Raw genomic sequence first — 115,181 nt, 5'->3', positions numbered from 1 at the left:
AACCGTTTCCCAGAACATAAAAGGGTGGGGGATTTCAGAAAACAAAAGGTTAAAAGATTGAAGGGATTTCTTTTCATTCTTTTTTAAGATATTTATTTAGTTAGTCATTTGGCCACGTCAGGTCTTAGTTGCGGCATGCGTGATCTTCATTGTGGCACGTGGGATCTTTCGTTGTGGCACGCAGGCTCCAGAGTGTGCAGGCTCAGTAGTCGCAGCACATGGGCTCTGTAGTTGTGGCATGTGGACTAAGTAGTTGTGGCATGCGGGCTCACTAGTTGTAGCACGCGGGCTCCTGAGTGAGGGCTCAGTAGCTGCCGCCTAGTTGCCTTGCGGCATGTGTGATCCTAGTTCCCTGACCAGGGATCTAACCTGCGTCCCCTCCATTGAAAGGCAGATTCCCAACCACTGGACCACCAGAGAAGTCCCTGGAGGGATTTCTTTTTTTATAATTTTTAAAATTAATTAATTTTATTTTTGGCTGCGTTGGGTCTTCGTTGCTGTCCGTGGGCTTTCTCTCGTTGTGGTGAGCGGGGGTTACTCTTTGTTGCCGTGTGCGGGCTTCTCATTGCAGTGGCTTCTCTTGTTGTGGAGCATGGGCTCTAGGCACACAGGCTTCAGTAGTTGTGGCTTGCGGGCTCTAGAGCACAGACTCAGTAGTTGTGGCACACAGGCTCAGTAATTGTGGCACACAGGCTTAGTTGCTCTGCAGCATGTGGGATCTTCCCGGACCAGGGCCTGAACCTGTGTCCTCTGCATTGGCAGGCAGATTCTTAACCACTGGATCACCAGGGAAGCCCCTCTGGAGGGATTTCTTAATGTCACTGTTTTCTGAAAGTACAGAGCTCAGGTAAAGTTCAATGTTGTCGCCATCAACCCTTTCTTGTGCTTGTGCGTTTTTTGGGAAAAAGATAAGCTGCCATGGCCTAGGCAACATTTGTATTTGCTCTCAAACCATGGGAGGTAATGATCCTCAAAGTAAGGAAGTCCAGAATTGTGAGTTCTCCATAGTATAAAGTATCCAGAATTAAGATCCAAGGGTCTGGGCTGCCCTAAGGGGAATCACTGTATGCTCACTCCCTTGGTTCTGTCATCAGCTTTTGAACAAATCAGTTAAAATCCCTATGCCTATTTAATTTACATATGCAAGAGGATAATCTGAGTCTGATTTTCTAGTTCTGGTTCCAGTTTTCTTTTTGCATCATTTTGTAAAATATATGCATGTCTCATTTACAGGCTGCAGTAGGATGATATCGTGGTGGTTAATTTTGTGTCAGCTTGACTAGTCCAAGGTGCCCAATTAGTTGGTCAAACACTAGTCTAGATGTTGCTGTGAAGATATTCTCCAGGTGTGATTAACATTTACAATCAATAGACGAGTAAAGCAGTTACACTCCATAACGTGGGGGCTTCAGCCAATCAGTTGAAGGCCTTAAGAGCAAAGACTGAGCTTTCCAGAAGAAGGAACAATCCTGCCTCAAGGCTAAAACGTAGAAACCCTGCCTGAGTTTCCCACTTGCTGCCCTGCCCTGAAGATTTTAGACTCAAGACTGTAACATCAGCTCTTATCTGAATTTCCAATTTGCTAGCCTGCCCTACAGATTTCAGACTTGACAGCTCCCACAATCACATGAGCCAATTCCTTAAAATATATCTCTTTCTCTCTAGATAGATGAATGGATGGGTGGAGGGATAGATAGACATATATAGATTATATGTCTATAGTTAGATCTATGTATCTATCTCTCTCTATATATTCTGTTGGCTCTGTTTCTCTGGAGGACCCTAATACAGGTATGAATAAATAAAATGGCAAAATAATTTTTGTCTAATTCAGGGATATCGAATATATAATGAGAAATTAATAAATGTATAATGGGACTAAGTAATTTTCAAGATTCCTTTCAGGTATAAAATTTGCTGACTAGGGCTTCCCTGGTCGTGCAGTGGTTAAGAATCCGTCTGCCAACTCAGGGGACACGGGTTTGATCCCTGGTCCGGGAAGATCCCACATGCTGCGGAGCAACTAAGCCCGTGCACCATAACTACTGAGCCTGCGCTCTAGAGTCTGTGTGCCGCAACTACTGAGCCCCTGCGCCACAGCTACTGAAGCCCACATGCCTAGAGCCCATGCTCCGCAACAAGAGAAGCCACCACAATGAGAAGCCTGCACACCGCAATGAAGAGTAGCCCCCGCTCGCCACAACTAGAGAAAGCCCACGTGCAGCAATGAAGACCCAATGCAGCCAAAAATAAATTTAAAAATTAAATCTTTAAAAGAGAAAGAAAAAATCAAGCATGGTTCCTGTACTAACTGTATTTCAGGATAACCTGATAGTGGGAAAGCTCTTCTTTATAGAACAATTCTAGCTAATAAATGCAAAAAAGAATATTAGAATTAGGACATTACCATTTTGGAATTCCTACGGAAATAATACCTCTGTAAAATAATATCAATGGTTGTTAAAACCATTAAGTAAAATGCTGATGGGTAAATTTTAAAGGGATGGATTAGGCTGAAAGCACCTGAACTCACTAATAATCTTATCACCAGAAGTGAGATACTCAAACATCATGTACCTCCTGGTGTGTTGCAAGGGAAGTACACAGCCCTGTATTCTTGCCAGAAAAATTGAGCCTGAATCTAATCAAGAATCTAGATCTACAAGTTTACAGGAAATGTAGGAAAAAAGAGGAACAAGTTAAATGGCAACACAAAGATGCCATCGCCAAATATAGAATGTGAGATGTTCTAAAGGACAAATGGCACAGTTTCTTCAACAAATAAGTGATTAAAAAAAAAGTGGTGAGCATTGGTGAGGATGTGGAGAAATTGGATCCCTTGTGCACTGTTGGTGGGATTGTAAAATGGTGAAGCTGCTGTGGAAAACAGTACAGCAGTTCCTCAGAAAATTAAAGATAGGATTACCACACAATCCAGCAATTCCATTCTGGGTATATACCCAAAAGAACTGAAAGCAGGATCTTGAAGAGATGGTTGTACACCTTTGTGCTTTTCAGCATTATTTTCAATAGCCAAAAGTTGGAAGCAACTCAAGTGTCCAACAAGAGATGAACGGATAAACAAAATGTTATATGCATACAGTGGAATATTAGCCTTAAGAAGGAAAGAAATTCTGACACATGCTACTGAGGCAAGAGACAGATGGGCCCTCAGGGCAAACGGTTTGCGTTCGTTCCTTGTAGACGGATACTCTGAGATGGGAATAACAGGACAACTGAGAGAGGAGGCTCAGCCCTGCCCAGATAGAAGATAAGAGACCTCATTCTCGAAGTTAGAAGACCTTCCCGACTACACATGTGCAGAAAGCCTCCTTGGAGGTCAAAAGGGGAGTCATGCCAAGTGACCAAACCTACACGTAGGCCTCGTTGGTAGAATCCATCTTGGCTAAGAGATGCACGTGCACACATGGGAAAATCCTGAGGTACACCAAATATGGACTCTGAATCAGACAAATCAAAATGCTTGGTCAAAGGAAACATGGAAGAAATGCCCCATATAAGTGATTTAAACTGCCACGATGGCGCGACTCTCTCTCTGAGCCCGCCTGTGTGTCTATCCACACGTACTGTACTTTTTTTTCTCTTAATAAATACTTTACTTGTTTCACTACTTTCCGTCTTTGTGCGAATTCTTCTTCTGCAAAGACGTAGAGCCAGGGCCTTGTCACTGACCACTGGTCTAGTGGCTAGGATTCAGTGCTCTCACCGCCACAACCTGACCTCAGTTACTGGCCGGGAGCCGAAATCTCACTTCAAGCCGCTGCAGGCCAAGGCCACCCAAGATCACTACAACATGTGTGAAGTTTGAGGATATTATGCTAAGAGAATAAGTCAGTCACAAAAGGACAAATACCATATGAATCCACTTAATGAGGTACTTACGGTAGTCAAATTCATAGAGACAGAAATTAGAATGGTGGTTTCCAGGGGGGAAAGGGGTGAATGGGGAATTGTTGTTTACTGGGTATAGAGTTTCAGTTTTGCAAGTCAGAAAGTTCTGGAGATTTGTTGAACAACAGTGTGAATGGACTTAACACTTCTCAACTGCATACCTAAAAATGGTCAAGATGGTAAATTTTATGTTATGTGTATTTACCACAGTTTTTAAAAAGGTGGAGGTAACTTACTAAAAGAGAATTAAGGGACCTGTCAACCAAATGCTACATGTGAACCATGTTTGGATCCTGATTTGAGTAAATACAGGGAGAGAGAAAGATGGAGAGGGGAACAGACAGAGAGAGAGAGAGAAAGATGTACATTATGTAGAAAGCTACAGCTGAGCTCAGTCTTTGAGGAGGCCGTGTTGACTTTGTCATCTGACACATATAGGCTTCAGTCTTGCCTCTGTCACTTACCAACCATGTAGCCTTGAGCAAATTACTTGCTGTCTGTTTTTTAGTTTTTTATTTCCATAAATATTTGTTGCATCTCTGCGACGAGCTTAGTATTTACTATGTATTAAATGCTGCTCAACAATGGGGGCATAAAAATAAATAATATATGGTCTCTGCTGATGCTGGAGAATAAAATGTGAGGCAAGAAATAGCAGGGATGAGTCTAGAAAGGTAGGCAAAAAGTAGATTAAGGAAGGCCTTTGTATACCATGTCAAGAAGACTGGACTTTATCATGAGAGCCGTTTTATCTTTTTCATAAAAGAGCCATGCAGTTTATACATTTTAAAATTTGTCCTCTATGTTTATAAAAATGTGTTATAAATTTAAAAAATTTAACTGCAATTCAATAAAAAAAATCTCAATGGAACTTTCTTCTGGAAAATGTCAAACTGATTCAAAAGTTCTTCTGGAAGAGAAATGCTAAGAATAGTCAAGAAAGTTACAATAATGAGGAAGGGCTTGCCCTATCAGCAAAATATACAGCAAAATGTGCAAATATACAGTCTGCCTCACTGAATGCTTGCCCGTATTACATTATGAAAAGATGTTGCCAACTTTATAGAGGAAAATGGTTTATCATTTTAATTTTTTAAAATATTTATTTATGGGCTTCCCTGGCAGCGCAGTGGTTGAGTCCGCCTGCCGATGCAGGGGACACGGGTTCGTGCCCCAGTCCGGCAGGATCCCGCATGCCGCGGAGCAGCTGGGCCCGTGAGCCATGGCCGCTGAGCCTGCGCATCCGGAGCCTGTGCTCCACAAGGGGAGAGGCTGCGGCGGTGGGAGGCCCGCGTACCGCAAAACAAAAACAAAAACAAAAGTATTTATTAATTTAATTTATTTTTTAATTTATTTCTTTTGGCTACGTCAGGTCTTAGTTGCAGTATGAAGGGTCTTTGTTGAGGCATGCGGGATCTTTCGTTGTGGTGCAGGCTCTTCACTGCGGCATGCAGGTTTCTCTCTAGTTGTGGTGTACGACCTTCTCTCTAGTTGTTGCTTGTGGGTTTCTCTCTAGTTGTGGCATGCAGGTTTTCTCTCTCTAGTTGTGGCACGCAGGCTCCAGGACACATGGGCTCTGTAGTTGTGGTGCGTGTGTTCCAGAGCGTGTGGGCTCTTGTAGTTTGCAGCATGTGGGTTCTCTAGTTGAGGCGCACGAGCTCAGTAATTGTGGCAAGTGGGCTTAGTTGCCCCGCAGCATGTGGGATCTTAGTTCCCCGACCAGGGATTGAACGTGCATCCCCTGCGTTGGAAGGCGGATTGTTTACCACTGGACCACCAGGGAAGTCCCTATCATTTTAATTTACATTGTTTTGGTTTATTAGTGAAGTAAAACATCACTGACATGTAAGCCAGACTGGTTTTGTCCAGCACCAGACTTGACTTAGGGGCTGGCAGATCTTTAAGTTGCTACAAACAATCCTCTGTCACAAATACCTCGGTTAGCAATGTAGACTTTACTGAAGATTTTGCAGGGGAGAGAGAGGAAGAGGTTCACCTTCCTCACAGCATGCAACCTAAAGATCTCCATTAGCCATTTCTGTTCTCCCTGGAATTCCTTTATCAGCTATCCTCTCCCTCTCTCTGATTCAGCTTCTTCCCAGCATCTTGGGCTTCCTCCATCTTTCTCATTCCTTCTCAAGAGCAGTCAAATAATTCTCCTGGTTCATATGCGCAACACCATCTTCTCTGAAGCCTGGGTACCTACCAAAGGTCAAACCCAGGAGACTTAACTTCCACCTGGGTGTAGGCTGGCAAAGCATCTTCTCGGCAAAAGAAGTCTCTCTCTCTACATGGATTTCTCATTCCAGCTGCTGAGTAGTAATATTCTCCATGACGTCATAGAAATGGTATAGGCAAAGGGCAGATTTGTGGTCAAGTTTGTGTCCTGCATAGATCACTATAGCAGGTGTGCAGGAAGGATTTGTGAGGGCAAGATGGGAAACACAGGAAAATCACAGGTTCTTGCCCTGCCAAATGGTGGGAGTGCAGGCTGCTGCACTCCAGCGCCCTCCCTGCACTGCTATCCAATTGCTTTGCTTCAGTATAGAGAGGCACATGCAGCCTCTTGCCCTAGCCCTGTCCAACCAGAAGGCCAGTTTCCCCTTGGTGCCACTCCCCCAGGCTCTCCAGGTCACTCTTAGAGCCTCCTTTGACTTAAGAGAGATGCCTCTTACTTGTGAACCCCCTATTCCCCACTCCACAAGGACCAAGACCCCATGACTCTCCTTTAACACGCCAAGTCCCTCTTTATAAGGGCTATAAAAGGAGATAGGATTGGAGTTGGAATGGAATTAGTTTTGTTCTGCTGTAAATCCTGGGGGTGAAGGGGGTGATAATGACTGGTGTCTACAATGTGGGGAACTTAAGTGACCCCTTCTTTTCAACTTTGGACTCAAGACACCAATTTGGGGGCAACAGGAAATGTCCCGTTCCAATTCTGTTAGGCATTTGCTGACCTCGTCTGCAGACATGTGGCCTCCTGAAACCTGCTGCCTAGTCTTCCCGGGAATTCCCAAACCTAAATTGTTACTGTTATTCATTGCAGTTTTGTCAGCAGACCAGTCATGATAGGCAACTTTAAAAAAAAAAATTCTAAAAGTGCAACATAATTAACAAATTCACATCTTTGGATTTTAAAAATTCAAAATAATTCAATTTAATAATTTAAGCAGCTTTTTTTCCTGCTTTCACTTTTAATTTTTATGAGAGAAGGACTGCTTTTTGAAGATACTTAGATGGTGCTATTAAAAATGGGAGGCATTGAGGCATTTAAAAGTAAATTGGAAAAGTTAAACATAGAATTACCATATGACCCAGCAATTTCATTCCTAGGTCTATACCCAGAAAAACTGAAAAAAACAAAACAAAACATTAAACAGATACTTGTACATGATGTTAATAGCAGCATTATTCATTATTCCCAAAGTGGAAAAAACCCACATATCCCTCGGCTGATGAATGGATAAATAAAATGTGGTATGTCCACATAACGTAATATTATTCATCCATAAAAGGGAATTAAAGTTCTGATACATGCTACAACATGGGTGAAACTGGGAAACGTTTAGCTCTTGCCAGACACAAGGCCACAAATTGTATGATTCTATGACTATGAAATGCCCAGAACAGGTAAATCCATAGAAACAGAAAGCAGATTAGTGGTCGCCAGTGGCTGGGGAAGAGAGGAATGGGAGTGACTGCTAACTGGTATGAGGCTTTCCTTTTGGGGTGATGAAAATGTTTTGGAAATAGGTTATGGTTGCACAACATTGTGAATGTCTAAAACGCCATTGAATTGTACACTTTAAAACGGTTCATGTTATGTTATGCGGACTTAACTTCAAAAAAAATAAACGAATTGGTAGCTAAAATATTGAAAGCAATGTGAATCTTTCTCATATTCATCTTACAAACTCCTGGAGAGTTCTCTGGCTCAGCACTATGAGAGGGGTCCCTGGGTAGTATTTACTTCGGAGCTAATCTGGGAGACGGGGCCTCCAGGTGGCCGGCTCTAGGCTCCTCCCTGACGGGGCGGGGGCATGGGCGGGGCTTGGCGGGCTGGGGCGGGGCCTGGGGAGCTTCCGGCCGCCCTGAGGGGTGGGGGCGCGTCAGCGCGGGCTTTGCTGGTTGCCGGGAGAGCCCGCGACAACAAAAGGCGCGGGCTGAGGCGGTAGCTGCGGTGCGGCGGTGCGAAGTGAAGGCGAAGAGTCCTGCGCTGCGCTAGCCGCGGGAGACTGGGGTTTCTCGAACCGGTCAGTGAGTGGCAGGCGGGTCGGGCCGGGCTGGCGGGGTCGGCCCTGGTGCGGCGCCGGCCGGCTCTCTGAGCCGGTGTTCCCGGTTGGCCGTTGGGAGGAGAAGGGAACGGCCGGGGGGATTGGGAGCCTCCGCGGCTCGGCTGGCGGGGAGGGCGGTCGGGGCGCCCGCAAGGCGGAGCAGTGCGTCCGAGGGGCCTGGGCCTATGCTGGGACTCCCAGGCGAGCGGCCGGGGAAGTTGGGTGCGCCTTGAGGTAGAAGGGCTTGGGGAAGAGGGACGCGCGGGAACCCCGGGAACCCCGGACCGAGCCTCACTGAATCGGATCCTGTGTATTTCTTGTTTTCGTGCTTCCAGCTGCGGTATCTGAAGAGGGATGGAAAGGCCCATCTTCCTTGGGGGTTTCGTTTTGTCACAGGTCTCCTTTTTCCATTGCGGATGTTGAAACTTCGGTGCATTATAAGTTCTGCGGAAGTCTGAAAGACCCCTCCCTTACAGCAGGAGATAATTGAGAAAGAAAGGGTGCCCAGATTCTTTCTTTGAAACACTTTTAAAATAAAACTTCGCCCACTCCAACTTTAAAAATCTTTGTTGTTTCCCCTGTTTGCTTCCTGTCTTCTCCATCTGTTCTTTATGCATTTGGGGCCTTTTCTGAGATCCTTATGAGATTCACTATCCACTTGCCAGAAAGTTTCTTAAGAAAATATTACTTACAAACTACAATTTTTAGCAGTCACTACTTCTGAAAAGCCAAGGGAACAGGATGGCAACGGTATTTGGAGACACTTTTCTGATCAACGACACGGCATCAGTGATCGAATATTTCTCCTTCCTTTGCTCAGATTTCAAAACTCCGTTGAGTATGCCAGCCAATCAGATTTCACCTTTCTTTACATTGATTGGTGAGATTAATACATACGCTTCTGATGGCTGTAATTGATCAGAATCTGAAGAAGTATAAGTGCTATGGATTTTTTAAAAGACATGTAAATTCTTTTTAAAATTTATTCATTTATTCATTCATTTATTTATTTATTTTAGCGGTACGCGGGCCTCTCACTGTTGTGGCCTCTCCCGTTGCGGAGCGCAGGCTCAGAGGCCATGGCTCACGGGCCCAGCCCCTCCGCGGCATGTGGGATCTTCCCGGACCGGGGCACGAACCCGTGTCCCCTGCATCGGCAGGCGGACTCTCAACCACTGCGCCACCAGGGAAGCCCAGAACCATTTATTTTTGTTTTGTTTCTTTAAACATTTTTGAGTATCTTCTTTTTTTTTAAGATTTATTTTTTTGGCTGCGTTGGGCCTTCGTTGCTGTGCGCGGCCTTTCTCTAGTTGCGGCAAGGGGGGCCTACTCTTCGTTGCAGTGAGAAGGCTTCTCATTGTGGTGGCTTCTCTTGTTGTGGAGCATGGGCTCTAGGTGAGTAGGCTTCAGTAGTTGCAGCACGCTGGCTCAGTAGTTGCGGCATGTGGGCCCTAGAGCATGTGGGCTTCGGTAGTTGTGGTGCATGGGCTCTGTAGTTGTGGCTTGCAGGCTCAGTAGTTGTGGTGCATGGGCTTAGTTGCTCCACAGCATATGGGATCTTCCCAGACCAGGGATCAAACCCGTGTCCCCTGCATTGGCAGGCGGATTCTTAACCACTGCGCCACCAGGGAAGTCCTATGAACCGTTCTGAATTAACTTTTGTATACGATGTGAGGTAGAAGTCCAACTTCATTTTTATGCATGTGGATATCCAGTTGTCCCATGACCACTTGTCGAAAAAACTATCTTTCCCCCATTGAATTGTGTTGACACTGTTGTTGAAAATCAGTTGCCCATAAATATGAGGATTTATTTCTGTATTCTCAATTCTTTTCCATTGATCTTTAAGTCTGTCGTATGCCAGTACCACACTGTCTTGATTACTGTTGCCTGGTTTTAAAATTGGGGAAGTATGTCCTCTAACTTTGTTCTTTTTCATTATTGTATTGGCTATTCTATGTCCCTTGAATTTCCATATGAATTTTAGGATCAGCTTGTCAGTTTCTACAAAGAAGTCAGCTGGGATTTTGATAAGCATTCTGTTGACTCTTTAGATCAATTTGGGGAATATTGCCATTTTAATATGTTAAGTCTTCTAATCCATGAACATGATATGTTTTTCCATTTATTTAAATCTTCTTTACTTTCAACAATATTTTGTAGTTTTCAGAGTGTAAGTTTTACACATCTTTTGTTAAATTTATTCCTAAATTTATTTGATTCTTTGTAATGCTATTGTAAATGGAATTGTTTTCTTAATTTATTTTTCAGGTTGTTCATTGTAAGTATAGCTACCAATTTAATTTTTTTAAAACATTGTCCCTGCAGTTTTTAAAAAATATTTATTTATTTTACTTTTGGCAGCATTAGTTCTTAGTTGCGGCACATGGCATTGTTCGTTGGGATGCACAGGTTCAGCAATTGTGACGCGCAGGCTCCAGAGTGCACAGGCTCTGTAGTTGTGGTGCACGGGCTTAGTTGCCCGTGGTGTGTGGGATCTTAATTCCCCGACCAGGGATCGAACCTGCATCCCCTGCATTGGAAGGCAGATTCTTTTCTGTTTGTTTTTAAAAATAATTTATTTTATATATTTATTTTTGGCTGTGGTGGGTCTTCGTTACTGCACACGGGCTTTCTCTAGTTATGTTGAGTGGGGGCTACTCTGTTGCCGTGCGCAGGCTTCTCATTGCAGTGGCTTCTCGTGTTTCAGAGCACGGGCTCTAGGCTTACAGGCTCAGTAGTTGTGGCACATGGGCTTAGTTACTCCACGGCATGTGGGATCTTCCTGGACCAGGGCTCGAACCCGTGTCCCCTGCATTGGCAGGTGGATTCTTAACCGCTGTGCCACCAGGGAAGCCCAGAAGGCGGATTCTTAACCACTGGACACCAGGGAAGTCCCCCAATATAATTTTTAATGTATTAATTCCACCAGAGATCTTCAGAAATAAGTACCATGTAATTTAGGAGTGGAACAGCAGTTTTTCTGTTAGTTTTGGTTATTTTTAAATAGAAGATTTAGTTTTAAATTTACATTGACTTATAGAAATCCTTAAAACTATTTTCATGGATTGATTTCTAACATTTGCGACAAAGAGGAGTTGTTATTTTTCAGTACATAGCTGTAAAATCTAAGGGTTTGCTTTGCACTACTGTGTACATGTACAATTACCCAATTATTTCCTTGCCTTATGTTTCTTTTTAATTAATTTATTTATGGCTGAGTTGGGTCTTCGTTGCTACACGGGCTTTCTCTAGTTGCTGAGAGCAGGGGCTACTCTTCGTTGTGGTGCGTGGGCCTCACATTGTGGTGGCTTCTCTTGTTGCAGAGCATGGGCTCTAGGCACGTGAGCTTCAGTAGTTGTGACATGTGGGCTCAGTAGTTGCGGTGCACAGGCTTAGTTGCTCCGTGGCACGTGGAGTCTTCCCAGACCAGGGCTCGAACCCGTGTCCCCTGCATTGGCAGGCGGATTCTTAACCACTGCGCCACCAGGGAAGTCCTTGCCTTATGTTTCTAATTCCCCGGTTATTCAATATTTAGATTAATGAGCTGGGAAACATATTACCACTATAGAAAGAATGGCATAGTGGAATCCCATGCACTTATCACTTTGCTTCATCATTTACCAACTCAAGGCTCCCATCCCCTAGATTATTTTGCAGCAAATCCAGACATCATATCACTTCATCTATAAATTATAGGTATACTTTTTCAAGACAGATTTACTCTTTGTAGCTATCTTATATTAGAACAAAACCTGCTTTAATTGACTTTGCTTTAGAAGTTGCTTAGTTTATTAGGATAGAGAAGTCAATAACTAAATTTTGTTTTTATTTTGATACACAGGAGTCCAGATCTTACGTAAAATGGATGTTTCTCACGCTAGATACTGAATATTAAGTAGAAAATCTGTTTAGTAAAATCTAAGCTGCCATGGAAGAAATACCAGTAAAAGTTGCTGTAAGAATTAGACCTCTGCTGTGCAAAGAAGTTCTTCATAATTATCAGGCTTGTGTGAGAGTTATTCCAAACACCCAACAAGTTATCATTGGGAGAGATAGAGTCTTTACTTTTGATTTTGTTTTTGGCAAAAATTCCACTCAAGATGAAGTTTATAATACCTGTATAAAGCCACTAGTGTTGTCACTCATTGAGGGCTATAACGCAACCGTTTTTGCCTATGGACAGACTGGATCTGGGAAGACATACACCATTGGAGGAGGCCATGTTGGTAAGATTCTCATACTCTTTTACTTTTATTTCAGACAGTAGAAAGAAGCTGAAATACCAGTGCCTGACACATAGTAGGTGCTCAGCGTATTAACTGAATGAAATAATCAATAGGATAACAGATGTGTTCATAAGATCATCTTTGAAAGATTTGCTTTAAATAGTGAAGTTTCATTAAACAATTTATGATTATATTAGCTTGAGGAAAGACGTTTAAGACAATGTTCAGTATTCAGCCCTTTGCTGTTTTTCCCCAGTTTTGAGATATAATTGACATGCAACATTGTATTAGTCCAAAGTATACAGCATAATAGTTTGATATATCTATATATTGTAAAATGATTACCACAGTAAGTTCAGTTAACATCAATCACCTCAGTTACATTTTTCTTCTTGTGATGAGAACTTTTAAGTTCTACTCCCTTAACAATTTTCACAGCTTGGTCACATACTTAAAGCTATATTATTTTTTTTTAAGAGGCCATGAATACAATTTTAATTCCTTAAGGGAAAAGGTTATTAAAGTTATCTATTGTCCTAAAATATTTTAGCTAAAATATTTCATACCAAAAGAAACAGATCACCATTAGGAAGAGTTTTTGATGTTTTTTTCTGCTAGTTTAAAAAAAATTAATGTTCATTGTAAAAAGAATTGCAAGTGATGCTTAAGAAATCTAATTAAACTAATGAAAGCTCCTCTCATTCCCAGGAAATAACAGTTTGATGTATACATTCAGAGTCCTCTAGACATTTTTCTAGGTATATTACAAGTACTCACACATGTAGTGTTTTGGGTTTTTTTGTTGTTAGTTTAATTGTTTGATGAGGTATTTCATACCTGTGATTCTGTAACTTTCTTTTTGCATTTAACGATATAAAATATCATTTCACTTCTTTCCATTTGGGTCATAGAATTTCACCTCATTTTTTTTGGCTGTACATATAATGTTCCATAGTTTGAATGGATCATAATTCACCCATTCCAGTATTAATGGACAGGATTAATGGTTGGTTTTGATTTTTACTGTTATAAAAAGTTACAGTGTATATATCTTTATGCATTTAACTTTGCATCCATTTGTTAGTATTTGTAGAATAGATTCCTAGAAGTAGATTTGTTGAGTAATGGGTATGCACGTTTAAAATGGGGATAGATACTGACAAATTATCCAAAAGGGTGTACCAGTTTATATCCTGCCACCAATATGTGAAAGCCATTTATTTGCTCATATCCTTGCCAGTTACTGGAAATCAGAAATCCGAAATTTTTTTTTCACTATCTGATAAGTGAAAAATTGCACTTTGTTGTTTGAAGTTACATTTCTTGGTGTATTTGTGAAAATAGCATTTTTGATTTCCCAGCCTAGCTGTAAGACACCAATTCTGGGTCAGTCATCTGCTGTTTGATTATTGACCGTGCAAATAATGTAGTTTTTTTCTCCAATAAATAATTTATTGAGCTTTTGCAGTGGCTAGAGTACCATGCTAGGCACTGTGGTAGATGAAATCTCTTATTTTTCAATATGATGCTTATTTAAATTACTATTCATTTCCCTGTTTTTCAGAACCTTGGATTTACCAACTTTTACCAGGTGTAATCTTCTCTAAAAGCTTTCATTTGCATACTCTTTTTTTTTTTTTTTTTTTTTTTGCGGTACGCGGGCCTCTCACTGTTGTGGCCTCTCCCGTTGCTCCGGACGCTCAGGCTCAGCGGCCATGGCTCACGGGCCCAGCTGCTCCGCGGCATGTGGGATCTTCCCGGACCGGGGCATGAACCCGTGTCCCCTGCATTGGCAGGCGGACTCTCAACCACTGCGCCACCAGGAAAGCCCTGCATACTCTTTAAATAGTGTATAAGAGCTAAATGATGGCTATTAAAGTATAAAACTTTACAGTTTTTCTCTCTGAAATAGTCTTTCAGGAATATAAGAGTGACAGTGAAAATGTGATCTTTAGGTTACCAGAATACATTTTGAAGCTTTATTTGTAAATATTATTTGTAATTCAGCTTTTTTTTTTTTTTTTAAGTCTTTTGAGTTACTCTGCTTTGTAATCTGTTGAAGTGGGAAATGAATGAGCTATTCTGATCAGCCTCATATTCTGGCTAATCTAGAATGCATATATTCAATATATGCTGGAGTTTATAGATAGTACTATTGGCTAGTTCCTGGAAGCTCTCCAGAAGGAATTTTCACTTTCTCTTTTACTCGAAAAACCTGCAGCTTCCCATATTTGCTACATGATGGCAATCAAAGGCGGTCCAAGTTAGTAAGGTTCAGATTTTCAGGATGTTTGTTGCCAAAAATCTGAACATTGGTAATCTTCAACTTGGAAGCAAGTTGTTTTTAAGGTTCATTTGTAAGCCACCTTTTTGTAGCTTGGAATATATTTTCCATGGAACAATGCTAAAAATGGTGGGCAGGTTTCTAAATTGGCCTACAGAAACTTATTTAACTTTAAGTCCAATTTATTCTTGTACTTATTCTAAATTTTATCTTGTACATTATTTTTACTATTTTAAAAATTGTGGTTCAATAAATAAATGTAAAACAAAATTTACCATTTTAACCATTTTTAAGAGTACAGTTCTGTGACATTAAGTATATTCACAGTGTTTTGTAACCATCACTGCTCTTTCCAAAACTTTTCATCTCCCCAAATAGAAACTTTGTACCCATTAAGCAATAACTGTCCTCCCCCTGCCATCCCCTGGTAACCTCGAATTTACTTTCTTTGACTGTAAGTTTGCCTCTTCTAGATATTTCATAGAAGTGGAGTCATACAGTGTTCGTCCTCCTATGTCTGGCTTCTGTACTTAGCAGAATGTATCTAAGGATATCCTACATGTTGTAGCATGTATTGGAACTTCATTCCTTTTTATGACTGAATGATTTTCCATTGTATGTATAAGTCATCTTTTGTTTATCCATTCATCTGTTGATGGACACTTGAATTGTATTCCCCTTTAGGCTATTGGGACTAATGCTGCTATGAACATTGGTGTACAAATACCTGAGTCTCTTGTATGCATTTCTGTTCATTCATGTTATTGTGTTAATCTGTGTTCTGCGTTGCGCAAGTGATGGAGGAGAAGAGGCAGTAATGGAGGAGAAGAGGCGTAGAGATGTTCCCTTCCTCATTCCTGGATTGAGGTCTTGGCTTGGGCAGAACTGGTCTTTCTGTACCTCTCTTCTGCACACGTCCTTTGTTGCCATTAGACCCTGGCTTGCTCCCCTGTCCCTTTCTTATGCCTGTTTACCCTCAAACTACCTGTACCTTTCCATCCCAGAAATCTCAAAACATGCTTTTTGGCTAAATTTGAAGAAATACGACACAAATAATTTTTTTTAAAGGGTTCTTGCTAACATAAATGAGTTGCATTCCAATGATTGGGATTCTCTCCAGACCATAATAAATGATCTAAAGAGAGATATTTTAGATATTTTAGGTACTACCTCTACCTATTTTGAACTTCACTGGTGCCACTTATGCCTATTGCATTCCTGGGGTTTTCAATAAATATTTTCTTATTAAATCTTTTATTTTTGCCTTAAACTGTTATATAACTATCATTTCGTTTTTTTCATTGTCATGTCATTTGATTGTAAGCTTTTTTTTGTGCTGCTTGCAATTCTATACAGTATATTTAGTTTATTTTTAAGTTATTTATATTTAAAACTTTTAGACTATATATATTTATTTCTAAAGGTAAAAATTCAGATATTACAGCCATAAGATAAAAGTAAAAGTTTTCCTTTCTTTTCTCTCCCTGTTCTAACTCCCCAGAGGTAACCACCGTTTTTTGTGAATTTTTTCAAAAATAGTCTTTGCATAGATATGTATGTTTTCTTTTATGCAAATGAATTTGCTCTCCAGTTGCTTTTTTTTTTTTTTTTTTTTTTTTTACTGTACACGGGCCTCTCACTGTTGTGGCCTCTCCCGTTGCGGAGCACAGGCTCCGGACGCACAGGCCAGCGGCCATGGCTCACGGGCCCAGCTGCTCTGCGGCATGTGGGATCCTCCCGGACCGGGGCACGAACCCGTGTCCCCTGCATCAGCAGGCGGACTCTCAACCACTGCGCCACCAGGGAAGCCCTGCAGTTGCTTTTTTTAACTTTATGGATCTTAGACATCTGTTTAACAATAGGTGCATAGTATACCATTGTTAACCATTCTCCTACTAATGGATTTATTAGTGTTTGGAATTTTTTATCAATTACAGGAAATTGTTACTGATCCTTATACAACACCTTTGGGTATGTGTATATGTATTTCTTTAGGACTATATCTGAGTCAAAGGGTGATCACGTTTCAACTTTTGATACTATTTATACTAATGTTTCTCCAAAAAAGCTGTGCTGCTTAATATTGTCATAGTATTCTAAAGGACCAGTTTGCTCACCTTGAGGAAATGAGGCATTATCAAATTTAAAAATCATTGCTCACATGACATTTTAAACAGTGAATAGTCATAAACAGTGATCACAGTTTTTCATTAATTACATTGATGTTCACAATTACATTGTGAATACAGTTTTTTCATCAATTACAATGATGTGATTTTTAATAGTATTTTAGTGTTAATAATTGAGAGAATGCTGGGTAATTCAGTCTTTATTGTATCTTAAAATAATTACATTTCTCACTTCCCCTCTGTTTTACCCACTCTCGCTGCCATCCAACCACCCCACTTCTCACTGCTCCTCTTTGCTGCAGAACCTTGAAGGTATTATCTGTGACTCGTGGTGTCAGTTCTCCTCTTGGTCTTTCATACACTCACTCCGTTCAGACTTTCACCTCCACTACCACTGACACTGCAATTGTCGAGATATCACAAATGACCTTCACTTACTAAATTTAGTGGTCAATTCTCATCAAACCGGCCTTTCAGCAAATTTGATGCATGCTCTCCACTTGGTTTCCAGGCCACCACGTTCTTGGTTTCCTCCTACTTAACTGGTCACTCATGCTCTCTTGCTGGTTCCTGATAAGTGAACCAACAAATGATGAAGTGCCCAGGGCTCAATCTTTGGTGTTCTTCTCTTCTGACTCTCAACTTTTCCCCTTGGTCTCATCCAGCCCTACGACATTAAATACCATCTATATGTAGCTTCCAGTTTTTTACCTCCAGTCCAAATGACTGTCTTGTACTCTAGTCTCATATATCCAACTGCCTATTCAACCTTCCCAACTGTATCCCTAATAGATACCTCAAACTTAATAGGTCAAAAAATGAACTTCTGACATTTTCCCCTTAAACCAACTCAACACACACTCTTCCCTATATCAGTTGATGGCAACTCCACTGGCTCAAGACAAAATCTTGGAGTCATCTTTGACTCATCACTTTCTGTCACATTCCATATCCAATCTGTCAGGGAATCTTAATGGCTCTCCCTTCAACATAAATCCAGAACCTGGTCACTTCTCACCTTTCTCTGCTGCCAAGCTTATGTCACCGTCATGTCCACCTCTCCCCCGAACCCTCTAGACTCCTGGATTAGTGCACTGGTCTCCTAAGTGGTCTCCCCACTTCTGCCCCTACCCTTCTATGACTGAGGCAAAACGCAGCAGACAGAGTGGTCTCTTTTAAATCCCAAGTTACTGCTCTGCTCCAGTGGCTCTCATCTCACCCAGAATAAGACCTAAAATCTATCGTGGTCTACAAGGACCTACATGGTCTTGTTTCTGTCACCTCTCTGACCTCATGCCCTGCTACTCTCCCCTTGCTCCATCTGCTCCAACTACAATGGCCTCCTTATTTATGGATCACACCATTTTAGCACCTTTATGCTTGCTGTTCTGGGACATTCAGATACCTAGATGGCTCCTCTGCCACCTCTTTCAAGTTTCTGCTCAAAGGTCAGCTTCTCCGTGATGCCCACCCATCATGACTTTCCTATTTAAAGTTACAAGCACCTCCCATCAAATACACTTACACTTCCAGTCCCCCTTACCTTGCCCTATTTTTTTCTCCAGGCATACTTAATGCCTTTTAATATACTATATAATTCACTTATTGTTTTTAGCTGTTGTTTGTCTATCCTAGTACAGTTCCTTAAGGGCAGGGATCTTTTCCTTGTTTTGTTCACTGATGGTTCCCAGGGTCCTAGAATACTGCCTGGCACATAGTAGGTACTATATAAATATTTAATGAATGCATGAATGAAGTTTGAGTAAGAGCATACATGTGAAAATTTTCACTTCTGAACTTTATAGAAAAAAAGTTTTCTTTTTCTATTTTTAAATTTTATAATAGAAATTTGATAAAATAAATTTATTGATTGTAGCTTTTCTTATATCTTAAATTTCAGATGTGCTTTCTTTCTCTAAATTTTCAGCTTCAGTTGTGGAGGGTCAAAAAGGTATCATTCCTCGTGCTATCCAAGAAATATTTCAAAACATCTCTGAAAATCTTAGCATTGACTCTAAGATAAAAGTGTCTTATATAGAAGTATACAAGGAAGACCTAAGAGATCTTCTAGAATTGGAGACATCTATGAAGGATCTTCACATCCGAGAAGATGAAAAGGGAAACACAGGTAAAGTAGCCTACTTAATTGATAGTCTTCATTAGCAAATGAATATGATTTAATTCAGTTTCTGGATATTTTCCAAGGATTCTTTAAAAACAGACATAGAAACAAAATGCATTTGTTTTTGCTTTTAAATTGAATAGCTTATTGATTACCAGTAGCAGTTAACGCACCCAGGTGAAAAGTAGAAGTTCAGAGTGGTTGGTAAGATGAAGTTATTAAGGTGTAATTCCAAATACAGGTGACCCTTGAACAACGTGGTGGGGAGGGTGGCGATTAGGGGTGCCGACCCTCTGTGCAGTCAAAAACCCAAGTATAATTTACAGTCATCCTTCTGTATCCACTGCCTCAGCGGATTCAACTAACCTCAGATTGTGTAGTACTGTAGTATTTACTATTGAAAAAAATCCACATGTAAGTGGACCTGCACAGTTCAAACCCGTGTTGTTCAAGGATCAACTGTATTTATTTCCTATAATTGCCACCTCCCCCGCCCCTGGGCTGATCTTAAGAAAGTGTGACATAGGCTAAATTAATTTTTGTACTTTTTTTTCTCCCAGAGTTACCCTGAGGTTGGGGATGGCTTCTCCCTTTGGTGTTTTGGTGTTCATCCAAGTTGATCCAAGAACTCTCCTTTCTTCCTTTCTGATTTTTGTCCCAGCACACCTATTGCTTCCTCTTTTTTTTTTTTTTAAATTTAGAGTTTATGTGTTTGCTCCTTCATATTGACATTTACTCGTCCTTTGTTGTGCTTCTCAACGTCTGACATTCTGTGCTGTCAACCTGTTAATCTCATTAAACATCTATTTGTTTGGAAATGGGAGAACGTTAGAATGGGAAGGTCAAAATACAAGTATTTTAAAGAATAACACTTTCTGATTTTCTGACTTAAAAGGTAATATGTTCAACGTAGAACATTTTGAAAATATAGTAAAGTATAAGGAAGAAAGTTAAAGATCATCTTTAATCTCAGAACTCAGAAATAGCAACTTCCAATTTTGGTGTGTTTCCTTCCAGATTTCTTTTTCTATACACATCTGATTAAAAAAAAAAAATACACTCACAACCCCACATATTGTATGGCATCTTTTTTTTTTTTTTTTTTTTTGCGGTACGCGGGCCTCTCACTGCCATGGCCTCTCCCGTTGCGGAGCACAGGCTCTGGACGCGCAGGCCCAGCGGCCATGGCTCACGGGCCCAGCTGCTCTGCAACATGTGGGATCCTCCCGGACCAGGGCATGAACCCGTGTCCCCTGCATCGGCAGGCGGACTCTCAACCACTGCGCCACCAGGGAAGCCCCTTGTTTTGTTTTTTAGAAAGAAAGCATACATAGTACTTTGTGACCTTATTAGATAATTTTGTATAGTTTATCTTTTCTGGACGAAATCCAGACGGATGTTTTGAGCTTCTGTAAAGTGTAATTATTGAATGTGTTTATCTTTTATTAAAAGTTACCAAAAAATACATGTTTATTGTAAAATAGACAGTAGGGAAGTATACACTATCACTCCTCATAAATTTAATGATGGAAATACTCCACACCTGATAGCAATCCTGCAAAAATTTTGGGAGGATGTAACAGTCTTAAGACAAATTACCATATATCTTATAAAATGTCCCAATCACAACCAAAATGCATTTGTTTGACATATTTATTGAGTTTCTCTGTATCAAGTGGTAGTTGGTATCCAACCTAGATGCTGCACAATTAACATCACCTTGGAAGCTTTTTAAGAAATACTGATTTCTGGGCCCCACTTTTCACAGATTCTGATGAATTAGTTAAAGATGGGGCGTGGGTGTTGGCACTTTCCCTTTTATAAAGCTCCCAGGTGATTCAGCTGGGTTTGAGGACCATAGATAGTGCTAAGCTATAGCCTAACATTAGAAAACTTTTAGAAAAGTTATACTATGATTTATGGTTAAATTGTTATATTTTATAAACTGATAGTTTAGCACTCCCTGTTGTAGTACAGGTACATTAGAACTTTAAATGAACTGGGCTGTTAAAAAAGGTGTCATGATGGAAACAATGCAAGAAAAGTGAATATTTTTTAAAGAAACAGTGACTGACAAGATCTGATTAAAGAGGAAGCTTGGTGCTGTAATTCAAGCACAGACTTGGGAGGTTTACTGCTGTGATTCAATTCCCAAATCCACCTACTCCTTTTCGAAATATTTTTGGATATAAACAAATAACACATGTAGTAAGCTTAGGTTATTTTGGGTTCTATTCTGTTGTTAAAATAGAAACTTTTTTGCCTTTTTTGAATTGCCTTGCACTCTTATATTATGTAGGGGGAAACTGTTTTTAAAATGAATAAACAGGGCTTCCCTCGTGGTGCAGTGGTTGAGAGTCCGCCTGCTGATGTAGGGGACACGGGCTCGTGCCCCGGGCTGGGAAGATCCTACATGCCTTGGAGCGGCTGGGCCCGTGAGCCATGGTCGCTGAGCCTACGCGTCCAGAGCCTATGCTCCGCGACTGGAGAGGCCACAACAGTGAGAGGCCCTAGTACCGCAAAAAAAAAAATAAATAAATAAACAACTTTATTTATATTGAAATTTTCATTTATCATTGGTTATTTACCAAAAACTTTAAACCTTAGGATGGCTTGAATATTAACGAAACTCAAAAGAAACTAATTTAATTTAATTTTAATCTACTACTGATTAATTCTTTTGAGTTATATATATAATTAATCTATTATCTTTCAATCAGTATATTAGACTCTACAAATCAAAATACTGGAATAAATAATTTTTCTTTTGTCATGTGTTTTAAAGAATTGAGTGTGATGTGTGATTCCAAAAAACCCACAGATTGTTTAAAACATACATATATATGACATCTTTTAGAATTTAAACATCAAAATGAATGCCATCTATTAAAATAGTCCTGTTAGCAGATTATCTAAAATTATTTAATGATGTTGCTGATGTTACTTTTATTTTGAAATGCTATGAAGTTTTTTAAAGGGACTGTCTTAGCTGGGCGGTATAAGCAAATGATAATTGTTGTATGGTTAATTTAACTCTACTGGATTTTGATTAAAACTTGCTGTTGCTATTTTAAGTGATTGTTGGGGCCAAGGAATGCCAGGTGGAGACTGCAGATGAAGTGATGAGTCTCCTGGAGATGGGGAATGCAGCCAGGCATACGGATACCACCCAAATGAACGAGCACTCCAGTAGGTCACACGCGATTTTCACAATCAGCCTTCGTCAAGTGGCGAAAAATAAAGAGGCAGCTGAAGATGGATCGTGGTATTCCCATCAGCATATTGTCTCAAAGTTCCACTTTGTGGATTTGGCTGGATCAGAAAGAGTAACCAAAACAGGGAATACTGGTGAACGGTTCAAAGAATCCATTCAAATCAACAGTGGCTTGCTGGCTTTAGGAAACGTAATAAGCGCTCTTGGGGACCCACGCAGGAAGAGTTCACATATTCCATACAGGGATGCTAAAATTACCCGGCTTCTGAAAGATTCCCTGGGAGGCAGTGCCAAGACCGTCATGATCACCTGTGTCAGTCCATCCTCCTTGGATTTTGACGAGTCCTTAAATTCTCTCAAATATGCCAACAGAGCACGCAACATTAGAAACAAACCCACCTTAAACTTCAGCCCCGAGTCAGACCGTATGGGCGAAATGGAATTTGAGATTAAGTTGCTTCGAGAAGCTTTGCAAAGCCAGCAGGCTAGTAGCAACCAAACTAGCCAGATCCATCGGGAGGGGACTCCTGATAAAAATAGGATCCATTCTCTTGAGGAGCAAGTTGCTCAGCTACAAGGAGAATGTTTGGGTTACCAAAATTGTTTAGAGGAAGCCTTTACCTTCCTGGTGGACTTAAAAGATTCTGTCAGACTAAACCAAAATCAGCAACACAAACTGCAGGAGTGGTTTAACGTGACCCAGGAGGTCACCTCATTCAGAGGAGACCAAGGCATTGGAAACCTGGAAGAAGGACCACAGCATATTACAGTTCTCCAGCTGAAGCGAGAGCTTAAGAAATGCCAGGTACTTAGACACTTTTGTAAGTAACTTGTTTAAAGACTAAATTTATCTGGGCAAGTAAGAGTCATTTTGGAATTTCAGAAGTTTTTTTGGAAAGGATTATATATAAAATCTCATTTGCCTTTACTCTGTTTCTTTCTCCCTTTTCCTATTGCTTTCTCCTCATAATTCATCTCTTTCTTGGTTCCTCCTCCTTTCTTCTTCAAATGTATTTTAATTTGTTGTATTTATTAAGTAGGCTCTTGTGGGACTGGTCATTAATTTAGAGGATGAGAAGAAACACAGTTTCAGAACAAAATTAGGTTAAATTTTATTGAGTTTTTAATCCCTCTTTAGGTCAGTGCTTCTTGAAAGAAAAAAAATACTACCTGACTCCTTGAGTTTGGTGTTTTGATTTTTTAGACAAACAAATAAATCATCATATTTGATAATATTTAAGGAATATAGCTATGTACATGTATACATATTGTATATATGTATATTGAGTTAAAATTACATTTTCCCACTTTTCATTTGAAAAACATTTGTTATTTAAAGATTATGTGTCACTGGGGAAATAATGGAGAATAGACATACCTAGTTCTGCTTATGTGGAGTTTGCAATCTGGTGGACAAATGGATAGTCCACCATTTTTTTTAAAATAGGAAAAGATATAGGTAATAAGACGGCTTTCTATTTAGAAATCTTTCCTCAATATCTATTTGTATGTATTAGAAAGAAACCTCTATTACAGCAATTCTCAAACTTTTTGCTCACAAGTTTTCTTTACTTTCTTCAAATTGAGGTTCCCTAAAGAGCTTTTGTTTGTGTGGGCTGTTATCTATTGATATTTACCATATTAGAATTAAAACAACAAATTTAAACTATTAATTCACTCAGAACTAACAATAATAACCCAATTACATGTTAATATAAAGAGCATTTTTTCATTAAAAATAACTATTTTCCGAAACAAAAAAATTTAATAACAGTGGAATTGCTTTATATTTTTTCAAATCCCTTTTCATGTCTGATTTAATAGAAGACAGGTGGATTTTCATATCAGTCAGCATGCAGTTTGTTGCAATATGTTGTTTTAGTTGAAGTATATGAAGAAAATCCAGCCTCATCTAGATTTGTAGCTGGAAGAGAGGAATATTTTAATGACTTTTTCAGATAATTGTGCATATTCTTTGACATTATATCAAAACTCAACAAGCGGAAATTTCCTAAAGGTTACCTGCAATGTGGGATTTGAAACCATTTTGTTACATTAACATTCACTGATTTTTATCTTGTACTTTGAATGGATCTTTTATCCACACATGATTTTGAATCAACATGCATTGGACACTTGAAAAATATTTGTTTACTAAATTATGAAGATCTTTCAATGCTGACACATTTCACTATACACTATCAAAAAAATCACATTCCTTAATATCACCACTGATCTCACCTGCAAAGTTGTTAATTACTGGAAGCTGTCAAGTTTACAGTAGCAGAAGTGTTTTCCAAAATTCTAATTTTTGCATGAAACTTGAATTTTATCATTTGCAACAAATACTATTAGTTGTTTTCCTTGAAATGATGGTTCTGTCACACATACAAGTGTGAATAGTTTGTCTGTTGTTCTTTAGAGGAAAAATAGCACCCTATGAAAAATGTGGCTAGTTCAGCTTGCAACTCAAACAGTTGCACAAGATTTTTTGCCCCAGATAACTATCACCCTTCAGTATACAGCAGAACTACTTTATGCATACCTCCCATTTGACACATAGAATACTAAAAAAGTGCTCATGTGTTGAGATTTAATGAAATCATGTTTATTCCTTCATCAAGATATTCTTAAGTGAAACTGGCATTTGTTGGTTTGTTTGTATTGTTAGGGCACAGCAGTGAAGAATACAGTGGCTACCACTACAGTTTGGTGACACTTTCTTTATTCATACTAGGAGCCAGCAGTATTACATATCATTGTTTTTGCACCATCAGTACAAATGACAACATGGTGAAAAAGGCAAATATCATTTTAGTATAACTAGGAAAATGGTTTTAACCTCATGGATACCCTGAAAGGATCTAAGTTTCATGCTAAAAGATTCACTACTGAATACACTACGAGAACTGCTGCTCTTTTACAAAGCTTTGATCTTTAAATATAAGCATATAAAGTACTGCTTTTAAAATCATGGATTTTTTTTTTTTTTAAAGGCAGTAACTCTGGTCTGCCTTTTTCTTAAATAGAGCAGGCCTGGCCCTTCCTGTTTGGTATAAGAAACTGGCAGAACATTAAGTACAGGTAATAGGAAGCTTGAACTTTGTGGTATACTATAGGAGTTGGTGGTAGAAAGCATGCTTCTAAGATGACTGATTTTGGAAGCCCACAAAACCCATCTGCTTGGGGGTGAGATGGGTAGTAACCTCCTCTCTCCGTCTGTTGGAAACTCTAAATTTAAACTTGCTCTAGATAATGTACTCTAGATTATGATATCCCAAAGATATTAACAGTCTTGATGAAAAATGGTACCATGATCAGATAGTTTTGGGAAATGCTAGGTTGCAAAAAACAAACAGGTTTCTTAATCCAAAGACTTCCCAGAACTTTGAAAAGTACTGATGTATATTGTGAGTCTCCAGGTGAGAGATATAGCATTCAGTGTTTCCCAGTTTAAAAAAATGGATTCCCTTTTTTGGTCTGCAACCTTCTAGGCCTAGTAATCTATGGATACCACTGAACAGCAAATAGACAAATGATTGGTGTCATTCCTTACCCCATATGTCTCTTTAAAGAATTGTTTTTTAAACTTCATTTCTGTTCTTTTTTTCTGTGAGAGAATATAGTAGTTAAGAACGTGGGTAACAAACTTCAAAGGTTTGAATCCCAGCTCCTCTGTTTACTAGCTCTCTGACCTTGGACAAGTACTTAACCTCTCTGTGCTTCAGTTTCCCTACCTGTAAAATGGAAACACTAATAATAAGCTCCGTTTAGGGTTGCTTTGAAAGCTATTAGAGCATTATTAGTTCCCATAAAGTGATGATAAAGATGCCTGAGCTATAGTAAGGCTTAATACACATTAGCCTATTATGATCTCCTCTCATTTATTCTTCTTCTACCTGGGCCTAGGTTATACATCTGTGGCAGCTAAGGGATTGGACTCAGTAGTTGTAGGTAGGGCCACGTGCCAGGGGTTCTGTGAAGGCAGCTAATCCCCTCATAAATACCTCTTAAGTCTCTTGGTTACTTTTGTACTCCATAATTTGAACACAGGGACAGTATGTGAACATGAATATACTCAACAGATAAATACTTTTAATAAATAATAAACAATAAAACTGTAGTTTATAAAGTATATGTAAAAATATTTAAATATGCAGCACTGGGAGAGCAGTTACATTTTAAGCTTCTCGGATGGGCAATTAATTGCCCATAGCAGAGGGTATTAACTAATGAGAATTATAGTTATATTTTATTTTAAAAACAGAAAAGTCATAAAGGTCATATAAATATATAGGGTTATAAGGACCATCAGGGTCATGCGTCCTCTCCTTATTTGGTCATTCAAAGATCCCAAGCAGAGAAAAGAAGGGACTTGCCCAAAGTCCCAAGGGAAGGCTGTAGCAAATTCAAGGCTGGCCTTAGTCCGTGGGTTCCCAGTGCAGAGGCCCATCCACCTCCACACCACCGCCTGAGAGGTCACGCACATGCTCTGGTTTTGTGAATTAAATCTTGTTTGTAAAGAGAGCACCATTTTGTAAATAGCTACTCTTTCTTCTCTTTTCCTGTGGCTTAGCAGAAAGAGCATAGGCTTCGGATCTAGAAAGGCCCTGGAGTTGACTGTCAGGAATTTGGTTTTATCCAGTGTGTTGTCCTGGGAAGAGGTGTTAACTCACTGAGCTTTAGTTTCTTCATGAAAAAGGAATCATGTCAATTCAGTGAGATATTTTTAAAATGCCAAGTTACAATCTAGCATAAAGTAGACCCTTGATCAATGTTAATTTTCTGTTTATTTAGTTCAAAATTTGTTTTAAAAGTATTATTTGCATATCCCGAGTTTATTTGGAGACAGGCAAACTAAGAAAACTATACGTTTAACCATATTTCCAGACATCTTCAAAATATATCTCTTTTTAGTGAAAGGGTGCAAAATTAGCAAATGTTCTTTATTTAAACATCCAGATGCACTGTTATACTCTATAGGTCAGTTTGGGAAATGTGACCTCTTTGATTTTTAAAAACCCACATTAAAATCTCATGGCAATTCTAGAAAACTTATAAAAATCTCATTGAATGTACTCTAGAACTTGAATAAACTGGCTTCAATGTTAAAATGCAGGAAATAAAAGTAAGGAAAATCTTCCTGTCTTTGTGGTGATTAATTCTTACATTATAGCAGTAATAGGTCCTCTCAGCTGTTTCTGCCTTTCTTATAAAGAAACCAGAAACAAAGGATAAGACAATTTTAAGAGACATCTTCAAGGTGTCATTAAACCACAGTTTTTGTGGTATTATGTGGGCTCGCTCTCGAGTACTTTCCATATTGAATCTCTCTTGTGCTTTCTTTCCCTCCCCCCAGTGTGCTCTTGCTGCTGCTGAAGTAGTATTTAATCAGAAGGACCTGGAAGTGAAGGAACTAAAGAATCAAATGCAAATGATGAAGCAGGAAAACAAAGGACATGTTATATCTTTGAAAGAAGCGCAAAAAGTGAATAGGTTGCAGGTAGAGTTTTTTAATGTACCTTGCTCTGTATATTTCATTGGAATAGTACATGACTAAATAAAATAGCATTGTAAATGATAAGTGGGAATGTTTGCAAAAATAGGTTTCAGATGGAGTTCTGAACACAAGCACCTGAAAGAGTTATTACAGTTTTCCTCCTAAATTGGTGTGAAGGGAAAACATTTTTATAGTTAGCTTGACTTATATTTCAAAAATACAAAACCTGGGGCTTCCCTGGTGGCGCAGTGGTTGGGGGTCCAAGTGCCGATGCAGGGGACGCGGGTTCGTGCCCCGGTCCGGGAAGATCCCACATGCCGCAGAGTGGCTGGGCCTGTGGGCCATGGCCGCTGGGCCTGCGCATCCAGAGCCTGTGCTCCTCAGCGGGAGAGGCCACAACAGTGAGAGGCCCGCGTACCGCAAATAAACAAACAAACAAAAAAACAAAACCTTATACCCAGGAACTTAATTTGCAAATCATATTATGGTTATCCTTTCTTTATACTTTCCCTTCCGTTGTTTGCCAAAGTAATAGGCAATATGATATTGTCAAGTGTTGGAAGGTAAACACATAATTTAAACTTTTTGATTTGTTAGATTATCGTTTTATACTCCATCAGTGATTTCCTCTTTAATTTTGGCTAAATATTTCAATTTCTCTATCTTAGCTTTTCTGTATTAACATGGATGTGCCTGCAGAGTAACATGGTATGTCCCTAAATATTATACTCCCTGGCTATGAACCCTACCACCCCCCCCAAACAGTTAATTTCATTTAAAGACTTTAGCTTCCTATCAAGGAGTAACTACTGCTCTGAGTAATAATCTGATTCAGACAAATTAGACTTTGATTTTGACATTATTTTTGTTTTCTTTTTTAACCCTTCTAATTCTGTAATAATTTAAAAACATAAAACATATATAAAATAATATGTGTTGTTCAGTGATTTATCACAAAGAGAACAGCTGGGTAGCCACCACCAGTTCAAGAAATAGCACACTGCCAGCCCCTCGGAAGCCCTTAGTCTCTCCTCCTCGGAGAGAGCTGCTCTCCTAATTTTCATAATGATAATTTCCTTGCTTTGCTTTGTGGTTTTACTATGTATCCTTGAACACTACAGTTTAGTTTTTGGAATTTTTATAAATTTAATCATTCAATATATATTCTTTAGTATCTGGTTGCTTTTATTGAACATTTTATCTGTTCTGATTCATCCACGTTGTGTGTAGCTGTAGCTTGATTAGTTTATAGCTGTACAGGATTTCATTGTATGAATATACCACAATTTATTTTTCTGTTCTACTGTTGATAGACATTTTTTTCTATGAATTTTCTTAAACATGTCTCCTGGTGCACACGCACACACATTTCTTTTGGATTTGTGCCTAGGAGTTGAATTGCTAGGTCATAGGGTAGGCGAATCTTCAACCTTAGTAAATGATACCAAACTTGTTTTCCAGTTTAAACTTGCACCAGCACTGTATGAGCATTCCTGCTGCTCCACTTGCTTGCCAGCATTTGTTATTGTAAAGTTTTAAATCTTAGGCAATCTGGTAGGTATATAATATTATTTTATTGTGGTTTTAATTTGCACTTCCCCGATGACTAGTGAAGTTGAGCACTTCTTCATGTTTTTTTGCTATTTGGATACCTTCTTTTGTGAAATGCTCATTCAAGTTTCTTGCTTGCTTTCCTATTGGACTGAGTCTTTCTTTATTATCTTCTAGGAGCTTTATTGTTTTGCCTTTTACATTTTGCTGTACAGTTCTCCTGAAATTGATTTTTGCGTATGGGGTAAAGTAAAGGTCAAATTTCATTTTTTTTCCATATAGCTATCCATTTGTTCCAGCGTCACTTTTTGAAAAGTCCATCTTTTCACCACTGTCTTTGTCATAAGTCAAGGTTCATTCATGCATGCATCTATTGTATATTTCTGGGACTTCTGTTGTATCTCATTGGTTTTTCTGTCTTTGGACCAATGTCACATTTCTTATTTATTGCAGGTTCCTAATAAGTCTAGATATTCTATAGAGCAAGGCCTCTGCTCTGTTTCCCTCCTCCCCAAGAATGTCTTGGTTGCTCCATATAAATTTTAGAATCAGCTTTTCAAGGACCACAAAAAAAAAAACAAAAACTTTTTTGTGATTTTGGTTGGGATTGCATTAAATCTATAAGATACATTTGGAAAGAGTTAACATCTTTTGATCATGAGTCTTTTCACTAACCCATGAACATGGTATATTCCTCCATTTACTCATGTTTTCTTTGGTTTTTCTCAATAATGACTTTTTTGTGTGTATGTAGAAGTATTGCACATCTTTTGTTAGATTCATTCCCAGGTACTTTATTTTTTTATGTGACTGTAAATGGAATCTTTTCAGATTTTCATTTTTTGTTGGTATGTGTAACTGTATTGATTTGTGTATGTTGATAGCTTATACCCAGCAACCTGATTAAATTCATTTTTTAATTCTGATATTTTATGTAAATTCTTTAGGATTTTCATTTATAATTATGTCATCTGCAAATGAAGACATTTTTATTTCTTCCTTTATGATCCTTATACCTTCTGTTTTTTTTTTAACCTTACTTCATTGACTGACATCTTTAATACAGTGTTGAATACAAGTGTTGATACCAAACATCCTTGTCTTGTTTCCAACTGCTGAAGAAAAGCTTTCACTGTTTCACTATTAAGTATCATGTTTGCTGTAGATTTTTTTTTTTTTTTTTTTTTTTTACTTTTTGGCTGCATTGTGCAGTATGCGGAACTTCCCCGACTAGGATCAACCTGTGCCTCCTGCAGTGGAAGTGTGGAGTCTTAACTGCTGGACCACCAGGGAAGTCCCAATATATATATATTTTTAATTTATCCTTTATCAAACCAAGGAAAATTTCTTTGCTGAGAATTTTTATTATGAATGGATATTAAATTTTATCAAATGATTTTTCTTTATCATGATTTCCTCCCTTTATCCTGTTAATGTGGTGAATTATATTGATTTTTCTAATTTTTAAACCAATCTTATATTCCTGGAATAAACCTTTCTTTGGGTCATGATGTATTGTGTTGGGGGTCCCCAAGACCACCCTCAGGTTGGATGATGAACCAGGAAGACTCAGCATATAGTTGTGCTCGTGGCTAAGATTTATTACTGTGAAAGGAGAGCAAAGGGAACGGGGACATAGAGTGAAGTCCAGGAGAAACCAGGCACAGGCTTCCAAGAGTTGTCTCCCGGTGGAGTCATCCACATGTGCTTAATTCCCCCAGCAAAGCCTGTGACAACTCACGTGAAATGTTGTCTACCAAGGAAACTCAGTAGAGACTCAGGTTTTATTGAGGGCTGGTAATGAAGGCATTCTCTGCCCAGCATGTACCAAAATTCCAGACTACCAGAAGGAAAGCAGGTGTTCAACATAAACCACCTTGTCTGTACAAACACTTTGAGCACAGTGAGCCACTCTTACCAGTTAGGGTGTTGGGAACCCTCTTAGGATCCAAGTTCCCAGACACCAGCCAATGGACAACCTCTTAAGCAGGTCTTTCAAAGGATAGCAGTCAGGTCTGCTGTGTTAACTGTTTTCTACAAGTGTCCTTGATTTGGTTTGTGATTATTTTGTTAAGGATTTTAGCATCTCTATTCATGTGTGAGATTAGCCTATATTTTCCTTTCTCAAAATATTCTTGTTAGATATTGTAACAAATTAGGTTAGCCTAATAATATAGGTTAGGTAGCATTCCTTCTCTTTCTATACTTTAGAAGAGTGTGTGAAAAATTAGTGTTATTTCTTCCTTAAATGTTTGGTTGAATTCACCTGAAAAACATTTGGGACTGGAACATTTCTTTGTGGAATGTTTTATTATGAATTCAATCATATTTTCTTTTTGCCCCCCTTTTGATAAGGTTTATTTGTCTAAGAATCTAACAACTGTGTCTAAGTTTTCATATTTATTGGCATAAGTTTGTAATAGTCTCTTATCTCTTTAATGTTTTTAGAGGTGTGATGATATCCCCCTTTTCATTCCTGGTTATTTGTGCCTTCTCTCTTTTTTTTTTTCCTTGATCAACTTCACCAGGGATTTATCAATTTTATTAGTCTCTTCAGAGAAGAAATTCTTGACTTTGTTGATCTTCTCTAGTATATGTTTATTTATTATTTAATTAATTTCTACCCTTATCTTTATTATTTAATTTTTTCTGCTTTTTTGGGGATAGCATCCTATGCTATCTTTCTAAATTCTTTAGATGGATGCTTAGTTCATTGATTTTTAGCCTTTCTATATATTTTTAGCCTTCTATAATATATGTATTTAAATTTATATGTTTCCTCCTAAGCTTATTTTTACCTGCATTTCACATTTGCCTCAAAATATTTACTAATTTTTATTGTGACTTTTTTCTTTGACCTATGGGTTATATAGTTATTTTATTTCCAACACATGGAGGATTTCTTTTTATTAACTTTTAGCTTAGTTGGATTTATCAATTTTTAGCTTAATTGTATCATTTCAGTTCTTTGTGTTGAAAATTGCTTTATGGCTTAGCATAAGGCCAGTTTTTGTAGATACTACAGAAGTGTTTGAAAAGAATGTGTATTCTGCAATCATTGGGTACTCTTAATCCTGTTTATCCTGTTATTCAAATCTATATTTTTACTCACTTTTTGGGGGTCTTTTTGTCATATCAGTGATTTAGAGTGATGTTAAAATCACCCACTATAATTTTGGATTTGTCTTGAGAATAGTGACCATTTTTGCATTATATATATTTAAGCTCGGTTATTAAGTACATAGAAATGTAGAATTGTTACATCATCCTGGTAAATTGACCTTTTTTTTAAATCACTTTTTCCCTCATTTTATCTCTTCTAATGGTTTTTGCCTTAAAGTCTATTTTATATTAATATAGCTATACCAGCTTTCTTTTGATTAATGTTTACATGGTATCTCTTTTTCCATCTTCTTTTTAATCCTTCTGTGTCTATTTTAGTTGTGTTTCTTGTAATTAGCAGGTTAGATAATTTTACAATTCTTTCTGACAGTCCTTATCCTTTAATTGGATTACTTAGTTCATTTCTGAATTTAACATAATTACTATTACATTCTGGTTATAATCCCACCATTGTGATTTTTACTTATCCTATCTGCTCTATGTTTCTTCTTCTCTCCTTCTTACCTTCTTTTGGATTAATTGTGTATTTTTAAATTTACTTCATTACCTTAGAAGTTGTACTTTCACTTTTTTTAGTGGTTATTCTGGAGAGTATACCATGCACCCTTGACTTAATACAGTCTAATATTAATTGGTATTTTTACCCTTTTCCTAGAGAGTATAAGGACTCCATTTAATATCCCCCGTCAACTTATATGCTATTGATGTTTTATATTTTAATTATCTGAATACATGACTTTTAAAATAAAGTTACATTTTATAGCTCAGCATTAACACAGTGAAAGTTTAGGGGTTTTTTTTCTCCTATTTAAACATTATAATACATGTGAAATATTAAGATGAATGACATTTCTTATTTACATAATTTTGTGCTTATAAAACAAAGATTGATGTTAGAGCTTTCTAGATTGGATATACTTCAAAATTTTTCTTTAGAGGATATGTAAGAAGCTAAACCACACACGGTGTCTCCCCCCCCCACCCCCCCATATAATTTGTTCTGCCTTTGATTTCCAAGTTCTTTCTCCCACGACTCTCAATTGCCTATCTTCTATCTCTTTGTGTTTCTGGCTTTCTTTTTTGCTGAGTAAAGGCTTTCACTTCACTGCACCTGTTACCGCTTTCTGTCCCCTTTGCTGTCACCTCAGCTCTTTGCAATTTTCTACACTTTTTAACTTTCTGGTCTCTTGTTACTTCTTGGATTTCACTCTGAAGTTTCAAACTTTTATAAAGATCAGCTAATCACAGTGCTTCAGGTTGGCAAGCTAACCAGTCACAGTGTGTGGGGGCACTGTCTTGCACACTATTTAGGCTGTATTTATCGGCTTACTATTCGAAAGTTTTTACCACTCAGGACAATCCTAAATTCTTGTGAACACCAGAAAGCTAGTCTTTGTTTTTTGGGTTTTTTTTTTTTAGAAAAAAAAATTTTTTTTTTTTTTTTGGCTGCGCCACACACCCTGCAGGATCTTAGTTCCGTGACCAGGGATGGAACCTGCGCCCACTGCTGTGGAAGTGTGGAGTCTTAACCACTGGACCGCCAGGGAAATCCCAGAAGGCTAGTCTTTGGATAAATGAGGTTTTACTGTTTTGTTAAGGTAGTTGTAATTTTGGTCGATGTACAGTTATTTTTAATCATTATACACATACTGAGGTTCTCTGTTTTTAAAATTCTTATCTCTCTTCTACAAAGAATGAAAAAATAATAGAACAACAACTTCTTGTGGATCAACTGAGTGAAGAACTAACAAAACTTAACCTGTCAATGACTTCGTCAGTTAAGGAAACTTGTGGTAATGGGCCAGATGCCAGGATACCTGAAAAGAGACCATATACTGTACCATTTGATACCCGTTTGGAGCATTATATTTATATTCCAGCAAGATCAGATTCCAGGAAGGTAAAGTCTAAGCATTAATTTCTTTCTTATTATGAGATTTTAAAAATATTGTATATAATATAATATCACAGTGTATTTGTATAGTCTTAGCAGGTTTTTTTTCCATTTGGTTTCATACACTTTTGTTTATACTCTTCTTTTTTGTTTGTTATGTATACTCTTTTTTAAATCATGCTTCTTTTTAATAAAAAAATTAATAGGTAGGAGAATGTATAGATACATTTGGAAGGAATAGTTGAAGATAATGCTTACATTTATCAAGGAGAAAAAAGCTACTCTTTGCTATTGTATTTTCAGACATGACTAAGTCTGATATCTTCATGAATTTTTTCTATCTTTAATTACCCAACCCAAGTTGATGAGGTTGGAGGTATTTATTTTGACTTACTTTGTCTGTCTGATTATTTTCAAAATGACATTTATGTATTATTCAGTCTTGCCAAGTTTGACATAATCAAGACTATATAAAAATGAGTGTGAAGTTTCATCTTAATTTTTATTTATTTATAAAAAATATGTGTGTGGGTGGTAAATATGTGCACACACTGATTTCTCTTGAAAAATCAAGGAATCTCCACCATGGAAAAGACTAATTAGCAGATTCATGAATTTTGGTTTCCATTTATTAATTTTAGGACTGGAAATGATTTGTTTGAGATCTATACATTGGTTACAGTCAAAGGGATAAGAAATATGAGAGGTGTCATAGACTTTGCAGTCAGGCTGGCTTGGGTGTGGATACCATCTCTATGGTGTAGGCCTGGATGGATGACTAAAACCGTATGAACCCCAGGCTCCTTATCTGTCAGAATGGGGGACCTGCGGGGGTGTATGGAGGATTTACATGAGATGTTGACTCCAAAAGTGCCTGGCACACTGCATCCTAACACATGTTCAAGGGGTGCTTCTACTATGTCCCAGGCTCCATGCCTCAGAATGAGTGGGACAGATGCTGCTGTTACCTCTACAGTTTTCAATTTTGAGTGGTTGGATTTAAAATTTAAACCATCGTTACTATTAATTTCAGTTAAACTTTTTAGAGTTATTGACATTTTTTTCTTGGTTGAATACATGGTAAATTTGCATAGAACATTTGAGAAGAAAGATAAGGTCTTCGTAGGATTCAAATTGGATATCTATTAATTCAACTTAATTATATATCAAGTCTTCTATATTAAAAAGAATTTTTTTTACTATTGGCTAGTAATGTGAAAGAATTTCCTGTTTCTGTTCATTCTTTGTTTTTCTTTTTAAATTTTTTTTTGGCTGCGTTGGGTCTTCATTGCTGCATGTGGGCTTTCTCTAGTTGAGGTGAGCGGGGGCTACTCTTCGTTGCAGTGCGCGGGCTTCTCATTGCAGTGGCTTCTCTTGTTGCGGAGCATGGGCTCCAGGCGCGCGGGCTTCAGTAGTTGTGGCACGTGGGCTCAGTAGTTGTGGCTTGCGAGCTCTAGAGTGCAGGCTCTGTAGTTGTGGCGCACGGGCTTAGTTGCTCCGCGGCATGTGGGATCTTCCCTGACTAGGGCTCAAACCTGTGTTCCCTGCATTGACAGGCAGATTCTTAACTACTGCGCCACCAGGGAAGTCCCTCTGTTCATTCTTTTATTTTATAATAATAACAACATATTTTTCTGATTATAAAAGTTAGACATATTTATTATCTCAGTCTCTGTTTCTTTCTCTTTTTACTAGATGTTCACACACATGCGTGCGCGCACACACACACAAACACACACACATTCTTTGAGGAGACAGAGCTCCATGGACTCTTGAGAAGGGGTTAGGCCCCTCTGTTCCTTTATTTTTTTAAGATTAAAAAAAAATAATAAATTTATTTATGGCTGTGTTGGGTCTTCGTTGCTGTGCACGGGCTTTCTCTAGTTGCAGTGAGCAGGGGCTACTGTTCGTTGCAGTGCACGGGCTTCTCATTGCGGTGGCTTCTCTTGTTGCAGAACACGGGCTCTAGGCGTGCAGGCTTTCGTAGCTGTGGCACATGGGCTCAGTAGCTGTGGCTCCTGGGCTCTAGAGCAGTTGTGGCACACAGGTTTAGTTGCTCTGTGGCATGTGAGATCTTCCCGGACCAGGGCTCGAACCCATGTTCCCTGCACTGGCAGGTGGATTCTTAACCATTGTGCCACTAGGGAGGTCCCTAGGCCCCTCTGTTCTTATCTCTAGTTGTTTGATTAGACCTGAACAGCCATGACTGGAATAAAGACTTCCACAGTTATTGTTTCAAATTAGAAAATTATTATTTTTAAAATTTTAATTAGTTTCGTTGCCCCCTTTCACTTTCAAGGGTTTTGGTTTGGAAAACATAAGTGTGGTTACCATAGCTTAGGAGAGGGCAGATACACTATAAGACTTGTAGCTCCTCTGTGGTTACAGGTAATCTCAAAGTTCCCTTATGACCAAGTAGGATTAAGATGTAACAGAAAGAAAGAACCAGTGAGTTTGCCAAAAGATTGCTGTGACATGGAAGGAAAAGACCCGACCAGAGAGACTCTGCATTATGTTGAGGAATGGCAACACTTACTCCCAGTGCTGTTTCCTTCATCATGGATGGACATGTATTCAAATTAGCAAATTCTTAGTTTTGTTTTTAAAATTTTCCTTCTACCCCAAAAGAACCCTTCTAGCCACTAAAAGAAGGGGAAAAGGGAGAAAATGCAATGATCAGCAGTTTTGAGAGTTCTCTTGCTCCTATTGTGTGTCCAGGAATCCTGGCCCCCACTCTTGCTTGGACTGGTTACTGCAGCAGACATGAAGACTTGCATGGAAAGACACAAAGCCTGCCAAGCCTTGTTCAAGTCCTGTTTCCTGTTCCATTGTTCTAGAGTGAGCAGAACGTTTCATATTAAATACCAAAACTAGTTAAATTAAGCTAAAGAAGACGTCTGAAATCTCATTTCATTTTTTCCTGGATTTCTGTCACCTTGGCAGAAGTTGAGCTAATATTTTCCAGCTCTAATATTTTCTTTTAGAATTTAGCTCAAATATTTTCTTGAAGTAAAAATAGTCTGACAAGGGAAATATTTCCTTGACTTAAAATACTTTCAAAGAGGGCTTCCCTGGTGGCGCAGTGGTTGAGAGTCCGCCTGCCGATGCAGGGGACACGGGTTCGTGCCCCGGTCCGGGAAGATCCCACATGCCGCGGAGGGGCTGGGCCCGTGAGCCATGGCCGCTGAGCCTGCGCGTCCGGAGCCTGTGCTCCGCAACGGGAGAGGCCACAACGGTGAGAGGCCCGCGTACCGCAAAACAAAACAAAACAAAAAAAAAAACTTTCAAAGGAAAAGGGGAACAATGGCTTAATTAGTTTTTAAATTGATTGCATAAAGAGTTTGATTTTATTTCTTATATGTTTGTTTATGCATATTGGAGGGAAAGTGAAAAGATCTTATTTATTTTAAAAGTGTATTTTTTATATATATATATATAAAACATATACTTTTGTAGCTAGCTTTTCTCACTTAATGTATCACAAATGCTTGACAGTCATTAAATATTCTATATCATGATTTTGACAGGTAATAATATTTTATCCTAAGGATATACCATTGTGTACTTTTTCCTATTGTTGCACATTTAAGTTGTTTGCAACCATCTCTTAATCTAAAAAGTTTAATTCCAAAATGGAATTTTAGGATTTATCTACTTATGTAGAAATCCTAAAGAAATTGCCCTTCACAACTAAATATTATAATTTACCAAATTATTAGGAAAAACGAGAAAGAAACTCATTTGTCTCAAAAGATACCAGAAACTCATCTAATGTAAACTCATGTAAAATTGAATCTAGATTTAAATTTAAGGAAAAAAATGTAACAGAGGTTTCTATTTTCTTAATGTGGTAAATATGATATAATTAAAGCCAAACACCAGTGTTATATCAGTACATACCAAAAAGGCACTTTGGAAGGAAAAAAATTACAAAGTGGTACCAGTCTTTACTTAGGTTTAAAATAATACCATATATGCTGATGATGCTACCATTTTTCATGGATTATAAGACTCACATTTTTTTTTTTCACTTTATCATCTTTGGTGGTAGGATATGTTTTACAATTGATGGTATGTCATAGATGATAGCTTTTTTCTTTTTTGCTGGTATAAAAATAATGGTGTGTCTTACAGTTGATGACATTTTAGATTTGATAAAATATTGTATTATGAAAAGGAAATAAAAGCAATAGGTAAATAATATCACTTTCAGTACTTGACATAATTGTATAGTAAGAAAACCAACAAAAATGTTCTTAAGGGATTTTTTTTCTTTCTTTCTTTCTTTTTCTTTTGGCTGCCTCGAGTCTTAGTTGCGGCATGCGGGATCTTTCTTTTTCATTGTGGTGCGTGGGCTCCTCGTTGCAGCACACAGGCTTCTCTCTAGTTGTGGCATGAGGGTTTTTCTCTCTCTAGTTGTGGTGCGTGGGCTCCAGGGTGTGTGGGCTCTGTAGTTTGTGGCATGCGGGCTCTCGTTGAGGTGCGAGAGCTCAGTAGTTGTGGCATGCGGGCTTAGTTGCCCCGTGGCATGTGGGATCTTAGTTCCCTGACCAGGGATTGAACCCGCATCCCCTGCATTGGAAAGTGGATTCTTTGCTACTGGATCACCGGGGAAGTCCCAAGGGATATATTTTTTAAAACCTCTGGAATCTCCAAACTCACAAAAGTGGAAATATCTGTAAAATCTTTTCTGTTTTTCCTGAATGAATTACATTTTTATTGAGTCACAAAATTCTTATGCATTAAATCCCATACACTGAAGTCAACAGCCTTTTCAGTTTTCATTAAGATTTTATCTTTCACACAAAGCCCATTTTTTTTCTCACAAAATAATTAATTAGTTTTGCTTTTTAATCACGTCTTTGCATAGATTGTTGCTCATGATGAAGCAGAGCTGTGTGAGATGTGTCTGCTGAGCTTTGACCAGGTTCCCTTGCCAGCCCAGCACTCATTCCTGCAAAACATACCAAGTTCACAGTAGCAAAATGACAAATTACATCTTATGAACCTTTGTGGAACTCTCAAATTCAACTACAAAATTAAATATGTGAAAGCCACAATCTGTGGTAAATAAGTTACAACACATCTCATGAAACAAAATCAAACGCATCACTAGTGAGAAGAGATTATCTTATTGTATGATGATTGAGAATATTATGCTCAGGTCTGGGTACAACACCTAAGTCAAATTAGATTATTTTTGGAGAAAACCAAGTTGCTGAAGGACCTTGGAGAAAATCTGAAGTAACTCTAGATTTAGTCTGATTCAGAGGAGACATGATAACTACTTTCAAGTATTTGAAGGCTTATCATTACTGTTAGACTTTGTCTCTAGAGCTAGGACCAATGAGAAGCAATAAGGCAATATAAGAGGCAATATAAAGAGGGATTTATTAATGAGAACTGTCAAAGTAATATGAGAGGTCTCAGGGCTTGTGCGGGTCCCCACAGTGAATTTGTTTAAGCAGAGGTTAAATGATAACTTGCAGTATTACAGAGGAGAGTCAAACATGGGATGAGTTGAACTCTAATCTTTAAAGTTCTGTCCAGTCCTGTTGCTATGTAATTCTCGGAAAAAATGGTTAGAATAAAAAAATTGCCTTCTAGTTGGATACACTTAAGTTATCTGAATTATTACTCAGTTTATTGAGTACTTACATTGTGATCAGTGTTGCTTGGGGTATGGTTGAAAATGCAAAAATATTCTTTGTTGGGAGCAGGGAGTGCAGAAGCAACTGAAAGAAGCAGGACCCAACACTTAGGTAGGAAGGGGCCAGATTATAGAAGGCTTGGTGAGCCAGAAGGGGCTAAGAACCATTCTTTTGGGTGGAATGACTGTTAAGGAATTAATTTACTGAATGTTACTCATTGTGGCAGAACCCATTTGGTGTTCATTATTAAGCTGGGTCATTTGCTTTTCTTTGTAAAAAGAAAATTTTAAAGCAAGTTACAATCCCAGAAAACAAAGTTTGATTCTGAACAAAAAGTTTTATTTGCTCCTGAAATAAAGCCCTCCTCCCAGCCCCCACCCCCACCCCCATCAAAAAGCAACCTTGAATCCTGTTGGTTATGGTGCAGGTGGCCATGCTAGGTACAATGTGCTTGTTAGATAAATACTTCTTGAGTTGGTTCTTCTGTAAATAATCTCCATACCCCAGAATTGGGAGGCCACCTAGAAAACTTTACCCTCCATCCATCATGGTGCTGATGTGATGGATGGTCTTATTAGGTGACCAACAGTGGAGGCACAAAAATCAAGTATCAAGGAATATCCAGTATCAGGTTGGCTTTCCTGGGAGGTGGTGTGTAAAGGACCTACGTCAATTGAATCTTCACACCATGTGATATACACATTCTACTGTATGTAGTAATTTTAATAGCTTATAATGATTTATATTAATAAATTGAATGTCTCCTCTAAGATCTTATTATTTACCTTTTTTGAGAAATTACCCTCAGGTTTGGTTATAGAGAAGTGGTTAAAAAGGAAATATTTGGTAACAGAAACTAGAATAAAAGTATAAAGGCAATATCTAATTCATTGTTTTCCAAGGTGAATTTTTGAGAACTTAAGGCCAATAGAATAATAATATAGAAAGTTTCCAGGCTAGTCCATGAAAATCTATTTATCCCATGATACATATTAAGTGTCACTTAGAGCATTAATTCAGCTCTCCCTGACTACTACATGTAAAGTCTGAATAAATACATTCAAATTTTCAAATCAGGAATATTTTTCCCTGGCAGAAGGAGTGGTAGTGGCTCTGGATTTCTTCATGTGGTGGGATTTGGATTAGAGGGGAATTGCAGATCCTTAGCAGCACTGCAATTCTCCAAGTGTTCAGAAATGGGAAGATTGTGGTGGGGTGGGTAACAGTTGTCTCCTATTACACTGTGTATGGGCTTCACATTTGTTGGGGAGTGCCTGAGCTATGTTTAAGAGCTGTGATGTTGGGACTTCCCTGGTGGTCCAGTGGTAAACAATCCGCCTTACAGTGCAGGGCCTGGTCAGGGAACTAAGATCCCACATGCCGAGGGGCAACTAAGCCTGTGTGCCACAACTGTTGAGCTCACATGTCTCAACTAGAGCTGGCGCACCACAACTACAGAGCCCACGCGCCCTGGAGCCTGCGCGCCACAGCTAGAGAAGAGAAAACCCGCAGGCCGCAACTAGAGAGAAGTACACATGCCGCAATGAAAGATCCCGCGTGCCTCAACGAAGATCCCGCATGCCGCGACTAAGACCCAACGCAGCCAAAAATAAATAAATAAATAATAAAGAAATCTTTAAAAAAATATATTAAAAAAAAAAGAGCTGTGATGTTTTCACTCATGCCTCTTTTTGGTTTCATTTTTGAGTGCTATTTTCCCTGAAGCTATACGAGCTTTCTAGAAGAGGAAGAGCTGTGTATAGATTCTGAAAGAAGTGTGTGTCCATGAGGCACAATAGTATTATGAAATGAATTTTGACTTGTTTTGTGGGCGGGGGGGGGAATGTATATTTTCAGTGATTGGCTATTTTAAGAGTACCTGTCTAACCTCTTTAAAAAACATTTTGAGTGATAGCATAAAAACAGACACTAAAAATCACGTTTTTTGTTGTTGGGTGGGGGAATCACTTGTAAGGTCTACACAAGTCCTCCTGTATACTCTCTGGATCGACTAGTTGCCGGATTTCGAACACGAAGTCAGATGCTGCTGGGTCACTTAGAAGAGCAGGATGAAGTCCTTCACTGCCAGTTTTCTGATAACAGTGATGATGAAGAGTCAGAAGGCCAAGAGAAATCTGAAATTAGGTATGTTAATATAGACTGATTTAATAAACATAATTACATGATGCAATTAATATATACAGATGTAGGGTTTTTTTCATTAAAGTATATCTTTTTCCATTTAGTAGGAGAGTTAAGTGGTTTTTGCTACATGTACTGTCAACTAATGTGTTATGAAACCAGTGTTTGAACACAAGTCATCCGTCTAACAACTGTAAAATAATTTTACTTTAAAGCGTTTATGGTGGTTGAATTTTAATTTTCAGAGAGAATGATTTTGGATTTCCTAATTCTGCTGCCACAGTGGCAACAAACATGATGAATTTTCCACTGGGTCCAACATGGTGGGGGATATCTTTTTATTTTGTGGAATATTAGTAAGTTCCATTTGTTTTGTATTAATCATTTACAGAATAATTAATCAATTTAAAGAATAATTTGGGGGGAAACTAATTTGAGGGCATATTAGAAACCACTAACAGACAAGTTACCTTTGATCCTGATATTTTTTTTTTTAGACATAAAGGTTGCTCGTGGATTCAAAAGCCAGGCTCTGTTTGTTCTTTTGTTGAATTGAATGATATTCAGGATCAAACACAAAAGTCAAGATTGGAGAATGAAGGTACACAGACTTTCTCAAGTACTTTAGATCTAATATTTATGACACCTCTCTTTTTCTTCAGGCAATAATTTAAGAAGCATCTGGGAATTCTCCAAGACGGGAACTTGATTAGGAGTGCTTTCCTGGCTTTTCCTTTGTGTTCTCTGCTCTACCTCTGAATTTTTGTTCGTTTTTATTCCTTAATGAAAACAGTTTTTCCACCAATCAATTCAAGCTAGAGTTATAGGCTAAATCTCTCAGAATGGGGATTTTATATTCAAACATGAGTTGATATACATTGTACTCTTGACTTATTTAAAATGCATCTTAAGTAATTTACTAGCTCTCTACTGCTTCACTGGCACCCATGCCTACCATTAGTGATATATTTGGCATTAGAGCCAACTTAGTCTAGTGGGTACTTATAATGTTCACAACTGACGAGAATTTATGCATCAAAAAACAGCATAAAAGACATTTATGTTGCAAAAAGTATACACGGAGATTTTAGCTCATTTCTCTTAGCCTATGTGTGGTCACAACACCAAGAGTAAGAGTACAGAGAATATAAATAACATGATAAGTCCTACACTGTGAAAATAGCATCTTTTTAAGAGCCTATGGGGGACTTCCCTGTTGGCGCAGTGGTTAAGAATCTGCCTGCCAATGCAGGGGACACGGGTTCGAGCCCTGGTCCGGGAAGATCCCACATGCTGCAGAGCAACTAAGCCCACGCACCACAACTACTGAGCCTGCGCCCTAGAGCCCGTGAGCCACAACTACTGAAGGCCGCACGCCTAGAGCCCGTTGTCCACAATAGAAGCCACCGCAATGAGAAGCCTGCTCACCTCAATGAAGAGTAGCCCCTGCTTGCCGCAACTAGAGAAAGCCTGTGTGCAGCAGCGAAGACCCAGTGCAACCAAAGATAAATAATTAAAAATAAATTTGAGCTTATGCATGTAATATTAAAAAATGAAATTGAGATAAATTTTTAAAATGTATAAATAGTGTAGATAAGTGCTACCCAAGTAGCCATCCTTGAACTGTTTGTTACTGGTCTACAACCAGGTAAGAAACTTAATGTCAGGATGTAAATCAGTGCACCAACTCCTTCATTGAGGAAGTCTCACTGTGAAAAAAATGTCAGCTGAGCTAAAAGAGTGAGGTAATTGATTTATGTTCTAGTACAAGACAGAAACAAACAGTGTGAGGCCACACTCTTATTAGCCTGGGGTAGAGGGAGACTACATTCTCTGATTACCGTAAAACTGTGAGTTAATAGGAAAAAAATTAAAACCTCTACCTATCTGGAGATTTTATATCTTTCTTAAATAACTCGGGTTAAAGAAAAAGTCAAATTGCAGAATATCTAAGGGTAATGAAAAACTGTATCAGAACCTACAGGATATGACTAGAGCATATACATATGTTTTAAGAAAAGGAAAACTCACTGTGAGCTGGGAAACTAAAGTCCCAATTGCTATGTATTTTTTCCTTTTTTTTTCTGTCTGTCCCTTCCTCTGTTTCCTCTAGACTGCTTGTGTATCTGCCTTTTTTTTTTTAAACTCTACTTCTGTCAAATATTTCTGAGCAGATAGTTTTTATTTCTCAGTTTTGTTTCTTTTATTTTAAAGATTTAAGGATTGAATGTCTCCAGGAGAGTCAAGGGTTGAATTTGCAAAAATTAAGGAATTCAGAGCTCATACTTACTGAAGCTAAACAAAAAATGAGGGAACTTACTATCAACATCAAGGTGAAGGAAGATCTGATTAAAGAATTAATTAAAACAGGTAATAGTATCCTGTGAACCAGCTTGTATGAGAAAGAAAAGCTTCTAGGGCTTCCCTGGTGGCGCAGTGGTTGAGAGTCCGCCTGCCGATGCAGGGGACATGGGTTCGTGCCCCGGTCCGGGAAGATCCCACATGCTGCGGAGTGGCTGGGCCCGCGAGCCATGGCCGCTGAGCCTGCGCGTCTGGAGCCTGTGCTCCGCAACGGGAGAGGCCACAACAGTGAGAGGCCCGCGTACCGCAAAAAAAAAAAAAAAAAATCTTCTAAAGTTGCTTCTGATGTTGTAACATTTACTTTAATTTTTGATGCTCAGGACTATCCACGTTAGCTTGGAATTCGTTCTAACAAGGTGTGCTCTAGAGCCAGTATGTGGAGGTTAATTATCAAAAGAACTTTGTTATATTTGATTTCATCTATGAATTTTTCTAACCAGTGTGAACTCTGTGTTGTGCTGGAACTCTATGGTACTTAATGTTTTTTGCCACTCTTTAGAGACATTATACTAGGCATCTGGGATAAGTCTGAGATGTTTTCCGAGTTCATTTTTAGTAAATACTTATTTTAAATTATTAGTCTTTATTTTCTTGGATAGTTCATATTTAACCTTAATTATAAACTTTATATTTTAAATGTAGCTAATTTTTGTTTTTCTGAAGATATAACGATTTGTCCTTGAGAGCTGTCCTCTTGAGTGAGCCAGGCTTTCATCTCCTCCCCTTAATCTACCAGGTTGGGCATATGTACAACATGCTCTCCTCACCCTGCAACTCCATTAGGCTTGCCTTAAAATGCACATGTCAAGCTTTTGGGGTTCCTCTCACTAATACACTCCAAGTGTAAGCCTTGACTACTCTGAAATTCAGTAAAGAATTGAAGGAATAAGACACACTAGCTTTTCTTTTCCCCAATGTCAATGCAAAACAACTCTGGTCACATTTGGGGAAACTGAAGGAAATACTATCCTCCTCTTCTTCAAGCCCAAGACTATAATCACACTCAAACTACACGAATTGTGGTTCCCAAATCCTCTGCCAGCAAAGAGAAACCTGCCTGGCCTCTCCCTCCTCTTTCCTGCAAGCTTGCTTTCTGACTGTCGGTCCTCCTTTCTCAACTTCCTCTCCTCAAGCTGCTGTCCAATGCGTTTTCCTTTCTCATTCCTAGTGGTGTATGGGCTATGCATCGTCCCAGTTCCAGTTATCCCAGATGTTTGATTTTGACCATTCTCCTTCCTCATAGGCAGGATCAATGCCAGTAAACCTCTCTTAGGAGTATCTAGGAAATGGTTTAGGGGTTTAAATAGCTTCTCTATCCCCATGATTTTAGGGTAGTGAGTGTAGAAATTGAGGATATTTACCACTCTGAAATAAACGATTTTCTTTCATATAGGTTATCCCACCATGGGATATCTAACTAAACAAGCACACTTTTGTAACCTGGTATACCCATCCTGGTTGCCTTAAAATAGAGGATACCTGAACTTAAACAGAGAAGGTCTTCTTCTTGTTCATAGAACGAAGGGCAGTTTGGAGCTTTCCTAAAGTCCCTTAGAAATGGTGATTAGCAAAAGGGTCAATGTGTACTTACTTTTCCAAGTCCTCTCACTGAAGACTTCCCCAAACAGTAGCTACTTCAGCCAAAATTAATAACAATGACAATTATACTGTATTTCATCAATTTTAATACACACTTTTTTCACATTTTAATATCTCTGAAATCAGGATGCATCTTAAAAATCAGTGGCATTTTAGCATTTTGTCATGGTGTAATTGGTACTGTATATTTTTTTTCTTAGTGGTTCATAAAATATTAGCGTGTTAAACAATTTATGGGATCACAGATTCATTAAAACATTGTTGTCCTATGTATTTTGAAGTTAGTTGAAAGCATAGAATTGTAGAGCCAGAAGACAACTTACAGTGCATTTAGTTCAATAACTCCCTGTATTAAAAAATTAAGAGCTTTACAGTATACCAGTATAACAACCTGTCCTGGTGATTATTCACCCCATGACCTCTAGACTCTTACTTCCCACTGCTGCTAGTTTGCCAGTCTGGTTCAGGACAGTCGACTATTCAGAATAAATCAGAACTAAATTTTTAGGGTCAGTAGCTGGGCTTAGAATGAAAAGAGATATAGAAATACCTATATTCTATTTTTATCTATGTTCTAAATATTCATAAGAAAAGCATTTTAAAAAAATTATCTTTAACAAGTTAAAATGAAATAAAAAAGGAGAGGGGGCTAGCTCTATATTAAAGGATTCTTAAGAAACATAACAGTAAGATGTACTGTGACCTTGTTTGGATTGTGATTAAAATAGACTAATTGTAAAAGACATTTTGAGACAGTTGGGGAAGTCTGAATAGGAACTGGTGGGTATTAGCATTGTTAGGTGTGATAATAACTTTTTGATTATTTCCATATTCTGTTTAGATGCTTATTGAAGTATACATAGGTGATGACATTATATCTGGGATTGCTTTAAAGTTTTTAAGTAAATTGAAGAAAAAAGTATAGATGAAGTAGCTGTGGCAAAATCTTGATAACTGTTGGATCTGGGTGATGGACTTTCATTATATTATTTCTCTACTTTTGATATGTTAAAAATTTTTCATAATAGTAAAAGAAAAGAATTCGGAGACAGATTATGGGTGGTAGGAAGACAAAGTGTAGTAAGCAGTAGGCCAGTGAGTCACCTCAAATACCTTTTAACTGAAGTTTGATGCCAGCAAAGGTAAACTGCAAATTCAGAACAAAAGATGAACCAGGGAGAAGATAGAATGGCACCAGATGGGGACAGTCATTAAGGAACTAATTATTAAAAGGACAGGTGGCAAGTTGTGTTTGATGGGGATGGGAGGGACAGCTGGATTTTTAATGCTATGCCTTAAATAGTTACTGCCCAGCTTTTTAAGAGTAGGGAAATTTTATGTTTCTGGTGTTTTACTTAGTTTTTAAACATAATTTATAATTGTTATTACTACTATTATTATTATGAAGGTAATGATGTCAAGTCCGTAAGCAAACAGTATTCTCTGAAAGTAACAAAACTTGAACAGGAAGCAGAACAGGCGAAAGTGGAATTAACTGAAACGCAAAAGCAGCTTGAGGAACTGGAAAACAAAGATCTTTCTGATGTTGCTTTGAAGGTAAAATTACAGAAGGAATTTCGTAAAAAGATGGATGCTGCGAAGCTAAGAGTCCAGGTAATTTAAAAAATATAATTGAGAAAACTTATTTAAGGCTTCCTGATTTTGAGGATTCTTGTACCTAGTTAGGAAAGAAGTAGGATTCAGTTTTTACTAGCGGGAGGAACTGGATGGCAAGTTTTCTTTTCCAGTATGCTGGTGGGTTTACATAATTTTAGTCTGGGTAGTATATTTCTTCATTCAGGAAGTGTATTATTTTCATCTTTTTATCAAAAACCACATGGTGAGAAATAAAGATAACCACAGAAAATAGTATCCTTTTCTGAAGGATAAAAGATTAACTAATGATTAAATAATACATATATAACATCTGGTATGTATATAGCACTTTCTTGACACTCAACAAATATAAGTGTTTCAGACAGTTTTCTGAAATCATAACTGATTGGTTTAAGAAAGGTTAATAACTTTGAGTACCACATCTTATTCTTAATTTCCTAATGCTGTACTTTGCTATATCCTCAAATATAGCTACAGTTTAAAAATTCTATTCTTTGAGAAGTATTCCATTATAGAGAGATTTTGTGTATGAAGCCGTTCCCAGATGCTTTTGGTATAGTCAGAGTGCTTTGTTAGTTTGCTTATAAGGAATTTACTAAAGTGCCTTTTCCAGTTCTTTTGATTCATAATCTTTTTTTTAAAATATTTTATTTATTTTTTTGCTGTGTTGGGTCTTAGTTGCGGCACGTGGGATCTTTTGTTGTGGCATGTGGCCTCTTCACCGTGGTGTGCAGGCTTCTCTCTAGCGCATGGGCTCATTAGTTGCAGTGTGCAGGCTCTCTAGTAGCGTGTGGGCAGGCTCAGTAGTTGTGGTGTGAGGGCTCCAGAGTGCATGGGTTCTGTAGTTGTGGCATGCAGGGTTAGTTGCCCTATGGCATGTGGGTTCTTAGTTTCCTGACCAGGGATCGAACCAGCGTCCCCTGCATTGCAATATGGATTCTCAACCACTGGACCACCAGGGAAGTCCCTGATTCATAATCTATTGCTTTCATATTGTTTCCACTGTACATAGAATGGAATTGTAGTTAACCTAGTCAGAGCATTAGTTATCTATTTTTGAAACTGTGCGACAGTTATTTTCTTTCAAGATAAGTGTTCACCGCACACCTCCTGTGTGCCAGGTCCTGTTCTAGATGGGGATGCAGGGGTGAAAAGAGCAAAAAAGTCCCTTCTTCTAGGGTTTTTAATGCCATCTCAAACATCTGCACATCGCCATTAAAATTTTTTTTTTACTTAAGTAGCCTCTCAAGTCAACACCAAGTTAAAATAACGTGACGTGACACTTTGCACTTTCCTTCAGAATACATTTTTTCCCTTAGCAATTCACCTCCGAGAGTCTTGCGATCAATTTTTTAAAATTTCTTGACCGTTAAATTAAGGCTGCGACATCCAACAAAGTACTCGTTTTAACAAAACATTAGTAGAACAAAACAATTAAGAGCTTTCCTTTATGATTATTATGAAATTTATTTATAATTTCATAGGTTTTTATCCTACCTTCAGTTCTTTTTTGTTTTTTAAAGACACATTTATTCAGCGTCGTGATCATACTATTACAGTTAGCAATCAACAGCATGAGTGCAAAAAAAAAAAACCTACATTAAATAAAACCCTTTGTTGGAATGCTTTACACTTTCCGCAGAACAGAAACTAAAATAACCTGTTATACAACTAGGCACAAATACAGCCCTTGAGTTTTTTTTGCCCATACACATGAGTATTGTCTAAAACATGTCTTCTTTGTAGCAGCTAGACCCTGCCACCGCTGTGCTTGGCCGAGTTCACAAATCTCTTGTAACCTGTAGCTTCCCTGTCACTCTCCTGGCTCTCCTCTCCTGCTAAACTTTGTTTCCTGGCAGTAATTAAAACCTTCTGCCACTGCCGTAGCTACTGCTGCTGCTGGAATTACCATAGCCACCTTGGTTTCGTGGTTTGGCAAAGTATTGGCCTCCACCACCATAGGGGCCAGAACTTCTGCCTCCAAAGTTTCCTCCTTTCATGGGTCCAAAATTTGAAGATTGATTGTTGTAATTGCCAAAATCATTGTAGCTTCCGCCACCTCCAAAATGGCTTCCGTCATTACCAAATCCATTACTGCCATCCCCACTGCCACCATATCCCCCACCACCATGGCTGCCACCAAAGGCATCTCGACCACTGACGTTCCCTCCACGAGCAGAGTTGTCATTCCCACCAAAACCCCCTCCACGACCACCACCAAATTTTCCAGAACCACTTCGACCTCTTTGGCTGGATGAAGCGCTAGCCTTCTCTTGCTTAGATAGGGCTTTCCTTACTTCACAGTTGTGGCCGTTCACTGTGTGGTATTTCTGAATGACAGTCTTGTCTGCGGCGTCATGGTCATCAAAGGTTACAAAAGCAAAGCCTCTGTTTTTGCCACTGCCTCAGTCAGTCATGATTTCAATCACTTCAGTTCTCCCACACTGTTCAAAATAATCTCTTAGGTGATGTTCTTCAGTGTCTTCTTTAATGCCACCAACAAAAATTTTTTTCACGGTTAAGTGGGCACCAGGTCTTTGAGAATCTTCTCTTGAGACGGCCCTCTTTGGTTCCCCAACTCTTCCATCCACCTCGTGTGGCCTCGCGTCCATGGCTGCATCCACCTCCTCTGCAATGGCATACGTGACAAACCCGAAGCCTCTGGAGCACCTGGTGTTTGGACCCCTCGTTACCACACAGTCTGTGAGCGCTGCCCGCTGCTCAGGTGGCTCCTCAGATTCGCATCAATTGTTTCAAAGCTCAGACGTCTGATGAGGAGCTTCTGCAGCTGTTCGGGCTCTTTGGGAGACTGACTTAGACACGACGGCAGTAGAGGGGAGAGGCTTCAATGATGCTTACTTGGCGGCATCCACGGGCAGAAAGGTTATCCTACCTTCAGTTCTGATTGTAATTCTTATACTCAGTATTAATAAGTAAGAACCGATCTTGTACTGGTCATCTGTCTATTCAGATTTTCTATTTCTTCATGATTCAGTCTTGGAAGACTGTGTGTATCTAGGGATTTATCCATTTCTTCTAGGTTATCCAATTTTTTGGTGTATAATTGTTGATCATACTCTTTTGTCTTTTTTTTTGGCTGTGTTGGGTCTTCATTGCTGCGCACGGGCTTTCTCTAGTTGCAGTGAGTGGGGGCTACTTTTCGTTGTGGTGCACAGGTTTCTCATTGTGGTGGCTTCTCTTGTTGCAGAGCATGGGCTCTAGGCACGCGGGCTTCAGTAGGTGTGGTATGTGGGCTCAGTAGTTGTACCTCGCAGGCTCTAGAGCTCAGGCTCAGTAGTTGTGGCACATGGGTTTAGTTGCTCCACGGCAACTAAATGTGGGATCTTCCCAGACCAGGGCTCGAATCCATGTCCCCTGCATTGGCAGGCGGATTCTTAACCACTGCGCCACCAGGGAAGCCCCTGATCATACTCTTTTAGGGTCCTTTGTATTTCTGTGGTATCAGTAGTGACTTCTCTTTCATTTTTGATTTTATTCACTTGAGCCCTCTCTTTTTTTCTTTCTGAGTCTGGCTAAATTGTCGATTTTATTTACCTTTTCAGAAAACCAGCTCTTAGTATCACTGATCTTTTCTATTGTTTTTTTAGTCTTATTTCATTTATTTCTTCTCTGACCTTTATTATTTCCTTTCTTCTACTAACTTTGGGCTTTGCATGTTCTTCTTTTTCTAGTTCCTTTAGGTGTAATGTTAGATTGTTTATTTGAGATTTTTCTCGTTTCTTGAGGAAGGCCTGTATCACTGTACACTTCCCTCTTAAAACTGCTTTTTTTGTGTCGCATAGATTTTGGACAGTTGTGGTTCCATTTTCACTTGTCTCAAGGTATTTTTTGATTCTCCTTTGATTTCTTTGTTGACCCATTGGCTGTTTAGTAGCACATGGTTTAGTCTTCATGTGTTTGTGTTTTTTCCAGTTTTCTTGAAATAGCCAAAATTATTATTTTTCTAAGGAGGTTATTATATTAACCATATAAATCTATAGCTTAAGCCTTGTGTGTGGATTTAGCAAGATTATTTTTATGGTTGTGATAAAAAGATTAAATGAAAGATTATTAATAGGGTTTGAATTATCATGTTCTTTTTGTTTTCCATGTTTCTTGTTGTGTATCTTTTTCTGCTGAGGGTACTGATGAGGAAAGGAAAGAACTTAATTAAATTCAAAAGAAACATCTCATAGAAGGAGGACTGAAAGAAGTGTCCCACATAGTTTTAGAGATTTCTGTGCCTTTGCCATATGCATGCACAACTGATGGGGATTGGGATGCTAAAGATGATAAGGATGGTGGTGGGGATGAGAAGTGTGATAGTTAAGTATCTACCAAGTGCTATATACATACTAGATGTTTTATATGTATTATATGTATTACTTAATCATTATTTAATCCTTTGAAGTGGGTATTTTTATTTATTTATTTATTGCGGTACGCCGGCCTCTGTGCCACCAGGGAAGCCCTGAAGTGGGTATTTTTACACTCTTACAAATGAGGAAGCTAAGGTTTACAAAGGTAAAATAACTCACTCAGTCACATAATTGTGATGATAATAATGGTTTTCAGTACTCTAACATTTCATACCATTTTAACATTGAAATACTAGTGGTTTTATTGGTATAATGAAGTTATTTTAGTTTTTAAAACTTAAAAAATTTGTTTTAATTAAAAAAAATCTAAAATCTGTATTCTTGGTCTTTAGATATATATAGCATTATATGCTGCATTATATGCTCTGTTTAATGCTAACAGAGGTGCACGTTTGAGCATCTGTGGAATAAGTGCAAATGACAAACCTATCTCACTTTTAAATAAGATTATCAGTACTTATACTGATATCTTCAATATCATGTGGAAAAGACACTAAAATTCTAGTATTAACATTTTTTACTCCAGTATTGCAATACTGTCAAATATAAGTGACAGGGGCTTCCCTGGTGGCACAGTGGTTGAGAGTCCGCCTGCCGATGCAGGGGACGTGGGTTCGTGCCCCGGTCCAGGAAGATCCCACATGCCGCGGAGCGGCTGGGCCCGTGAGCCATGGCCGCTGAGCCTGCGCGTCCGGAGGCTGTGCTCCGCAATGGGAGAGGCCACGACAGTGAGAGGCCCGCATACCGCAAAAAAAAAAAAAAAAAGTGACAAAGCCAGGGTGCAAATCCAGGCATGGGAAACTGCAGAGTCCTGTGGCCTCCAAGCTAGTAGTACTCCAAGTAGTCCATCTGCAGATTGTTCAGTATTGGTCTGCAGTGAGATAAAGGTAAATGGGAGCACAGCTTCTCTCATCAACAAAGTCTTGCATGAAAACATCATCAGCTGAATCTAATAATGTGCTTCATGGTGCAGGCTGACAACAGTCTGTGAGTGGTACTGGTCCACAGACCACATTTTGAGTAGCGCTGCTCTAAGCTACAATGCCTCTGTGAATACTTAGTTTAATTAAAACAAAATGTGTTTATGTCAACAATTTATCGCCAAGATAAAGAAAATAATTAATCATAGTCTGCATAACTTACAAATGACCTCACCTTAACTTTTTTATGTCACATAAGAGGTACTTACTTAGTGTAACGCTAAAGTACAGCATACAAATCTAATATATGTTTGCTTGTTTGATCAGGATTAAATTGAAATACTCTGGTATTTTATATTAGTAAACTCTTCAAAAAATTTTAATGCTGTCTATGGATAACTTTACCTAGAGAGGAAAAGCCTTATTTAAGGTAATTAAAATAGTAATTACAATGGTTGGTCACTCTCAGGGAAAATGGTATCATTTCTGATCATCTTAACTCAGGGATTAATGATTTAGGCTGCAGCTGGATATTAAAGATGAGCACAGTGGAATACTATGCAGTCATATAGAAAGAACAAATCTATGAGAAAACACCTCTAAGATACGTTAAACAGAAAAAAAGGGGAGGTGGAGAATAGTCTACCTAGAACATAAAGTTACTTATGTGCATATAAATTATTTCTCAAGGAATATTTAAGAAATTGGTAATTTTGGTTCAGGAAACAGGACAGGTAGATTAGGCGTCTGAGAGAAGAGTCATTTTAAATATAAGTTTAGTTTTGTATTGTTTTAATTTTTATTATGTACATAAAATATTTTAAAATTAAAACAATAAAAAAAGCAACGATGTCAATTTTGTTCTGTTTGGCTGTCAGCACCAGGAAGTCTCATTATTCTTTATATCTGGTGAAAATTATGATATTTGCTTGACTGTAAAAGTAGAAATGTAGAAAACAGTTGTGAAACTATCAAGAATAAATTAAAATCTAGGCAAAAATGCCTACCTGCGTCATTAAATGAAAAGTTTAAGTTTAGTGGAGGGATATGAGAGGTGCAGTTTTTCATTTTGAAATATTCATATGATCCCAGGTCTTACAGAAGAAGCAACAAAATAGTAAGAAATTGGCATCACTGTCGATCCAAAATGAGAAACGTGCTAATGAACTAGAGCAGAATGTAGATCACATGAAGCATCAAAAGGTACAGCTGCAAAAAAGACTTCAAGAAGAAAATGAGAAAAGGAAGCAACTGGATGCAGAAATTAAGCGGGGTCAACAAAAAATCAAAGTAATATTGTCATACTTTCCTGCTAAGCATAATATGAAATGTTCAATGGCTCAGAGCTAATGTAACCAAGGTCTTGATTCAGTTGGCTTGTGAGGTATCTCACCTTGGCCTGTCCTTGGCTGCTGTCCTCATTCACTTTAAAACTTTGTTGATCTACATAGTAAAAGCTATTTATTGAATTCTGAGTACTGTCTTGAAGGCTTTGACTTCCCAAAAGAAAGTGCCGTGATAATTTCTGTAACTAGGATCTTAACTTCAGTTGAGGCTGTCAAAAACACAAATTTATAAAGCTGACTTTCTAAAAAAATATCTAACATTTGAATAGGATTTGCCATTTTCAAAGTGCTTTGACATGCATTGTCCATGTGGCAGCATAGAAAAAAGTACAAGGTAAAATGGTACCATTTCATTCATAGTGTGCAGGAAAGTGATCAGACCTGTATGCCCAGCCGTTCTATAGAATGGATTGGGCTGGGGAGGAACTAGTGGTGTCAGCCTGGGCTCTGGAGCCAGGCTTGCATGTATTCAATCCCAACTCTCTCACTTCCTGGCTAGATAAGATCATTTACTGAGAAAATCACTTACCCTCTCTGTGTCTGTTTATTCTTATCTAAGATGGCCTTATCATACTTGCCTCAGTAGGGCTCTTTTGAAGAAGAGAATGATGATAATGATCATAATAACAACAACAAACACTTATCTAGCACTGTGTACCAGGCTCTGTTCTGTTCAAATGTTAAGCCAGACCCAAGGTTTGGAACATAATTGGAGATTTCCTAGATTTTAAACTTTGGAAAACTTTGGAAAATAATATATTCTCAGACCTTCAAAAAAAAAATGACAGAATTTAGGGAACTTAAAAGAGCATGTAAGCCAAATTACTGATTCTTTTTTTTTTAATCAGCTTTATTGAGATATACTTCACATATCATACAGTTCACCCATGTAAAGCGTACAGTGAGTTTTGGTATATTACATTATTGATTTTTATAAAATAATATAACATGAAATTGACCATTTTAACTTTGTTTAAGCATATAGCTCAGTGCCATTAATTACATTCGGTGTTGTGCAACCATCACCACTGTCTTTTTCCAAAACTTTTTCATCACCCTTAATAGACACTTGGTAACCATTAGCAATAATTCCCTTTTCCCTCTTCCCCCCAAGCCCCTGGTAACCCTAATCTACTTCTCTCTTTATGAATTTGCCTATTCTAGATATTTCATAAAAGTGAAATCATACAATATTTGTCCTGTATCTGGATTTTTTCATTTAGCATCATGTTTTCAAGGTTCAGCCATGTTGTAGTATATATCAGAACTTCATTCCTTCTTATGGCTGGGTAATATTCCATTGCATACACAACATTTTGTTTCTGCATTTATCTGATAGGCACTTGGGTTGTTTCCACGTTTTGGCTATCGAATAATGCTGTGATAAACATTGGCATAGAAGTAACTGTTCAAGTGCCTGCTTTCAATTTGGAATTGAAATACCTAGGTGTGGAATTGCTGGGTCATATGCTAATTCTATGCTTAGCTTTTTGAGGAACCACCAACTGTTTCTGATAGTGGCAGCACCATTTTACATTCCCACCAGCAATGTATGAGAGGTCTGATTTCTCTGCACGTTCATCAACACTTGTCATTTTCTGTTTCTTTTTTATTATAGTCATCCAAGTACATGTGAAGTGGAATCTCGTTGTGGTTTTGATTTTCATTTCCATAATGACTAATGGTATTGAACACCTTTTCATGTGCTTATTGCCCGTTTGTATATCTTCTTTGGAGAAATGTCTTTTCAAGTTCTTTGTCTACTTTTTAATTGGGTTGTCTCTTTGTTGTTGAGTTGTGGGAATTCATTATGTATTCTGGACATTAAACTTTATCAGATACATGACTTCCAAATATTTTTTTCCATTCTGTAGATTATCTTTACATTTTCTTTTTTTTTTTAATTTTATTTATTTATTTATTTTTGGCTGTGTTAGATCTTCATTTCTGTGCGAGGGCTTTCTCTAGTTGTGGTGAGCGGGGGCCACTCTTCATCGTGGTGCACGGACCTCTCATTCTCATGGCCTCTCCTGTTGCGGAGCACAGGCTCCAGACGCACAGGCTCAGTAGTTGTGGCTCACGGGCCCAGTTGCTCCGTGGCATGTGGGATCTTCCCAGACCAGGGCTCGAACTTGTGTCCCCTGCATTGGCAGGCAGATTCTCAACCAGAGAAGCCCTTTACATTTTCTTGATAATATTCTTTGATGCACCAAAGTTTTACATTTTTTATGAAGTTCCAGTTTATCTATTTTTCCTTTTGTTGCTTGTGCTTTTAGTATCATATCTAAGAATCCGTTGCCAAATCTAAGGTCATAAGGATTTACCCCTATGTTTTCTTCTGGAATCTTATGGTTTTAGCTCTTATATTTAGGTTCCTGGTCCATTTTGAGTTAATTTTTGTATATGGTGTGAGGTAGGGGTCCATCTTCATTCTTTTGCATGTGGAAATCCAGTTGTTCCAGCACCATCTATTGAAAAGACTATTCTTTCCCTGTTTAATGGACTTGGTACCCTTGTCAAAAATCAATTGGCTGTAGATTTATGGATTTATTTCTAAACTTTCAGTTCTATTCCATTTGTCTATATGTCTATCCTTGTGCAAGTACACACTGTTTTGATTACAGTAGCTTTGCAGTAGATTTTGGGAAGTAAGTCCTCCAACTTTGCACTTTTTCAGGATTGTTTTGGCTATTTGAGGACTCTTGAAATTCCACATGAATTTAAGGGTCAGCTTTTCCATTTCTGCAAAAAAGGCCATTGGAATTTTTTTTTAATGCTTTAATTGTGTTTAATGCATGGTTCTTTTTTTTTTACAGCAGCACTCAACAAATTTTTATTTTCAAATTATTCCTTTTACGACGATCTGTTCTTCGGTTTTTCTCTGTAGATCCACTTTTTAAAAATTTATTTATTTTCTTTATTTTTTTGGCTGCATCTGGTCTTAGTTGAGGCATGCAGGATCTTTCGTTGTGGTGCAGGCTCTTTGTTGTGGCACAATGGCTTCTCTCTAGTTGTGGTATGTGGGCTTCTCTCTAGTTGTGGCATGCAGGTTTTCTCTCTAGTTGTGGTGCGTGGGTTCCAGGGTGCGTGGACTCTGTAATATGCAGCACACAGGCTCTCTCATTGAGGCGCGCAAGCTCAGTAGTTGTGGCGCGTGGGCTTAGTTGCCCTGCGGCATGTGGGATCTTAGTTCCCTGACCAGGGATTGAATGCAAGTCCCCTGCATTGGAAAGCGGATTCTTTACCACTGGACCACCAGGGAAGTCCCAGCCATTGGATTTTTTTTTTTTTTTTGCAGTACACAGGCCTTTCACTGTTGTGGCCTCTCCCGTTGCGGAGCACAGGCTCCGGATGCGCAGGCTCAGTGGCCATGGCTCACAGGCCCAGCTGCTCCATGGCATGTGGGATCCACCCAGACTGGGGCACGAACCCGTGTCCCCTGCATTGGCAGGCGGACTCTCAACCACTGTGCCACCAGGGAAGCCTGCGGCCATTGGAATTTTGATATGGATTGTGTTGACTATGTAGATCTCTTAGTGTAGTATTGGCATCATGACAATATTAAGTTTTCCTATCCATGAGGATGGGGCATCTTTTCATTTATTTAAATCTTCTTTAATTTCTTTCAGAATGTTTTATAATTTTTAGTGTACTAGTCTTTTACCTCCTTGGTTAAATTTATTCCCAGATATTTTATTATTTTAGATGTTATTATAAATGGAATTGCTTTCTTAATTTCCTTGAGTTACTCATTCTAAATAATAATGGTAATAATCATTATTATAGCAGTAAATAATATTTATTATTTGTCTTCAGTCAGTACTGTGCTAAGCACTTATGTGCTTTATCTCATTTGTCTTTTTCTCTTCCTGTATTTTCATCTTTTCCTTTTCTCCTAGATTCTTTCTTTAAACATCTTAGACTTTTCTCATCCTAAAATTATTCTCCTTCAACTTTATACTTCTCTCTCTCACTTCTCCCCTTTATAACCAAACTTCTTGGAAAAGTTTACTATATTTGATTCTGTTTCCTTTCCTTTCATTTGTTCTCTTCTCCTCTCCAGTCTGGTTTCTGGGTCTTGGCTGTACCGTTCACTTCAAAGCTCTTGAGAAGTTCACTAGTGCTCTCTCTGTCACACCTCAGCTGCATCCACCATAGTTCACCACTCCCTCCATCTTGAAATATTTCCCCCTTTGCCTTTGTGAAATTATACTCACCTTGTTTTTTCTTCTCTGATTGCTTGTTCTTTGTCTTTGCTAGCTTATTCTACACTATCGTTTCCTACCTATGGAAATTACTCAGGGCTCTAGCCTATGCCCTTGTATCTTCCATACTCTGTCCTGGGTGACCTCTCACCTTGTCTTTTTCCATGACTGCAGTTTAACTCTGACGACTCCCAGATTTAATCCTTAATACCAGGTTTGCCATTTGAGCTCTGGATTCATATATCCAACCATTGACATCTTTATTAGGTTGTCTTATAGGTGAATTCCCTTACTCACCTCGCCACTATTCCTCCTCCCTGCTCCCTTCATGGGAGAGAAAATATAGTTTTCCAGTGTACTTTACATGACATTTCAATGCATTCAGATGGGTAAGCTAGAAATTTAGCAGTCATCCTTGACTCTGTCCTCTTCCTCATTACGCATATCCAATGAATCACAAAATCCTATAAATTGAGTCTTCTAAATATCTTGAATCTGTTCAATTCTCATTTCGCTGACAACAGCCTAGTCTGTTCGTTCCTGTCCTTCCTCCAGTGTGAGGATCAGGCCTGCCTGTCAGTCCTGTGGTCTTTGGGTCTCAGCTTCTCATCTCTCATGAACCCTGGCTTAAAGCAACAAGACATAGCACTCTCTAAATCTATGTTTAGGGAAAAGAAAAATACTTTTGAGCAGAATGCATTGTCTGCTGAAATGCAACTCTGCCTGTAACTTAAACTTTTTACATTCTTATCTAGGGTAATTTTGTTCCTTCTCTCATTCTAGGGAAATGTGACCCATTTAAGGGGAGAATGAGTATTCCAGAGAAAGGAACAGTCTGCCCCGAAGATATATTGAAGTTTCTACTACTTAATGCAAAAGCAAAACCTGCTCAGAGTCCTAAGGGATATCTTGTCTTCTGTTTGGAGCTAACTGTTTAACATTCCATTTTTCACTTGACTAAACCATTTCCAGAGAATACTATGACTTCTGCATAGGTTCTCCATGTTCTTCTGCATGTTCTTCTGCATAGGTTCTTCAGTTATTAACTGAAGACTATGGATGAGCTATAAAGGAAAGGTATAGGAACCCCTGAAATGTGACCTGGGATTTTTACTTCTCTAAGCACCAATTTCCTCATCTATAAAATGGGATTTATAATGGTATCTGTTTCATAGGATTATTGTGAGGATTAAATGGGATAATTAAATAGATGTAAAAAGCATAGCACAGTACCTGGTAGACAGTTATTTTACTATTATAATAGAGATTACAATATAAGGTAAAGGTAATTATGTCTAGAGCAACATGCAAAAGAGGGGATTAGACCACCTGCAGTACACTTTCAAAGCATTTGTAGAAGAATAGGAATAGTAGGCAGTCAGCTCCAGTATAAGGTGCCTTTATTTCAGCATCCTGAAGTTGCTGTGACTGTGACAGGGGCTAACTTATAACTGTGAACTAGAGCTAGGGAAGCATGAAAAATTAATGGGTAGTAAATATAACAGGGTCCAAATGCACTCATAATTCAACTCAAGTGGGCATAGAAAATTTATCTAGTCTATAGCAGACCTGTGTTCCTTATGACACCCCTCCCACCCTGCCCTGCCCAAACCATGTCACGAGAATTTCTGGAAATATCATGGGAACTAACCAAATTACCAGTCTGTCCAAACCTTATTCTGATAGTTTAAACATTTCCTTCAAATAATTCTCAGTTCTCTTGAATAAGAATATTCAGTCTCTTGGCCTCTTCCTCCCCATGATTCTCAAAGATAGAGTCTGGTATATGTGGTGTTCTGGTGTGTAGCTTTATTGCATCACATGGTGTTGAAGGGGAAGGGACTTTCTGAGTTTCATTTGGTCCTTGGATGTGACTGGCTGGAATCTGCTCTCTCTTGTTCACCTTTCCCTGCTGGCACTTGATATGAAGCCAGTATAGTTCATAGATTGGTCTCACTTTCAGCTTAGAGCCTGGAGGTGCTTTGGCTTCATCTCATCTCCTAATGGCATTATAAATCCCTGTTGAGACTATTAGATCTTCCATCTAGCTTGCTAGCCCAGTGGCCTGTCCTCACCTTCAGTTTTGGGGTCAATTCCCCACAATAACTGACCCCTATTTGTTCTCAACTCAGGATCCTCATCATCTGAGGCCAAGAAGTCCAATTAGTCTCTGTTTCCTGATCGTACTTCTCTGTTCTTTCAGCAAGACTGGGCAGATCCATGTGTGTGTGAGGCCTCTGCGCTGCAGTCCTCATTTTCTCCGTCTGCTCTCAGTGATACCTTTGTTTATCATCCCCTTTCTGGGCCAAAACTCAGAGAGAAGAAAATTGGGACACACATCTTTTTTACTGTCTCTTTTCTCCTTTCTGCCATTTCCAGGGCTGGAAAATGGTAGACTTCCCTTTTACTTCCTTTTTATCAGTACTTCTGAAATTACCTATGGAAAAGATACAAGTTTCATTTTATTATTAATTTGTCACAGCCCAATACCTTTGTAAAACAAGAACTAGTAGAAAAATGAAATAAAAACTAAAATATACAAGTCTATCTTTTAATTATTAGATTCAACAGACATAAAATTATTCTGTTAAATTTTTGTAAAAGGTTCTAAACACTTACTTTTAATTTCTGTACTTATCCATCGTGGACCAGTAAGGAATAGCAGTGTGGACCAGTTCACTTTGAGTTCATGGCCTCCTTCCTGATTCCTGCTAAGCTTTGGTGGTGGATGGCAACATCGTCTCTAAACCCCAGTAGAACACAAGGGCCCTCTTGACATGACTCTTAAGATGTGAATGGAAACTAAAGGAATTTGGAAAATACTCTTCAGAGGACCATGATCAATCTTGAAAGACTATTTTCATGCTGCAGAATCTGATTTTTGAATGCTGGAAACTGAATATAACTTTTCTTTTTACATTTCTCCTGTGATAAATTCTAATATCCCCATTGCAGATGGGTGCCTTGGGTGGACTAACTGAAGGTAATGAACTCAGAAAGGCAGAAGAAAAGAGCAAATTTATAATTTTCATACTCTTATCCCTGTTATGCAAATTTGTAACACTGGCAAAGAATGAAAAAAAATACCTAGTTTTTCTAGTAAATCCTGATTTTTACTGTGAGATTTTATTGCTTGAATGAGGGGCTAACATTATTTTCTTCTTAAATGGTCCCAACCTTCATCTACTCGTTTTCTTTCTTTTTGCAACTAAGAAAGTAAATGTTAAAATGATTATCTGCATAAATATTTAATGATGACCATGTAGTAAAAGCAATAAGGTGTTTTCAATTCCTGTTATCTATAGGAACTACAGTTAAAAACAGAACAGGGAGAAGGTCTAAAACTGAAAGCTGAGGACCTTGATGCATTTAAGATGAAAAGGAGAAAAGGTTCGTTTGGAAGTATAGACCAACTCCAGGTTTGTCGATTCTATTTAGTGTTTCCTGGTTTCACTTCAATTTGATGATTGTCTAAGTAGGGGTAAAAAGTGGTGGACTCTGAATAAAATCTTCAAACACTAGATTTTGCCACTCAAGTACAAAATTTCTAATATTTCTTCTGAATTTTTTGTGTTATTAAAAAATTAATTTCCCATCCGGAAATGTGCTGTATTCTTATTTCAGTAGAAATGGGTTTATCTGAATGTTGAGGAATGTAAACATGAAAACTAGATTGTATTTATTCCCATGTCAAGACTGGTTTATTCACCTGGAAACATATATTTCTAAAGATAAGAGATCTCTACTCAAGCACAACCAAATTGTATATGCACCATATATAATATATTAAAAAGCTATTGTTTTAGTGCCACATTTAAAAAATGAAATCCATAGATTAATATCAAAGTTCAAAGAAACAAAGTTTTAATTTTATGTAAATTAGAAATGGCAGTTCTAAAAGTCTTAAAGATTAATGTGCTTAAAACTGTAATTACCCTCAAATGCAAATACATCACCTTAATTCTGAAAAATTTATTTGCTCTCTCTTCTTAAACCTTATATATTTTAATAGTAAAATTTAGGACATGAATGTATTCTCAGTTATTTTACTAGTGTATTTTAGAAATTAGTTGAAGAGCTCTCTCTCTGACGTGCTTGGTAATATTTCTGGGTGGAAGGGTATGTGGGGGAGTAGGTGAGGTAGGAATGCATAGAATAGTTAGACCTGCTTTTCAAAATGTTAAGGATCTAAATTTTAAATGAATACAATAATAGATTCCCACAGCTTGCACTGATTATGTTGGGTTAAAAATAATAATAAAACAAACAAACAGAGACCTTCATGCTTTTTAATGTTGTAAAACAACATTTTCCAGAATTTGATTCTAAACAAGAACAAGATTATATATTAATCAATATGACTATCCAAAGACCTTTTAATAGGACATTGATTTGATATGAAGCTCTCTTATAAGAAGAGAGTATTTAAAATTGGAACTGTGTGGTAGGAATATTTATTATAAGAAAAGACAAAATAAGAAATTTTCAGAAAAGTTACTAAGATACAGTGAATTGCACAAATCATACCCTTTATTATATCAAATGCAGAAAAATCCATTCATTTATTATTATTTCCCTAAAAAAACCTGTATTATGTTAGCAGACTCCTACCCATTCTTCAAAGCACAGCTAAAATATTGCCTACTCTGTGAGGCTGGCACTGACATTTCTTCCATTTCTCAGACAACCGATCCCTCCTTCCATTTTTGCATACATAGTACCTAGGAGTTTGCTGTATACAACATTTATTATCAACCGTCATAATTTTTTGGTTTCTTTCCTGTTGGAATGGAGCTTACAGAATATGTTATTCATCTTTCAGACCCCACTCACAGTCAAGAAATGTTTGTAGAATATGTTTTAAGTTAATTGCTAGTCTTCATAGGGTCTCATATATGGAGTTTCTAAGGTATAGCTGGATATAACAAAACTAAAGTATTTCTGTAGCTGCTCTGGGATATGCTTCCTGTTCCTAATAATTGTAGAGCTGCTATTTTAGGCCTCAATATTATTTGGATGTGCTCTTGCTTATAGGACCATACTATCTAGGTCTGGATGGAAAACTACATAGCTCTGGACCTGCTTTGCCTTGGCCACTTTGCTCTCTTTTTCTCATGCATATTCACTGTCTTATTGTCTTAATATAGATTTCTAGGGACAGTTTTTATCAAGTTTGAGAAGAACTGGAAAATAGTTCTATATTGATTTGTTTTCTTATTATTTGTTATTTAGGTGGCATTGCTTCATTACTATGTCCCAGTGCAGATGGACACTTGGTAGAGTTCATCTTGGACAATCATTCCATTCACATTTTTGTTTGTACTTATTTCTGGGTATCCTTAACTGAAGAGAATACTGAGATGTTTGTTTTGGAAATCTTTACAGCTCAATTTATTTTATTTTGTAATTATTTGATGTTGACAGGCTACAATGCAGAGTGGATTTCCATGCTCCATCATCTATGTCTTCCACAATGCGTATTCATTTATTCACCTCATTAGTTGATTGATTGAATCAAGAATTCATTTAACATTTTATTGAAAGCCAATCATGGGCCAGGCAGTAGAGCAGGCACTGAGGCTACAGAGGCAAAAAGCACTGTCGCTGCAATCAGTCAAGGAGCTCAAGTAGGGGAGAAAGACTGTAGAACAATCAGTAGTATTAGTGCTATGAGAGAGGTGTGCACCTCTGTAACAGAGAAGATTTCCAGCATGTTCTCAGAACTAACTCTCAATATAAAGAAAACTGTCAGCCTGAAAAATCTCAGACTCAAAACATATTTGTGGAATAAATTTTAATTCCTTATAAAACTACACAGAAAGATGTTAGCTTAGAACCACTTATTTCTTGACAGTTTTGGACAGACACTATTTTATTATTCTCACTGTTCATTTAAGGTATTCCAGATAGTTTTTAAATGTTCATTTAAGGTGTTTTAGTCAATCTGAAGCTATATTATTACCATATAAATTTTATGGTGAAGAAAAATTATAACATTTCTTTGGAATTTTAATGTAGAAATTGGATGAGCAAAAGAAATGGTTAGATGAAGAAGTAGAGAAAGTTCTGAACCAACGCCAAGAATTAGAGGAGCTGGAAGAAGACTTAAAGAAACGGGAGGCCATAGTTTGTAGGAAGGAGGCCCTGTTACAGGAGAAGAGCCATCTGGAAAATAAGAAGTTACGATCTAGTCAGGTATTCTATTTAATATGCTCTTTGATTCTGGTTGTAAGCCTTATAAACTAGGATTTATTTTTCTCTATGAAGTAAATCATACCACTGTAAAGTTAGAAACCAAAAGAAAACTTTTCTGGTTTTCAGTGTATTTCGCTTATTAGTGCTTACTTAATGTCTATCACTAAAATCTATTTTGAAGTAAAATGTTCAATGTTCTACCAAGTATGATTTACTTATTATTAACTTTTGGGGGGTATTTTAAAAATTGTAGTATATTATACATAACATAAAATTTACCGTTTTGACCATTTTAAAGTGTACAATTCAGCGGCATTAATTACATTTACAGTGTGGCACAACCATCACTGTTGTCTATTTCCAAACTTTTTATTGCCTCAAACAGAAACTCTATAACCATTAAGCAATAATTCACCATTTCCCCTGGCAGCCTCTATTATTAACCTTAGTGGATATTTAATTAATTAATTTATTTATTTATTTTGCGGTACGCGGGCCTCTCACTGTTGTGGCGTCTCCCGTTGTGGAGCACAGGCTCCAGACGCGCAGGCTCAGCGACCATGGCTCACGGGCCTAGCTGCTCCGCGGCATGTGGGATCTTCCCGGACCGGGGCACGAACCCATGTCCCCTGCATCAGCAGGCGGACTCTCAACCACTGCGCCACCAGGGAAGCCCCCTTATTGGATATTTTAAAAATTAATTGTACCATTTGATGCTGTAGAGTGAACATTGATAATTTGGAAGAATAGACTTGAAAACGATCTGTCATTTACTACTCACAGTTAGGGGTTTGCAGGTTTCCTGTAAAAGAAAGAAGATTTTGTATAGTGAAGATTTGTTTATTTTTCTAATTAAAAAGACAAGGGAGACTTCTAGTTTTCTAGTTTCAACAAGATGTGATATTTAGGAAGTCAGAACATACTGAGGTAAGCAGAGAGTGCAAATAAAGGAAACCCACAGGAAATCATAGCAAAATTGATTCTTTGAAGGTTGTTTTAATAAAACAGAAGAGAAACTTGAGACATATTTCTGGGTTTCTTTTAAAACAAAAGTCATAAGAATATTACATATTTTTTCAGTATTTAAGAAATACCATAAGATGCGATCATATGCATTTCAGACAAGAAACATGATATAAAAAAGCCTATATTCATAACATATAGAGATTTAACTCAAATGAATGAAAGACCTAGATGTAAGTGCTAAAACTATAAAAGTCTTAGAAGAAAACATAGGTATAACTCTTTGTGACCTTGGGTTAAGCAATGGTTTCTTGGATATTTCACCTAAAGCACAAGCAACAAAAGAAACATTAGATAAATTGGACTTCATCAAAATTAAAAATGTTTGTGATGCAAAGGACATTATCCAGAAAGTGAAAAGATAACCCACAGAATGGGAGAAGATATTTGCAAATCATATGTCTGATAAAGGACTTGTATCTAGAATAGATAAAAAACTCTAACAACTCAATAATAAAAAGACAACCCAATTAAAAAATGGGCAAAGAATATAATAGAAATTTCTTCAAAGAAGATATACAAATGTCCAATAAGCACATAAAAAGATGCTCAACATCATTAGCCGTCAGGTAAATGCAAACTAAAATTTAAATGAGATACTGCTTCACACCCACTAGGATGGCTATAATCAGAAAAATAGATAATAAGTGTTAGTGAGGATATGAAGGAATTGGAACTCTCATACACTGCTGGTGGGATTGTAAAATGGTGCAGTTGCTTTGGATAACTATCTTGTAGTTCCTCAAAAGGTTAAACATAGAATTACCAAATGACCTAGCAATTCCACTCCTAGGTGTATATCCAAGACAAGTGAAGACATACGTGCACAGAAAAACTTGTACATGAATGTTCATAACAGCATTATTCATAATAGTCAAAATATGAAAACAACCCAAATGTCCTTCAACTGATAATATATAAATGAAATAATGGGATATTATTCAGCAATAGAAAGGAATGAAGCACTGATACATTCTACAACATGGATGAACCCTGAAAATGTTATGTTAAGTGAAAGAAGCCAGTCACAGTAGGCAGTTCCATAGAGACAGAAAGTAGAATACTGGTTACTTAGGACTGGGTGGGGGCTTGGTGAGGAAATGGAATGACTGCTAGTGGGCATGGAGTTTCTTTTTTGGGGCTGATGAAATGTTCTAATATTGATTCTGGTGATGGTTGCACAACTTTGAGAATATACTAAAACCATCTAATTATACACTTTAGGTGAATTGTATGGTACGTGAGCTATATTTTAGTAAAGCTATTACTCAAAAAATCTATAAACCCATAAAGGGAAAAAACAGTAGGGGAGACAACAGAGGACAAAATGTTACCAAAAAATGTAAGATGGAAAGCAGATAGATAAGTGGTTACTGACTTAGCAGAACAGAAGAAGCTGAAATCCAAATGTCTAGAAGAGGGACATCAATGAGAGCCAAGCCTTTAACTTTAGCTTTTTTTTTTTTTTAAATAACAGCTTTATGAGATATAATTCACATAAACATGAAAAAGACTCAGAAATGAAGGGACCCTGATTTTTAGACGGCGGGAGTGAGGCCTAAGGATGAAAACAGGGCATAGTCAGGAAAGCATCCTTTTCTGATTCTGGGACTAGATAATTTATTTTCTGAAGATTGAACCAGATACAGCAGAGGGCCGGGTTAAGTCAAAATAAACAGGGAATGAATGAAAGTCTGAATCCTGAGATATCCATTTCCTAACCCCTACTTGGATCCCAAAATGCTGGCAGCCAGACTTACACTTCCCAGCAGGAGATTGGTGGATCTTTCTGAAACAGTCCCAGAAAAAAAGACCTTAAAAAATTTACATTTGGGAGCCCCCAACTAAGTGGCCAGATCCCAGATATATCCTATTGTGACACATCTTGCCCACAGCAGTTTATCAGGATTTTAATACCTGACTCTTAAGTATGATGTATATTTCAGGAATGCTACTAACATTAAAGACAGAGGCCAAAACAAAAGGAAAAAAAAAAAAAGAAGCTCAGATAAATTATAGAGATAGAGCAAGGAGCTGAAAAAACTTCTTAAAAAACCTTAATATCTTCAAGGTGGTAAAAGATGATACTCTATCCATAAAGCAAGAATTGCAGCCTATAAAAAACATGAAAGAACTTTCAGAAATTAAAAGGATTGGAGGATAATGTTAAGGAAGTATCTCAGAAAGTAAATAAAAAGATAAATAGAAATTAGGAGGAATAAAATTTAATTGGCAGGTAAACCCACAAAGTCCATCATCCAAGTAACAGGAATTCCAGAAAGATACAACAGGGAAAACAGGAGAAGAGGAAATTATCAAAGACATAATACAAAAAAATTTGTCAGCACTGAAGATATAAGACTGGGTTGAAATAGCTTATCAAAGGCACAGCAAAGAGTACTAAAAGCATATCATTGTGAAGTTTTGAGTACACTAGGGGAAAAAATGTATCCTGAAAGCTTCCAGATAGAAGACTAGTCACTTGAAAATCTTGAGAGTCAGAACGGCATTAGACTTCTCAACCTTCTTCATTAGAAGTTAAAAGACCTGAAGCAGTCTTAAAATTCATAAGGAAAATGGTTTCCAAACAAGGATTCTCTTTTTAGCCTAACTATCAATCAAATGGGAAGGTAGAATAAGGACATTTTCCGGTGAAAAAATTACCTACTACCTAGCCTGTCTCAGGAAACTACTAGAGGATGTGCTCCTTAAAAATGAGGGTGCAAGCTATGATAAAGGAAGACTCAGGATCCTGCAAATGTGATCTAACTGGAAATTTTCAGGATAATACCAAAGGAAGTCCAAGAACAACTAGTCCAGTTTGGAGCAGGAGGATGGAGGCTCCAGGCAAAATGTTCATGTATTCACAAAATCATGTAAACTGACCATTGGTTTATCTAAAAACTATAATACAACTTATGTTGGGAGAATAGAGGGAGGGGAAGTACAGAAGAGGAGGCATAGGAGTGCTAAATCCTTGTCTTCTGTAATAGATAATCAGCAGACAGTATCTAAAATTGGTAATGTTATTTAGAAACATGTACATAAACACCAAAAGAAATAGCTTAAAAGGTTAAAGATGGTTGTTTCTAGGGAGCAGGACTCAGGGGAAAGGGTCAGGTAGGGGACTCTTTTTAAAAACATTATTAAACCTTATGGCAGTATATACATATAATTACTTTGACGAAAAACTCTTTTTAAGATTATCTTAAATTGGTGATAATGAAGATCACCGTAAATCTAACTGGCCATAATTTTGACCGGAATGAAATAAGAGTAGAAACAAATTGTATGTTTAAATAACAACAAACCAAATGTCAACCTCTAGGAAATGTTAGCATACTTAATTCTACTATGTAACAGGCCAAGAAAGAAAAGTTTAATTTGGAAAATAATACAAAAGAAAAATACTGCCTCTCAAACCTGTGTTGTATAGTCTGGTCTGGCCAAGCAATACTTAGTAATAAATTCATTGTTTGAAAAATCTCCACTTTTTAAAAAAAGGCATTCAACTTAAGATTTTAGAAAATGAAGCTTCCCCAGTCCCCCAAAAAACTCCATGGGAGAAAACAATAATGTAAAAGCTAAAAATATGTTCACTTAGTAATTTTCTCTGTGTTTTTCCTAATTTATTTACAGTCTGAATTTCTAATAACTGATCTTGGGGCGTCTGGTTGATTGTCTTTTTAGGCTTTAAACACAGATAGTTTGAAAATATCAACTCGCCTGAGCTTGTTGGACCAAGAGTTGTCTGAAAAGAATGTGCAGCTCCAGAACAGCACAGCTGAGGAGAAAATAAAGATTTCAGAACAAGTTCAAGCCCTCCAGAAAGAAAAGGATCAGCTACAGAGACGAAGAAACAGCGTGGATGAGAAACTTAAAAATGGTAGTGTGTTATCACCTGAAGTAAGTCGGTATGCTTTGAAACTAGAAGTACTGTATGATGGATCACTTGGATGATTTCCTCCATTTTTGTTACTTAAACATAAAAATGACAAATCTGGTCAACTTTGTTTCCTTGAGACTTTTGTCAGATGTAATGAGTCTGCCTGTCACCTGTTTGGCGCCATGAGGCATGCTTGACTAGAAACTGTGATGTCCTCTCGTAGAGGTCCATGAACGTGGTCCCTTCCAGGCATTGCCAGGGACTGGGAGACTAACGTTTCTTTTGAGTATGGTCTTTCTTAGCTGGGGTTTCTCATCTGAAATCACAGAACACAGAAAAAGATTTGAGGGACACTTTTCTTCATTTCTTCCAAAGAGGGCACCTGTCTTCTCTCTATGTACCTTTCTTGAATGATACTTGGTAATTCATCACATATAACCGATGTCTAGGGCATTAATGCTTAATTCTTTCAGAAAGTATGGGAGCATGTTCCACTCTAAGTCCTAGCCAAGTAGATGCATAAAACTCATACCCCAATAAAAACACCTTTTAGGGGCTTCCCTAGTGGCGCAGTGGTTGAGAGTCCGCCTGCCGATGCAGGGGACACGGGTTCGTGCCCCGGTCCAGGGGGATCCCACATGCCGCAGAGCGGCTGGGCCCGTGAGCCATGGCTGCTGAGCCTGCGCGTCCAGAGCCTGTGCTCCGCAACGGGAGAGGCCACAACAGTGAGAGGCCCGCGTACCGCAAAAAAAAAACCAAAAAACAAAAAAAAAAACACCTTTTAGGATTTTTCATTTAGGGGAGGATATGACTTCTCTCACCTTTATTTTTTTTAACTATGTAAAAGATGTTTCATTTGTTGGCTAGCAAACTGTCCCAGACTTTGTCTTTTCAAAATTTTACTTCAGTTGGCAGTGGTATCTATACCTTATTACTTTATCAGACAAAGATGAACTTTTTTTTTTTTTTAATTTATTTTTGACTACACTGGGTCTTTGTTGCTGTGTGCAGCCTTTCTCTAGTTGCAGCAAGCGGGGGCTCCTCTTCATTGCAGTGCTTGGGCTTCTCATTGCAGTGGCTTCTCTTGTTGTGGAGCACGGGCTCTAGGTTTGCGGGCTCAGTAGTTGTGGTGCACGGGCTCAGCTGCTCCGCGGCATGTGGGATCTTCCTGGACCAGGGCTCAAACCTGTGTCCCCTGCATTGGCAGGTGGATTCTTAACCACTGCGCCACCAGGGAAGCCCCAAAGATGAACTTTTGAGCCTGGATTTTCTCTGCAAATATTTATGGTTGATGTCCAAAGTAAGGGAAAGCTGCTGAGAGAAAGTAAGTGGCTGGGAATCATGTATCTTGTGGTGTTTTAGATTGGAGCAAGTGTGACAAGAAGTGAAAGGGGCTGGTTAAGAAGGAACAGGGGAAAGGATTTCATGACATTATTGTTCATTGAGTTGATGAAAGAAATTGAAGACAACCTTGACTGGGGGCTATGTGACATTATAAGCTTCTACTGCCCTATTTTATAACTTAATTGGGGTAGCTTTGTCAAGGATCACAGAATGAGGTGGTCCTCCTGAGGCTGTTAAATTGGAGCCCCAAGCCTACAGATGTGAAGGTCTGAGAGCCTTAGATTCAGCAAAACATAGGATTTAAGGAATTCTTGCCTGCCCAGGACAGTTACTGGGCCCTATGGGAGAAAAAAAAAGAAGGAGAAAACATTATGCTTCTCTTGAGGAATTCATACTACATCTGAGGAGACAGATAGAAAGATGAGAAAACTCTAAACCCTGAAGAACATAAAAAAGCAAGTTATAGATAATGTAATAAAGCTATACTTATTACATTATTTATACAAAACAATGCAGTGATCATTTGGGGGAAGATTCAATTAAGGCAGCCTTGTTAGATCAGAATCTTGAGCTGGATTATGAAAAACATGGTATATATTGATAGATATAAGAAAGAAGGCCATTTTATTTTTTTTTTATTTTTTTTTTTTTAACATCTTTATTGGAGTATAATTGCTTTACAATGGTATGTTAGTTTCAGCTTCACAACAAAATGAATCAGTTATATATATACATATATTCCCATATCTCTTCCCGCTTGCGTCTCCCTCCCTCCCACCCTCCCTATCCCACCCCTCCAGGCGGTCACAAAGCACCGAGCTGATCTCCCTGTGCTATGCGGCTGCTTCCCACTAGCTATCTACCTTACGTTTGGTAGTGTATATATGTCCATGCCTCTTTATCGCTTTGTCACCGTTTACCCTTCCCCCTCCCCATAGCCTCAAGTCCATTCTCTAGTAAGTCTGTGTCTTTATTCCTGTTTCACCCCTAGGTTTTTCATGACATTATTTTTTTCTTAAATTCCATATATATGTGTTAGCATATGGTATTTGTCTCTCTCTTTCTGACTTACTTCACTCTGTATGACAGACTCTAGGTCTATCCACCTCATTACAAATAGCTCAATTTCGTCTCTTTTTATGGCTGAGTAATACTCCATTGTATATATGTGCCACATCTTCTTTATCCATTCATCCGATGATGGACTCTTAGGTTGTTTCCATCTCTGGGCTATTGTAAATAGAGCTGCAATGAACATTTTGGTACATGACTCTTTTTGAATTATGGTTTTCTCAGGGTATATGCCCAGTAGTGGGATTGCTGGGTCATATGGTAGTTCTATTTGTAGCTTTTTAAGGAACCTCCATACTGTTCTCCACAGTGGCTGTATCAATTTACATTCCCACCAACAGTGTAAGAGGGTTCCCTTTTCTCCACACCCTCTCCAGCATTTATTGTTTCTAGATTTTTTGATGATGGCCATTCTGACTGGTGTGAGATGATATCTCATTGTAGTTTTGATTTGCATTTCTCTCATGATTAGTGATGTTGAGCATTCTTTCATGTGTTTGTTGGCACTCTGTATATCTTCTTTGGAGAAATGTCTATTTAGGTCTTCTGCCCATTTTTGGATTGGGTTGTTTGTTTTTTTGTTATTAAGCTGCATGAGCTGCTTATAAATTTTGGAGATCAATCCTTTGTCAGTTGCTTCATTTGCAAATATTTTCTCCCATTCTGAGGGTTGTCTTTTGGTCTTCTTTATGGTTTCCTTTGCTGCGCAAAAGCTTTTAAGTTTCATTAGGTCCCATTTGTTTACTCTTGTTTTTATTTCCATTACTCTAGGAGGTGGGTCAGAAAGAATCTTGCTGTGATTTATGTCATAGAGTGTTCTGCCTATGTTTTCCTCTAAGAGATTGATAGTTTCTGGCCTTACATTTAGGTCTTTAATCCATTTTGAGCTTATTTTTGTGTATGGTGTTAGGGAGTGATCTAACTTCATACTTTTACATGTAGCTGTCCAGTTTTCCCAGCACCACTTATTGAATAGGCTGTCCTTTCTCCACGGTACATTTCTGCCTCCTTTGTCAAAGATAAGGTGACCATATGTGCGTGGGTTTATCTCTGGGCTTTCTATCCTGTTCCATTGATCTATCTTTCTGTTTTTGTGCCAGTACCATACCGTTTTGATAACTGTAGCTTTGTAGTATAGTCTGAAGTCTGGGAGCCTGATTCCTCCAGTTCCTTCTTTCGTTCTCAAGATTGCTTTGGCTATTCGGGGTCTTTTGTGTTTCCATACAAATTGCAAAATTTTTTGTTCTAGTTCTGTGAAAAGGGAAGGCCATTTTAGATAGAACACTGTTAAATAAGGCATAGAGATGGGAATGAGCAAATTATGTTTGCAGAGGGGTAGCGTGGCCATTCTTTTTTAATTTTAATCTTTTTGTACATTTTTTTTTTTTTTTTTTTTTTTTTTTTTTGCGGTACGCGGGCCTCTCACTGTTGTGGCCTCTCCCGTTGCGGAGCACAGGCTCCGGACGCGCAGGCTCAGCGGCCATGGCTCACGGGCCCAGCCGCTCTGTGGCACGTGGGATCTTCCCGGACCGGGGCACGAACCCGTGTCCCCTGCATTGACAGGCGGACTCTCAACCACTGTGCCACCAGGGAAGCCCTTTTTGTACAATTTTTAAGGTTACACTCCATTTAGAATTATTACAAAATATTGTCTATATTCCCTGTGTTGTACAATACATCCTTGTAGCCTGTCTTACTCCCAATAGTTTGTACCTCCCATACTCCCACCCCTATAATGCCCCTCCCCCCACACTGGTAACCACTATTTTGTTCTCTATATCTGTGAGTCTGCTTCTTTTTTGTTATATTCACTAGTTTGTTGTAATTTTTAGATTCTGCCTATAACTGATATAGCATTTGTCTTTCTCTGACTTATTTCACTTAGCATATTGCCCTCCAAGTCCATCCATGTTGCTGCAAATGGCAAAATTTTGTTCTTTTTTATGGCTGAGTAGTATTCCATTGTGTATATATACCAATTCTTCTTTATCCATTCGTCTGTTGATGGACACTTAGGTTGCTTCTGTGTCTTGGCAGTTGTAAATAATGCTGCTGTGAACAATGGGGTGCATGTGTCTTTTCTAATTAGTGGGTGTTTTTTTTTTTCTGGATATGTACCCAGAAGTGGAATTGCTGGGTCATATAGTAGTTCTATTTTTAGTTTTTTGGGAAACCTCCATACTGTTTTCCACTGTGCACCAATTTACATTCCCACCAACAGTGTATGAGGATTCCCTTTTCTCCACATCCTCACCAACATTTGTTATTTGTGTTCTTTTTGATGATAGCCATTCTGACAGGTGTGAGGTGGTATCACATTGTGGTTTTGATTTGCATTTCCCTGATGATTAGCAATGTTGAGTATCTTCTCATTTGCCTGTTGGCCATCTGCATTTCTAGAGGGTCAATTCTTATCTTCAAGAAACCTTTAAGTTTCTATTTCGTGAGGAATTCTGTAACTAAAAACATTATGTAGTGTTTTGTGGTGAAAATGCAGCACAATGCATGGTACTTGTTTGGCAGCCACCCTGGATTTGTTTGAGGGAAGAGTGAGCCGCCTACAATCGGTGGGGTTCCATTTAGTCCTGTGAGCGTCTGTGCACCCTGCTTCCACATGGTTGGTTCTTCTTAGCGTAGCTCTGAAATGGGCTCTGCTCTCACCACTGTTTTCACGCCAAGATTGGTAGTACTAAATAGATCTCCAGTAGCAGATGATCAGGAACATGAGATTCTGCTGTGACGTAAGACATCAGTAAAATCTAGGTGGAATGGTTTGCTGTTTTGATGTCTTTAAACTTGCTCAGAATTATTTTTTCTTTCCACAATAAATCAGAATATTTTTTCTAATTGTATTACTTCATGGGAAATGATAGAAAGATTTTAGATCACTATACTAGTACAGGATTACCCAACAATTTAATATAGACAAATCACCTCCTTTTTTGGGGGGTAAAATCCAGAAACTAAAATTTAGAAAAAATAAAATATTTGAACTCTGTTTTTCTAATAATGCAGAGCAGTTACCTAGTAAGTGGAGTATAGGAAGAATACATATGAATATCTATGTTTATTTCATCTTTTACATTTTCAATTTCATGTTTTTTCGGTTTTTTTTAAATTTCATGTTTTATCATTAGAAAATGCATATAGTTTATAGAGAAATACATGCAGTGCTTGCTCAAAAGGTTTTGTTTGTCATGTTTGTTTTTTACTAATGGGAAATTTGTGATCTAAGATGTTTGGAGACCACTGCTTTAGATCCTTGTTACTCGCAGTGTGATCTCTGTACCAGCAGCAATAGTATCACCTGGGAGCCTGTTAGAAATGCAGAGCCTCAGGCACCACCAAGACCTGCTGAATTAGAAGTCTGCATTTTTACAAGCTCCCTGGTGCATGTTTGGAAAGCAGTGCTCTGTGACAAAGCATAGTCAACTCTTGATAATCTAAGGTTTGAGTTGTGGCAAATTCTTCATCCTGGGACAGCTTCCCATTGCCCCTCATCTTCTCAACCTACAACTTTTTGCTGGGTTAGATGGAACCACAAATATTTATATGCTGGAGCCTCACTAGAGCAGGCTATCCTCAGGGTTCTATAGATTTGCTACCTTACATTATCTCAGTGCTTCGCTAGCATAGATCCAAAACTATAGAAACTAAATTTGTACCAAATTGTTCTCAGCCATTACATAAAGGCAAACTCTTTCCACATTTATTTTTTTTGGTTTTTTTTTTTGTGACCTTTCTAAACTGTTTTAACTTACAGGCCTTATAAAATGTCAGTTTTATGGCAATAAATATTAGCTCCTGTGCTTGCAGAAAACATGAACTTACTACTTTGCAGGAGAAAGAGTTATCAGCAGAACTATGTCTTTTTCACAAATAATGGGGCTCACTGTGCTCAGGTGTACTAGGTAATCCTTTCTTTTTTTTTTAATTTTTATTTTATTTATTTTTTTATGCAGCAGGTTCTTATTAGTTATCCATTTTATACATATTAATGTATATATATCAATCCCAATCTCCCAATTCATCACACCACCACCACCCCCTGCTGCTTCCCCCCATTGGTGTCCATACATTTGTTCTCTACATCTGTGTCTCAATTTCTGCCCTGCAAACTGGTTCATCTGTACCATTTTTCTAGGTTCCACATATATGCATTAATATACAATATTTGCTTTTCTCTTTCTGACTTACTTCACTCTGTATAAGACTCTAGATTCATCCACGTCTCTACAAATAACCCAATTTTGTTCCTTTTAATGGGTGAGTAATATTCCATTGTATATACGTACCACATCTTCTTTATCCATTCGTCTGTCGATGGACATTTAGGTTGCTTCCATGACCTGGCTACTGTAAATAGTGCTGCAATGAACACTGGGGTGCACATGTCTTTTCGAATTATGGTTTTCTCTGCGTATATGCCCAGTAGTGGGATTACTGGGTCATATGGTAATTCTATTTTTAGTTGTTTTTTTTGTTTGTTTTGGTTTTTTTTTGCGGTACGCGGGCCTCTGACTGTTGCGGCCTCTCCCGTTGCGGAGCACAGGCTCTGGACGCATAGACCCAGCAGCCATGGCTCATGGGCCCAGGCGCTCCACGGCACGTGGGATCCTCCCGGACTGGGGCACGAACCCATGTCCCCTGCATCGGCAGGCGGACTCTCAACCACTGCGCCACCAGGGAAGCCCTATTTTTAGTTTTTTAAGGAACCTCCATACTGTTCTCCATAGTGGCTGTATCAATTTACATTCCAACCAACAGTGCAAGAGAGTTCCCTTTTCTCCACAGTCTCTCCAGCATTTGTTTGTAGATTTTCTGATGATGCCCATTCTAACTGGTGTGAGGTGATACCTCATTGCAGTTTTGATTTGCATTTCTCTAATAAATAGTGATATTGAGCAGTTTTTCATATGCTTCTTGGCCATCTATATGTCTTCTTTGGAGAAATGTCTATTTAGGTCTTCTGCCCATTTTTAGATTGCGTTGTTTGTTTTTTTAATATTGAACTGCATGAGCTGTTTATATATTTTGGAGATTAATCCTTTGTCCGTTGATTCGTTTGCAAATATTTTCTCCCATTCTGAGGGTTGTCTTTTTGTCTTGTTTGTAGTTTTCTTTGCTTTGCAAAAGCTTTTAAGTTTCATTAGGTCCCATTTGTTTATTTTTGTTTTTATTTCCATTACTCTAGGAGGTGGATCAAAAAAGATCCTGCTGTGATTTATGTCAAAGGGTGTTCTTCCTATATTTTCCTCTAAGAGTTTTATAGTGTCCGGTCTTACATTTAGGTGTCTAATCCACTTTGAGTTTATTTTTGTGTATGGTGTTAGGGAGTGTTCTAATTTCATTCTTTTACATGTCGGTGTCCAGTTTTCCCAGCACCACTTATTGAAGAGACTGCATTTTCTCCATTGTATATCCTTGCCTCCTTTGTCAGAGATTAGTTGACCATAGGTGCATGGGTTTATCTCTGGGCTTTCTATCCTGTTCCATTGATCTGTATTTCTGTTTTTGTGCCAGTACCATACTGTCTTGATTACTGTAGCTTTGTAGTATAGTCTGAAGTCAGGGAGTCTGATTCCTCCAGCTCTGTTTATTTCCCTCAAGACTGCTTTGGCTATTCGGGGTCTTTTGTGTCTCCATACAAATTTTAAGATTTTTTGTTCTAGTTCTGTAAAAAATGCCATTGGTAATTTGATAGGGATTGCATTGAATCTGTAGATTGCTTTGGGTAGTATAGTCATTTTCACAATGTTGATTCTTCCAATCCAAGAACATGGTATATCTCTCCATCTGTTTGTATCATCTTTAATTTCTTTCATCAGTGTCTTATAGTTTTCTTCATATCAACAAATTGAAGAATAAAAACCATATGATCATCTCAATAGATGCAGAAAAAGTTTTTGACAAAATTCAACACCAATTTATGATAAAAACTCTCCAGAAAGTGGGCATAGAGAGAACCTACCTCAACGGTAATAAAGGCCATATATGACAAACCCACAGCAAACATCATTCTCAATGGTGAAAAACTGAAACCGTTCCTCTAAGATCAGGAGCAAGACAAGGATGTCCCCTCTCACCACTGTTATTCAACATAGTTTTGGAAGTCCTAGCCACGGCAATCAGAGAAGAAAAAGAAATAAAAGGAATACAAATTGGAAAAGAAGAAGTAAAACTGTCACTGTTTGCAGATGACATGATACTATACATAGAGAATCCTAAAGATGCCACCAGAAAACTACTAGAGCTAATCAATGAATTTGGTAAAGTTGCAGGATACAAAATTAATGCACAGAAATTTCTTGCGTTCCTATACACTAATGATGAAAAATCTGAAAGAGAAGTTAAGGAAACACTCCCATTTACCACTGCAACAAAAAGAATAAAATACCTAGGAATAAACCTACCTAGGGAGACAAAAGACCTGTATGCAGAAAACTATCCACATTTGTTTTTGGTAGAATATAATCATAGTATGCATTCAAAAGTCAAATATTTTCTTGGGTTATTCACTTTTATTTTCTGGTTCTTCTTATTCACCTAAGTACCTTTCAGGATTTAAGTTTGTTTTTCTTAAAAAGGTGAATATTATTTTCTTCCTTATGGAGTGATTATCAAATCTTCAAATTCAGTAATTGCACAAAGGAATAAAATGGCTGCTGAACATTTTTTTTTCCAAAATGGCTCTTTCAGGAGATTTTATAAAATGGCTTTAAAAAAAATAAGTATTATTCAACCTCCCATTGGAATAGGTTATTAACCTACCTTTTCCCTGAATTCCAGAAAAGGAGTTCCAGAAGTCATTCTAACTGTTCGTTGGGGAGATCAGAAATAGTAACATTATTTTTCTTTGAAATGCTATGGGGAGGAGAGGAGAGAAATACTTGGGTCATATACCCAAGACATATGAAAATGTTTTTTGCTCCTCTCTCTTCATTAAGTTGTTCAGCAGATACGTACTGAGTTTAAACTATGTAATATGTACTGTGCTGGGCAATAAGGATGTGAGTATGGACAAGACCATCTGCCCTCAGGGAACTTAAAGTTGAAGTGGCCTCCACCACAAGTACGGGGATACAAAAATATATATCCAGGTCTTACCACGTCCAAAATAATTTCTTACCAGAGATTTAGATCCCCCAAATAAGATGTTATTTGGATAATTCAGAGAACGGCTAGGTTTTCTGACAGCAATTCATCAGATTTTTTTTTTCCTACAGAGGGAATCTTCTTTGGCATATGAAAAAAAGGTTTTGCTGCCACCATTTTTAGTGCCTCCACTTTCCCTCTAATGACATCTCCTAGGAATCTTATAAAATGTTTCATGTCCTTAAATCCTCACTACTTTTTCTTATGTTACACAGTGTTTTTTCCCTGGAGACTCTCCTCTGATTACTAGTTCTTAATAACTTATTTTAATATATTTCCTCTTTCCTTCCTAGCAATATATTGTTTTGATAGATCCTTGAAGGGACCCCCGAGGTCTCCAGATCTCAGTGACACATAATATGCACTTTAGGAGCCATGGAGGGAGATAACATGATGACACTGTCAAACCTGTGGGCTGAGGCTTTGTTCAAGTGTATTCCTTCGTGATCAGCATTTGCTTATGACCTTGGGATGTTTCATAACTCACCTAACCTTCTTCCTCTTCCATTTTGCTACCCAAGGTTTACTACAAAGATTCAATGATTATTTGTTATATATATGTGTGTGTGTTTGTGTGTGTGTGTGTGTACACACAGTGCATTGTGTAGCATAGTAAGCACTCAATAAACATTTTTTTTAATTTAGTAGAAGAATGGTACTGTCCGTTAGACTCAAATAGCATAATAAGATCTTAGTATATGACAAAGTCCAAGTTATACTGTTTCATTTAAAATGAGTGATTTCTTTTGTATTATATCTAGGAAGAACATGTTCTTTTCCAACTTGAAGAAGGGATTGAAGCTTTGGAAGCTGCAATTGAATACAAGAACGAACATATCCAGAGTCGCCAGAACTCACTCAGAGCTTCACTTCAAAATCTCTCTCATAGTGAAGAAAATGTCTTAGAAAAACTAATCTGCCTGAGTCCTGTTGAGATTAGAGCTATTCTTTTCAGATATTTCAATAAGGTTTGTTCTTCAGGGACAGAGGATTTTCTTATAAAGAGGGGTTGAGATGCTTATACAGCTCACATTTATGTAGAATTTACAGCACTGAATGTTGTCATCTGAAATCTTTGCACTTATCCACGTATGTAGGCCTAACTTTGTGAGGTTCTTAAAGTTGAAGGGCCTTTTGAAAGAGGGCTTTTGGGAATAGTTTTAAAAACCAAAGAATTTAAGTTATATTCCTCAGTCACTATATCTTGGTTGTATGTTTTCTAGATTTGATTGTTCTTACTCAGCATTCGTGAAAAATCAAGGGCCCTCCAGGTTTGGGTTCCCTTTCCTTCATTGCTGTAGGGTAGGGGTAACCTGTACCTTCTCATTATACCCTATGAATTGAAATGGAGGTGAAATGGTGCATCAGTGACAAAGATAGTAATAGATTTTAGCATTAACCTGGATGGGCTTAATATAAATTAAAATATTTTATACAGATTTGACAGCTTACTGATAGAGATGTTTCACAGCATTGAAAACTATATCTGTCTTTTCTCTAATGTCTTCTCTTAAGATATATATTATGAAGTGTTAAACAAGTAGATAACTCTTTTCTCTGAAAAATATATTCAGTTTAAGGGAATAGCAGACAGTTGATGAAAAATGAAACACAGAAGTTTTAAAATAAAGTTCTAATTCTGTTAGACAATTGAAATAAAGATGACTAAATTAATGGAAATGTGATACACAGGCCTTCTCTTGGATAATTACCGTCAGTAGTAAGCTTCTATTATTGATGCAAGTGCATCCCATCACTGGGTGTGTGGAGGGCAGAAATATGGTGCATGTTGTCTGAGGCTTTGATACAGATAACTCTTCTGTGGTGTTCTTAGAGCAAGGGTTCTTAACCCAAAGCACCCAGGTGAAGGTCAGTGGATTTTCTGGTCTTAAGAACTCTTTGTAGAAATGAGTATTTTTCTGGAGAGAATGTCATTACGTTATTAACAAGTTCTGTGACACAGATATTGTCTGAAGTGTTTTTACTTTATATCAGTGCAGAGAGGAACCCACTGGACTAAATGTACAATCTGAGACCGAACTCTATAGCTTAAAAATTCTGTCACTTAAAAAAAAAAAAAAAAAATTCTGTCACTTATTTATAACATTCACTTTGGAGTTAAAGATGAGAATTATCTAGATGTTACAGAAGTCTTTAGATTCTTGATATCTTTTTCGACTGGAGAAATGGAGTTGTAGGAATATAAATGTAAACTTCAAAGATCATGTCTAAGAAATGATGGAGAGGTGATTGTTAGAGTAGAGCAACATTATATTTAAAATGAAGTTGTTACCAATTCAGAATCTCAACGAATTAAAAAGGCTGTTAGGTTATCTTGTGGGTATATTACAAAGCATTTGCCTAGTTATACCATGGGGATTAAGGGAGTTCATCTTTATGAAGTCTAAGAGAAGTAAATTGTCTATTAGGCTGTCTAAAACACACTTAAAAGATCAAAAAAATGTCTTTGCTAGGTGGTTAATCTGCGAGAAGCTGAACGGAAACTACAGTTACAGAATGAAGAAATTAAAATGAAAGTTCTGGAACGGGATAATGTGGTTCGTGAGTTGGAATCTACACTGGAACATCTGAAATTGCAGTGTGACCGGAGACTGACCCTTCAGCAAAAGGAACACGAGCAAAAAATGCAGCTTCTGCTACATCATTTCAAAGGTAACTGCCCCTTCACATCAGTTGTGTAATGGGGACGTGTAGGAGGGGGATTGGGAAAGGAAGGTAGGACAGAATTGGATCACTTAAAGTCCAACATGTATAAATAGTTACTACTTATATGTGTTTTGTGCTTTACATGTTTTGGTCCACATGTTGGGATAGTTGACTTTGTTGCAGGGCTATTCATGCTTGAAATGCCATCTCCTCTGCCTGTCCCCAGTGCCACACAGAGAACTGCTGCAATCCTGTTACTTTGTTGTGGTCTACTTTTTATGTAGGAATGTGGGATGACTTCTGGCTTGGTGGTGTACAGTTGAAAAGTTCCCCATCTCTAGGATATAGAACCTTGATATTTAAATCACTTTCCCTTCATAAAATTAAACTGATAGGTTCTGTCAGGTTTCTGGTTATATTTCTTGTTACAGTTTTCAGTAAATTATAAATTTTATGCATTAAGTTATAGCTTAGGTCAAAATTAGTCTACCATTGATGGGCACATAGTGTTATCAGTGCACAGTAGTTCAACCGTCAACTGTGGTATGGAGTTGTCATAGCAATTGGTCTTCAATACCTGGGCTTATGGCTGGTACACACAGTTCCTGTGGCAACAAAATCACTGCCTGGCGATAACTTCAACGCCTGGAATGCTTCAGTCCAGGTGGCTTGGCTGTTTAGTCTTGATTCTTATGAATCTATAGCTGGAAATGTGCTAAAAAGGATCTGGAAGAAGCAACCTGAGTAAGCAGAAAATTGGAAAATATATGCATTTGAGTGTTGAGGCAGTTTGCCTCTAAGTTAATTCTATAACAAGTTAATTAGCAACCAGTTGCCTGATGACAGGATTTCCTTGACTGGATTCCATATGTTATTTCATTCAAACATGCTTTCCTTACCTTATGTTAATTCTGTCTTAAGTCTCTAAAAGTGATATTTTAATAGAATTTTTAATATGTTTTTCAAGTGGTTGGCATTTTACCGCAAAAGTTCATGCTTTAGCCAAATGAGAACATTTAAAAAATCATTCATTTCTATAGCTGGGACAAGTTTTTCATAGCAAGGTTATAACTGAAAATGTTAACAACTTACGAATTTTCTAATTTCAACTGAATATAGGCCATAAAATTAAGTTCATTTTTATGATATCCTTCATGGGGATTCTGATTTGTAATGTTATTAATTTAAAATGTTTTTTAAATAAGATGATGGGTTAATATAAAATTACGGATATACTTAGATCAATTTTAACAAAACAACCAATTATAACAAAAGAAAATTACAAACCAGTAGGACCATTTTGTAGATTTACCAATAGGAAAGAGTAGATCTGAAAGTATGTATTTCTGAAGGTCAGTAAACTGCGTTTTACTGGTTCTAGAACCTAACCCAAAGGGGACAGTTTTAGAGATTCCTAAATATTAATTAGAAGCTTTAAAATTATATTGTGTCATAAACTAGAACTTTACTTATACTTTCCCCCCCCTTCTCCTTTTTTGGTGGTGTTTTCCTTTGTAATTTAATCTTTCTAGCCTCTTTTGACAGGTTTCCAGTTTTTGAGCGTTTTTTTGGTTCTATATTTCTTGGGCCTATAAACTTTAGGCTTATAACTTTCCATATATCCGTGGTTCCTGATATAAACTTCAAGACATTGATGCAGCTGGACAGAGTTCCAAATGTGAACCTTACTTCTGCTCTTCTGAGGATAAATTTAGTTAGTAGCTATTCAAAAAGTGCTTATGAATCATGAAAAATGCGGTAGCTGGTAGGGATTAGGGTGGAGAAGGGCTCATCCTACTTCGAAAAATTTTACAGGCAGAAGACTCCAAATTGTAGCTGAAAACAAATCCAGCCAAGTAATAGATACATGTAACATACTTCTGACCCTACAGTACAGTCTGGGAGTTCTGTTAGAATTTTCAATCATTTACTTTAAACTGATTTTAAATGTAAATTTCTGTTTTATAGAGCAAGATGGGGAAGGCACTGTGGAAACTTTAAAAAATTATGGAGATAAAATCCAGCAGCTGGAAAGAGAGCTTTATTTCTATAAGAAAACCAGCAGAGATCTTAAGAAGAAACTTAAGGAATTGGTAGGGGAAGCAATTCGGCGACAACTAGTACCATCAGAAAGTAAGAGATTTAGTGTTACTTGTCACGCCAACACCATAGCATGGTTTGTAGTGGAGCCTTTCCCAATTGATTGGATTATTTAGGATTAGATATTTAACTTCTCTTTGTCTCTGTAGACAAAAATAGTTGTCTAGTCTATGTGTAACACAGAACCACTGGAGAAAAGAATAAATGAACAAATGTATATGTGTGAAGGAAATGATCATTTATTCGATTGCCTGCCATGTACCAGGGGCTCTTGTGTTCTCTAACTCACTTAATTCTTAAAATAACCCTAAATATAGGATAGCTGTTGTTTTCCTGTTTTATAGTAAATTAAGCCTTCTGATTATCATAAAAAAGTAAAATAGAGAATAATAAAAGTAAAATAATATTTAGGTATTTCTAAGATCAGTCATGTTTTTTCATATCATGACCTCTAGAAATTCAAACATATAATAAAACCCATCATTGAGACAAGGAAGTTTTCTTGCATAATTATATGTAGATATGTAGAAATAACCATCTTCCTCAATGAAATGATAAAACATGACAAAGAACTTTGCAAAAGCAAGAAGTGCCATGAAGGTGATATACTGTTATGATTAAAACATATTGTCTTACTACCATGTGTAAAAGAGATAGCTAGTGGGAAGCTGCTGTATAGAATAGGGAGCTCAGCTCAGTGCTCTGTGATAACCTAGAGGGGTGGTATGGGGGTGGGGTGGCAGGGAGGCTCAAGAGGGAGGGGATACAGGTATACGTATAGCTGATTCACTTTGTTCTACAGCAGAAACTAACACAACATTGTAAAGCAATTATACTCCAATAAAAAGAAAAAAGAAAAAACATATTGTCTTTAAGCCACCAATAGAGAGGAATCAATATCTCTAAAATAATGTATACTCATTTTATAAAAGAATTAGCCTTCCTTTAGAGAAAGTATTCTTCTAATAAGTTAAGAATGGCTTTTGAAAGTTGACTTTACAGCTCTTTTTAGGAACACAACTATTTTGTACCTGTAAAGAAAACTAAAGATGGGTACAACAAGATATAAAGAGTACACCTGAAACTAATATAATGTTATATATCAATTATATCTCAACTTAAAAATATAATTATAAAAATGAAACCATAAAAATATAGAAACCAATGGAAAATGATATATATGCACAATGAAAAGATATATACTGAATATATAATATAAGCAGAATTAACATAGTTTTAAATCTTAAAACTTAGTAATATTTTAGAAAAGTAGTTCTAATACTACCTTATATTTATTGTATTTATCATTTACAGGCATTTTCCCAAATAGTTCAGTTTAGCCCTCAAACTCAGGGTAGGCCGGTATATGCTAACCTCATTTTTAGATGAGGAAATTAAAGCTTAGAGCGGTCCAGTGACTCACGAGCTGACCAGTAATTAGAGCATGGTCTAAGGTCCCTGGTCTTCTGATTCCTGGTTCTGTGTTCTAGTATAAAAGTCATTTTAGGATAGAGATGTGATACAAACATATGAATTCTGCCAAAGAGACTAACCTTTCTGATTTTCAATGTAGTAATGCAGAGGTATTTACTCATATAATTAAAATATTTACTTGAAATACAGCCTGCAACATATAGCTGAACCTTTTACTTGAAACACTATCTGCAAAAAATTAAAATGTAAACAGGTATTAAGTAGGACACAGAGCAATTAGCACAAAACCATTTTTGCTTTAAAAAAATTCACTTTCAAATTTGAGATATCTGAAATTAGATGTTTACTGTTTAAATGGCCCATGTTTATACTGCTGAGTCTACTAGACATCTCTTAAAATGACAGTGTGGTATATGGTGGTAAACAGGTTTAAGAAACCTAGATCTGGGACTTCCCTGGTGGGCCAGTGGATAAGACTCCACGTTCCCAATGCAGAAGGCCAGGGTTCAACTAGATCCAGCCTGCCGCAACTAAAGATCCCGCACGCAGCAACGAAGATCCCATGTGCCACAACTAAGACCCGGCACGGCCAAAATAAAATAAGTAAATAAATAAATATTAAAAAAGAAAGAAAGAAAGAAACCTGGATCCTAATCATGCTCTTGAATGAAACAAATATAAAAAGCTTTAAAAAAGCTAAATAATCTTTGAGATGTGTAAAGTGAGGATAACTCCTGTTTTACCAACTGACCTGGGAAGTCTAGTCTTTTTCTTTCTTTTTTCGGCTGCACCACGTGACTTGCAGGATCCTAGTTCCCCGACCAGGGATCAAACCCCGGCCCCCAGCATTGGAAGCTCAGAGTCCTAACCACTGGACCGCCAGGGAATTCCTGGAAGTCTAGTCTTAAAAATAATAATGTTGAAGATGTTATCTCAGCTAATTTGCTATATCCCCTAGAACCATCTTAAATATGTTTATTTTTTGGCTATAAAAAGTAATACATAGTCATTATAGAAAACTTGGAAAATATAGAAAAAAATCAGAAAAAGACCACCCATAATCCTACCCACAACTATTAACATTTCAGCATAATTCTTTTCACTGTTTTCCTTATGTTTTAAAAAAATTCATTTGGAATCATATTGGTGATATAGCTTGTACTGTATCCTACCTCAAAATGCAGCTCCAATAAAATGACATTAAATAAGACTTGTTTGAATTATAAAATATAGCAGTTTAAATATATCAAATTTTGAGTTCCCTAACCTGTATTATATGCTTAATAATCAGTATCCTAATTAATATATAACTGTCTTGGTATTCAGTTGACTGGGTTTTGTTAGTAGTCTTTTCATTGTCTGCCTACCAGACTTTATCTGCTTTGAATATTTTTAGCATTTTCAAATAGCAAAAGAATTAATCTTTTGACTAAAATATCTTGGTCACTTCTAAAAAGTGACCAAAAAGACTAAAAGCACTTGGTCATGCTTCTGTCACAGTGCATCTATTTTCTAACATTTTGTGAGGATAAAATCAGTATATATGGACATGCAGTCTGTGTACTTGTTTAAGTATTTAAAACTCTATACTTTTTTTAATTGAATAATATTGTATTTTATCCCAAAACAAAACATAAAAGTCTTGAAAGATACACAATTTAAGACATAAATTCTTATTTCGTTAAATCCAAGCAACTCTTTAAATTCAGCTTTAGCCATAATTAGAAGAATTTAATTATTGTTTCTTTTCTTTGGAGAGGATTGTTGTTTGAATATAAAAATACTTACATATCATTCATTTCAGAGATTACATTGAATTTCACTGAGAAAGAAAATTCTTTTTTAGCAAAAGTTATGAACTTAATTATAAAATATATAATATTTTGAAGACGTTACACTGGAGGTACAAGTTTATGACACAATAAAAATTTGATGAATGTATATGATACTAAATGCATTAATTAGATTTGTGTGTTATACCATACATTTGTAAATATATAATTTACAATGTGGTCAATTACATTAGTAAAACCATTCATCTTTTTTTTTTTTTTTACCTTTTATTTTAACATCTTTATTGGAGTGTAATTGCTTTACAATGGTGTGTTCGTTTCTGCTTTATACAAAGTGAATCAGCTATACATATACATATATCCCAATGTCTCCTCCCTCTGGCGTCTCCCTCTCTATCCCTCTAGGTGGTCCCTAGATCCCTCTATCCACCCTCTATATCCCACCCCTCTAGGTGGTCGCAAAGCATCAAGCTGATTCCCCTATGCCATGCAGCTGCTTCGCACTATCTGTTTTACATGTGGTAGTGCATATATGTCCATGCCACTATCTCACTTTGTCCCAGCTTACCCTTCCCCCTCCCCGTGTCCTCAAGTCCATTCTCTACATCTGCATCTTTATTCCTGTCCTGCCCCTAAGTTCTTCAGAACCTTTTTTATTTTGGATTCCACATATATGTGTTAGCATAGGGTATTTGTTTTTCTCTTTCTGACTTCCTTCACTCCATATGACAGTCTCTAGGCCCATCCACCTCACTACAAATAACTCAGTTTCGTTTCTTTTTATGGCTGAGTAATATTCCATTGCATATATGTGCCACATCTTCTTTATCCATTCATCTGTCGATGGACACTTAGGTTGCTTCCATGTCCTGGCTATTGTAAATAGAGCTGCAGTGAACATTGTGGTACATGACTCTTTTTGAATTATGGTTTTCTCAGGGTATATGCCCAGTAGTGGGATTGCTAGGTCGTATGGTAGTTCTATTTTTAGTTTTTTAAAGCATCTCCATACTGTTCTCCATCGTGACTGTATCAATTTACATTCCAACCAAGAGTGCAAGAGGGTTCCCTTTTCTCCACATCCTCTCCAGCATTTATTGTTTGTAGATTTTTGGATGATGGCCATTCTGACTGGTGTGAGGTGATACCTCATTGTAGTTTTGATTTGCCTTTCTCTAATGAATAGTGATGTTGAGGGTACTTTCATGTGTTTGTTGGCAATCTGTATACCTTTTTTGGAGAAATGTCTATTTAGGTCTTCTGCCCATTTTTGGACTGGGTTGTTTGTTTTCTTGATATTGAGTTGCATGAGCTGCTTGTAAATTTTGGAGGTTGATCCTTTGTCAATTGCTCCATTAGCAAATATTTTCTCCGATTCTGAGGGTTGTCTTTTCGTCTTGTTTATGTTTTCCTTTGCTGTGCAAAAGCTTTTAAGTTTCATTAGGTCCCATTTGTTTATTTTTGTTTTTATTTTCATTTCTCTAGGAGGTGGGTCAAAAAGGATCTTGCTGTGATTTATGTCATAGAGTGTTCTGCCTATGTTTTCCTCTAAGAGTTTTATAGTGTCTGGCCTTACATTTAGGTCTTTAATCCAGTCTGAGTTTATTTTTGTGTATGGTGTTAGGGAGTGTTCTAATTTCATTCTTTTACATGTAGGTGTCCAGTTTTCCCAGCACCACTTATTGAAGAGGCTGTCTTTTCTTCATTGTATCTTCTTGCCTCCTTTGTCAAAAATAAGGTGACCATATGTGCATGGGTTTATCTCTGGGCTTTCTATCCTGTATCATTGATCTATATTTCTGTTTTCGTGCCAGTACCATACTGTCTTGATGACTATAGCTTTGTACTATAGTCTGAAGTGCAGGAGCCTGATTCCTCCAGCTCCATTTTTCTTTCTCAAGATTGCTTTGGCTATTCGGGGTCTTTTGTGTTTCCATACAAATCGTGAAAGTTTTTGTTCTATTTCTGTGAAAAATGCCATTGGTCGTTTGATAGGGATTGCATTGAATCTGTAGATTGCTTTGGGTAGTAGAGTCATTTTCACGATGTTGATTCTTCCAATCCAAGAACATGGTCTATCTCTCCATCTCTTTGTATCATCTTTAATTTCTTTCATCAGTGTCTTACAGTTTTCTGCATACAGGTCTTTTGTCTCCTTAAGTAGGTTTATTCCTAGATATTTTATTCTTTTTGTTGCAGTGATAAATGGGAGTGTTTCCTTAATTTCTCTTTCAGATTTTTCATCATTAGTGTATAGGAATGCAAGAGATTTCTGTGCATTAATTTTGTATCCTGCTACTTTACCAAATTCGTTGATTAGCTCTAGTAGTTTTCTGGTAGCATCTTTAGGATTCTCTATGTATAGTATCATGTCATCTGCAAACAGTGACAGCTTTACTTCTTCTTTTCCGATTTGGATTCCTTTTATTTCTTCTTCTCTGATTGCTGTGGCTAAAATTTCCAAAACTATGTTGAATAATAGTGGTGAGAGTGGACATCCTTGTCTTGTTTCTGATTTTAGCGGAAATGCTTTCAGTTTTTCACCATTGAGAACGAAGTTGGCTGTGGGTTTGTCATATATGGTCTTTATTATGTTGAGGTAAGTGCCCTGTATACTTACTTTCTGGAGGGTTTTTATCATAAATGGATGTTGAATTGTGTCGAAAGCTTTTTCTGCATCTATTGAGATGATCATATGGTTTTTCTTCTTCAATTTGTTAATATGGTTTATCACATTGATTGATTTATGTATATTGTAGAATCCTTGCAGCCCTGGGATAAACCACAGTTGGTCATAGTGTATGATCCTTTCATGTGCTGTTGGATTCTGCTTGCTAGTATTTTGTTGAGGATTTTTGCATCTATGTTCATCAGTGGTATTGGCCTGTAGTTTTCTTTCTTTGTGACATCTTTTTTTTGCGGTACACGGGCCTCTCACTGCTGTGGCCTCTCCCGTTGCGGAGCACAGGCTCTGGACGCGCAGGCTCAGCAGCCACGGCCCACAGGCCCAGCCACTCCACAGCATGTGGGAGCCTCCCAGACTGGGGCCCGAACCTGTGTCCCCTGCATCGGCAGGCGAACCCTCAACCACTGCGCCACCAGGGAAGCCCTCTTTGTGACATCTTTGTCTGCTTTTGGTATCAGGGTGATGGTGGCCTCATAGAATGAGTTGGGGAGTGTTCCTCCCTCTGCTATATTTTGGAAGAGTTTGAGAAGGATAGGTGTTAGCTCTTCTGTAAATGTTTGATAGAATTCGCCTGTGAAGGAATCTGGTCCTGGACTTCTGTTTGTTGGAAGAGTTTTAATCACAGTTTCAATTTCAGTGCTTGTGATTGGTCTGTTTATATTTTCTTTTTCTTCCTGGTTCAGTCTCGGAAGTTTGTGCTTTTCTAAGAATTTGTCCATTTCTTCCAGGTTGTCCATTTTATTGGCATAGAGTTGCTTTTAGTAATCTCTCATGATCCTTTGTATTTCTGCAGTGTCAGTTGTTACTTCTTTTCCATTTCTAATTCTATTGATTTGAACCTTCTCCCTTTTTTTCTTGATGAATGTGGCTAATGGTTTATCAATTTTGTTTATCTTCTCAAAGAACTAGGTTTTAGTTTTATTGATCTTTGCTATTGTTTCCTTCATTTCTTTTTCATTTATTTCTAAACTGATCTTTATGATTTCTTTCCTTCTGCTAACTTTAGGCTTCTTTTGTTCTTTCTCTAATTGCTTTAGGTGTAAGGTTATATTGTTTATTTGAGATGTTTCTTGTTTCGTGTGGTGGAATTGTATTGCTATAAACTTCCCTCTTAGAACTGCTTTTGCTGCATCCTGTAGGTTTTGGGTCATCGTGTTTTCATTGTCATTTGTTCCTAGGTATTTTTTTATTTCCTTGTTGATTTCTTCTGTGATCTCTTGGTTGTTAAGTAGTGTATTGTTTAGCCTCCATGTGTTTGTATTTTTTACAGACTTTTTCCTGTAATTGATATCTAGTCTCATGGCGTTGTGGTTGGAAAACATACTAGATACGATTTCAATTTTCTTAAATTTACCAAGGCTTGATTTGTGACCCAAGATATGATCTATCCTGGAGAATGTTCCATGAGCACTTGAGAAGAAAGTGTATTCTGTTGATTTTGGATGGAATGTCCTATAAATATCAATTAAGTCCACCTTGTTTTATGTATCCTTTAAAGCTTGTGTTTTCTTACTTATTTTCATTTTGGATGATCTGTCAATTGGTGAAAGTGGAGTGTTAAAGTCCCCTACTATGATTGTGTTACTGTCGATTTCTCCTTTTATGGCTCTTAGCATTTGCCTTTTGTATTGAGGTGCTCCTATGTGGCATGCATAAATATTTATAGTTGTTATATCTTCTTCTTGGATTGATCCCTTGATCATTATGTAGTGTCCTTCTTTGTCTCTTGTAATAGTCTTTATTTTAAAATCTATTTTTTCTGATATGAGAATCGCTACTCCAGCTTTCTTCTGATCTCCATTTACATGGAATATCTTTATCCATCCCCTCACTTTCAGTCTGTATGTGTCTCTAGGTCTGAAGTGGGTCTCTTGTAGACAGCATATATATGGGTCTTGTTTTTGTATCCATTCATCCAGTCTATGTCTTTTGGTTAGAGTATTTAATCCATTTACATTTAAGGTAATTATCGATATGTATGTTCTTATTACCATTTTCTTAATTATTTTGGGTTTGTTTTTGTAGGTCTTTTCCTTGTCTTGTGTTTCCTGCCTAGAGAAGTTCTTTAGCATTTGTTTTAAAGCTGGTTTGGTGGTGCTGAATTCTCTAGCTTTTGCTTGTCTGTAAAGGTTTTAATTTCTCTTTCAAATCTGAATAAGATCCTTGCTGGGTAGAGTAATCTTAGTTGTAGGTTTTTCCCTTTCATCACTTTCAATATGTCCTGCCACTCCCTCTGGTTTTGCACTTTCTGCTGAAAGATCAGCTGTTAACCTTATGGGGATTCCCTTGTATGTAATTTGTTGTTTTTCCCTTGCTGCTTTTAATGTTTTTTCTTTGTATTTAATTTTTGATAGTTTGGTTAATATGTGTCTTGGCGTGCTTCTTCTTGGTTTTATCCTATATGGGACTCTCTGCACTTCCTGGACTTGATTGACTATTTCCTTTCCCATATTATGAAGTTTTCAACTATAATCTCTTCAAATATTTTCTCAGTCCCTTTCTTTTTCTCTTCTTCTTCTGGGACCCCTATAATTCAAATGTTTGTGCGTTTGATGTTGCCCCAGAGGTCTCCAAGACTGTCCTCAATTCTTTTCATTCTTTTTTCTTTATTCTGTTGTGCAGTAGTTACTTCCACTATTTTATCCTCCTGGTCACTTATCCGTTCTTCTGCCTCAGTTATTCTGCTATTGATTCCTTCTAGAGAATTTTAAATTTCATTTATTGTGTTGTTCTTCATTGTTTGTTTGCTCTTTAATTCTTCTAGGTCCTTGTTAAACGTTTCTTGTATTTTCTCCATTCTGTTTCCAAGATTTTGGATCATGTTTACTATCATTACTCTCAATTCTTTTTCAGGTTGACTGCCTATTTCCTCTTCATTTGTTTGGTCTCGTGGGTTTTTACCTTGGTCCTTCATCTGCTGTGTTTCTCTGTCTTCTCATTTTGCTTAACTTACTGTGTTTGGGGTCTCCTTTCCGCAGGTTGCAGGTTTGTAGTTCTTGTTGTTTTTGGTGTCTTCCCCCAGTGTCTAAGGTTGGTACAGTGGGTTGTGTAGGCTTCCTGGTAGAGGGGACTAGTGCCTGTGTTCTGCTGGATGAGGCTGGATCTTGTCTTTCTGGTGGGCAGGACTGCATCTGGTGGTGTGTTTTGGAGTGTCTGTGGCCTTATTATGATTTTAGGCAGCCTCTCTGCTAATGGGTGGGGTTGTGTTCCTGTCTTGCTAGTTGTTTGGCATAGGGTGTCCAGCACTGTAGCTTGCTGGTCATTGAATGAAGCTGGGTCTTAGCGTTGAGATGGAGATCTCTGGGAGAGCTTTCGCCGTTTGATATTACATGGAGCTGGGAGGTTTCTGGTGGACTAATATCCTGAACTCAGCTCTCCCACCTCAGAGGCACTGGCCTCACACCCAGCCGGAGCACCAAGACCCTGTCAGTCACAAGGCTCAGAAGAAAAGGGAGAAGAAGAGAAAAAAAGAAAGAAAAATAAAGTTATTTAAAAAAATAATTATTAAAAATAAAAAAGTTAAAAAGTAATAGAAAAAAGAAAGAAACAAAGAAGAGAGCAACCAAACCAAAAAACAAATTCACCAATGATAACAAGTACTAAAAACTATAGTTAAAAAAAAAAAAAAGCCAGACTGACAGAACCCTAGGACAAATGGTAAAAGCAAAGCTATACAGACAAAATCACACAAAGAAGCATACACATACACACTCACAGAAATAGAAAGAGGAAAAATATATACATATCTATATATATATATAAAAAGGAAGAGAGCAACTAAATCAATAAACAAATCTACCAATGATAATAAACTCTAAATACTAAACTAAGATAAACATAAAGCCAGGAACAAATTAGATGCAGAAAGCAACCCCAAGTCAACAGTTGCTCCCAAAGTCCACCTCCTCAATTTGGGCTGATTCGTTGTCTATTCAGGTATTCCACAGATGCAGGGTACATCAAGTTGATCGTGGAGATTTAATCTGCTGCGCCTGAAGCTGCTCGGAGAGATTTCCCTTTCTCTTCTTTGTTCAAACAGCTCCCGGGGTTCAGCTTTGGATTTGGCCCTGCCTCTGCATGTAGGTCGCCTGAGGGCGTCTGTTCTTCGCCCAGACAGGACGGGGTTAAAGTAGCAGCTGATTAGGGGGCTCTGGCTCACACAGGCCGGGGGGAGGGAGGTGTACGGAATGTGGGGCGAGCCTGCAGCGGCAGAGGCCAGCATGATGTTGCACCAGCCTGAGGCGTGCCGTGTGTTCTCCCGGGCTAGTTGTCCCTGGATCACAGGACCCTGGCAGTGGTGGGCTGCACAGGCTCCTTGGAGGGGAGGTGTGGACAGTGCCCTGTGCTTGCACACAGGCTTCTTGGTGGCTGCAGGAGCAGCCTTAGCGTTTCAAGCCCGTCTCTGCGGTCCGTGCTGATAGCCGCGGCTCTTGCCCGTCTCAGGAGCTCGTTTAGGTGGTGCTCTGAATCCCCTCTCCTCGGGCACTAGCCCCTTCAGGCTGTGTTCATGCAGCCAACCCCAGTCCTCTCCCTGGGATCCGACCTCCGAAGCCCGAGCCTCAGCTCCCAGCCCCCGCCCGCCCCAGCGGATGAGCAGACAAGCCTCTCGGGCTGGTGAGTGCTGGTCGGCACCGATCCTCTGTGCGGGAATCTCTCCGCTTTGCCCTCTGCACCCCTATTGCTGCAGTCTCCTCCGTGGCTCTGAAGCTTCCCCCCCGCCCAACCCCTGTCTACGCCAGTGAAGGGGCTTCCTAGTGTGTGGAAACTTTTCCTCTTTCACAGCTCCCTCCCCGAGGTGCAGGTCCTGTCCCTATTCTTTTGTCTCTGTTTTTTTTTCTTTTGCCCTACCCAGGTATGTGGGGAGTTTCTTGCCTTTTGGGAGGTCTGAGGTCTTCTGCCAGTGTTCAGTAGGTTTTCTGTAGGAGTTGTTCCACATGTAGATGTATTTCAGATGTATTTGTGCTGAGGAAGGTGATCTCCATGTCTTACGCCTCCGCCATCTTGAAGGTCTCCCCCAAAACTCTATTCTTGTATCAATTTAAACCACTATAAAACTCTACATGTCAGGATACTAGAGTCAGAAGATCTGGTTGGGATCCTAATTTCTTTTACTGGCTGTGTGACTATGGGTGAATAAATCTTTCTTTAGTTTGTTCCTTTGGTGTTGAAATTCTGGAAGAGGGAAACTTTATATTGTGAGGAATCTAAGTGGGCTTGGGAGTGAGCCTTTCCAATGAGCCCATCTCTGCTCTTTCTCATATGATCTTTAAAAATTAAGGGGCTTCCCTGGTGGCACAGTGGTTGGGAGTCCGCCTGCCGATGCAGGGGACACGGTTCGTGCCCCGGTCTGGGAGGATCCCACATGCTGCGGAGCAGCTGGGCCCATGAGCCATGGCCGCTGGGCCTGCGCGTCCGGAGCCTGTGCTCCGCGGCGGGAGAGGCCACAGCGGTGAGAGGCTGGCGTACCGCAAAAAAAAAAATTAAGATGCCTGGCTCCCTCCCCGAGACTCTGTGACCTGGGCATCAGGATTTTTTTTTTTTTCATTGAAATATAGTTGATTTACAATATTCTGTTAGTTTCAGGTGTACAGCAAAGTGATTCAGATATATATATACACACACGCTCTTTTTCAGATTCTTTTCCATTATAGGTTATTAGGCCAAAGGATTTTTAAAAGCTTCCAGGTGACACTAATGTGCAGCAAAGTTGGGGAGCCACTGTGAGCACTATGATCAAGTTTGTACCTGCTAATTCCACATGAGGATTTATGTCATTTGCTAGTTCAAGTTTTTTGTTTGTGAGAAGAATTTTAAAAACTAGAAAATCAATCCTTTTTTTCTTTTTTTTATTGAGTAGAGTTGATGTATGATATTATATAAATTTCAGGTGTACAAAAGAGTTATTCACAATTTTTTTTTTTTTTTTTTTTGCAGTACGCGGGCCTCTTACTGTTGTGGCCTCTCCCGTTGCGGAGCACAGGCTCCGGACGCGCAGGCTCAGCGGCCATGGCTCATGGGCCCAGCCGCTCCGCGGCATGTGGGATCTTCCCGGACCGGGGCACGAACCCGTGTCCCCTGCATCGGCAGGCAGACTCTCAACCACTGCGCCACCAGGGAAGCCCCAAAAGAGTTATTCACAATTTTTAAAGGTTATATAGAAAATCAATTATGTTTTAAACCAGGGTCACAAACTAAAATGCCTGCAGAAGCCAGGAAGCCAAAGTGAGCGGTGGGACTGCAGCAGTTGTCTAAATTGGCAGGGGCAGCTCTGCTCCAGCTGCTGTTGCCAGGCAGAAATTGTCAGTTTTTCTCATTTTCTTTAAAATCTGGAAATCTATATTTTTATATGAAACTTTCCACTTTTTAAATTTTGTATCACATATTATTTTATAGGCTAAGTAAAACATGTCTGTGGGCAGATTTGGCTTGGGAGCTGCCAGTGTGCAACTTCTGTTTTTAAACTTGGTTCTCGCAGGACCAGAAGTGTCCTAATTGCATCATCAACATATTTTAAAGTTGGCATTGTTTCTTTGCATTAGGTCTAGTACCTATATGGACTTCCCTTAAGTAAGTTTTGTCTTTGATATTAGATTATTCTATGATTTGAGGGCCTCAAGCTTTGATAATTTCACTCACTCCTATCACTCATTCCAGCAAGGTGGTCCCCACTGAGGGGTATGCTGTCATTTCCATTTTGATGGTGAAAGCAGTGGCATGTACCCCAGAGTACATTCAGACGGAAGAACCCTGCTCTCATGCTTGGAGTTCAATCAAGACTAGATTTTTGGGCTTCCCTGGTGGCGCAGTTCTTGAGAGTCCGCCTGCCGATGCAAGGGACACGGGTTCGTGCCCCAGTCCAGGAGGATCCCACATGCCGCTGAGCGGCTGGGCCCGTGAGCCATGGCCGCTTAGCCTGCGCGTCTGGAGCCTGTGCTCCGCGGCGGGAGAGGCCACAACAGTGAGAGGCCCGTGTACCGCAAAAAAAAAAAATTAAAAAAAAAGACTAGATTTTTCACACATATAATGCCAAGTCCCAGAACATTCCCTGGAGATATGACCAGGATTTGAAATGTGATTCACCAGTGGCAAGCCCAGCAGAGGCAGGTGTGGAAGGGCACCAGAGAGGCCTAAAGCACCTCTGTGTTTCCAGGGGTACCAAAATCTCTAGAAGACTACTTCTCAGTTTTGTTCTATTAATTGAAAGTTCTCAGTTATTCACATGGAAGATGCCTCTAAGTGAAATAAGAATAATTAATGTTCACACTTCTGTTCCTCTCAAAGAAGTCACTTAACAAAAAAAGCTGGAAGACAATTTATATTGCATGATAATAATGTAGTTATGTTAAGATATCATGATTAAAATACCTGTTTTGGAGGAAACCTCTTAATTTTTTTTTCTGCTTTTTGGATTATTTTTAGATCATGATGCTGGAAATGGAGTACAGAACCCAGAAGAAGCAGGCATGGTTTCAGAAGAATTAAAACGGGCATCCAGAACTGAAAGTATAAAATTAAGTGGAAGGGAAAGACAATTGGACAGTTCCGCAAGCAGTTCAAGAACACAACCAAATCCTCAGAAACTCTGGGAAGAAGGCGCAGAATTACCACCAATTTATAGCTCTTTAGCACCCACTAGTGGGCATTTGTTAAGCAATGAGGCCAAAACAGAAAGGGATGGCAATCAGTTTACAAAATCTCACAGTCGACCAACACCCCAAATTCAGCCAGTAGGAAATGTGGCACAGTTGCATAGTGTCACACGTGTAAAGTTGTGTCGCAAAGAGTTACGTCAGATTTCTGCCTTGGAACTGTTGTTACGAAGTTCCAGTCTTGGAGTTGGGGTTGGGTCTATGACTGCTGATTCCATTGAAGTAGCTAGGAAAATGAGTGACTTAAAAACTTAGGCATTTAATAAGAAAAATTTTAATTTAGTAGGTGGTAAGATTCCTTTTTCTAATCTGTTAAAAATTAAAGCTTAAGCTCACTAGCTGTTCCCTCAGGATAAAAGAAGAAGGGGAGGAAGTAATCCCTAATCCTTTTGTATACCATGGATATGTATATCTTCTATAGTATATTTGAGGAGTTTTAATTTGTATTTCCATAATAACCAAACACATACTTTATCAAGTAATGGAACATTTAAATGTTTCCACATCTAAATTTGCTTAAAATTTTTTCCAGGCATATTTGAAGAACAAAACTAAGAGTAGAATAATAAACTAAAATATTCATTAAATGTATATTATTATATAATATAAAAGTATATTATTAAGTATATTGTAATATTATAAGAGTATGTTATAATACAATAATTATAATATAAATTTATATTGTTATTCTCAAATACAAGTATATTTTGTTATTTTTTTAAAAAACAGGGGGCTTCCCTGGTGGAGCAGTGGTTGGGAATCTGCCTGCTAATGCAGGGGACACGGGTTTGAGCCCTGGTCTGGGAGGATCCCACATGCCGCGGAGCAACTAGGCCCGTGAGCCACAACTACTGAGCCTGCGCGTCTGGAGCCTGTGCTCCACAACAAGAGAGGCTGCTATAGTGAGAGGCCCGTGCACCACGATGAAGAGTGGCCCCCACTTGCCACAACTAGAGAAAGCCCTCGCACAGAAACGAAGACCCAACACAGCAAAAATAAATAAATAAATTACTAAAACTCCTACCCCCAACATCTTATTTAAAAAAAAAAGAAACAATTAAATATTGCTTATATCAGAGAGAGAGTCACCTGCTGCATATGTTTTGGCTGAAACAGCTGAAAATTTGTGCCAGAATGCACTCTATGGGCTAAGGCAACTGGCTAGGTTTAGGGATTAAGGTTAATTTATGCTCCTCAGAGGCTGAGTGATCATTCTTGACTTTTTAAACATGGTCTCTGCTCTTTTTTCTGGAATTGCTTTTAGAGTATTATATTATTGGTTTGCTAATATTTTGGAATATAGGTTTATCATCTCTCTCTTGCCCTATCTATTCAGCATATCTCTCATTATGCTACTAAAATTGGGAGAAATGAATACAGTTCCATGGAATAGGGAAACAAGGACAGAATAACACTGAAGTATTCTAACATATCAAGGAAAAGGTATCTAGTCATATGGAGTACACCTATAAAGCTTGACATCTAGCCAGAGGATCTTTAGCTAATAAGTTGATGGGCTTAATCTGAGATTTTTTTCCTCTACAACCTGGTTAGTCAGGCCTGTACACAGGCCGCCCAGATTGCACGGGGGTTGTAAATATGTAAATGAAATTTTTTCTTCAAGATATTTTTGGTCTAAATCTTATATAATGTAAACCTCAGTTTGGAATTAAGAACTAAACATTGCTTTGCCCAACAAATTTTTCATCGTAGTTTTCAATCACAGAAAACATTTCATTATAATGACCAGAGGTATGATTTTGTTACTTATATTGTTATTTTTGTTACTTTTCCAAACTTTTGCTTGTAAAATAAAGTTTTTTCTTAAACCAATTAATGTTTTTTTGGGGGGCAGTAGCAAAATCACCCTGATTTATGGAAGCTTACTCCATGAGAGTAACCCACTTTATTACTGACTCCAACTTTTCCTACCTGATACTAAGTTTTTTTTGTTCTTTCCTTTGTTGCTATTGACCCTGACCATCTTACCTAAGACCCAGACTGTTGCCCTGTGCTCAAAGACTGTTTTCCTTTTCTATTTTCTAGCCCCTAGGAAGTAGGGTTCCTTGGTCTTACCGGTAAAAAACAGTTCCTATAGGAGAAGAAAACCAAGCCAAAACAAACTTCTAAATTGGTGAATAGTTTCTAGATCTCTTAAGTATGGTATTAAAACTCATTTGAATTATGGGTTAAATAGACTTCTGTGGACTTAACCTGGAAACGGAACCACAAGTTATAACTTCGGCCCAATGAGAAACTGTTTCAACCAACAAATTTACAAACCAACTTAGAGATTTTATTTTTTTAACAGGGACTATTTGAAGTCAGATTCCTGTTTTCAGCTAGTTTTCTCTTTTTACCTTTGGTTTGTATGATATGTATTTAATATATATATTGTATATAATGTGTGTTTTAGATAGATAGATAGATAGACAATGGCAAAAGGCCAGTGCCTTAGCAAAGCACAGCAATCATATATTTATTAATATGTACATATTAATGAAGCCCCTAATTTTAAGTTCCTTATAAAATTAAGTAATAATTTAGAAATAATTAATATAAGAATGTATTTTGACATTGGAATTCTGCTTGCCCAAGAAATTGACACATATTTGCTTTACCTGTGGAAATATAAACACATTTTCTAAAAGCCAGCTCACTAACAAAGCAAGAAAATTTATATTAAACCAACAATGAGTAGATTTGATAATGCAAATGTGAACTGACATCTAAATAACAAAGGTACAATTTTTTTTCTTCCTTTTGGTTAAACATACATCCTTTATATGCTATGATAGATTTCATATAAATAAACAAACATATAAATCATGTCCTGGATAATATATTCTGGGAGTGAACCTCTTGTCTTTCTTGTTTAGTCAGTGCAGTCACAAAGGAAAGAAAAATTGTCATCTCCCCCAAGGCAAGTACAATTTTTTTTACATTAACTAGTAATAAATTTACCCTCTGTTTCATATGCTCTCCTTAGTCTAAACATTTTGTCTTTGCCTTTTTGCGTGTATATGAAATATGTTTGTGGGGGTTTTTTTGTTCATTATTTTTTTTCCACCTATAACAGAGCATTTGGAAAGAAACATATTTGCCTCCATAAAGTACTAGTTCTTTCCCTAACTCCAGAGTGTTGTAGATAACAGAGTTGGAGAATTCTATGAGTCTGAGAACTATGGGTGGCAAGAACATCAGTGAAGGTGCTTTTGTGCTTTAATGTTTGTTTTCCTTCGCTAATGTTTTTCCCCCCCTTAGTTCTTCATATCTTCATGAACTTAGTGTCCAAGGAGTCAGCAAAAATATACATATGATCTTCAGTAATGTGGACTTTATTGCCATTGGCTTGTTTGTAATAGTCCAGGTCAATAAAGTGATAAATGCTTATTTAAGAATGGGTGTCTTATATTTTAAAACAAAGTGTCATACTAAGTTTTAGAATGAATTGCTAAGAAGTGAAGTCCTTAGTGGGAGTTCGGTTCTATAGTCAACACAAATTCTCATGCATTAAAAGCAAGTGTGACATGTTCTGCTCTTTCATTTATTTCCTTAGGGACATACTTGTGATTTTATAAAGCACCTGGAGTATGAATAATGAAAGCTCAGTGTCCACTCATGTCTACAATTCCTCTCTCAACTTCACTGGAATTTTTTAAAATATTCATTATGTATATTTTACATTTAAAGATATAACGGGCTGCAGGCTGCCTTGATTAGATTGATAACACATATATCTTCTATGTTTATATTTTCAAAAATAGAAAATAAAGTTGAGAGTGAGATCTTGCCACAATAAATATCTCATGCATTGGGTATGTAGTATTTTGAGCTCATCTGGGCAGTAATACTCAAAGGGTGGATATAGGAGCATCTTTCTTATGGCAAGGAGTATTTTATCACTGTCATTGTTTACCTTGATGCTAATAATAAGAAGTAGACTGACTTTTCATAAGTTTCATTGTTCTAAAATTCTCTACAAACAATGCACCCCTTAATGCCTGCATTAGGGGTGACTGCTTCCATTCCTTGCTTTTGGAATGCAGTGCATACGTGGCAGCGAATACTAGAGTGGTGTTTGATTTTTATGATGGCCTTCATGTTGACACCAAAAATACCTCAATGTGGTGGTAGTTAGAACAAGAGAAATTATAAAAAGAAAGCTCAGAAAAACTTGATGTTATAATGTTGGCTTTTGATATTTTGCATAGTTCTTTTTGTCCATTTTTATATCTTCTTTCCTAGGAATGTCCACAATGAATCAACAGAATTGTCACTATTGTAATTTAACTGAACCCAAATATATTGACTTAGATTTAGGTATTAGGTTCTATTGGTAAATTATTACACAAAACTCCACTGAGTGATTTCTACAGTACTCAAAGAGAAAAATAGAACAATCTCACAGACTTTGTTATAATGAGCAAGATCCTTATATGTCCAGGGAACAGAACCATTCACAACAGAAGAGTAGAAAACTAAACATCTAAAAACTTGTATACTTAGGATTTTTGGAAATTTAAAACTCCATTTATTAGTAAATACTTATGTAATTAAAGTAGAACAAAAGAAATGCATCTTGAAACAATATTTGCATACTGTATTATTGTGTTTTCAAGCTTATTACAGTATATACAAAGCAAGGTATGATTTTTCAAGTCCAAAGTGGTAAATATTGTTAGAATTTATTTGATCTGAGGGGTCTCTTAAAAGAACCACTTCTTGAACCCTGCCCCAAGTAACAACAAATTATAGGCAGATTATAGCTCCCCTCACTCCTCACAGTGTTCCAGGATTCAAATAGCTCTGATAAAAAGAGAAGAAAAAGAGGTTTATTTTAAAGCATTCCATAGGCCAGCAAGGAATTTTCAAAAATGTTTTAAGAGAATATATTTTATTTCTCTTGAAGCAACATAAATTTAACTTCACTCTTTGGCTATCTCTATACCCTAAAGAATACTCCTAGTTAGTATTGAATTTGCCATTTGAAAATATACATCCCAGTTTTTAATACTGATCTCTCTTCCTATGATTACTATTAATTCAGGATTGTATGAAAAAAAGCCACCCTAGACAGAATTTGAATGGAAATTGTGGAGCCATTCAGTAGAGAATTACAAGAAACATTAGTTTTAGATAAATTTCATCAGTTGTAACATAAACTGAAGAATTTAAGTGAAGGACTTAAGTGATTTTACCGTTGAAGAACCATCAAGAATATGCAAAAACAAACACTGTAGGCAGAATTGACAGGATTTATCTTTATAAAACAATACTTAACCATTTTGCTTAATTTTTCTCTCTGCTAAAATATCCCTGAATTTTTCTCCTGAAAAATCTTTGGCTAAAAGACTTCCATTCATAATTACAAACCAGCAGCTCTTAGACTGCCTTGAGAGGCTGAACTGATGTTATTCATTTTTGTTTGTGGCCTTCAGTGGTATTTCATTGTCCACCATGAAAAGGAATAAGGAGTGAATCTGAATTTATAATTTTGATAAGTTTTATCAAAGTTTTGATAAGTATTATCAAAGTTTTGTTGTCACTTTCTAGCGTGATTATTTTTTTCTAGATCGGGAAAAGGGCAAGGTATTTGTATACTGAGGTGCCAGTCTTCTTTTGAAATTCATACCCATCACCTGGGGGTTGGGCAGCATTTAAATTGTTCCATTCAAAGCCTGGAAGTAAGCCTGTCTGTTTCACTGGACATTTTCCCTAGGTGTCACTGGCTGTAAGACAACCAGAACATGATCAGAATGACCCAGGTTATAATCTTATTAATGGAGTACCTTAAATAATTATATTTTCTAAAACACCAAACAGCCATTTCTTTTAAAAGAAAGCAATGTATGAATCACTCCCTTGCATTTAAAATCAAAACCTTATTTTTCAAATGCAACTCTAATTATTTAATAAATTATTTGGTAGTGAAACTACTGTTTTTACTACATGTAAATAGTTTGTTGCTTTATCAAATAAATATATAAAAGCACTTTGAAAACTAAAGGATCATACATGTTTATGATAGAATTACAAGTAGGTTTTCCATGGAGTTGGTTGTCAAAATGTGATAACTTTTTAGCACAAATGTGGTTGCTTATTTTATATATATCAAAAAACATTTTAAAACAAATTCTCAGAGTTTTAATTATATATGTTAGCAACAGTAGAAATAACTAGTCTCTGGGAAGTTTCATGTGAATTCAATTCTCACAAGAAAATATTTTAAAGACTTGGCTGAGTCTATTTTTATAGGCCTCAGAAGTGCTTCATTACTATTTCTTTGATTTACAAACAAAAAAATATGTTTTTACTGGGTTTTTAACCACCAGTTTTTGGCCATTTATTACTTATTTCTTTAGTAACAATTACATTTTTTTGTTATTGATGAATTCTGGCTAGAAAATAACTTTTCTGGGACTTCCCTGGTGGTGGAGTGGTTAAGAATCTGCCTGCCAATGCAGGGGACACGGGTTGAAGCCCTGGTCCGGAAAAATCCCACATGCCACAGAGCGACTGAGCCCGTGCGCCACAACTACTGATCCCGTGCGGCACAACTGCTGACCCCACGCACTGCAACTACTGAAGCTGGCACGCCTAGAGCCCGTGCTCCGCAACAAGAGAAGCCACCGCAATGAGAAGCCTGCGCACCGCAATGAAGAGTGGCCCCCGCTCGCCACAACTAGAGAAAGCCTGAGTGCAGCAACAAAAACCCAACGCAGCCAAAAATTAAAAAGAAAAAAAAAAGAAAGAAAATAACTTTCCTTAAAACTGAAAAGTCTAGTTTCTATTTGGTAAATATTTTAAGCTCAATTTTTCCCTTAGGGAAACTGTAAAAGTTAATTTTTTGGTACATGTATAGGTATGTGATCAAATTAACAGCAAAGTCAGTCTTTGGCCTTTCATACTCTTAGCTACTATATACAAGAAGTATATTAGAATTAAATCTAACATTACCATGGCAGTCTCCTTTGTAAGTATTCTGAGGGAAGCTCATTTCCCTTAGTTCACAAGTATCTGCCAATGTTAAGGAATACTTTGTCTCTATTTAGATCAAAGCACCCATGACCTGTGCAGCCAAGTAATCAAAGAGAAGGCCAAGACTTTAAGTGTAATGGAACCTATAATCAGAAGTATTCTAGTGGATTGTGAACAAATAGAGAGGAAGAATACTAACATACACTTTTCCTGGGAGAGTTACTTTCATTGGTCCTCTTATAAGGTTTATTACAAAGTTCACTATCTCACTAATCACTGAGAAGGGAAACTAAGATGTAAGGACCTGATTATGTGAGTTTAATTGGCCAGGCTACAGCAAACCAAAACACCCTTCAGAACCAGGCCAGTACCCCGGGGTTTAGTTCTTGTACGGGGAAAAATCTGTACCTCTTTCAAAGGGTGAGCTGATAATTAAAGTTACCTGTATTCTGAAGATATCACAAAAATGGCATCTATAGACAACTGATGGAAATTTTCTTTAGATATTTGTAGGCATTTTTCTGCTTTATGTTTTCTATTAACCTTTTATCATTGAGGCTAGAGCTGAGAACTAAAAGCCCTATCACTCAAGGAACTTACATTGATCGCAGTGATGAGTACTATGGAGAAAATAAAGCAGGGTAAGGGAATAGAGAATCAAGGATGCCTTTTTTTAGTTAGAAATGGTTTCTGAGTTAGGCAAACACACAAAGCTGTAAAAAACAGATGTAAGCTCACCAACTTAAAAATTGCTTTTCAATTGACCCAGTGCATGCATGCTCAAAAGGGGCAATTATCATAAATTGCATCTGAACACAGAAATCCCATCCAGCCAGTTTTTATGGGAGGGGAAGAGCACTGACTAATTTTGCTGAGCCATTGGAAACTGCTCTAGATCTACTGTTTTGATCTATACAGTTGCTTAGAACTTATTTTAAGTTTAGGATCACATTCCACTTAAAAATTTTTTGAGATATAATTCACATAACAAAAAATTTACCATCTTAAAGTGCACAGTTCAGTAGTTTTTAGTATATTCACTGTGTTGTGCAATCTTACTAATTCCAGAACATTTTCATCATGCCAAAAAAACCTCTGTTTTAATTAGTAATCAGTCCCAATTTTCATTTTCTCCCATCCCCTGGCAACCACTAATCTCTCTGTCTCTGTGGAATTGCCTGTTTTTGACATTTCATACATCCTTTAGTGTATGGCTTTTTTCCTTAGGATAATGTTTCCAAGATTCATTCATGTAGCCTGTAAGAGTATTTCATTCCTTTGTATGACTGAATAATAATCCATTATGTGGATATACCACATTTTGTTTATCCTTTCATGAGTTGATGGACATTTGGATTATTTCTATAATTTGGCTCTTATGAATAACCATGCTATAGAATGCTATAAACATCTGTGTACAAGCTTTTGTGTGAATATGTTTTCAGTTCTCTTGGGTATACGCCTAAGAGTGGAATTTCTGATTCATATGGTAAATCTACGTTTAACTTTTGGAGAGATTGCTGAACTGTTTTCCATAGCAGCTGCACCATTTTACATTCCCACCAGCAGTGTATGAGGATTCCAATTACTTTACATCCTTGCCAACGCTTGTTATTGTCTGTCTTTTTTATTATACCCATCCTAGTCGATGTGAAGTGGTATATCACTGTGTTTTGAGTTACATTTTCCTAATGACTAATGATACTGAATATTTTTTTCATGTGTTTATTGGCCACTTGTTTATCTTCTCTGGAGAAATGTCTGTTCAAATCCTTTGCCCCTTTAAAATTGAGCTATTTGTGTTTTCAATGTTGAATTGTAAGAGTTCTTTATATTTGCTAGATACAAGTCCCTTATCAGATATGATTTGCAAATATTTTCTCCCATTCTGTGTTGTCTTTTTACTTTTTTGATGGTGTCCTTTGCATTGTAGAAGTTTTTGCTTTTGATGAAATCCAGTTTATCTTTTTTTCTTTTGGTTGTTTTTGCTTTAGTTGTCATATCTAAGAAACCATTGCCTACTCCAATATCATACAGATTTACACCTGTCTTTCCTTCTAAGAGTTTTATTGTTGGGACTTCCCTGGTGGCACAGTGGTTAAGAATCCACCTGCCAATGCAGGGAACATGGGTTCGAGCCCTGGTCTGGGAAGATCCTACATGCAGCGGAGCAACTAAGCCCATGTGCCAGAACTACTGAGCCTGCACTCTAGAGCCTGTGAGCCACACTACTGGGCCTGCATGCTGCAACTACTGAAGCCCATGTGCCTAGAGCCCATGCTCCACAACAAGAGAAGCCACCACAATGAGAAGCCCGCGCACCACAACGAAGAGTAGGCCCCACTTGCCGCAACTAGAGAAAGCCTGCGCATAGCAACAAAGACCAAAGCAGCCAAAATTAAATAAATAAATAAAAAGAGTTTTATTATTTTAGTTCTTTCATTTATGTCTAGGGTCCATTTTGAATTAATTTTTGTATGCGGTGTGAGGTAGAGGTTCAACTTCATTCTTTTGCGTGTGTATATCAAGTTGTCTCAGCACCATTTACTGAAAAAAACTATCTTTTCCTTACTGAGGTGTCTTGGCACCCTTGTTGAAAGCTAATTGACCATAGATGTTTGAGTTTGTTTATGGACTCTTGATTCTATTCCATTGGCTTATATCTTATGCTAGTGCCACAGTTGATTACTGTAGCTATGTAGTAAATTTTCAAGTTGGGAAGTGTCAGTTTACCAGCTTTATCTTTTTTCAATATTGTTTTGGCTATTTGGGGTCCCTTGAGTTTGATTATGAATGTTAGGAACAGCTTACCCATTTCTGCAAAAAAGTCTGTTGGAATTTTGATAGGAATTACATTGAATATATATCTATATTTGGGGAGTATTGCCATCTTAATAATATTAAGTTTTCCAGTGCATAAACATGGGCTGTCTTTTATTTATTTATATCTTTAATTTCTTTTAACCATCTTTTGTAGTTTTCAGTGTACAAGTCTTATGCTTCTTTGGCTAAATTTATTCCTGAATATTTCTTTTCTTTTGATGCTATTGTAAATGGACTTGTTCTATTAATTTCATTTTCAGATTGTTCATTGCTAGTGTATAGAAATACAACTAATTTTTGTATATTGATCACAATTTGTGATGAATAGTAAATTTGGGTTAGAAACACACCACACCATGAATCAAGGAACTTAGGTAATGTTTACCCATACAAACTGACTGAACGAGCAGAAATCCACCTTTTTTTTTTTTTTTTTAAATTGGCCGCACTGCACGGCTTGCAGGATCTTAGTTCCCTAACCAGAGATTGAACCTGTGCCCCCCTGCAGTGGGAGCTCGGAGTTCTAACCACTGGACTGCTAAAGAATTCCCAGAAATCCAACTTTTTTTTGTTGATGATGATCATAACTTTTTAGCTGATTATTTTAAGATTATTTCTTCAAGAATTATTTCTGTTTTTCTTATTGCTAGGTGAAGGATGGTAAGAGCATAGAGCACCACTAGGTAATTTGGCCTTTGTAGTCTATAGTCTCAGGTCTTTCACATGTATTTTTCCTATTTAAGTAAAACACAAATGGAACAATCCTCAGCACCCTGTCTCTCTGTATCATGAGGATACTTTCTGCATATTCCTCAATGCTATATATTTTAAAGATTAATGGTGATGCAGAGAAAGCTAATTTATTCAACCAATTTCTATGTGCTAGGTGTTATGCTAAAAAAAAACATAGTTTAATAAATCACAGACCCATCCACCAAGAAGCACACACTGTTGAATAAAGACAGACAGTAACATTTTGACCATTTGAACGCATACAAGGAGCCTGGCACTCTAGTGACATACAAGTGAGTAAAAGGCCAGGTTTCTGTTTTAATGGGACTCACAATATAAAGGAGAACATAATGGCTCTGGTAAAAATATAGAGGGCACTATGGGAGTATGGAGGAAGGGCTTTTAACGTTCAAGGGTAAGGGAAGGTGCCCCTTGTGTCTTAATGGATAAGTTGGGTTTTAGAAGGTATAAGAATAAGAGGAATAGCATTTTAGATCAGGAAACCCCATTGCAAAGGCTAAGAAAGGGGAGACAACACCATATACTCAGGGAACAGCAAGCAGTTTAGTAATGGTCCTAGTACATTGGGGACTCCAAATAAGGATCTGCTGAGTGACTGAATTAGTGCTGGGTGTAAGGGATGGCTGAAGTTGAGGATAGGAAGGTAGCTTAGATCACAAAAGGACCACACTAAAGAATCGAAAGGCTATGGAAAGCCTGCTGCATTTATTCTGTACAATTTACACAGCAATTGGACTGGTTTACTTTTGCTGCCCGAAATCCTTTCTCTTTAGACATAGTACAAATGATGTACAAAATACCAGAAGAGAATTTAAAACCCATTAAGTAGAACTAATTATTTACAAATAATTTATAGGTGATATCTGTGTCTATATCTATGCATAACATCGATTTTAATCACTGCAAGGCTCCTGAGGAAAATCCTTTTTTTTTGGGGGGGGGGGTCTAGTGTGAGAGGGTATTTTAAAAATTAATTATTTTTGAAAGTACAAAATAGCCTTTCATAAAACAATTCCATATTCACGTAGGTCATTTTTCAAATTCAAGTTAGTGATGTTTGACTTCATATAAATAGTACACTATAAATAACACCATAGTAAGGGCAAGGGAAGGAGGTAGCTGAGTCAAAATACTAGCAAAGCCATATTGACATTTCTATTTTGTAGTGGACAGTGTGAAGGTAGAATGAAAAAGTTTAGCTTATTTGATTCATCCAATTCTCTTGAAAAAGATATTTTAAAATTAATTATTAATCAGGAATAGTTTTACTTACAATCTTAATATTACTGTGGGATGATTAATGATCAGTCTATTAAATTGACTGAATTAAGAACAATAATACTGGGCTTCCCTGGTGGCGCAGTGGTTGAGAATCTGCCTGCCAGTGCAGGGGACACGGGTTTGAGCCCTGGTCTGAGAAGATCCCACATGCCGCGGAGCAACTGGGGCCCGAGAGCCACAACTACTGAGCCTGCGCGTCTGGAGCCTGTGCTCTGCAACAGGAGAGGCCGCAACAGTAAGAGGCCTGCGCACCGCGATGAAGAGTGGCCCCCGCTTGCTGCAACTAGAGAAAGCCCTCGCACAGAAACGAAGACACAACGCAGCCAAATAAATAAATAAATAAATAAAATAAATTTATAAAAAACACACAAAAAACAAGAAAACAATAATACTACAACATTTCCCTCTTCTCACTTGGCATTAATTTTTTCTTAAGTGTAAGAAAAAAATTTTTTCTTACATTTTTTCTTGTCATTTTTTTCAAAGTGACAGCATATATGGTTTGAGTCAAATAATTACAAGGCTCGTAACAATAAACAGAAGGCCCTGCTCCATTGGTCGTCACTCTGATGCCTGCTTCTCAGAGGAAAACTGCTGTTCTACTATTTAACTCCATGTTTCTAAAAAGCACATTTCTTTTTTCTTTTTTTTTTAATTAACAGTAATCTTTTATTTATTTATTTATATTTTTGGCTGTATTGGGTCTTTGTTTCTGTGCGAGGGCTTTCTCTAGTTGTGGCAAGTGGGGGCCCACTCTTCATTGCGGTGCGTGGGCCTCTTCACTATCGCGGTTTCTCTTGCTGCGGAGCACAGGCTCCAGACGCGCAGGCTCAGTAATTGTGGCTCACGGGCCTAGTTGCTCCGCGGCATATGGGGTCTTCCCAGACCAGGGCTCGAACCCGTGTCCCCTGCATTAGCAGGCAGATTCTCAACTACTGTGCCACCAGGGAAGCCCTAAAGAGCACATTTCTATTGCCATGGCTTAGTTATTCCGTTTTAGCCATTTTATGCCATTTACTAATTTCCCAATATGCTTATATCCCATTGTTCAGTGTTTATATATTTTAATCTCTATTTTATATATTGTCCACAGCATCCCATGTTATATCAGTCAGGAGAGGTTAATTATGCTGCATTAACAAATTACCACAAAAACCTCAGTGGCCTACAACAATAAAGGGTTATTTCTCATTTACACAGCATGTTGGCGGCAGGCCAGCTGCAGTTCGCTCTACCGTGTCTGCATTCAGGACTCAGATGGCCAGAGGCAGCCTCTAACAAGTGCCCACCTTGTGGCAGGCTCAGAGACATGGCTCTAAAGCTTCTGCCTGTGCCTCTATTTCCCTGGCCACCGTAATTCACCCTGCCGGGTCTGACATCAATGGGGCAGGGAAGTATAATTCTCCTCCAGGAAGGTAACATCAAGTACTAAACAATCATATAGTCCACCACAATTATTTTGTTTTCCCTGGAATTTATAGCCCCCTCTTCCTTGGGTTGCTTAGTTTTCTCTATATCCTATCACCATTTCATCTTTATGTTCCACCAGAGCTGTGAAATTTCTCTCATAAGGTTCAAACACAGTAGGTAATCGATCAATTCTGTGGCTCTTATAGTTGTTGTTTTGTTTTTTCCTTGGAGACATCCCTTCTGGAGCCCTCCATCCTCCTGTGTCAGAGTAGACTGCTCTCCAGGCCTGCTACACAGTCGTCATCCTGGAACTTCCCTTCACCTTTATCTCAGGAATTCTCCCTATTTTCTCTTTTGTTGGAGCTCCTGTTTACCAGGTAGGTCCTATGTGTTTCTGTTTCTTGGTTTACACCCTTATTTTGATGAGGCATCTCCCTCTAGTAGATTCCTGAGCATATGTGAGTTAAAATTTTTTACTTTGACATCTTTTTCTGCTCCCTCCATTGTCTCTGTTTCTTTTCTTCTTTTTTTTTTCGCCGTACGTGGGCCTCTCACTGCTGTGGCCTCTCCCGTTGCGGAGCACAGGCTCCGGATGCGCAGGCTCAGCGGCCATGGCTCACGGGCCTAGCTGCTCCGCGGCATGTGGGATCTTCCCAGACGGGAGCACGAACCCGTGTCCCCTGCATCGGCAGGCGGACTCTCAACCACTGCACCACCAGGGAAGCCCCTCTTTTCTTTTTCTCTTCTTCTTCTTCTTTCTTTCCTTCCTTCCTTCTTTCCCTCCCTCTCTCTCTGACTTTTTCTTTTTTTCTTTCTTTACCCTGTTTGTTCATTTCAGGCTCTTTCATGTAAGGAGGTTTCTTCAAATATCTGGAGATCCTGGACTATTCACTATTGACTAACAGTGGATGAGAGCTTCTGTTGGTAGGAACAGGACTTGTCTATTGTTGGTCTTCATTGTAAAGAGATAGGTGACAAGCCACATTCTCCATTACAGAACCCCCAATTGTCAATATTTGTAGGCCTTTACTCTTGGACCAGCTGGTTTTCCACCCAGAGGAAGGTTCTAGTTGCCTGACATGATCCCAGCATTCTAGAATCTGAATTCGGGAATGAAGCTGGGGTGGGGGGGATATGTCTCATAACTCAACATGCATAACTTCATTTAATTCTGCTTTTCTATGGAGTGAGTCATCCCTGTCCTTAGCTCTGCCTGGGGTCCAGAGGAGCTCTGCATCAAACTGTCCAGAAAGTAAACTTCCTGTCTGCTGAGTTAAGGCAGGAGGGAATGGGTTAGGGACTGGGGGAAGGAAGGATCCCACTGTTCATCATAAAGTCTTCATAATAAATTCTCATTCTCAGTCCCACTCTACTTCTGCTTTCAGAGGTGGGGCAGCTCTAGCTTCAGACCCTTTCCAGGGTCTGGGATGTGAAAAGGTTCACTCTGGCTGGGTCAACCTCCTCCCAGAAGCTTAGATATTAAATTTTTTAGTTTGGGTAAGTTAGTTGTCACTCATCCATCTCCTTCCATGTTCCTAAGTTTGTTGACATCCTTCATCAGCAGGGATCTTTTTTCCTGTTTGCATTGTCTTTATGGGTTTATACCTTTTTTATCCCTTCACTCTCATTTTAATGAGGTATCTGGAGTGAGTAGGGAAAAACATGTGATCAATGCACCGTGTTTAACCAGAAGTCTCCTTACCATGAACACGAATAGATGTAACGAACATGTTTTCTAAGTGGGAAAAGTCCAACTATAGTTATAGGCAATTCTATAAGAATTAGATATAGATTAGTACAATAATATACCTAAATTTTATTGAGTGCTTATATGTGCTAAAAAGTCTTTTAAATGCTTATATGTATTATATATATTAATATTTTATCCTCACAATAATCCCATGAGATGGATGCTGTGATTCAACACCTAGCAGTCTGACTCCAGACCACCTATGCTATATAATGGGGTACTTCATGTTTTAAACTACAGGTAATCTTGTTATTTTCAACTTGTCAGGCCTCTAATCAATCCCTATTTATTGTTAGCTTAAGCTATAGCTGAGGTTTTTCACATAGAATTTTAACATTTACAGCACATTATTTGATGTGGCAAGGGTAGCATCACTTTTGATGTGTCTATTTGAAGATACATGTTGGAGGTAGAAGGAGTAGTTTATGACCAATTTTAAAGCATAGTCATTTAAACTGGGAACCCTAGCATGTGTTTGTTTTATAATACAGACAGATGGGCATTTCCTCTTAAAGAAAGCAGTCACCATCTGTAATCTGAGAGGTCAAAGAAAAGCAATTAGAAATCTCACATTAGCAACAAAACTTTAAAGTGCCTGAAACATGCAAGAGTTTAACATCTTAAATCACTGATGGCCTTGAACACCTTAATTCAGAGCATTCAGCCCCTCATTCTTTGAAGATTTTAGGACCAGGCTCATTATCACTCTCTTCAAAGCTACTCACTACTCCAACACCACTGTCACATCTGCAGATAATTCTTTGCAAGATATAGATATAGATATAGACATAGATATCTTTCAAATTCTTACTGCCTCTCAGTTCCTTGACCATCTCTCTTGGAATGATCTTTCCCTCTGCTATCGCATCTACCCACTCTTATGGTCATTCCCTACACCTTGACATTACTGACATTACTTCTAATTTTAATTTCAAGCCTACTACTCTCCAACCCCTCTCTTCTCTTTTCAGGTCATTCTCTATGGTACCTAAACTCCAGCAATTCTTCAACCTGATCAGAAACACCATTCCATTCACCCTCCCATCTTTTCACAGTTCCCCACCCCTCTCAAAGCCTTATTTCTTACCACATCTGAAATTATAATGCCTCCTTTGCATCTACCCTCAACTACCCTTTGCCAATCTCTCCCCATCCTACTTGCCCAGCCAAATCTCAGTCCTGGGTAATCCAAAACTGCCTACTCAGTGCTTGCACATCGCATGAGCAACTAAATCTGTCTGGAGAAAAATGCACAATCATAATGACTGGTCTCACTATAAATTCATGGCCACTCACTCAGGTGGGCGTTATTAGTGCCTGGAAACCTTACCATGTTTCCCTCATCAATTCCCTCTCCCACACTGACAGACTAGTATTTCATCTCTCTTCTTCTCTCCCTCCCCTGCTAACTCCCCCCTCATTACTTTCAGTTAATAACTACATGAGCCACAGTAGGCTAAACTGTTATAACAAACAAAAATGTTATGGCTCCCACTCAATAGAAATTTATACCTTGCTCACAAAATAATCCAGAGTGGGTGTTCCAGGTCAATGGGCAGCTCTCCTTCATCCCTGCATGTTCTTTCTGTGGTTCTGCCAACTCCAGGGACTTGTAGTCATCTGCATAATCCAGCTGGCAGGAAGGAAAAATGCATGAAGGAGGCACACTAGCCTGGCAGTGGCCGACATCATCTCTGCTCACATTCCAGTAGCAATAACTTCACATTTGACCATACCCAACTGAAAGAAAGGCTGAGAAAAATAGTCTCTGTGGTCAGGAAGAAAGAGAGAATACATTGTGATGGACAATTAGCAGTCTCCCAAAATGATCTTGTTTCTTATTTCACTGAGAAGATAGAAGCAACTAGAAAAGAACTTCTACTTTGTCCCACTATGAAATCCACAAGCCTACTTTAATATGTCCCATATATGTGGGGACTGGAGGGATTATATTTCTAGGCTGTCCCCAATCACAAAGGGGCAGTTTCCAAGCTTTCAGTTAGAACAACATGGTCATAATGACCACACCACTTAATCACAAAGTTCAAACATACCTTCTTTCCTTGCACTTTTTGACCTCTGTGGTTTTGGATATTGTGATCAACTCTCCTTCCTGCCCCTGTCTTTGTGAAACTCCAATGTATCTTGCTTTGGTGATTCTGTGTTTCTCTGGTTCTCCTCCCACTTCCTCCTCTCTTTCTTTGCTGGCTTCTCTATCTAGGTTAGATCCCTTCTTTATTTGTTGGCTTTTCTCATCTAGGTCTGAGCTTCTTAAACTTTAATGTGATACAAATCACTTGGGGTTCTTGTTAAACTGAAGACCTGATTCAGCAGGTCTGGGGTGGGGAGGGCTGAGATTCCACCTTTCCAACAAACCCCCTGGTGATGCTGGGCCAGTGTGGCTGGGCCACTGACCATGCTTTGAGTAGCAAGGTTCTAAAGAAGATGTTCTCCAAGATTCTGCCCTTTGTTTTCTTTTTTTCTCTCACAGTGGTATCACTGCTAGGCTGATAACTTCCCAATCTATTTTCTAGTTCAACCCTCTTACCCTTACTTCAAAACCTTTACATCTAACTTCTCAGTGTCCACCTCTATCTGGCTGTCTCAACAATCTTTCAAACCCTTAAAATGTCCAAGTCTAAATTGATCTCTCAAGAAGTTCCTATTCCTATCTCTAATTGTCTTTTTTCTATCTTCTATAATTATCTCCAAACTCAAAACCTCCATT

The 115,181-nt window shown here is 38.0% G+C and overlaps 1 protein-coding gene and 1 pseudogene across 2 annotated transcripts; one reads left to right on the top strand and one right to left on the bottom strand.

The window, feature by feature from the left end:
• The first annotated feature begins 9,495 nt into the window (after window positions 1-9,495).
• Window positions 9,496-98,194, top strand: KIF27 (kinesin family member 27). 2 transcript variants are annotated; one of them, XM_060301085.1, is made up of 18 exons: window positions 9,496-9,581; window positions 12,031-12,415; window positions 18,756-18,956; window positions 22,026-22,969; window positions 27,524-27,667; window positions 34,032-34,238; window positions 41,859-42,028; window positions 42,523-42,626; window positions 44,240-44,395; window positions 47,394-47,599; window positions 53,994-54,191; window positions 61,758-61,871; window positions 64,471-64,647; window positions 69,361-69,576; window positions 79,888-80,094; window positions 81,601-81,799; window positions 83,762-83,926; window positions 97,226-98,194. In XM_060301085.1, exons 2-18 carry the CDS (start codon window positions 12,118-12,120, stop codon window positions 97,708-97,710), a joined length of 4,191 nt encoding a protein of 1,396 aa, XP_060157068.1. In that variant the 5' UTR covers window positions 9,496-9,581; window positions 12,031-12,117; the 3' UTR covers window positions 97,711-98,194. The 2 variants fall into 2 exon arrangements, with proteins under 2 accessions (XP_060157068.1, XP_060157069.1); XM_060301086.1 differs by lacking the exon at window positions 83,762-83,926.
• LOC115840155 (heterogeneous nuclear ribonucleoprotein A1-like) lies at window positions 49,465-53,917 on the bottom strand (annotated as a pseudogene).
• Window positions 98,195-115,181: the final 16,987 nt, after the last annotated feature.

The sequence above is a fragment of the Globicephala melas genome, chromosome 6 (assembly GCF_963455315.2).
Source record: "Globicephala melas chromosome 6, mGloMel1.2, whole genome shotgun sequence".
Classification (NCBI taxonomy): domain Eukaryota; kingdom Metazoa; phylum Chordata; class Mammalia; order Artiodactyla; family Delphinidae; genus Globicephala; species Globicephala melas.
The sequence above is the reverse complement of the archived record's forward strand: the minus strand, read 5'-3'. Positions and strand labels throughout refer to the sequence as shown.

Bases quoted from the DNA above. Each gene is read 5' to 3' on its own strand.
- KIF27 (XM_060301085.1), top strand. From the start codon at position 12,118: ATGGAAGAAATACCAGTAAAAGTTGCTGTAAGAATTAGACCTCTGCTG. The intron at 44,396-47,393 runs GTAATAGTATCC...ATTATTATGAAG, and splicing joins TAAAGAATTAATTAAAACAG to GTAATGATGTCAAGTCCGTA. The intron at 81,800-83,761 runs GTAACTGCCCCT...TCTGTTTTATAG, and splicing joins TCTGCTACATCATTTCAAAG to AGCAAGATGGGGAAGGCACT.